Source organism: Panthera onca, chromosome C1, assembly GCF_046562875.1.
Source record: "Panthera onca isolate mPanOnc1 chromosome C1, mPanOnc1 haplotype 2, whole genome shotgun sequence".
Classification (NCBI taxonomy): domain Eukaryota; kingdom Metazoa; phylum Chordata; class Mammalia; order Carnivora; family Felidae; genus Panthera; species Panthera onca.
Genome location: NC_138346.1, coordinates 203559494 through 203700033, shown reverse-complemented (window position 1 = coordinate 203700033; position 140540 = coordinate 203559494). Strand labels below are relative to the sequence as shown.

Sequence of the window (140540 nt, the reverse complement as noted above, 5' to 3'; positions counted from 1 at the left end):
GGCATTGGGGCGAAAGTCATCTCAAGATGACAGAGTCCAGGTCGAAGTCACAAGGGCAGTAAGGGTCAACACCATCAATTTTCTGGCTTCAGTTGGTCCTGTACCTGAGTACTAAAGGGGTTTAAATCCTGCAAAGATAACTTAGGAATTTGTATCAGGTCAACCTTTACTTTCGAATCAGCACTGGGAGTTTTACCACTGACTTACTGTCCCTGATGTGATTAGGTCATCTCTTGGCCCGACAGTGGCTGTTCTTATATTCTTTTGTTCCCTTAAAATCACTAACTCTTGGGATCTATTCTTTTGCAATCTCAACATATCCCAGGAAATTCTGTGCTTTGGGAAAGTAGTGCCGGTCAGGCATAGACCTCAGTAAGATGTCCCAGGGCCTAAAATGACTTCTCTTATGTCAAGAGAGCTATGTCTCATCTTTCTTTTTCTGGGGACTCCTAACCCTTTCTACTTGTTTTAGGTATTGGTATTATTGTTTTATATATTTGTCAAAACTCATCAAACTGTACACTTAAGACCTGTGCATTTTTCTGCGTGCAAATTATACTTCAACAATAATTTTAAAAAAATCTTAAAAGACACAGTGAGCTCCCAAATTTTAAATGGCAAACTAGTTTGGGTTGCCATTGTAACCGAACCCAAGTTCATGAGCCCGATGTGCAGCAAAGTTGATCGCGGAGACGTTGAATGTGCCGCAAGGGAAAAGTTCATTCGAAAGGCTGCCAAATGAATGGGGTGGAGGGGGTGGGGGAGTGTTGAGGACACAAGCCTCAAATCTGCTTCTCCAAAGGGAAGAGTCACGGATTTTTTAAGGGCTAGAAGAAAAGGGTCTGGCTGAAGGGGAGAAGAGCTACTTAATTCAAAATCAGATAAAAGAAGTCACTAAGTAAAAGAGGGTTGATTTCTTTTTTTTCGTTCGTTTGTTTTTTGTTTTTTGAGCTCAAAGAGGAGGTCACTGGTCCTGACTGGTTCTGGTTCAGTCTGGCTGCTTCTCCTCCTCCTCCTCCTCCTCCTCCTTCTTCTTCTTCTTCCTTCTTCTTCTTTCTTCTTCTTCTTCTTCTTCTTCTTCTTCTTCTTCTTCTTCTTCTTCTTCTTTTTCTTCTTCTTCTTCTTCTTCTTCTTCTTCTTCTTCTTCTTCTTCTTCTTCCTCCTCCTCCTCCTCCTCCTCCTCTTCCTCTTCCTCTCCTCCTTCTCCTTCTTTCTCCTTTCCCTCCTCCTCAATACAATGTGGGACATTGTATTGCTTCTTTAAAAATCAAATGCTTTGGGGGCCCCTGGGTGGCTCAGTTGGTTAAGCATTAGACTCTTGATTTCAGCTCAGGTGATGATCTCATGGTTTGTGGGATCAAGCCCTGGGTTGGGCTCTGCTTTGACAGTGCAGATCCTCCTTGGGATTCTCTCTCTTCCTCTCTCTCTCTCTGAATGTGGGGAAACTTGTGTAGCTGACCAGCTGTCTGAAAGATGTTTGCAGTTGAACTGGCTTTTGTCATCAACTTGGTTAGGGGGCTTCAGATATTTATATCTTATTGTGGAGTCAGAGGACCATAATTAAAAATTTTTTTTCTTAATCTTTATTTTTGAGAGCGAGAGAGACAGAGCGTGAGCAGGGGCTGGGCAGAGAGAGAGGGAAACACAGAATCCGAAGCAGGCTCCAGGCTCTGAGCTGTCAATACAGAGCCCGATGCAGGGCTTGAACCCACGGACTGTGATATCATGACCTGAGCTGAAATCGGACGCTTAGCTGACAGAGCCACCCAGGCGCCCTGAGAAGTATAATTTTTGAAATGTTTGTCCAATACCGAGTGCCAAGCAGACCTCCACACTCTCCTCCATTATTCCAAAGAACAATTATCAAATTATAGTTGGATAAGCATTATGTCAGAACCATTTATGCCCCCCTCCCTGTTTGGATTTATGTATATATTTGGTTAACTGCCTTTTCTTTTCTCTTTTGTTCTTTCTTTCTTTCTTTCTTTCTTTCTTTCTTTCTTTCTTTCTGACTTTTTGATTGGGACCAGTTTTATTTGTCCATAGGAAGATTTAGGGCATTGGTATTTGCCATAAAAAAGAAAGGTGGCTCAGTCGGTTAAGCATCAGACTCTCCATCTCAGCTCAGGTCTGTGTCTCAGGGTCATGAGTTCAAGCCTCGCCTTTGGCTCCTTGCTGGGTGTGGAGCCTACTTAAAAAAAAAAAAAAAGGAAAGAAAAGAGGAAATAGACATAAAACTAACAGGATACTTTTTAGTACTTTGGGGATTTTTCTTCTTAGAGTCTGTCAGTGGCAACTGTCCAGTTTGTGCAGCTGCCTAGAATAACCTTTAGAGGTTTTACAGCAGCTTGAAATTGTTCTTTATCATTGGCTTTGATGTGTCTATCTTGATTTATGAAGCCACATCATATTTGATAGATTTGATAGATTTAAGCCTGTACTTCTCTTTGAGCAGTCAGCAGATGATTCGACTATTTGATTTCTTACCATGCTTCCTAGGAAGGATGCTGGCCTCCCTCCTTTCCTCTCTTTTTCTTTGTCTTTTTTTTAAGTTTATTTATTTTTGTGTGTGTGAGAGAGAGAGAGAGAGAGAGAGAGAGAGAGAGAGAGAGAGAGAATAAGAGTGGGGGAGGGGCAAAGAGAGAGGTTGATAGAGGATCTGAAGTGGGATCCTCCCTGACAGCAGAGACCCTGATATGGGACTCGAACTCCCAAACCCTGAGATCATGACCCAAGCTGAAGTCAGACGCCCAACTGACTAAGTCACTCAGGCACCGCTCTTTTTTCTGTTTTCTATAGAGGAATAGCATATGCCTTACAAAGTTCATAGCCTGTACTGACTCTAGGTGCTTAGTGGATTTTTACATATGGACACATCCTTGTCGCCATCACCCAAATGAAAATGGAGAATGTTCCAGCAACACAGTGAGCTTCCTGTGTTTTTTCCCTAGTCTACGCCACCCCACTCCTGGGGCTACCTACAATTCTGACTTCTATCCTCTGTTTTACCTGTTCTTGTGTATACAGTGTGGACTTTTGTGTGTGGCTCTTTTTGCTCAATATTCTGTTTTTGAGATTCATCCATGTTGTTGAGTGTACCCATGGCTGTTGGTTGCCGTTGAGTAGTATTCCCTTGTGTGACTATACCAGTTTCTTTTTATTTTTTTTAATGTTTATTTATTTTTGAGACAGAGAGAGACAGAGTATGAATGGGGGAGGGTCAGAGAGAGAGGGAGACACAGAATCTGAAACAGGCTCCGGGCTCTGAGCTGTCAGCACAGAGCCCGACGCGGGGCTCGAACTCACGGACCGCGAGATCATGACCTGAGCCGAAGTCGGCCGCTTAACCGACTGAGCCACCCAGGTGCCCCATATACCAGTTTCTTATCCATTCATCTGTTGATGCATTTGAATTGTTTCTGGTCATTGGCTATCAGCATTTAAGCTGTTCGGAACATTCTTTTACGTGTCTTTCTGTGCAGTTACTTCTCCTGGGTGTATACTTAGGATTGACATTGTGGAATGTGAAGGTAGGCATGTAGTTAGCTCTAGAAAAATCTGCAAACAGGTTCCCAAAGAGGTTGTAGCATTTTATATTCCCACCAGCAAGATATGAGCACACCGGTTGTCCTTGCTAACACTTGTCATTGTCACTCTTTTTGATTTAGCCGTTCTGATGGGTGTGTTATGATATAGCCTTGTGGTTTTAATTTGTTTCTCAAGAGGCTACTTGATTCTGTGGCTCATTCTACTCAGGCTTTTACTTTTTGTCTGAAAAGCCTTCACATTTTGTGTAGTGGAATATGCCAATTGTTTAAAGTGATTTTGAGATGACTAGACTAATTTACCAATTTGATTATTCCCAGTCTGGACATCAGTATTCTCACGGCCTGAAAATGCACGCATACACGTGTGTGTGTGTGTGTGTGTGTGTGTGTGTGTGTATTTACACCTGGCAAGTCTCTGTTTCTGAGAACAAGCTTTCTCTAGAACGTTCTTGGCGTGTGGAGTCCTGCTGGGTGTTCCTGGAGAGTACTGGACGGTTACCTTGAGGGCATTGTTGTCAGAGTAGTAGTAAATCTCATTACTCTAAATTACACTTCAAGCATCACCTTCTCAATGAGGCCCACCCTGATTGCCCTGTTTAAAAATGTAACCTCGTCCCCCCCCCCCCCACATTCCTGATCCTTTTTCCCTTCCTATATTTCCCCCCCCACAGCCCTCACCATTTTGTAACACAATTTACTTACTTATTATTATGCCAACCCACCTTCCCATATTCTTTCTGCTCTGGGATTCTGAATTAGGAAATTTCTGCTTTGCCAACTGTTACTCTCTGTGGAAGCTGGAGGGAGGCGGCAGGGGAGGAAGAAGGGATTTGCTGCTGTTGGTTTGTTTCCTGCTCCCATTGTTGGGAAAATAAGTGAAGTTTTGTTCCATAAGATGGCTGACGGGACTAAAACAAGCTCTAGTTCCCAGCTTAGAGACTCCTCTTCTGGGTTCTTCCTGCCCTGTTTGCTGCGAAAGGTGCCACGAATGCAGAAGATGATGCTATAAATTACTCTTCCCACCTACATTCGGGGCTCAGATATTTGGAGAAATGGTCTCCTCTGAGCCCACTGGTGTTAAATAAATCTCCGATCCACCAAGATCTCTGAGGGCCGCTTGGTTTTTCTGCCAGCGTTCCAGCCTGGCTCCGTAACACCATGAGCTTCTCCCCAGCAACAGATCATCACCCGAGCGCAGCAGGTCCTTCATGGGGCAGGCTTTGGGGTGTTTGTAACCCTTCCAGAAGCAGCTTCACTCACCCCCTCCCAGACCCCAGCACCAGCCAGGTAGCTCCCCATCCTTAGAGGTCTGAGTTTCTATTCTGTAGGGGCTCCTATAAACCTCTCCAGAGTGATGTCCCAACCTCCTCCCTGTGGCCCCCTGCCCTGGGGGTGGGAGCTGCTTCCCAAAGTTGCAACCTCCATGATATCTTGAAATCCTTTTAGCACTTTAACCCCTTACTGACCTTGACAGTGACTTTATACCTAGTTAGCAATTCCTTACATAAGTTCTCTCTTCCAATCTCTGGTGTAGTTTCAGTCTCTTGAAACAATTCAGCATATTGTTTATTGTCTGTCCCCTGCCACCACCACCCCCCCATTATCACCCCACCCCTGCTCCCCACTATAATGGAAGCTTCATAAAAGCAGGGAATATTGTCTTTTTGTTCACTGTTCCAAGCACCTAATAAAGTGCCTGACACTTTGTAAGTGCTCAATAAATATTAAAGGACTGCATGAACGGGTGGGTGGGTGGATAGGTGGATGATTGTTAGTTCATGATTTTATTTGAATTATTTGTTTGACAGAGTATTCTATTTAGATTTTTGTTAGGTCTGAGCCAAGATTAACTGCAAAATGAGATTTAAATAAGTTATAGTGCTATGTTCTTTTTGGAGGTAGAAACAGTCCCCAGAACTTGAATATTTCGACCTCAGTTTCATCTAGTGACGTTTGGGAGCCCCCTGGATTGGCAGGTACAGAAGGAGGATAAAACCACTAACGACAGGGACAACAGAATACTACTGTGGTCAGCAGTCAGCTCAGGACATCAACATATTTAACAAAATATGCTTGAGGCAAACATCGGAAACTAGTGTTTTACAGTCTGTGATGTGGAGACTCAGAGCCCAGCGAAACCAGGCTTTCATCAAGGTTCTTGCAAGAGCAGGTGTCTGACAGATACACTCAGGGCACTTACAGCAGACAATTTATTTCCTAGCATGCAAGTCCCTTCTCCGGTTCCTCATTGGCTGAGTGCTACAGAGGTTCCGGCTTTACCTGGACATCGACTATGCCCAGGTAAGGCAAAACGTAGCCTGTCAGTCCCTCCTCCCTTTGTTCTTTGGCGCGTGCTCATTAGCACAAGTAAGCCCTCTGAACCGGTGAGGGGAAGAAGAACCAAGAAGTGAAGTGTCTAAGGCTTTGGGACTCCATTGTGGGGGTGGGAGGTGGGGGGGTCCATCCATATCTCCGATAGGTTGTAAATCTACTGTTAACTAGACAGTACAGCTTTCACTTGGTATTTCTGAAAATGAATCATCTCCCTCACTGCTCACACAGTCAGGGCAAGATGGCTGTGACAGGCCTCCGGAATAGAGAACAGTCTCTTCGGCTAGAACCACCAAGACCTCAAGAAGTCATGGTGGCAATTAGTCCAGTCAACAGACTTAATGCATTGGTTTTCCATGGGATCAGAGAACATGTGGGTCGTTAGGATCCAAAGGTGTCTTGAAGGGACACTCAGAAAGTCACTGTTTATTGAAATGATTTTTTCACAAGTTTTTTTTAGCTCGCCAAATACTAATTAGATAGACTAAGTTTTGGCTTGGACCTGCAAAAATTATTTTTAAGATTTTATTGTCTACTTTTGCCATGTTGTATAAACACTGTCACAGGCCGCAGGGACAGTTTAGTCTGAAACTACACCACTCACCAGCAGCACAGATCACAGAGTTATTGCTTTAAGTTTTGGCCTCCCGGGGAAAAAATGTGATCACTGAGTGAATTTGGGTCAGTTTTTTTTTTTTGGGGAGGGGGGGATGGTAAAATTTAACCTATAGTGAGATTGCATAGATATATGTTCGGTGCACTGTCTTTTATTATTAGGGTTATTATGTCTATTCAATGCTTTAAAAAGAGTCTGGTCCACTGGGTCTTTGTATGGGATAGCTATCTTCTTATGGAGTGACTTGAATAGCCACGCTGTAAAGTCCTGGTGCTTCTGGCAGTTTCCGGGCTCAGGAGAATGAGGTAAGGTCTCTTCCAGGGTGAATCTAAAAAAAAGTTTTCCTTTAGCAGTCCTGCAAATGGATCTATCAACCAGGGTATAAATTGATGGCAGAGACAGGGAAGGATATATGGAATTGTTCTGTAGTGCTGTGAATAATATTTCACAAAACCCATAAAAACTCGGCAGGAACTTACAACTCTATGAGTGCTTTTGAAGGTCTTTTTTGTTTGTTTGTTTGTGTTTTTTGCTTTCTTTTTTAATGATAAGGGTAAGCCAGGGTTATTTTTTATGGGTCTTCTTCTGACAAGAGGGCATGAGCTCAGATTGATTTACCTGTTGGAGTTTCTGCAATATTTATTAGCCAACGGGAAGCAATTTAGGCCATTTGATATTCGTCATGGCAAGTATTTTGGCTAAACTTGTCTTTAAGGAAAAAAAAATTAAATTTCTTCTGAACTCTGAGAATCATAGGGACAATATAACCTATGTTGAATCAGAAAGAATTTTGAGATTTTTGGAAACAATCTTCTGGGACGCCTGGGTGGCTCAGTCGGTTAGACTTCGGCTCAGGTCATGATCTCACGGTTCATGGGTTCGGGCCCCACATCGGGCTCTGTGCTGACAGTTCAGACCCTGGAGCCTTCTTCGTGGATTCTGTCTCCCTCTCTCTCTGCCCCTCCCCTGTTTGTTCTCTCTCTCTCTCTCTCTCAAAAATAAATAAAACATTGAAAAAAATTTTAAAACAATCTTCCAAGTGCAATGAGTACCTCTATTACTTGAAATGGAGAGGGTTGGTCTCCTGTAGGCATTAATATTAAAAAAAAATCTTAATAACAAAGGCAGAGACAATATTTGTACATAGGAGGGCTTTAATTCTTCTGGGGGAAGAAAACCCCACCTCATTTAATTATGAAAGAGATTGATAGGAATCAGCCTTAGGAAATTGAATAAATGTCATTTGGAGGTGCAGGAAGGGACCAAGAGGCATTATCTCTATGGGCTAAGCCTCATCGTGGGTTTGGCAGATGGGTAATAAAAAGTCCAGTCCAGTCCGATATAAAAACCGCAGACTCTTGTCCAATTTACAGTTTCTCTTTCCCCAGGCTTGCAATCTTGCAGAGTGGGCAAGGATGTCTGGTAGGCATCTTCTCTCTTTCTTCTCCCACTTCCTTCCTGTTCGCTGGCTGCTGGTTTGGGTCTCTGTATGGTTGGAGCAGGGAGGGGGGAAGGTCTTTCATCCGGAGTTGGTGCCTTTGGGTGGAAGTCCAAGGAGAACTGTCTTGCGAGGTGATTTTGTGGACATTTTTTGAGGTTCTCCATCTACAGTTCCATGGAGAGGAGAACGCCCCCTCTGGCTGGCCACCCCAGCTTGGCTTCCATGTTTGATAGTCCAATATCCAGCCTCTTTCTGCCAGTGACACCTGGCTTCTGGCAGGAAACTCTGTCGGTCAGATTTCCTTTTGGGCACCTCACCCCTGGCAGTCCCCTCGGGGTCTGCCCATGGAAAGCATGCCCCTTTACCCTGCTGTACGTTAAATTTCTCTCCTTGGAGATCAATACTTTGTCAGCTTCTTTTCTGTCCTTCTAAGGACAGCCTGTGTTACCGTTCGTGATGTCAGTTAACGATTTATTGTGTCTTAGCACGAAACCCACCCTTTAACGCCCTGCTTTGTGTTACTGAAGCCGGAACTCTGCAACTATTTCTCCTTTGCTGGTGGCCATCATGTGAAGCCTTGTCTGTAGAGCATACTGGAGGGACACTGCCGGGGGAAGGGGACTTCTCGTCCTGTTTCCTGTGTTCTTCTTTTCTTGCTCCTGTGATGCATAATGGCCAGCAGTGTTTAGTGGCCACTGGCGTGTGGGACAACCAGGGCTGCTTATGCCTAGTGAGTTTTAGAGTCGCCCCTGTGGGCTTCCCAGTGAGTTTCAGGGGCATCTTAAGTGAGTTCTATCGGCTCCTAGCAGGCAGCTTCCCAATGGTTCTTCTCGACAAGTAGTTCCCCCCCCCCCCCCCCCCCGGGGTTTTGTTGATGCTCAAGAGGGCAGATTTCCACTTGCCAGCCCCGGCCTGTGTCACGTCAGCGAACTTCTCTGCCATCTAGTGGGCCAAGCCACATCTTCTCCAATGGGGTCTGAATCTCTTTCAAATTCGATTGTTACCTATAGGTAATGCCGGTTTCCTAGGTCAGCAGCTCTTGTTTCATTCTTTTGAGTTCTTTTTACCACTTAGTAACTAACCCCCTGCTATTACTTAATGAGCTTTCCCTGTTCAAATTACTGTGTGGCTTCTGTCTCCTGACCAGACCCTGACTAATACATTTGTCTATTTCCTCCTAATCTTTGGTAATTTTTTGTATATTCTGAATCTTAATGCTATGTTTATGTATTTGTCATGTATCTTTCCCCAGACTCTTATTTATATAAAAGTACACATATGCATAACTTAATTTTTTTAAATTTTATTTTTTATTTTTTAAAATTTACATCCAAATTAGTTAGCATGTAGTGCAACAGTGATTTCAGGAGTAGATTCCTTAGTGCCCCTTACCCATTTAGCCAATCCCCCCCTGACAACCCCTCCAGTAACCCTCAGTTTGTTCTCCATATTTATGAGTCTCTTCTCTTTTGTCCCCCTCCCTGTTTTTATATTCTTTTTGTTTCCCTTCCCTTATGTTCATCTGTTTTTTCTCTTAAAGTCCTCAGATGAGTGAAGTCGTATGATTTTTGTCTTTCCCCAACTAATTTTACTTAGCATAATACCCTCCAGTTCCATCCACGTAGTTGCAAATGGCAAGATGTCATTCTTTTTGACTGCCGAGTAATACTCCATTGTATATATATATCCTACATCTTCTTTATCCGTTCATCCGTCGATGGACATTTGGGCTCTTTCCATACTTTGGCTATTGTCGATAGTGCGGCTATAAACATGGGGGTGCTTGTGTCCCTTCGAAACAGCACACCTGTATCCCGTGGATCAATGCCCAGTAGTGCAATTGCTGGGTCGTAGGGTAGTTTGATTTTTAGTTTTTTGAGGAACCTCCAGACTGTCTTCCAGAGTGGCTGCACCAGCTTGCGTTCCCACCAACAAGGCAAAAGAGATCCTCTTTCTCCGCATCCTCGCCAACATCTGTTGTCGCCTGGGTTGTTAGCATTTATAATTTAATTCTTAACTGTAGAGACAACTCTTGTGTATCTTCCTACCCTAAGTCAAGAAGTACGACATTGTAAGCACCCCAACATTCCTCAGCATGCCCCCTCCTATTCACAATTCCGTCTTGCTCTCCCTCCGTCCCACTCCAGACAACTACTACCTGTATTTATTTATTTATTTAAAGGTTTATTTATGTATTTGTTTTGAGAGAGTATGCCCACGACTGTGTATGTGACCTGCGTGTGAGGGTGGGGGAGGGGCAGAGAGAGAGAGAGAGAGAGAGAGAGAGAGAGAATCCTAAGCAGGCTCCATGCTTGGAGGAGAACCTGACATAGGGCTCAGTCTCACGAACTGTGAGATCATGGCCTGAGCCAAAATCAAGAGTCAGACACCGAACTGACTGAGCCACCCAGGCGCCCCTGGCCTGACTTTTACAATGATAATATCCTTGCTTTTCTCTGTCGCTTCAGGACATGTTTGCATCCTCAAACGATGTAATCATGTCTATTTTTAATCCTCTATGAACACCGTCTTACTCGATGTGTTCTTCTATAACTTCTGTTTGTGAATTCATTGGCCTCATTGTGTATAGCTCTAACTAGTTTTTTTATGTTGCTGTAGAGTATTTCATCGTGTGAATAGATAACATAGAGTGTATCCGTTTTACTGGTGGTGGACCACAGCCTTGTCCACAGTTTTTGGCTGTTAGGAACTATGCAACTATGCAACTATGCAACTAGGAATATTTTTGAACAGGTCTCCAGGTATGGCTGGGAAAGCTTTTCTACAGTACATACTTAGAAGTGGAATTGCTGGGTCAAAGGAATAGAATATCTTCAACTTCATAAGATGATTCCTCTTTTCCAAACTGGTTGCACCAATTCACATTTCCACCAAAACTGTAGGTGACATTTCTCTTCCTCTACATCCACACCAATACTTGTTATTACCAGATTAAAAATTTGTTATTATTATTATATTTTTGGCTATTTTGGAAAGTATGTAAATAGTATCTCATGGTTTTAACTGGCATTTATCTGATTACTAATGAGACTGAGACCCTTTTAATCTGTTTATTGGCCATTTGTATTGCCTTCTTGTGTGTGTGTGACATTGTATGAAAAGCGCTTACCTATTTTTCTCCTGGGGTTGTCTGTCATTTTCGTATTGATTTATGGGATGTATTCATTTATTCTATGTCCTAGTCTTGGGTGGGTTTTTTTTGTATTTCAAACACCTTTTTCACTCTGTGGCTTGTCTTTTCACTCCCTGTATTATACCATTTGACAAACAGAAGCTTTACATTTTAGTGTTATCAGATTTATCCATTTTTTTCTTTATGGCTATTGCTCCTTGCGTGTTTTTTAAAGGAATTCTTCATGACCCTGAGGTCATGAAGATATCCTTTCTAAAATCTTTTTCTTTTTTTAAAGGTTTTATTTTTAAGTTGTCTTTACCGCCAACATAGGGCTCGAATTCACAACCCCGAGACTGAGAGTCATATGCTCTACCAACTGAGCTAGCCAGCTAGCCAGGAACTAAAATCCTTATACTTTTTATTTTTCATACTTAGACTTTTTATGAATGCCGTACGGACAGTCAATTGTCTAGCACCATTTATTGAAAGACTGTCTTCCCACTGATGAGGGTTGTCACTTTGTCATCTATTAAGGCTATTTAGAAGTTCAAGTATGTTTCCAGGCTCTATAATCTGTTCCATTGGTATGTTTGTCTATTCATGTAGCATCAATTTGTAAATTTTCATTTTCTTATCTTTTTCTTAAAGTATGGTTTATACCCAACGCAGGGCTCAAACTCACAACCCTGAGATCGAGAGCCACATGTTCTACCAACTGAGCCAGCCAGGCGCCCCCAAATGGATTTTTGTATATGTATTTTCTATCCAGAGACTTTGCTAAACTTTCTGATTGACTTGAGCAGTTTATTGGAGGTCATTTTGAATTTTCTATGTATATACAATGTAGACAAATAGACCAATGGAATGGTTTAGAGATCCCAGAAACAGACCTAAGCTTTTATGGACCCTTGATATATGTGACAGGATTGACAATTTCCAGTCCTTATAACTCCTATTTCCCTGTTCTGCCTAATTGCCTTACTGCGTTAGCTAAGACCTTCAGTACATAGCTGAAGGGAAATGGTCATCCTGGGCCTCTTGGCCTTCTTCCTGATCTCAAACTTTTCACCATTGCATATGATTTATGCTGTGGGTTTTGTTTTAAAATAGATATCCACAATCAGATTAAACAAATTGCCTTTTATCATAGTCTGCTAAGAATTTTTACCGTGAAAAGATGTTGACTTTTACCAAATGTATTTTCTGCACCTATTGAGATGATCGTATGACCCCCCCCCCCCCCCACACACACACAAACTTGCTACTTTTTGTACCTTCTAGTGCCTAGTAGAGGGTCTGGCACAGAGTGGATATTGAGAAAAATGATATTTGAGTGAAGTAATGAAATACTTGCTGAATAAATTAGGGGACTTGTGACAAGTAAGTAATGGAGCCTTAAGATCTAGGATTTTGGATTTTTAGTCCCAATATAGTTTTATCAACCCCTACCCCTGTCACCACGATTTTCCCGAGGCCTCTCATATCAACCTCGCAGCTGGGGAAAATTGTTAGAAAGGTGACTTTCTAACATGGTCTTAATACTGTGCTCAAAAACCAGTCTAGCCTCGGGAGTCATGATACTAAGCTTACCATGGATGATTGGCAAGGCTTTCCTGCTCATATGCTTGCTGTATTTCACTGCAATCTTCTTGGTGACTACAAGATCGATGACAGTTGGTGACACCAAGAAGGTTTATGTCTTCACAGAGAATCTGAAGTTATTTACATAGAGTGTGGGACCTCATGAGGCACGTGGAAAATTATTAATTAAGGAGCAATTGGTAAATGACTTTTTAGAAATGGCTAAATTACTTGTAGTGCATTGTGTTTTATGGAAAGATCATCTGGGTTACTTTTCCATTTGTGCCTCAACCCCTGCAGTTTATGATTAGGTTAGATTTTGGATGTAAAGTCGCCAGTTATATTTATCTTGGCATATTTCCTTTACCACAAGCCGCGCTGTCACTCAAGGCTCCTCTGTGCTCATGGTACTAGGGCCAGTCAGTTGGCCTAGAACTTGGCCATAGATACTGTGGATGCCCAACTCATGTTCTGGGCCCAACCTGGAGATGATCTGTAAACCATTACTGCAGGATAAATGGCTTCCTATTTCCCCCACGCCTGAAGATGCCCTCAGGCCTCAGGAACTTGCTTGGCTTGTGCACAGGAATACTAGAAATGGTGGAGAGTTAGTGCCCAAGATGAGGGATGCCCTGGTTAATAAGGGATGGAGTTGGGATGAATACCCCAGCCTTGCCCTTTGGGTGGACAACTCTGTGTGCTACGTAGTCTCTCAGAGGATCTCTCAGAGGGTCCCCGGGTCGGTCCCCACCTGGCCACAGCAGCAACCTGCTCCTTAACGCACCCTTTCTTGGCTTCCTCCCTTCCCTCTCTCACTTGCCCACTCCCCTACTGGTGCTTCCTGCCATCACCTCTCAACTAAACCACTTATACCCAAATTCTTGTTTCAGGGGCTGCCTTTGAGGGAACTCAAACTAAGACAAACGTTGTTTGGTCCTTTCCTTCTGCCACTCATGAAACTGCATTGGCTCCTTCCCATCCACCAGGTAGAGTCCAAACTCTGCTCCCTGGGGTTGGATGCCATTTGTGATTGGCCACCTAATGTCGCTTTCAACACTCCCGCACCCCATTCTCCAGTTCAACCACCGATCCCTACCCATGCTGTGCGTGTGCCCATCTCTGTGCCGGAGCTTTCTCTTGTTCCTCGAGGGATGCCTTTTAATCACCTGCCAGTGTTCTCTTCTCTGTCCCGCTGGACACAGCTCCCCAGAGACCAGCACATAGTAGGTATGAAAAGGATTTGTAGAACAAATCCGTTAACGATTGAGATGTCATTTTTAGCCCGTTAGACTACTAAACTATTACAGAGTTTGAGAATAACAAGGATTGGTTATTGGTGTTGGGATGTATGTATGTCCTGTGCCGCAGTAGGGGTATAAATTCGTAAGTCTTTCTTGAAGGACATGTGGCAGTATCTGTCAGAAATGTAAACATGCCTAACATTTCAACACAACCATTCCAGAAATACTTTATCCTGCAGAAATACTCTATTCCTTAGAAATATTGCACGTGAGTTCATGGTATAAAATACCTCAGTTAAAAAGGATGAGGAACGGTCGTTAAAAATCTTTGACACTCATGTTCAAAAAACAAGTAGAAGATGCATAGCATGATTCTATTTATATAAAAAGAAAAGTACACATGGGTATATTTATATATATGTATATATTATATATTTATATGAATGTACAAAAAGACTGGACAGATACACTCCAAACTGTTAACAGCGTTTACCTCTGGCAGGGGAAGTCTTGCGTGTGTGACCCTGGACAGGGGATGGAAGGGGAGACTTCTGCTTTGAATTTTAGGCATTTTTGTTCTTTTTGCATTTTTTACAGCGAGAACATAGTTTTTCCATTTACAGTTACAGCAGCGGGCCTATAACCTATCTCTTTTCGCCAAGACCCTTGGTGGGATGAAAAAAGGTCTCCACTCAGATCCCCTTTGCAACCATTCTAGTAACCAGAGCTTCTGCTAAGCAAACAAATGGTATTTACTAGTGGAAAGATAATAGTCTTTATCTGTAAAATGCATTTCGATCTGCCTAGATGGTTTATTGTGAATAAACCCGGGATTTATGGGTTTACGAGGGCATAGCCTGGTGGAAAATGTTACCCATGCTGTGTAATTAATGGGTCATAAAAAGAAGGTGCTGCATAACCAGTATGCTCCCTCATGTAAGTGATGGCACGTGCAATTGCTTAATTGCTTAAGCCTTACATGTGAAATCCAAATCACAATGTGTGCCATATGGGAGAGGAAGAATTTATGGGGAGCTATGGAGATGGTCTCAGACTTCTCCAAGGAAGGGATGTTTTGCCAATGTCTTTCAACTGCTGTAGACTTTGAAATAGTAGTGTTTGGTCCTGAGTATGCTCTGTGGTGCACGTGAATCTGATTTATAAATCAGCAGATGGAAGTTGGATAACATCAGCAAATAAATGCACTTGAAGGCCACGGAGCTTGGGAGAATAATCTGGGCTGAGGGCATGGATAGGAGAGAGAAGATCTTCGACCACCGGGATAGCCTCTAACCTGGTCTCCTGGCCTCAGGGCTCTTGACCTCTCCCCAACTCATTCTCCACTGCCTGACGTCACCCTTTGAAACTTGGCAGGAGTTTGCCAACACCTTCAGAATAAATACAAAATCCTCACCATGCAAACAGGCTCCTGGTGACTTCTTGGGCTCAACTCCTGGTGCTTACCCGCCTTGTGTGCCAGTGGCCCCGCTAGCCTGGCCTCCCTCGACTGCCAGAGAGCCTCTCTCTGGCGTTGCCTCTGCCCGCAGGATCCTTCCCCTGGGACATTCTCTGTGTGGCTGGCATCTCTCATGTTTCAAGTCTCAGTTCCAATGTCACCCTCTCGAGACTTGCCTTGATAGGCAACCTAAAATAGCTCCCTTCTCGGCCCCCGTCTCTCATCGCCACACCGCTTTCACAGGCTGCTCTCTGAAACGGTTGTGGCTTTTGGACAGATTTTTTTTTTTTTATCGTGGTAAACTCTACATAACATCAAATTTACCATTTTCATCACTTTTAAGTCACAGTTCATGGGCGTCATATGTAACATTCTCAGTGTTATGTAACCCAACACCACTATTTTCCAGAACTGTTTTCATCCCCCCCAGCGGAAACTCTGCACCCCGTAAACAATAACTTCCCATTCCCTCCTCCTCCCAGGTCTCTGGCCACCTCCAGCCCACTTTTTGATTTTACGATTGCCTATTCTAGGTTCCTCCTGTAAGTGGAGTCATCCAATACTTGTCCTGGCTTACAAGACTCATCTATGTTGTAACAGGTGTCAGAATTTCCTTCCTTTCAAAGCTTGAAGAATATTCCATTGTATGGATAGACCACATCCTGTTTATCCATTCACCTGTTGACGGCCACTCGGGTTCTCTCTACCTTTCAGTTGTCATAAATACTGTTGCTATGAGGCGTACAGGTGTCTGTTTGAGTCCTTGTTTTCTATTGTCTTGGGTATCTACTCAGGAGTGGAATTGGCGGTTTATTATTGTTTATTTGTTCACTTGTTCATTGTCTCCTTTCCACTAGAATACAGACCCCCCCCCCCCCCCCCCCCACGGCCCGGAACGGTGCCTGACCCACAGGAGGAGTTCAATACATATTTTCGAAAGGGACATATTTCTCAGGTAAACTGAACAGGGAATCATAATCATCACCTATTTCATAGGGCTGTTAAGAGGATGAAATGCAGCCACTCACATCCTAGCACGGGGCCCCAGCACCTTGTCACAGTTCGGGGTATGGTGGCTGTAAATGAACACTTCACAGCTCAACTTCCTGACCTTCATAACTGCTATTTTGGCTCCGATTTATCTTCCTGTGGCCAGCAAAATGTTGTTTTTTTTTTTTTTTTTTTTTTTTTGGCATTCTCCAGCTGCCCAATGCCATGTAGGCACTAAAATCACAAGGATCGAGATCTCGCCCCTGTCCTCAAGCAGCTTATAATCTAATTAAACTCAGTATAGCCTTAAAAGCGGGCACCAGAGGAAACGGTTCGTGGAGCGAAGCGGCTTGTGTTTCAAATCGAATCCAATTAGTTTCATAACTGACAACGTGACCTGGGAGTCCTATCCAAAATGGGTGAAAAGATACCGAGAACGAAAAGTCGCCCCCGTGTTTCTACGCTTCTGCCGTGTATGATGATCCCAGCAGGACCTGAAGTTCTGGGCTAGAAGCGGGCACCCGCCCTTCAGGTTTTCTCTTCACCTGTTGCGTGTCGGGGGGCAGGAAGCTGCTTAAACGTTCGCCAGCCTATACTCTCATTTCATGCTTCTTGGAATTGTAATATGTGAATCTTCGGGGGCAAGTGGAGAGAGGAAGGAAAAGGACGCGGGAGCTGTTAGTAATGGACTTGAAACAAATATCAAACCACCAGAGGGTTCTTACTGAGTGCCGACTATGTGCTTCTTACAGTGCAGTGAGAATAGGGGTGGGGGCAGAGGGGAGTTAATTTACTGTCACTTTGTCCTCACAGAGGTTATGGTCAGGAAGGGGCGGGTAGGACTCCTGGCTGAGAAACCCCCACCAGACAGAGTCGTAAGTGCTGAGAGATAAGGGGGTTACGGGTACAAACTTAGACTGTCAAGATGGAAAGGCTCATTGCAATAACGAGCTTGTCCCTCATTTTAGAGGGGAGAAACCGAGACTCAGAGAAGGTAAGTGATTTGCTTAAGGCCACATAGCTAGATGATGTCAAAGGGAAGACCTGAAACTCGGGTCCCCCAACTTCTCCACCACAGTGTTTTTTTCTGTTGCACCACCGATGACTCAGTTGAACAGTCAAGCTCGGCCGTGTCCAAGTTCTGTAACATGAGCCACATATAGAATTCTAAAATGTTAATGTGGCCACATTAAAAAAAATTACAAAGAGACAGGTAAAGTTAATTTTCGTAATAATTTTGTTTAACCCAATGTACTTGAAATAGTATCATTTCATGTACAAACAATATACAATTATTAAATGAGATATTTTATAATCTTCTCATTGTACTAAGTCTGAGAGATTGATGTACGCTTTACATTTTAGTGAATCTTTGGACGAGCCACATGACAAGTGTATTATAGCCACATGTGGTTAGTGGCTGTTGTGTTGGCCAGGGTTGGCTAGCTATTTGAATTTGCTGATTGATGTGTGACGTTTTCAGGGGAAACATTGAAGAATGTGGAAGGCGTCACGTAGACATCAGGGCGTATAGACGAAAGAGTCTTAAAGTTGGCAGCCTGGGGCTTGGATCTCGATTTAACCTCTGAGGAGCGGTGTAGACTCTTGGCAAATCACTGAACCTCCTTGATCTCCCTTTCCCTAATTGGTTTCTACGCGTCAAAGGGCAATTGTAACGATCTGTTGAGCAGCATATACGACATATACATGAAAATTATTCGCTAGTGTGGCATCTGGTACTCAGAGTATTATTTTTATTCCCCTAGAATACAAACGATTTTGGAATGCTGTCATGTGGTGAAACAATTTGATCAAACATCTTTAGCATCCTGTGAAATCAGTACAGAAACAAGCAGGAAGCAACTAAAGATGTCACAGGATGTTGAGCTGGGAAAGCCAGCTCGTCCGGTCAAAGTCAGAAGGTGGCAACCTCTCTGAGTCCCCGGTCTGTTTGCCTCCTGGGCCCAACCCCAGATGACAGCCTGTGGAGTCACCACGGTCAGGGAGATCTGAGCTCTTGGGCCGGCAAACCGAATGCTTTTGTGATCTGCTATGTTAACATAGTCACTTAAATTTAGGATGCGGAATTAGATGCAGAAAGTTCTGCTAGAAGCTGAACTGCCTGAGAGCGCAGTCCCAAGCCATTCTCCGATACCGGAGAGCACCCCGGTTATCCGGGTAGGTAAGCATGTTTTCATCACCACTTGGCCCATGAAAATACTGAGTTCTGGAAATTCAGAAAATATTGAGTTCCGCGGTGATTAGGCCAAAACAAATAAGCTGAGATTTGAACCCAGGTAGCCTGCCCCGGAGGCTGTGTTAGGGACCAGAGATGGGTATTAGAGAAATACTAGATAAACTGAATGCGATGAGTGGCTTTCCCTTCTTCAGAGAGCAATCTGGAGGCTCTGCTTTAGTTTTATTTTCTCTTTTTTGACTTTTAATTAATTAATGAATTCTTTTTTTACCCTAAATATAATTTATCGCCAAGTTAGCTAACATACAGTGTATACACAGTGCTTTTGGCTTCGGGAGTAGATTTCCAGGATTCAATGCTTCCATACAACACCCCGTGCTCATCCCAACAGGTGGCCTCCTCAATGCCCATCACCCATTTCCCCCTCTCCCCCGCACCCCCATCCACTCTCAGTTTGTTCTCTGTATTTAAGAGTCTCTTATGGTTTGCCTCCCTCTCTCTTTGAAACTATTTTTTTCCCCTTCCCTTCCCCCACGGTCTTCTGTTAAGTTTCTCGAATTCCACATATGAGTGAAAACATATGGTGTCTCTCTTTCTCTGACTGACTTATTTCACTTAGCATAAAACCCTCCGGTTCCATCCACGTTGATGCAAATGGCAGGATTTCGTTCTTTCTCATTGCCGAGTAGTATTCCGTCGTATATGTAAACCACATCTTCTTTATCCATTCATCAGTCGATGGACATTTGGGCTCTTTCCATAATCTGGCTATTGTCGATAACGCTGCGATACACATTGGGGGTACGTGTGGAGGCACCGCTATAAATGGGTCTGTTTTTAGTTCGTTAGTGGCTACCCGTATACCTCTAAAGATAGGTTTGTGTGGTTATTTCTCAATGTATTAATTTTAGACATTTCTATTGACTTCTCACTGTGGGTTATACAACCTCCTTTCCTTCCTTCTCGTTCTTGGGTTGATGCATTACACGCATGTAAGCTTCATAAACCTCTTTCCTTTTCCTCCAGCTTTCCGCGGTTACCCTTGGCTTCCAGGAAACAGAGTTTACATATCATCGTCGTGTAAGTAGAGCCCAGTAATGTTCTGACATGGCATTTCCTCCTCTATTAACTTAATGCCCCCGGAGTCAATTTCAAAAGGATTCCTCTTTCATACACGTCACCAATTGTTTAAAATCATGACCTGTTTTACTTTTGGATTATGTCTTTCCCATACCATTTCTTCCCCCTGGCATTTCTGAGCCTCTGTTTTCTTGTTGGGAGCAGCTAGTAAAGATTACTAATCTTTTTTGAGCAATGACATGCTACACACATCACTGAGTGCTCTACACGTAATAATTTAATCCTCGCAGGTACCCAAAGGGGAAGGTGCAAGAACGTCCCCATTTTACAGATGAGGAAATTGAACCACAAAGATGTTAAGAGATGGAGCTGGGATTTGATGCAGACGGCCTGGCTTTACATGCCTAACCGCTACCCTCTTCTCAAGGGACACGTGCCACTGTCACCACCTCCCTACTCCATTCTCGCCCCCTACTCCTTCTGTGTCTTGCTTCCTTGTCTTAATCTAGATCTGTTTCCTTGCCTTTAGACCATGTCTTTCTTGTCCAAGTAGTACAGCTTATTTCAAATAGACATCTTTGGGAGTCCATTGCTCAGTTTTCCACACCTGCGGAAGAGGTCCACGTAGGTCCTGGAAGTGAGTTTGGAGACTTTCGGTCAGGGAATTCTGGTTTCTGGATACTGGGTGCATAGTTTATAAAAGACGGATGTCACAGGCTCTGTGTGGCCATGTTCCCTTGGCTCGAAGGACTCCTCGACCCATAGAGAAGGGTGTAGCCAGCAGAGGGTCAGAATAGCCACTCAAAAAGCATGGGGCCCACAAAGGAGACCCTCTTGCCTGGGTCTAAGGCCAATACTTTTCTCCCCAAGAGGTTTTTAACGGCTTTGGACAATAAACCTATCCTCAAAGCTCAGTGATTCACTACCACTGAAGTGATTCAAGAGAATGTACCCTAAGTTCTGACTGTCCAGTTGTGGGTGGCCATTTAAGGTCAGACCTGTTAGACAATCTCTCCAGCGCCAAGGCAAAGGGTGCCCAACCCGATCCCAAATCTGTGCTGCAGACCAAAAGGCAGATGTCCGAAATCCCTGGGGCATTTCCCAGAAGGAAGGGCCGCCCTGAGAGGCATGTCCTCTTGGCCATGTGGGCTCATCACCTAGAAGGGGCTGCTGAAGATTGAAGAAAGGCCAGCAAGTCACAACGAGGAGCTGCACTTACGGTATGCCCAAGGAAGCTCTAACTAGACTGATGCTCCTGCAGACGGCAGCTATTAACTTCTGCTCTGTGTACCTCGTCCCCACCCCCCCAGCCCCCCATTTACCTGAAGCCCTGGAGAAGAAGCAAAAACAGGCAGATCCAGGAAAGAAGTTAACACTTGGAAGAAACGAGTGACACAGGATGAGTTTCTAATTATTTTATGGCTTTCAGCATACTGCAGTCAGCACGCTTCAAGGATGGCTAACATCCCAGTAGAAACCCTACAGTGTTTCTGGCCTGAAAACCCAGAGGACGGAGTTGAGGGCATCCACAGCCCCTGGAAAGTGGCTCAGGTGCCTGGGTGGCTGAAGTCAGTTGACTTCAGCTCAAGTCATAGTCTCGTGGTTTGTGGGTTTGAGCCCCACATCGAGCTCTGTGCTGACAGCTCGGAGCCTGGCGCCTGCTGAGGATTCAGTATGTCCTTCCCTCTCTGCCCCTCCCTTGCTGCACTCTGTCTCTCTCAAAAATAAATAGACATGGAAAAACAAAGCCCACAAAAACCCAGCTACCATCTCCTTGGATAGCCATCTGTTAAACGGCATTTCTCACGCGGGCAGGCTCCTTGTCTGGTTTGTTCATCACCGTATTGATAGCACCTAGCACATCGCCTGGAGTGAAATAGCTGCTCAATAAAAACATATGTTGGCTGATCAACTAACTTCTAACCTGTGCCCCTGAGGGGAAGGCCCAGAGTACCATCACTGTTTGCTGGCTTGCATTCCTGCCGTGTGGCTAGTCTGTTTTTGATCCAATAACTTATGCTCTTTGACCAAGCAATTCCTCTTCTAGAATCTGTCTTAAATCTTTTAGAGATGTAGGCAAAGATTTATACATAAGGATGTCCATCCGAATTTTATTTATAAGAGGGAAAATTGAAATAGTTTCCATGAAATGGAAATATGGAAATGACACATAACTAACTACATGATAGATAAACACAAATATGGGGTTTTAGAGTGCTTTTTGATACTGTGAAAAAATCCTCACAACGTAATGGCATATGAAAAGCCCAGGATGTAAAATCCTAAGATTTCCCAACTCTGTTAAGACTAGCAGGAAATATACCAAAAAAAATATTAACAAGTGGTATGTGAATTGGGAAGGCTTTCAGCTCTAAGGAACTCAAATCCTGATGTATGGTGCCTTAAACACAGAGGGGTTTATTTTTTTCTTATAAGTGGTCTAGAGGTTTGAGGAAGTGGAGTTAGCAGTGTGGTGATGTTAGGTATGGCATCCTGTGATTTTTTTTTTTTTTTTTTTCTTTATGGTCACAAGATGGCTGCCACAGCTCCAGGCATCATGTCTACATTTGAGGCAGGAAGGAAGAAGGGGAGTAGCCTGGTGCCTGCAGTCTCTGTCCCTTTTATCAGGTACATCTAGAGCCCATTGAGGTGCCCCAGCAGATTTTTGTTTAGGTCTCTTTGACCAGAATTGGGTCCTGTGGCTGTCCCCCATCTACAAGGAAGCCCGGGACGGGGAATATTTAGCTTCCAAGTCTCCAGAGTGGAGGCTGCAATGGGGAAGGAGTAGGGATATCTGTTATGTTAATAAACAGTGTCTTTTACGCTGCTTATTTCTGGTTGGTGGGCTTATGGACCTTTTTACTTCTTTTTGTGGTTCTTTTCGGTCTTGTCCAACTTTTCAGTGACCAGCCTTTATAATTTTTATCATTGACAAAAAATACAACAGATGCTACTTTAGAAATCCCTGTGAGTACAGAAAGCATCTGTATTGTCATCAGTCACAAACGTGCAGAAGCAACTGTTGAATTCTGTGGGAGCTGGACTGACCCATCTATTGTCCCCCCGGCAGACTGTGACCCGCCACCCCCCTTTCCCTCCTCCAAATTAGACACTGTGCTAGTTACTCGGCAAGCATCCCTTCACCTAATTCTCACAGCAGCCACCTTTTCCAGAGGAGATGCAGGAAGGTTAAACAAGTCACACACAGACTCAAGCAAAGCTTGGTCTCAGAAGATGGCACCAAGCTTTAATTTTGTATGTTCCTGCCACGCCGCAAGCTCGGTAAAGATTGTGTTGAATGAATGCAGGGCAGATGAATCATGGGCAGGTGCAATTTTTTAAAAAGATGTTTAATGTTTATTTTTGAGAGAGAGAGAGAGAGAGAGAGAGAGAGAGAGAGCAGGGGAGGGGCAGAGAGAGAGAGGGAGACATAGAATCCGGAGCAGGCTCCGGGCTCTGAGCTGTCGGCACAGAGCCTGATGAGGGGCTCAAACGCACAGACCGTGAGATCGTGACCTGAGCGGAAGTCGGAGGCTTAACCAGCTGAGCCACCCAGGCACCCCTGGATGTGCAATTTTTTTCAACTACAGCTATTACTTGATAATTATTTCTCGTAGTGCCTCTATGTTACCACTAGCTCTAGTCAGCATGATCGAAAAATAACGGGCTGTTATAAACTGCCTGCGAGAGAGGACCTCTGCTCATTACCCTGTGTTGAATACCCTTGCCTGAATAGCTGTATAAATAACTTGGTATGACTCCAGGTGAAAAGTCAGCTGAGGATTTATTTCTCGTGGAGCCTTTAAAGATTTTTATCATGAAACGTTTCAAACATAAACAAAAGTAGACAATGGGAACAGAACTGCATGTGCCTAGCACCCAACTTCAAGAATCATTTTGCTAACTTTTTCATTTATCTTCCTCCTTCCACGTACAACAAGACAAAAGAAAACTGGAGGATTTTATTTTATTTTTTAGTGTTCGTTTTAGTTTTTACTTTTTAAAAACTTACATCCAAATTAGTTAGCCTATAGTGCAACAATGATTTCAGGAGTAGATTCCTTAGTGCCCCTTCCCCATTTAGCCCATCCCCCCTCCCACAGCCCCTCCAGGAACCCTCAGTTTGTTCTCCATATTTATGAGTCTCTTCTGTTTTGTCCCCCTCCCTGTTTTTATATTCTTTGTTTCCCTTCCCTTATGTTCATCTGTTTTGTCTCTTAAAGTCCTCATATGAGTGAAGTCGTATGATTTTTGTCTTTCTCTAATTTCACTAAGCATAATACCCTCCAGTTCCATCCACGTAGTTGCAAATGGCAAGATTTCATTCTTTTTTGTTGCCGAGTAATACTCCATTGTATATATATCCCACATCTTCTTTATCCATCCATCCGTCGATGGACATTTGGGCTCTTTCCATACTTTGGCTATTGTTGATAGTGCGGCTATAAACACGGGGGTGCATGTGTCCCTTCGAAACAGCACACCTGTATCCCGTGGATAAATGCCTAGTAGTGCAATTGCTGGGTCGTAGGGTAGTTCTATTTTTAGTTTTTCGAGGAACCTCCAGACTGTTTTCCAGAGTGGCTGCACCAGCTTGCATTCCCCAAAACCGGAATATTTTAAAGCAAACCCAAAGGTTCATTTTATCATGAACATGTCTATAATTGGCATACAAAGGCTTCTGGGTGACCTCGTGTTTCTCTTTCTTTAGATCTGCTCACATAGGAAGCAGTGACATGAACCTCAGCCAGCCCAATGACATTGAAGGGGCCCAGGAGGGACACATTCCTTCCAGGCTGTGCAGTTTGCTTTCCCTCCAACCCAGGCCACTCCTTTGCTGAAACTCCTCTGGCCTCAAGATTTATACTTTTCTCAAATGCTGAAAATATCTGGCTTCCTCTAGCTAGAGACATCTGGGGAGTGTGGCTTCTGAAAGTATTTTTGGCATGAAAATGTCACCCAAGTTGCTGGAAATGATTTGGAAATTTTAAGGTATTGAAAGCATCTGGCGTGGTGGCTGAGGCCGAGTGGGGAGAGGTTAATTGTAATAATGGGCAGTCATTTCTCTTTAGGGCCCTTGCTGCCTATGCTCTCCCTGTTTACAGCTCTTAAAAGTTTTTTTAATGTTTATTTTTTTTTTTTTTTCAACTTTTTTTTTTTTTTTTTTTTTTATTTATTTTTGGGACAGAGAGAGACAGAGCATGAACGGGGGAGGGGCAGAGAGAGAGGGAGACACAGAATCGGAAGCAGGCTCCAGGCTCCGAGCCATCAGCCCAGAGCCTGACGCGGGGCTCGAACTCACGGACCGCGAGATCGTGACCTGGCTGAAGTCGGACGCTTAACCGACTGCGCCACCCAGGCGCCCCTAATGTTTATTTTTGAGAGAGAGAGAGAGAGAGAGAGGGAGGGAATGAGCAGGGGAGGGGCAGAGAGAAAGGGAGACAGAGTTCCAGGCTCCAGGCTCTGAGCTGTTAGCACAGAGCCTGACGTGGGGCTCAAACTCACAAACCACAAGATCATGACCTGAACCGAAGTCGGACGCTCAACCAAGCCACTCGGGTGCCCCTCCCTCTTTACAGCTCTTAATGTTTTAGGACAAGGATTGCACCCAAGGTGCAGAATAGGTGTAGGGGATGGTGGCTGGTGGGGGGATAAAGGGGGGCCCCACTGCTCCCTGGAAGTCTGGCATGTTGGGAGACCCACCGAGGGCTCCTGGGGGATGCTGGGATCACGTGTTTGCTGATGGGCTCCGTCAGATAAGACGGATGAAGTTCTGCCTCTCTGAGTCCCACATAGGGTACCAGGGATCGGGCTAGACCAACAGATGTTTCCCAGGAAGAGCCATTAAAAGAATAATAAGGAGCAAGAGGGAATCGTAACTAAGGAGGAGCCAGAGGGATCCAGGAAGCAGGTGCTGAGAGCAGCCTAGGCTGGGGGCAGGAGCAGAGGCCACTGGGAAGGGTAGAAGAAGGTGAAAGCCAGCGGTTTGGACACTGCTCAAGGGCAGTGTGGCAGAGCAGAACGTCCTCTGGACCAGGACCCAGGGACTCTTGTTCTTGTCCTGACTCTGCCATTTACCATTTGGGCTCTCATTCGCCCTGTGTGGGGAAATGGAGCCTAGGATGCTGTCCCATTTGATCTGATTAGCAATGAGGTATGAGAATGCTTCATAATCTTTAAAGTGGTTATTTTTAAAATTTTTAAATGTTTATTTTTTGAGAGAGAGAGAGAGAGAGCACGCAGGGGAGGGGTAGAGAGAGGGGGAGACATAGAATCTGAAGTAGGCTCCAGGCTCTGAGCTGTCCGCACAGAGCCCGACGTGGGGCTCGAACTCACGAACCGCGAGATCATGATTGGAGCCGAAGTCGGGCGCTTAACCGACTGAGCCACCCAGGCGCCCCTGAAGCATGGTGTGCGTGTGACCATCGTGATCTCCGCCTACCTCCTCCCTGTATTGGGATGATCTCGTGAAGGAGAAGTGCTTTGTGTCATGACCCAGTACATACATAAGCAAATGTGAGGCTGTCACAGCTCTAAGCAGAAAGCGCATGGACACCGTGCTTTCTGATTTCTTTGACGCAGGTGACATTTTGCAGTGACACGTGAAAGAACCCAAGTCCCCTCTCCAAGTACAAGAGCGGGAGCAGGGGCTATAGCATACAGCCTTCTTTTCCACCAGTCACGGGGAAAGCAAAGCCAAAGGGAGTTAAGTTCTGGGAGGTAATACGACTCTCAGTGTCAGCCGTAAGGCCTTCAAAAATGATCTTTCGGCTTTCTCGTGTTACAGATGGGACGCAGAGAGAGGCCCCGAGGAAGGGAAAGAATCGCCCAAGGGCACACGGCGAGCCCGTGGTTTCAAGCCTGGGCGTGTTTGCCTCCAAGATCTGCACAATCCCGATACTCGTTCCCAGCCAGGGACAGTCGCGTTCCCCCCACACCCCGTTCCCCCCGGCTCCCCTTGCCGAACACCCGTGCTGACCCGCACCACGGAGCCTGGAACGCGAGCCTCTGGGGGGGGGTACAAGTTAAGCCACCCTGCGTGCATGTGTAGGTAGTGGATGGAGGGGTGATTCGTTTCATCCTGAACTTCCGAAGCCATTTCAGAAATCGGAGGCGGGAGTTCTCTCCTGCTGTTGGGAGTGTTGATGATTTTTATTTTCTCCTCTATCATTTTCAGGGTTTTTCCAAAATATTACGACAAGCATCTATCATTTTATAAACCCCACTCCCTCCAAATCTCATTTTTAAAAAAGAAGGAGATTGGAGCGCGGCGACACCACCGGCTCTGTGCTGAGGTCCAGCCGACAAGGCCAACCAGTATGGGCCGCGCCAGGCAGAGGCCCCAAGCTGGAGGAGGTCCCGAGGTTCTCCACCTCTCCAGCCTGGAGGCCAAGGCCACCGAGGCAGCGTCACCCTGAAATGTCCTCCTCTCAATACCGTGGCCAAATTGGACTCACTTTCCAGCGTCCAACTCCAATTCCGCTAGTCCTGTGAAGGTGTTTTAAAGCCCACCTTCCCCCACTGGGACGAACACCTATCTCCCTCCTCTGACCTCTGGGGGCACTTTCTTTGGATCTGTTTTGTCATCCTTCTCTGCCTTGTCCTGGAGTCTTTTATATCCAGGTCTGTCTCTCCTGCTGGGCTAAAGCCTCGAGGGCAGGGCCTGCATCTCAACGATCTTTGTGTTTCCAGGGACCTTCTCAGCCTGGCACATAGGGACCTCAGAAGAGTGTCTGTTGAACTTCAGTGAATTGAAACTATAGACCCCTAAGGGGGGACGTGGCGACCTATGGGTTTATGGCAGGACTCATGAACCTCGGCACCACTGTCCTTTGGGGTCTGATAATTCTGTCGGGGGGGGGGGGGGCTGTGGTTTAGTAGCGTCCCTGGCCTCTACCTACCAGATGCCAACAGACGCCCCCGGTTGTGACAACCATAAAGCGTTTTCATAAACAATCCCTCGGAGTAGGAGTTCCCATTTAGCAGATGAGATAGGCAAGGTGCACGGCGACTTTGGACTTGGAGTGGGGTCTTGTGTGTAATTCTCCACTCCAAGTCCAGTGCCCATCTCGCTACCCCGAGACCCCTGGGGACCCCAGCAAGGTCTTGGCCTCTGCGCTTTAGCGTACCCACTGCACTCTCACCCCCCGTCCTGGGTTCCACCCTGTCCCCTTCCCCCCTGCCCGGCCCAGGGGCCTGTGACCCACTGGTTGACCCTCCCGGGCCATGCACACTAGGCCTCGGGCTGTGTCTGAACACGCTCTCTCATTTTCTCTAGCACCTTGGCCTCCTCCCCATGTTTAAACACGCTGATGGTGACCTGGCCCGTCTCGGAGCCATACTTGTTCTTGACGAAGACGCCGTAGCGCCCACTGTCCTCACTGTTGACTCTTTCGATGGTGATGGTGACCTCCGACCCCTTCACCTCCATGTGGTAGCGGTCAAGGAAGGTGACAGGCTGGTCGTTCTTCAGCCAAGAGATTTCAGGGGTGGGGTCTCCCGAGATGACACAGGTCAGGCACAGGGTCTGGTGGAAAGCACAGGAAGGGAACACTCAGTCTGGCCTCCCCATACTAACACTTGGCGTTCATCTTCACTACCCCCCCCCCCCCCCCCCCCCCGCCCGGAGAGCTCCCAGTACGTTTCTCTTGGTGATAAATGTATTACATGTGTTCTCTTGTGACCCACGAAAGGATAACAGTAAAATGGGAGAGGCAATGTATTTTAATTCCGCATCCTTCATCCCTCAAGTTTTCTACAGGCACATTTACTTGTTGGAATTTCAGACCATTGTTACCCTAGCAAATCTGCCCCAGATTGGCCTGAATTTTGCTTTATTGTTTTTTGTTGCATATCTGCCGTTAGGATTTTACCATGTAAAGAAGACTATACTGCTTTAATACAAAGATTTATGAATTGGCTTTGAAACTTCTTTTTGTTTTTAAATGTTGATTTATTTGTTTTGGGGGGGGAGAGGGAGAGGGAGAGAGGGAGAGAGGGAGAGAGGGAGAGAGAGAGAGAGAGAGAGAGAGAGAGAGAATGAATCAGCGTGGGGCTTGATGTCTCAACTTTGAGACCATGACCTGAGGCAGAATCGGGAATTGGACGCTCACTCAGCCAGGCGCCCCTGAAATTCCTTGAACAAGCTCTAACACAGAGCGCTACAGTTTAACAGTCAAACACTCAGTGGGGAGCTGGGCACATGCAGATTCTGAATCTCAGCTCTGCCCCTTCGGGCCGTGTAACCTTGGGAGAGTCCCTTAACCTCTCTGGGCTTCAGTTTCCTCAGCTACAAAGAGGGACTAGGAATAATCCCGTTTCATGTGGTTGCCTTGATGGTTAAACGGACTGAAGTACGTGCACGTAACGGAATAGTGCCTGGCACAAAGTAAGCACCATGCAAACGTTAACGATCATTTTCTAGAACACTAGACTTGGGTATTTTCGGGTCTAGAGGGGTTTTTAGGGATCACCAAGTAGAACTCCTACGGAAACGGAAGTTCACTGACAGAAGGCTGTGACGCCCAGGGCCACCCAGAGAGCTGGGGTGAGCACCCCCACGGGCCCGACACGAGGCTCAGTGTCTCTCCTTATACTACACGTGCCCAGTGACTGTGGTCACTTGGCCAGACTCGGGGGGATCCGGCTCCTTCGGCTCTTGAATCCACGGTGCTACCTTGTATCAAGATCTGTAACGGATATGAGAGGGGGCATAGCGTGGGACTGCGGGGGTTGGTCAGTACCTTATCTTCCATGATGGTGGCTACATCGGGCAGGCCCCTCACCACCTTGGCACGATCTGGAAGGGAAAAGAGAGACCCTCGGTGATGAATGCTTTCCTGCCAGCTGCTTCCCGGGATCAGGTTCCACAGAGTGGGGGTTTTATTTTTAAGCAATGTTTCTTTTCTCTATTTGCATCATTTCGGGTAGAAATCTTTAAGTCCGTATTACGTGTTTCTTTGCCTTCACAAACAGAAGATAGGGACACGCTGTGCTTTTGTTATTGACTTGAAGTCACCCTTATGACCGGTGGTGCCTGAAGGTGACAGAGAGGTGCCCCTCCCCCTCCAGAACTGGGGAGGAGGAACGGGCCGGGGTCACCTGATGAAGGTAACGTGTGTGGACTTGGTGGTGGCATCCTTGCTGCTCAGAGGCCAATTCACGTCCCTCTGGGGTTGGGGCTATGTCCTGGGCTGCAGGAGGCCCCAGTGCCCCAACAGGCAGAACCAGCTTCGGCTTTAAGGCCGTCCCCTCCACAGCCCTCACCCCTCACCCGGAAAGCCCGCCCAGCCTCCCTCCTGTCTATCCCTGCCTTTCAGGCCCCGGCTGCTGCACCTGCTCAGTCCATACCCACACATCAGGCGTCCGTGGACCCCTTATCCATCCATCTGTCGTCGTGTCCCTGCCGCCCACAGCCACACAGACCCCATGGGGAGCTGGGACCTCAGAGCCCTGCCAGGAGGCATGAACTCACGGGAAGCTGCCCCGAACTCAGACATGAAAATAACAGAAATACGACTGGACTTACTCTTCTCAATGATGGCCAAGGCTCTGAAAAACAGAAATGGGAAAAAGGCTTGAGTTCCATTTGATAAAGGACAGGCCTGCCCGGGGTGGGGGTGAGGGGGCGATGAGGGAAAGGCACAGCTGGCTGAGGCTCCCAGGAAGGGGTCCTGTACCCAGCTCATGCCAGACCCCAAGGGGCCGATGGTTCACACAAGAAATGCAGGGGGCACTTACTTCAGCCGCTGGTGCTCAGCCAAGGCGTCGTCAAAAGCTGCCAGAAGGAAAGAGAGGGAGGTGGGGGTGGGGGGGAGCGTCAGAGCCTCAGTCCCTGTGACCTGCAGGTTACAGGGCTTAGCGCTGACTGTTCCTCCACCGTCTTCCCATCCCTGTGTTCTCTTGGGGCAGTGCCAGGGTTGGGTGGCGAGATGGGAGTCCCCTGCCCCCAAAAGACCACAGGATTTTCTAAACAGGTTTCTCTGCAGACAGACGGATGGACAGCTCACCTTGTCCCGAGAGATCAGTTGAGAGCTGCCGGGTATCCTTCCCGGCGGCTATCTCCAGGGTGTATTTGCCCTTGTCTGAGTCCTTGGGGTCCAGGATGTGGAGCCAGATCTCATCCAGGGTGGTGCCAGCCCTCACCCGATCACCACTCTCCAGGCGTTTTTCTCTGGATATGAGGGCAAAGAAATGTTGAACACGGCTCAGCCCGTCAGTGCTGCCCTGCTCGTCAGTGTTGGCTGGCTAGGGGTCTACAGGCACCCCCCCCCCACCCCCTGCAAACTCCTCTCCTGGGGTTTTGTTTCCAGATCTGTGGGCTGACCATCCATCATTCATTCATTCATTCATTCATTCATTCAGCAAATTCATTCAGCAAATTCATGGCACATCAACCATGTTCCAGTGCTGAGTCTGTATTTGTGATGTGTCCTTCAGCCTGGGACCTTAAAGAAACGGGGCTCTGGGGTCAGTGATCCCCACGTCCTCCACCCCCGGGGATCACTTCCTCACCTCTTCATTTTCCTCAGCTTAAACCCTCCCAGTGTGTCTTCCCACCATCATCCTTCCCTAGTCCTTAAAAACCATATCGACTCCTTCCCTTCTTTACTTGTATTTCATTCCTGGAGATGCCCGGTCCATGTCCTCAGTGTTGTGTTGCAGAAGTGACACCTGTGGACCTGGTCACAGGGCTCAGAAACTCTGGCTAGGAAAGGAGCCCTTGGCTTTGACAAACTCGTTTGACAAACTTGACCAAGTCAGTCTAGCCTTCTCCATAGGACGAGTGCAGCAATGTCTGCTCCACAAGGCTGAGGCATGCAAATGGTAAGCAGCACCGGGAAAATAATGCTCTCAAACTGTCTGCAGTCCCTTAGCTCCCGGCTGAGTTTCTGTGGGTAACTTACCCATCCTGCCTTCCGGCCCTGGCACGCAGTCCATTGTCAGCCCCACACATCCCTCTGCCTGCACCTCTCCCCTCAGCCTGGCTGCCTGAGTTTGCTAAGGCTGCAAAGACCCACAAAGGCGCCGTGACCCGCCCGACCATCTGGTCCTCCCTCATTCTGCATCCTTCCAAGATGCTTCTCTAAGACAATGATGCTTCTGTGGCCATGGATGTGCTAGAAAAATGGGTTTACCACCAGGGTTCCTACCTTCCTTGGGGAACCTCCCTTCTGTACCTTTCATTGCTCTTCCCTATCCCTGATTCTCTGTGGACAGCGTGACTAGTGAGAGACCCTGTCTCTGCCACCCCTGTGGGATTGGGCTCTGGGACAGATGCCGTCTGTCCTCCCCCACCCTCTACTCCCCCACTCCCAGAGCTGGGCTAGGGCTCCAGGGAAAGGCCAACTTACTTGTGGAACCAGGTGGTTTTCATGTACTGGATATTATAGTACTTGACCTTGCTGAAGATCCGGATCCCCTCTTCGGTCCCCTGGATTTTCAGCGGGGTTGCAGAGAGGGCTGGGGAGGCAAAGGAGAAGGCCAAGGCCCTTTGGGCAGCATATCTGGGTGCCAGCCCGCTCCCCCCCTGCTCTACACGTGCGGCGGGGGAAATGCAGCATTGTGAGGAGGTACGAACTTCTATGTCGATCTTTGAGGTTGGAAACTAAACCCATGCCTGGCAGCCAAGGCTGGCTGGAGGTGCGTTGGAGGCTATTTGGCATCAGGACAGGGCTGAAAAAAGGGTGGGGGGGGCTTGCTTACCACCAATCCTGCCCAGCTCAGTGTAGATGGCATCCAGGGCTGGAGGGAGACAGAGAGATGGTCAGCTGACATAGGGTCCTTCGAGGGATGTGCCAGGGGTAGGCATGTCCCCGGGAAAGCCTGGTGGACCTCATGAACAGCTCAGGGTACAGGGAGCTCCACAGGATGTCCCCTCACTGGCTTGGGTCTGGGGCACTCACTGATTGATGGGACAGGGGGGCACCACGGATGGAGGACAAATAGGGCAGCCTGACAATTTTCTTGGAGGCTGAGTCAACCAGCCTGATGGTTGACTGAGCCTAGGGCTCGGTAGGGGGTGGAGGGGTGAACTCCGGCTTCGGGTCTCGAAGCCTAGGCTCACGGCGGTATGCTGCAGAGAACCCGGATTTCGGTATCGCAGACCAGGTCCCGGCCACCCACCCGCTGTGCAGCCTTGGGCAGGTCCCTTAGCTTCTCTATTGCCCCAAGTGATATGGTGATCTCATAAATTTTACCCTACAGGTCGTATCACATCTTGTGGTTCTGTGTGATCCCTGGGTCCTCCTGGCCCATCTCTCACATCGCCAGCTCCTACCTTCACCTGTGAGGTCCAGTATGGTGTCATCCTCCCCTCGATTGTCAGAAACCGTTGCTCTATAAATTCCCTTGTCCTCTTTGGACAGCTGGAAAGAAGGATGAGAGCATGAGGGTATTGGCATAGGTTCTGGAAGGAGTGCCAATCAGCCTGGGCTCCAGGCCTGCCCCTAACTCTCTGTGTGATCGCAGGCAAAAACTCTTCTTCTCTCTGGGCCTCAGTTTACCCATCTGGAATGGGTGATCTCTAAGGCTTCTTCTACCTCTGGAGCTCTTTGATTCCAAGTTCAGGGCTGGTCTGGGCCGGGGGGCAGGTAGCGGGAGGTGGGGGGGAACTGAGGGCAGAAGCAGACACCCCACCTTTAGATTCACAGGCAGCTGCACCGAGAAGGACATGAGGACCTCTCTTTGCAGGGTTACCTGAGCTGCCCTGCTCCCTGGAGGCCCCGGCTGGAGGGACCCCTCTGCACTTCTCCAGAAGGAAGCGTGCTATCTTTTGGCCAGGACAAGGGGCTCCTTTCTGGCGCGTGCTCGTCAACCCCAAATGAAGCCCGAACTGACACTCAGCAAAGCAAGAGCCTGGGTTGCGCTCCTGAAGCAAGGTCCAGCTGTCACAAGTGACCTCTCCTTGCACAGCATCTCCTTCGGGCCCTGGGAGAACTATCTGCTTCCCTGTCCCCCCTCAAAGGGTCTCTCCCACTCCGACCATCTCTCCATAGTGTGTTTTGAGGCAGAATCCAAGGCAGAGACAACCCTTAACCTGGGGATTGGAGAGCTGAACCCCAACAGACCTCTCCTGCTTGGCTCCCTCCTCCCCCAGTGGAGGCTCCAAAGTCCCAGCCAAACCGGGGGCGGGGGGGGGGGGTGGGGGTGATTGTGTCTTTGCACTTAACCCCTCGGAGCCTCCATTTACTCGCCTGTGAGATGGTGGCATAATCCTCGCCTTGGCCACGGGCTGTTGCTACAAAAGGCGGTAACTCTTTGGAAGCCAGAAAGCCAAAGATAATCCAAGCGATTATTACAACAAGCCTCACGAGCTACGAAGCGCCTACTTGCCCTGTGCCAGGAGCTTGCGCTGTGGCGACAAAGGCCGGTTGTGGCATCATCCCGGCCGGGATTTGGGGGAAGACCCTGAAGTCACTGTTCCCTTCCTGGTCAGCAAACTCACATTTGCTCCAGTCCTCCGTGGCACCCCGTGAGGCCGCAGAAACCAGCCGCAGGGCAGAGAAGCATCGAAGGTTTGAGCACAGGCCTTGTGTTTCCATCTCAACCAGGCCACCCACCCTCTGAAGGCCAAGTGGGCTGGAGAACTAAGCCTCAGGCCTGCTCTGCTCTGCCCAGACCCGCCTCACATAGCGATCGCTTTCCGGCCCTGAATCCTACACTCTTGGTCGGGGCAGGAACAAATCTTTGACTGAGCGTCCCTTCTGACCCATTCATGTTACAGACGAACGCTGAGCTCAGAGGACAATGACTAGCCCAAGGTCACACCGTTAGTGGCGGGGCCAGAAATGCAATCCAAACAAAAGGAAATATCTGTATTGCTGTTCCTGCCTTTACCTAAAATGTTTCTATTTTCCCCTCCATGGGCTTTTTTTTCCCTTGAGTTAATTTTGGTTCAAAAAATACTGCGTGAAATGTTATTTATCTTGATTACTGAGGTTTTAGTGCCCCCTTAAATTCTGTGCTCAAAGTGAGTGTCTCACTGGCCTCATCCTGGTCCCAGCCCCGCTCCTGACTCCGTGCCCAGTGCTCTTGACTCCGGTGCCCAGTGCTCCTGGTGCTGCCTGGAGGGTGTGAGACCTGGGGTTGCACTTACCTCCTCGATGCACAGGATTCCCACTCCAGTCTGTGGGTCGTACTGACCGTCCGGTGTCTCTTTCTTCTGGAAGAACCACTGGAAGCAGGTTTCCTTCTTGGTGTTGGTTGCCTGAGGGAGGTAGGGAATGAAGAGACTCTCTCAGGCTTTCTCTTTTTAAGAACTCAACTCATCAGATCTCTCTCTCTTTTTTTTCCTACAGACTTGCGTCTCCCTCACCCCCATACTCGCTCGTAGCTAATTCCTTCTTAGATCTCAACTATTCCTTCCTTCACACCGCATGTCCTCTGCTCGTTCCACATTCTGGATCTGATCTCTTCTCTACTCTACTTTTCCTTGTAAGCGTCTGTGCGCCTTACAGATCCTACCCTTCTCCAGGCATCTAAAGAGGCTGCAGGGTGCTGAGAAGGAGCACCACCCTTGGAGACAGACTGCGTTAAAACCACGCTCCAGACTTCACCTCCTACCCCGTGGTCTTGAGCTGTTTCTCTACTTGTTCTCCGACCCACGCCTGTCTCACAGATGATTGTGAGGCAGATGGGTGCTGAGCACAGGGTCTGGCAAGGCTACTAACAAACATTAGGGAATCCCCCTCCATATATAGACCCCTCACTTGCTCCTGGCCCCCCTGGCCCCACAGAACCCCTTCCTGGAACAGCTGGGAGATCTAGCTGAAGGCTGATGGGACCCCCACTAATTTGGCTCCTTGGGCTCTTCCAGGGAGTAGCTCTGTTTTCTAGTTAAACTGGTCCTCCTGGGGCTACTTCTCCTTGGGATCAGCCAAGCACAGGAATTTGGGAAAGCGGGCAAGGACAGCCACCGGGCTGGGGGGGAGGAGCCACATGCTCCCCGCACTGGGCGGGGGGGGGGGGGGGGCAGGGCTGGAGGCAGGGGCGGGGATTTGCCTTGCATGTCAGCAGCACTTGGCAATCCTCCGTGACCTTCCATTGCAAGGGCTCCTCGAAATAGGGACCTGCAAGCACAAAACAAACACGCCCACCGTCAGAGCTCCAGGCTCCGCCAGGGCGCCACCTGGTGGTGAGATGGGGGGGCAGCCCGCGGGGGAGGGGCAGCTAGAGACCACAGGTCCCTCAGATTCTGCCGCCACCAAGGCAAGGGACGGAGGTGAGGCAGGAGAGGTGCCTGGGGCGCCAAATTTAAGGAGGTGTCACTCTCAGGGTTGGGCTTGACCCTCAGGGGTGTTGCTCTGTGTCTTGTTCTTGCACCGGGACAGAGCTGCATTGAATTGCAGTGGCCCTCCCTCGGGGACCCAGTGGGGCTGAGGGACCTGTTAGCCCACCCGTCCCGCAGGTCCCTAGCAGGTCCCCAGCACTGTCCTCTGGCTTGGCGGCCACGGCCTCTGAACTTCACCCCAGCACTTCTTACCCTGTTTTCTCTTCCAGTCTCTCCTCTTAGCGTCCGCTTTCCGCAGAAGTTTGTCAAAATCTGTGAACACATCGGGACGAAGAGTTGTGAGCCGGGAGGAGCGTGGGGATGGACACAGGCCCCGGAGCTGAGAGCCCAGGTTGGGCGTGTGGGGCGGGCAGGGCGCGGCTGACCGTCATCCACCAGTGCCAGGGTGATCTGGTTTTTGGCTTTTCCATCCTGGAGCTGAGCAGTATAGGATCCTTTGTCATCCTCCGACAAGTTCTGGATGATCACTTCCACCAGGCCCTTCGCTCGGTCAAAATTGATTTTGCGGTTCTGGGGAGAATAAAGCCGGAGAATCTTTTTTGCCCTTTTCCTATCCCAGGGAATTTGTACTGTGGGACACAAATCAGGGCGTATCTGGACTTGAAGGGGTGGGGGGTGTGATATGTGCAGAGTTAGATGCCTTCAGAGACTGGGGAGGAGGCCCTGGGTAACTCTGCTTCTCCTATAGCCCTGGGCTGCGTCACACCGGCCCCCGGGAACACCCTGGGGCCCAGCGGGCACAGGAGAGTCTTGGGTACTTGAGTTAACTGCGATTAATAATAAGCCCAAACCCCCACTGTGCCACATTTTCTACAAATGCCCATACAAGTTTAAAGGATAATATAAAAAATGCTTGTGTGCTTGCTACCCAGAATTAACACTCATTTACATTTTGTCACGTTCTAACAGTTTTTAAAAGTTTTATTTTCCACATTTAGGACTGTCTTCTCTCTGGACTTATTTGTATGTATGATTTGAGGGAGCCATCTAGTTTTATTTTTTTTATAATTTTTTTTTAATGTCTATTTATGTTTTTGAGAGAGAAAGAGACAGAGGGTGAGTAGGGGAGAGGCAGAGAGAGAGGGAGACACAGAATCTGAAGCAGGCTCCAGGCTCTGAGCTGTCAGCACAGAGCCGGATGCGGGGCTCAAACTCACGGACCGTGAGATCATGGCCTGAGGGGAAGTCGGACGCTTAACCACTGAGCCGCCCAGGTGCTTCCCCCGCCCTTTCTTCTAAGTTTATTTTGAGAGACAGCAAGTGCAAGCAGGGGAGGGGCAGACAGAGAGAGAAGCAGAAGCAGGCCCTGCGCACTGTAAGTGTAGAGTCCCATGCGGGGCTCGATCTCACGAATAGTTTTATTTTTCTGTAGGGACAACCGATAGTCCCAATGCCATGCACTCAAGAGGGCAGACTTTTTCACACTTCCTCTACCATGTGCCAAGGTCGCTGTTAATCTTTGTGTAGAAGTTTCATGTCTATTTTCTCGTTTGCTTCTTCTGATCCCGGGACAACCAGCCCTGTTGTACCGATACAGAAACGGAGGCACAGAGAGGTGCACAGACCTGCCCAAGGGCACACAGCCCACAGGTAGGAGTCCTGACATCCAGCCCTGAGCAGATTCTCCTCTGTCAGAACCAGTGCTCCTCTCTGTAACACATATTGTCTGATGCCCACTTTGCCATCTGAAAATGCAATTTGCAAACAACATGGCAGTATGATCGAATCTCTCCTGAGACTGAAATTGCCATGTTTGTAAAAACAGTTGAACGTGGGCAACTCATGCTTCAATCTAATACAATCTATCGACAGGCATGATTTTTTTTATACCACAACTGTAACGTGAAGAAGAAATAAAAATCATATGCATTTCAATAGTAGATGCTCAGCGATAATCTGTCTTGTTGCACTGATTTATGATGAACTGGTTTTAATTTTTTTTTTTTTTTTAAATTTTTTTTTTTTCAACGTTTTTTTATTTATTTGTGGGACAGAGAGAGACAGAGCATGAACGGGGGAGGGACAGAGAGAGAGGGAGACACAGAATCGGAAACAGGCTCCAGGCTCTGAGCCATCAGCCCAGAGCCTGACGCGGGGCTCGAACTCACGGACCGTGAGATCGTGACCTGGCTGAAGTCGGACGCTTAACCGACTGCGCCACCCAGGCGCCCCTGAACTGGTTTGAATTTAAGAGAAGTTCGGTAAAACAAAAAGATCAAAAGCCATTTTGTACAAAAAAGAACAGGAAAATGAACGGAAGAGTGTAGGGTCAGGTGGCTAAGGGAGTAACTTGTCTATTCGGTGTATGTTAAAACTGCACAAATACTTTGTATCACAAGGTGAGGGTCTAGGTTCAGAGAACTGTAAGCGTGAATGTAGGTTTTTAATCTTAAGCATGTCTAGTAGGACAGTCAAAAGTTGTGTGTGGCGGCGGGGGGGGGGGGGGGGATGGAGAGTCTTTATCCGTGGGAGTGTTTCTCGCACTGGCGGGCCCTAGCCACCAGGTGTCCCCACCCCCATCTCATCGCTGTGACAAAGCATGTGGCCGTTCCTGAAATGTCCACTAGGGGGTGCTGTTGGCCCCGCCAGACGCCGCGTCCCGGATGGGACAGGACGGGACGGGACGGGGGGGGGGGGGGGGGGGTGGACCTCCCCTAAGAAGTCTGAGCCCCCGGTTACCGGTGAGCTGAAGATCTCCTTCTCGTTGAAGATTAGATGCAGCTCAGCGGCGGGAGATAACTTTTCCACTTCCAGCCACAGGCGCACCTCTCCTTGCTCGAGGATGTCAACGTTCCAGCCAGAGATCAGCTTGATCACTGGAAGGGGGAGGACAAGAAGCGGGTGGGTGGGGCACCCGTCTCCCCTCTCCACTCCCGACCAGCCCCACCGTGAGCACACCCTGGCCATTTAACAGGCAAAGCGCTTCAAGAGTCTGAGGGCCACGCCGCTGGGATGAGGGTCCGGGGACGGTTTCCACGTTCAGTCCCTCTAATGCAATTCATCTCAGAGAAGCGTCCCATCTCCCTAGGGATCTGAGGCCATGGTTCTCACCCTGGCCGGGCACTGGATCCCTGAGGATTTTTAAAAAGGTGAATGTCTGGGCTCCAGCCCCAGAGGTTCTGATTTGTCTAGGGCACGGCCTGGACACTGGGGCTTTAAAAGTTATCAGGGTGACTCCCAGGTGCACCCAGGTGTGTGACCCCTGCTCTGGGGACCACACGCTGCTGCTAAGCAATGGAAGGGGGCGGAGGCTGAGATGATCCAAAGTCCACAGGACGGAAGAGCCAATTATAACAATTACAAGAGGACGAAGCCATCTACTCTGCCCTCCTCTGTATTCCCTTCCCGCCCTGCTGGCCGCCCTTTTCTCCTTTGCGGACCGCAGACTCCCCAGGCCTCTGACCCTGCAGCCCCGTGATGCTCCCATCCTCTGTCCCCTCTGCTGGGCCCCAGTCAGCTCTGCTCCAGACACCCCCGAGGGCCCAGCCTACCTGGGTTTCTGATCTCATGGCTCAACTTCTTCAGCTTGTTCAACTCTGGGACCGGGAGGCGCAAGGAGAAACAAAACAAAACAAGGAGAGTGAAGTGCCCGGGGCCAGTGGGTTCATGGGAGCCATCCTAGCATCCTGTGCTGGGTGAAAGTCCCAAGAGACCCCCCCCAACCTCCCCCCCCCCCCCGGCCTGGAGTCACTCGCTACACAGGAGGTGAGGGTGAGGGACAGTGCTGTAGGCCGCCTGAGGCGTGCTACCTCCTCGGGGAAGTTTTACCCTGTGCCGGGCTCCGCGTGCCCTCACCCGTCCTCACACAGCGCTGTGGGGTGAGCACTACTGTCCCCTCTGACCGCTCCAGGCCCACTGGTGGCCGGGGTGGGGCCCACACTTCATTTTCCCTTGTAAGCCCCAGAGCCCTGAGTATGGTGAGTCTCGACTCATGGCAAAGTGAAAACAGAATAAAACGAAAACCAGAAACGTGGCTTGAGTTTGCAGACAGTCAATCACCTGACTGTATCTGCATAACATTGTTTCTGCTGGGACAGCCCCGGGGATTATCATCTCCCTTTGCAGATGAGCCAACCAAGGTCCAGAGAGGCGACGTGGCTTGCTCCACATCAAGCAGCCGGCAGATTATGGAAGTGGATTCGGAACCTGAGCCTGTGCGGCTTCTGCATCTTAACAAAATCAGAGGGCCTCACGAGCAAGCACTCAGCCGGGAAGACGGCGGCCCGTCGCCCCTCGTACTCTGGGGACAGCGGAGCCGGAGTCTTGTCCGTCAACAGCACTGGCTCCGGTTCTGTCTAAGCCATCAAACGTGGCTGACCCTTGAGACACAGCATCGCCTCTCTGGTTTGCCACAGTCCCCGCTGCTCCCTATTGCCCTGGTTCCTCAGACCAGCGGCCATTTGCAATTTGCCCTCACCCTGCGCTGTGGTATTTCTGGGGCGACAGAAGGAGGTGAAATGATTCTGGTTCCTTTGCTTTTTATCAAAAGTAGAAAAGGGAAAGAGAGACAAGAAGAACGTGAACTCCGCCGAGCAGGGGTTTTTGACTATTGAGTTCGCAGTGCCCAGGACAGTGTCTGGAGTATGGCAGGTGCTCCATAGATACTTGTCAATGGACTGGCTGACTGAATGGGTGGGTGACGGCCTACTTCTCCGGAAATCGCTGCTTTATCAGTTTTTGTTGCTCCTTGCCAGCCTCTGGGGACATTTGTGTTCGGGACTCTTGATGTGGGCCTGTCTCTCTGGGGGAGGTGGCAGTGGGGCAGGGGCATTACCTTCCTCAGTCAGCGTGTGGCTGGCCGAGATGTCTTCGTCAGCATCGGTGACCACTACTGAGTAGGTGCCCAAATCCTCAAGGCCAGGCTCTTTCAGGATGACCTTGGACCTGGCGGAGAGAGGAGAGCAGAGACTCGGTGAGGAGCCTTGTGCCCTGGAGGCCTGAGAACTGCAGGCCCCGGCACCCCAGCCCCACCCCTGGCCACGCCTCCTTACACCCCCCCAGCCCCCTGGGGTGCCCTGCCCAGGGTAGCTCTGGCCTGGCACCTTCAATGGCCCCGTCAGCCAGGCTCTCTGGCACAAGGTCTTCCTACTGGCCACACTGCCCTCTCTCTTGCCCCCCAGGGCTCAAGCCATCGTCTGGACAGGGCCAAAGCCAGAGCTGCTGGGGGTGGGCGAGTGAGACATGGGGACGTTTGACCTCTGGTCCCAACCCCTCTTTTTACATGTGAGGACACTGAGCCCAGAGAACTTTCGAGAGCAAGCCGTTGGCACCCAGGCTAGAAACCACGAGCTTTGCGTCTCCTTGGCAGCACAATTCCTTGCAGAAGAATCTTTAGTGAATGTTGCCATTTTTGCCCTTAAATGCATCGTCCCCTCATTTCTACCTAAGGTGGCAGCCGGTGTCCTTGGTGAGAGACCAAGCAGCCCCAGCCAGGCCCACTATTGTGAGTCCCCCCCCCCCCCCGTGGCCTTGCCCCTGAACTTCTCCCCACTCACCTGACAGCCTTTGGGACCTGTGGACTAGTTACACCGCCCCTCTGCCCTCACTTACTTGTTAGCTTTCTCCTCGACCTTGACCCTCTGGGGGTCTGGCGGGCCCTTGTAGTCCTTGGACCACTGAAACTCTGACGAGTCAGGGGCCTCGGGGGCTTCGAAAGCCAAGTAGATAAAGCCCTCTTCATCCACACCAACCTCGATCTCTCGGGCATCTGAGGGCAGGACCCAAGGCAGGGCACCAGACGTTGAGAAGCAATAAACCCAAGTCACTCGCCTTCCTGCTTAACCCTTTCCACGGCTGCCCATTTGCGCTCGAATAAAATGATAAACCCCAGTCTCCTTGCCCGGCTCTCCAAGGCCTTGTGTGATCAGCTCCTTCTCAGCTCTAATGTCACACCTCCTCAGAGAGGCCCTCCCTGACCACCCTGGCTAAAGTAAGCCCCGCCCCACCCCACCCCCCTGTTCATTTCCTTTACAGCACTTAGCACCCCTTTAAATCATCACCTTTGCATAATCGTTTCCTTGTTTACGGTCAGTCCGGCCCCTCCCCCATGCTAGGGCAGGGGCCCTGTGTCCCCAGTGCAGTGTGGGCATCACCAAATATTTGTGGAATGAACGGAGAATTGAAAGACTGGAAAAAGAACATGGCTTATAGGCCGCAGAGATAAGTGACTCCGTCATGTGCTAGCTGCGTGACCGGACCGGTTAACTTCTGAGCCACGGCAGTCAGTTGTGAGTGGGGGCAATGATCCCTCGCCCAGGGGCCTGTTGGGAGGGCCGGGCCGTATGAGGACCTAGTGTAGCATCTGGTGTGTGTGGCAGGAGGGGACCTCGGGAGCTGTGGCTGCAAGAGAGACAAAGCCTCGTGTGGTATCTGGGATGGAGGTGGGTGTTAAATATCCACGAGGAGTTGTGGGAGTTTATGCATATGGCACGTGAAAGAATGGAAAACCCCATCGAATAGGAAGCAAACATATGTTTGTATCTTGGGGTCCCACAGAAATGAGCAGGAGTGGGGAGTGGGCGAGAAACAGGCAGAGAGGAAAGGCGGAGCCGGATGATGTGCAGGGTGGCAGTGGGAGGGGGGCCCTTCCTGCCGCACATCTGCATGCTCCTCCCGACCCTCCGCTCACCTCTGCCTGTCCCTGATGGCACAGCCCGGCCTCGGGGTGCCCGCGCCTCCCCCTGCCCTTACCTGGCTTGTCTTCCAGGAGTATGGGGTCGGTGGGCATGGATGGCTGTCCCGGACCCGCTGAATTCACGGCCTGAACCTGGAACCTGTACCTCTTTCCCGCTTGCAAGTCAGAGACCTGGGGGAGGTGGAGGGGTGGGCCAGGGTGAGCACTGAGGACAGAAAAGACTCGCCCTGGGGTGGGGGGCAGGCCAGGAGCACCCCACTCTCCCGAGTCCCAGTCTGCAGTGGGTTCCTGCACTGGGATTACTTCCCATGCCTGTGGCACGTGGAATTCTGCCCACTTAACTCATCACCCGCCTCAACAAGAAAGCACCCCATCTCTTCTCCATCCATCACCCCAGAGAGAAGCCTGGGGATCATCTTTGACATCTTTCTCTTGGGCCCTACACTTCTCATCACTGAGTTCACACTTCCCCAACATTTCTTGAACGTGGCTACTCTTCTCCACGTCCCAGCCGTGGCCCTGATCGAGGCTTTATTTCTCCTCACCTGGATTAGTCCAACAGTTCCCCGAATGGTGTCCCTGACTCTAGATCCTTCTTCCCAGACTTCCCCTCTGCCAGTCCTTCCAAGATGCCGGTCTGATCATGCTTGGCATGCTTAGCGCAACATCTTCTTAATCTGGCCCTAGCCTTCTGTGTCTTCTGTGTTCTTGCCGTTCCGTGTGGCCCCTTCACTCCATGACTCCCTCCGGGTGCCCAGATTCACCTGATCGGTTTCCCGTTCCACGTCTTCCTGCCTTTGTCCTTGCTGAGCCCTGTGCCTGCAAAGCCCTCCCCTCGTTCTTGGTCTAGCCAATGCCAATTCATCCTTGACCACTCAGCTCAGCTCAGGCAGATTCGAGGACTCCAGGAAGGGTCTCTTACCTTCCTCCTTGGAACTCCCAGAATCCCTTTGGGCCTCCCCCTCAATCATACAATACACGGTAAGGTAACTGCTTGCTGCCCAAAGACCGCGGCTTATTTTGCTCTTTACGTCTAGGATCCGGTTCCAGACCGGGCACTAAGAAGGCACCAAGAGGTGTTCAGTAAACGGCCAACCACCCACAACGCAAAAATGGTGCCAAGTCACCAGGGCCTGCCCAGCCTGGCCTGGGCCAAGCTACGTGGGGAGGCAGAAGGACCGTCCCTCTCGTGTGGCTCTCTGGGACCAGCTGTTCAGCGCTGGCCGACTCTACTGCAGGGGGCCTGACCCTGTGGGGCAGAAACTGCAGAATCGCAGAGCATTCCACTGGCCAAGGCCTGTCCTCCCCGCTCGTTTCCGGTGGCCTTACGGTTATTGTTTCAAAATGAAAGGTTTTAACTGTTTTGATTCTAAAAGAAAGACACACTTGCTGGGAAAATATTAAAGCAATAGAGAAGAATGTAAAACGAAGGGTTAAGCTCTCCTGGCAGTCCCACCCCCACAGACGACCAGAAATAACAATTTTTTCCCCCCCAAACAAATCTGGCTTTACTTTCCAGCGGAAGCCGATCCTCGATCTAACGCTGCACAAGGTTTCTTGGACGATGACAAGAGAAGTCCCTTTACACTGCCTCGCTTTGCCAGAGAATCCCCGTGGAAGGCTTCGCGAATCTGCATGCTGTCCTCGTGCTGGGACCATTGCTCATCTTCTCTGATGGTCCCAATTTTAGTATAGGTGCTGCCGAAGCGAGCACCAGAAATAACAGTTCTGTAACACTCCGTTTGGGCTTTGAAATGCACATAAACCATGTAGAAACAGGACAGGCACCACGTTTGTTGGCTTCGCATTCTTTCCACATTGTTCGGGGCATCGTGAACGTGCCTTCTTCTCTCTTGGTGCTAACTGATGGGACGCTAATGTGTGGTCTTGAAAAGTGAGTTGGGGAAGACACATTCCTCCTTTCCCTAGAGCTCCAGAAAATAGAATCTAGTCTACGTCACAGGACTATCCTCACAAATGTTCCTCAAACACAGGCGGCCCCGGGGCGGGGGGGGGGGGGGGGACTTGGTGGCTGCAGAGATGGGCGCTGGGTGTGTGGAAACAGCCTCAGGGACCGGGACGTCTGGGATTCTGACGGATTGACTAAGGCAGTGATTTGCGCCCACTGAGAACGCTTCCTTGACACTTTGTTTTCTGGCCTGTCCAATATTGGCCAGTTGGTGGAAGTTCCAATGACCACCACAGGTGAATAAAACCAATGATTCTGCTAGATTTCTTATTTATCCAAAAAGTTTAGAGTTTGTTTCTCATTTAAATTAGGAAAATACTGGGGCGCCTGGGTGGCTCAGTCGGCTAGGCATCCCACTTTGGCTTGGGTCATGATCTTGCGGTCTGTGGGTTCGAGGCCTGCCTCTGGCTCTGTGCTGACAGCTCAGAAGCCTGGAGCCTGCTTTGGATGCTGTGTCTCCCTCTCTCCGCCCCTCCCCCACGGGCACTCTGTCTAAGAAAAATAAACATTAAAAAAAAAGAGAAATATATATCTATGTATATGTTTGTTAATGTGTAATATTATGTATATACATAGTATGTTATCGAACATATAAATATTCTACTTTGTATTCTGCTTTTCTTAGCCACAGATGATGGATCCATTTTCATGTCAGTACATACATGTAGGGACACCTCATTTTTTGTACTATTGTCACTCCTTAAACTATCATCGCCTTTCTACTACCTGGCGCAGGATTACGCTCTAAGGATACACTGATTGATTTAAGCAAACCCCCTACCGATGGACATTTAAGCTGTTTCCAACTTTTGCCTGTATAGGTCTTTGTGTGCTTGCTTAATTATTCCTCTGCAGTCCAATCCCAGGGCAGAATTCCTGGCTCGAGGGAAAAGGCCTATCCAATGCTGACATACCTGGATGACTGTGAGTGAGGGTTTAGGGAGGAGTCCGCCCAGCTTGGAGCAGTTTAAGGCAACCGGCCAGCGGGTCAGACGGCCCACTTGCTGTGTGACCCTGGGTATGCGACTCCCCGTCTCTGGTCCTGTGCTGACATTAAGTGAGGGCAGTGATCCCTGAGGGTCATCCCAGCTCCAGTGTTCTGTAGTCCTGCTATGTTCAGTGGCAGGGAAGGCTCGGGGTGGGGCAGGGGGTGAAGGGGCAGGGGACTCACCCTCAGGTGGGTGCCAGAGATGCGGTCTGGGGTGACTGGCTGCCACTGTTCAGAGCCTTCTTCCTGGACACTGACGAGGTAGCCTGTGACCGGCCCAGCCCCGGTATAAAGCGGGGGCTCCCACTTCAGCATCAGGGAGGTGGCCCGCACCTCGAACGCCTGCACGTCATACGGGGGGCCTGTGGGAGGTGGGGTAGAGGAGGAGTCGGCCAGCCAGCCAGCTAGGCAGCGAGCCGGGCGGTCTGCCATCAACCTTGTCAATCTGGAAGCACCTGCTCTGGGCAGAGTGGGGACCTGGTAGGACTTGGCTTCGCGACAAACTTGGTCTTGGTCTGGGCCTGAGAGAGCGTTAACTTTTCAAAATGTGCTCAGCATCACTTCTTCCGGAAGCATCCACGATCTTCTCCCTCCCTATCGCAGGCAGCAGTAACCCTTCTAATGTCTTTGCTATTTCAGTGATTAGTGTAGGGGCTACGGCATGACCCCCAGAGTCAGATCCCCAGGGTTCGGGCCCCAGCTTCAGGCTTTGGGGCCTCTGCTCAAGTTCCTCAACCCCTATGTTCCTGTCTCCTCATCTATAAAATACAGATAATGATAATTATTATAATCTAGTGTTGCTGTGAGCATGAATGGCATGACTTGTGGGATCTGTCCACACATGGTAAGGACCCAATAAATATCAGTTGTTCATAATTACTGTCTAAAGCATCACGCATACTAATTATCTACCATTTAGTTAAAAATAAAAACCAGCACTGAGCTGAACAGCATGATGGAAGGTTGCGATCCTTCCTTCCTGGGGAGGAGGTGGGGGCTCATCTGAGAGAAAGTTAACGAGGTTGTGGGGAACGGCGTGCAGGGTGTCAGTCACCCTAACAGCGTGCTCCTGGGGTCTGACATTGGCCTGCGGCCAAAATCAGAGCTCAGATGGTGTGCTGAGCTAGGGGAGAGTTTATGCAGAGGGTGCAGAGCCAGTTGATGGCCCAGGTCAGGAGTCCTCTAAGGTAAGGTTAAGACTGTCTGTGTCAGAGATTATAGGGTTTGTTGGTGGAAGGGACAAGGGGTCTGAGGTCTGGGACCAACAGAGCAAGCTTGGATGCACAGAAAGCTTGGTGACGCCCATCCCATCTACTGGTTGGATTTGGGGGACAGGGTGAGGGCAGGTGCTGGGCTTCGGCATCTTTAGACCCCTCACCTGGTTGGGGCATCGTCCACTCTTTGCACTCAAACAGGTTGCTGGGCGCCGACAGCTCACCAACACCTGCCCAGTTTGCCGCCCGGGCACGGAACTCGTAGAAGTGGCCTTCACGAAGGTTACTGATCTTGAAGAGCAGAGACAGACAGTGAAAGCCAAGGCTGAGGCAAAAGGGAAAGGGGTGTGGCAGGGGCAGCGCGGAGGTCAGAGCAGGAAGTCCCTGGGGCCTTAAACAAGGTTGGTCAAGTGAGTCTGCATTTGAAAATTAGCCAGATTATTGAGTCCAGGGAACCTGAGGCCTTCTTGGCTTCAGGACCTCTAACAGTGACCTCTGGTCTCCACCGGCACAGGCCAGGACACAAGGCGGTGGCCACATTCCAGGCTTACCTTGCAGACCCGGGTGGGGATGGGCTGCTGGTTGACCGGGTGCCAGTCCAGCTCCTCTGAGTCGTGCTGGTCCAGGAAGTAGCCCAGGATCTTGCCGCCTCCACGACGCTTGGGGGGCTTCCACCCAATGACCATGTCATTTTTCCCACAGCTCAGGAGAGCGAAATCATATGGGGCAGATGGCGTGGCTACGGGGAGGAGGGAGGTGAGGACAGCCGCTTCCTTAGGGGCGGCCACATTGGGCAGTGGGGCCCGAGGGAGCCAACATGCGTCCTCCAGTGGATGCCCACCTTGCTTTGGGGTACTAATTTAGCCAACAGCATTTGCCGGTAATCCTGACTCCACTCCCTAGAGGGCAGCTGGGCCTCAGAGCTGGTGAGACCTTTGCCCCATGGCCTCAGGCCATTGTCATTTCCTCCCCAAAGGAAAGGCAGGGAGGTGCTCGGGGTCAGCTTTAGTTCCCCTCAGAGGACTTATGCCCCCTTGGTCTCTGGGACTGGACCCTCCAAGATGTGGTCGATAAGCCCCCACTCTCTGCCCCGCTCAGGGCTGCCCCCAGGAGACATGCAGACTGGACCTGCCCTTTGGACTTACCCAGAGCCTGCTTGACCCTGATGGGTTCGGTGGTCACTGAGCTCTCACCTACCCCAGCCTCGCTGACTGAGCGGACACAAAACTCGTACTCTTTCCCTGTCCTCAGCCCAGGGACCGTAAACCTGGAAGAGAAATGTGTAAGCTTTCAGGGAGGGTCAAACAGCTTGCAGATGTCCCTGAACTTTCTAGAACAATCTTGTGGGCTAAGTGGCCACCAGAGGTAGGATTTGAGGTTTTGGGCCAGTTCTTTGTTTGTTTGTTTTTTTTAATTTTTTAAAGTTTATTTTATTTTCTTAAAAATTTTTTTTCAATGTTCATTTTTGAGAGAGAGAGACAGAGTGTGAATGGGGGAAAGGCAGAGAGAGAGGGAGACACAGAAGCTAAAACAGTCTCCAGGCTCTGAGCTGTCAGCACAGAGCCTAACGCGGGGCTTGAACTCACAAACTGTGAGATCATGACCTGAGCCAAAGTCGGACGCTTAACTGACTGAGTCATCCAGGTGCCCCTTAAGTATATTTTTTATTGATTTTGAGAGAGAGGCAGAGAGAGCGAGTGGGAGGGGGTAGAGAGAGAGGGAGAGAGACGATCCCAAATAGGCTCTGCACCGTTAGCACTGAGCCCAATGCAGGGCTCGAACCCATGGATCGTGAGATCACGACCTGAGCCGAAATCAAGAGTCGGACGCTTAACTTACTGAGCCACCCCGGCCCCCCTAGGGCCAGTTCATGCCTAAAGATTATTGCCTCTGCCTCCAGAGTGATGCCCGCACCCTGGATGGTGAGTTATTAAGATTTTTAAAGGTTGGAGGAAGGTGGTCAAAAGGTACAAACTTCCAGTTATAAAGTAAATCAGTACTCGGGATGGAATACACAATGTGGGGACCACAGTTATTACCACTGTGTGATATACAGGAAAGTTGTTAAGAGAGTAGGTCCTAAGAGTTCTCATCACAACGAGAAAAATGATTTTTCTTTTTACTGTGTCTATAGAAGATGATGGATGTTAACTAAGCCTATGGTGGTAATCATTTCGTAACATACGTAAATCAAACCACCATGCTATTTACCTTGAACTTACACAGACAGTCACGTATGTCTGTTATCTCTCGATAAAACTGGGGGAAAAACAGATGTTAAAGGGTGTGGCTTTTCCAGAGTCCACCATTAAAATGCAGATATGCTGGGAAAGCTACCCCCCCCCCCCCCGGGGGCCCAGGCAGCCAACCCCTGAACTGTGCTACCTGGTGTATGTCCAGGACTCTGGGCCTCGTCCTTGAAATACAGCAGTGGTTCATATTATCTGCATGGATTCTGTGATTCTAAAACACAGAATCCTTTCAAAGACCCAGAAAGAGACTTGTCATCCAGAGACATACATCCAGAGACACTCTGGTTTAGACAAAAATGCCCCTTCCTGATAAAACCCAAATGGCAGACCCCTTTTTTCTCTCTTTTCACTTATCGCCAGTTTCCTGTAGCAAATCTTGCTCTACAGGGAGCTTCTCTCAGCCAGCTGTCCCCGATGAGACCTGAGGACCTCAGTCAAGTGTTGACAGCTGACACAGCAGTAAGTTCCCTGCTCAGGGACATGCATGTCTCATGGGGAGCACACCTCAATGAGAGGGATGGAGCATGGAGGGGGGGATGTTGCTCAGGGAGCACCTGGCCAGGGGAGGCTAGGGGTGGCTCCCAGGACCAGCCCCTGCTGACAACAGATGGTGACCATGACAGCAATGACGGCAGCCACGCACACAGGTCTAGCCCTGGCTTTCCCTACAATCTACGTAACCGCAGGCTCTTGTCACAGCACCCTCAGAGGAAGGTACTGTTCTTACCCCTGTTTTGGAGGTACGGATGAAGTTGAATGTCGGAATGCGGAGGGGCCCTTACGGATCAAAGGGTCCAGTTTCTGCACTTTCCCGGTGGGGAGGGCCTCCCCCAGAAGGGAAGAGGAGAGCCAAGGGCACCCGGCCAATTAGAAACACCACCTGGACCACAGCCCAGGCCTCCTGAGTCCCAGAGCAGAGCCTGCCCATTCGTTAGTCATCCGTTAGGACATTCAGACATGGAGCATACAATGAGCCGGGTTCTGTGGGGCCCGGAGGTATGGCAGACTGGGCCCCCACAGTCCAGCGGGGCTCCCTTTATGCCATCACACAAGGCAGCACTCCTGGGCAGTGGTGGTTAGCCTCTTTCCAGCCATGACATATGTAACCGTCAGCACGCACACGTGTGATGAGTTCTCTGGACGTTCCAGAAGAGTGTGCCACCCCTCATGTGTGACGTGTGTCCCAGATGTGCCAATACCTTGAGTAACTCTCTCACCACCCTTGCCTCCCCTCAGGGAAGCACATCAAATGCAAGTTGAAGGAGAGATATTATTCTAGGGACAACCTGGTCACATTTGTCAAAATTTGTCAAAAATCTGATGATTCTCCAACTTGGGAAGTTTTAGCCATAACGAATTATGAGTGACCCCTCACAGCTGACCACGAGATACCAAAGACTTGTGGGGGTCCCAGGTCCTGTCCCTTTTTCTGGGTAAGATAATCAAGGGGCTGGTGGTCAAGAGGAGCCCAGCCAGGTGTGCTCAGGGCCCCCAGTCATCTGATGGAAAAGGAGGGGAGCCCCTGATCCCACAGAACCTCAAAACCGACAGAAGTCAGGAGCCCAGAAGCTTCGAGGTTCACTGCGCCTGCCAGGACCAGGGCCACCGAGTGAGGAGGGAGCCTCTGCGGAGAGGAGAGTCTGGTCCTACCTGCCCAGATGACAGAGGAGGAACCCAGCCTCAGAAGAGCGAGTACCCATGCCGGAGCACCAGGCGAGTGAGGGGTGCGTGCAGAGTCCAAACCCAGGCCTCCCGGGCTGCACCCTCTGCCTCTCTCTGTCTCTAAGCTCCCGGACAGACGAGACCCAGTCCGTCACCTCTGCAGGCAGCAAGCCCTCAGCCAGCGTTTGCTGAGTAAGAGCCCATCCGGTCAAGTTCCAGTTTTCCACTACTAGCTAAGGGACTTTGGCAAGTTACTTAAGAGCTCTATGCCTCAGTTTCTTCATCTGCATAGTGATGAGAAAAACAACAGTCCTAAACTCAGAGCATTGCAGTTAGAATGAACTGACCTAATACAGGAAAAGAGCTTGGAATAGTGCCCAGCGCCCAGTGCCACATTGTGAAACGGCAGGTGCCACGGTCCTTATGACCCCTCCTTGCAGGAAGGCTGGGGCAAACTCACTTGTTGCCCTGGATGGGTTTGTTGTTAACCGTTTGCCACTCAGATGATCCTGCCTCCCGGGAGTAGATGTAATAGCCCAGGAGCTCTGGGTGGCCTTTCACCGGGTCCCAGGTCAGGGACACAGAGGTCTGCGTGTCTCGGAACGCTTGAACTTGAGCTGGAGGAGGCAGAGTAGCTAAAAAACAGAAACGTGGGTGATGTGATGCTGCAGGGGAGGGGAGGGATGTGGGGAAAGGCTGGGAGGAGCCCCCACCACAATCAAGAGTGGCAGGGGGGTGGCAGTCATGCCCTGGGGCTTTGGGTATTCCCTCCTGGGCCCAGGGGCAGCCCCAGACTATTAGTCTCAAGTTCCCTCCCTCTTACCTCCGAACATCTCTGCTCCCTCATGAAAGCCTCCATTCATTAATCCTTAGTCTCCGTCCCCTCCCTCCCTCACCACTGTCTCTCTCTTTGGCGTGTGTGTGTGTGTGTGTGTGTGTCTTCTCATTTTGGTATAATAATTTAACTTTTACAATACAGACAAATGCTTTTTATTTCTTCCTCTCTTCCCTCCCCCTCTCCCCTCTTTTTCTCTCCTCGCCTTTTCTGAACTATACAGGAACTTTGCCCCTGACCCTGCCTTCTGGTCCAGAGACTGCCCACATCTGATCACAAACCGCTCACTGGCCAGACTCTGAATCATGTCTATATGTTAACTGGGCCACGATTAAAGAAAAACACCACTTGTCCACCAATCCATCCATACTTGCTATGAGTGTGTGTGTGTGTGTGTGTGTGTGTGTATACATATATATATATATATATATATACTTCCTAAATTAGTGAAACAGATCAAATCTAGGACTTTGCTATCTTCCCCAAAGGGGCCCTGCAGCACTTCAGGCTTTTCTTGGATAGGGCGAGCTGCAGCTGGGTTCCTTAAAGGGCTAGTCAGTCGCGACAGCTGCAGGGAACCTTCTGATCTTATCAAAACCAAAGAACCCCAGAATCCGGGGGCCTCAGAAGAGGGAGGGGCCCTGCGAGGTTGGGACCAGGATGGAGACGCAGCCGGGAGACTCCGAAAGGGGCCGGAGGCGGGAGCGGTACCCAGGCTTTCAGAACCCCAGGTTTGGCAGGTGAGGACGCCAAGGCTTGCGGCTAGGAAATGACTTGCCCAGGCCCGCGCTGTGTTGCTGATGGGAAGCGCCCTGCCTGGGGAGCCAGAGCTTGGAGTGGGACAGCGTTAGAACTGAGGGACCACTTGTTCGCACTCAGCTCCTGTGCTGGACCAGCTGGATTCTGCAACCTGTGAATCGCTGATCTGGAAAAAGTCTCCATACTCTCACGAGCTCCCCACCCAGAGAAACGTTGATTCCTGATGTTCTGAGATCAGGGCTGAGATCGTGCTGCTTGTCAGCTTCGTGATAGGCAGAAGGGGTCAGGGACAGGGAATGGAGCATGGCTTTGTCTCTGCAGCGGTGGAGTCCCCGCTCTGGATGCTGACGGCCTGGCCTGGCTTGGTCTGCCCCCCTCTCCCGCATCACATGGGTACCTGGCTTCCCCTTCAAGGCGATGGGCTCGCTGGGCTCCGATGGATCACTCATGCCATACTGGTTTATTGATCGCACTCTGAAGACATAGGACTTCCCTTTCTCCAGATCCAAAAGGGCGAATCTTGGGGATTTCACAGGAGTTTCTGAGCTGATGGCCTCCCAGGTGCCACTACCTATGACCGACTGTGACAAAGGAAAGAAACCCGCATTAGTTAAGCGGTTGCTTGGGACCGGGCTCTGTGCCCACACAGCTCTCATTAACTTCTAACCCCCGGCCCAGGCTGCCCCTGAACACTGAGTTCTGGATCCCCTATCCCCTCAACATCTCTGCCTGGATGCCTACTGAGCATCTCACCTTCAACATGTCTACAACTTGACTCTGGATCTTGCCCCCAAACCCGCCCATATTTGGTTGGTGGGACCCGTCCTTCTAACCGCTCAGGCCAAAATCCCTGAAGCCATCCTAGGCTCCTTCCCTCTGACCCTCACGTCCCAAATATGCTCTGTCAACAAATTCAGTTGGCTCCACCTTCAGAATCTATCCAGAAACCAACATGGTGTATCACCTTATTGACCCCTGCTACAGCCTTGATCCAAGCCATCAACATCATCATCATCATCATCATCATCATCACCACCATCATCTCTCACCTGAGCTATGTCACTCTTTTCTCTAAATGACAATCAGAAGGATCCTTTCAGAACACAAGTCAGATCACATCCCCATCTGTCCATCTGACACCTCCCTCAGGGTGGAAGCTTCTTCATGGCCTGACCCCTGCTACCCATGTGGCCACATCCACTTCTCCCTTCCCCCTGAGCCTCCCTGATCTTCCGGATGGCAACAGGCCCAACTCTTGCCTCTGGGCCTTTGCACTTGCTGGTGTCTTTGCCTGGGATGTTCTTCCCTCCAGAAATCTCTGCTAGTCTCCTCATTTCTTTTAGGCTTTTATTCAAAACTCACCTTCTCAGAGAGGACTCCCCAGCTCCCCATCCAAAAAGTCAGCCAACCCTCCCCCAAATACTTCAACCCCTCTCCCTGCTTTTTGTCTTTCTCCCTAGCACCTACCACTAGTTAATGTGCTAAGTATTTTCCTGACTTATCTTCTTTACCGCCCATCCTGCACCCCCTACTCGAATCTCAGCTCCACGAGCCAGGGGTTTGTCTGTTTTATCCACTGCCAACCCCCCAGGGCCCAGAACAGCACTGGTACATGGGAGGTGCTCAATCTAGGTTTGTGGGACCAACAAGTGAGGCAATGAATACATTCTCACAATAACCCTGCAAGGTACGTGTTAATTTCCCCACCAATGAGAAAACTTGGGTTCAGGGAGTTTCCGTCACTTGACTGAAAGTCACGCATCTAAAAACTGGTGTGTCTGGCATTTAAGCTCAGGTGTGGGTGCCTCCAACCTGCTTCCTCTTCACAGCATAAGGGACCCGAAAGGCAGCCATAGATGCTGCATCTCTGGGCACATAGAGGGTGAAGGGCTGAGGGGGGCAGCAGGTGAGTAAGACGCCCAGAGGCCACTACCGCTGGGTATGGCAGTTAAAACCCGGAAGCACTGGGGGAGCTCACTGACCCTGCCCTCTCTGTGCTTTCCCCTCCCAAGGCCCACCTGCCTGTCAGTAGTCCAGAACCCAGCTAGGGGGAAAAAAAAAAAATCACAATAAAAACCAGGCAATGTTGCTGAGCACCTACTATGGGCCAGGTTCTATTCTAGTCCTCATGTACTTTAATTAATTTGATCCTCATATTGGCTCTCTAAGGTGCGTACGGTTATTAGCTCTCTTTTACGGAAGAAGAAACTGAGGCACAGAGAGACTAACTAACTTGCCCAAGGTCACACAGCTAGTAAGTAACAGAGACCAGATTTGAACCCAGGCAATCTGACCCCAACATTTTAACCATCACGTGGCTAGAGCCTCACAAAGCAAGTCCTCAACGATGCATGGCTTTCCTATGTGGGAAGACATCACCCATGCGCATGCAAAGAGAGGCCCATTTGAACAACCCAAACTTTCGCTAACCCTGTGCTGTCCCCCTACTACGTGCCAAGCCATGTGCAGCAAGTAATGAGAAGGTAACTCTGGTCTCTTCCTTCGGGGGAGTCGGAGTCAAGAACGTGTCCCCGGGACGTGTCTACAGGCCCAGAGCTGCGGGCCCAGCTGTGTGCCGCGTCTTATTTCACCCTCTGTTCGATGCTGGAGGAAACTGAGGCTCAGGGAGCTCAGGAAACTGGCTCACACAGCAGAAGTCAGGATTTGAGTTGATCTTAACACCATGCTGTTTTCCACTCTGCCAGCTGCCTCCCCTCCACTGTGAAATCCACTCCCGATGAGCTGCCCGCATCCCCAGACACCTGCCCCCACTTTGTCTGGCTGAGAATTGCCTCCAGTGTTACCCGCCCCTGCCCCCCCTGCTGAGTGAGTGCAGCTGGCCGTGACCCTGGCTCCAGGGTACCCTCCCCGTGTGGCCCTGGCCAGGAAGAGGGGCTTGACTGGATGTGTGACTCCATGCCAGCCAGACTTGGGGGCGGAGAGCTACCCTGGAAATGGTGGATTGTACTTCTGTTATTGTGGTTTGTGTCCCTTAATTCTGTGTATTTCCATGAACGGCCTCGGGAGCTGCCGCCAGTAACTGGCCTGGGAAGGCTGAGGTCACCTCAAAAGGTCTGCCCCGGTGTAGGGCCAATCTCAGCCCTTCCAGGCAGGGATTCCCTTCTAGGGAACACTGCCTGTGGTCTCTCGGTGCTTCCCCCAGCTCCCCCACACCTCCCCGGGTGACAGCATGCCTACTCTTCAGCCTAGCCTGGGGCTGGGGTCCTTGGAGTCTCCATACCTTCTCCAGAGAGTATGTCAGTGGGGCTTTGCCCCGAGGCCTTGGCTCATCCCAGCCCAGAACCACGTAGGCATCACGGATCTCACTGGCGTGGACATTGGTCGGAGGTAAGGGGATGGTCACAAAGTCTGGAATCAGAGTCATCAAGGGGCGGAGACAGGTGGGCTGTCAGAGACCCCTCGTTTCATAGAGGAGGAAACGGGCCCAGAGAGGGGTAGGAACTTGCTCCAGGTCACCCAGCAAGGCCAGGCACAGCCAGGGCGAGAAGCCAGGTCTCCCAATATCCTCCCCAGGGCTTTCCCCGACGTGCTACCTCCTCTACAAGGGGCACAGCAAGATGGGCCACCGTCACCTGAGAACATTGGCCTCCTCCGACTGGACCTCACCGCCCTCCCCTCCCCACACCCCACAGGTGGACAGCTTCTGCCTCTCTGCCAGTTTGTGTCCCAGAGTTTCCAGAACCAAAAGGAAGCTGGAATCGTGAGGCAAAGGGTTAGGAGGTTCACACGTACCTTCAAAATCATCTGTGCTGACCGTGATCTTGTTTCCCAGGTCAAAGGGGATCTCTAGGGTGGAGAATGGAGCACGTTGGGGAATGGAGCATGTTGGGGGAGAAGTAGGGGGTGCAGAGGTTGTGTGTGGCGGGGGGCTAGGGCAGGAGGGGTCAGGGCAGGACCTGCCAACTCTGGGAGCTGATTCCTTGCCCTGTTCCCAGTCCTGGCTTCTGAGCTCCTCCCTGTTTGACCTCAAGCAGGTGCTGTCCGACCCCCAGACTCTCAGGGGTCTAAAGCAGAACACTGCTGTTCTAGACCCTGAGAGGTGCTCTGTCTTCTTGGGGCAAATGGGGACAGAAGGGAAGTAATGTGTCTGGGGTCGGATGCCTAGGGCACGGCGGAGCTGGAGGCAAACCCAAGTCAGACTGACCCCTCAAGGCTGGAAGGGCAGTGGGGGGGCCCCCACCACATGCCCCCAGGCTGACAGATCCTGAAGCAGGGCTGTTTTCCTCCTTCAGATTAAGGGCATCTGAAGAAGGTGTTGTGGTCCTTCCTTAGTTTAACATCTCCTGTGGGCAGATTCATGTTCCTTCCATCAGACTAGCTATACCTTCCCCTTTGGGCTAGGGCTTCCTGAGGACAGCACTGCGCTTCCTCCAACAGCCTAGGGGTTCCTGAGACTGTGTCTCCTCCATCAGACTAGTGGTTCCTGAGACTGTGTCTCCCCCATCAGACTAGGGGTTCCTGAGACTGTGTCTCCTCCATCAGACTAGCAGTTCCTGAGACTGTGTCTCCCCCATCAGACTAGGGGTTCCTGAGACTGTGTCTCCTCCATCAGACTAGCAGTTCCTGACACTGTGTCTCCTCCATCAGACTAGCGGTTCCTGAGACTGTGTCTCCTCCATCAGGCTAGCGGTTCCTGGGACTGTCTCTCCCCCATCAGACTAGGGGTTCCTGAGACTGTGTCTCCTCCATCAGACTAGCAGTTCCTGAGACTGTGTCTCCCCCATCAGACTAGCAGTTCCTGAGGGCTGTGTCATGTCTCCCCCTACCCACCTTGGAACAGGGCTTGGAATGGGGGCTGTGCCACCTGTGTCCTGCGTGAGGCAGTCCTCACTGTGCCCTGACTGATGCTCTAGAATGTCCCTTCAGGGCCTCTGTACCCACCTTTCTTTCTCCGGGCTTCGTCATGGTCGCCCATGACAACCAGTTCTGAAGCCTTGGAGGGGAGGCTGGGGCCCGCTCTGCTGACGGCTCTCACCCGGAACCGATAGCTCTGGCCTTCGATGAGGCCTTGGATAGGGCACCGGCAGGTCCCACTGGGGGCCTCGTGGCAGGGCACCCACTGCCCAGACTCGCCCTGGCACCTGTGGGAGAGAGGCCTCAGCTCCAGCCCCAGCCCATGACTCAACCTTCCCGGTGTGAGCCCCTCCGGAGGCCACTTCTCCACCCCAGACTGCCGGCCCAGCTCACTGCTGCCGGTTCCAGTCCCGCTGTCCGTTCAAAAACCTGGCTCGAACCTCGGGCCCCCAGGAGGACTCGCCACCGCCCTCGACACCATGTTGACCAAAACAGCCAGTGCCTCTGTGCAGATTTCCCGTGTGCCTGGAGGTGCACTGCACCCTCACAGCCCTCGGTGTCAGGTGGGATTCCCTTCGCTCTACGGACGGGGGATCCACTCTGGGCTCAGACAGTGGGACAAGCCGTGAGTCATGTGGCTCGGGAGTGGCAGTTAGGATTTCACCCAAGGGCTGTCCCCGTTGGCGTGTGTTCCAGATCGACTCTCAGGGTGCGGGCTCTCTGTGCCCTCTGGGTGCCCTGTCCTCCGGCGGTTCCCCAGCACACGCTGAGGCCGGACGGGGCGCTGGGCGCTTGGGGTCTAAATCCTGACTCTACCGCTGACGAGCAGATGCCTTGGGCAATCACCCTGTGTCACACAGTCTGTGCGGGACCGGGTGCTACCTCAAGCTGGGGCCTCACAGCTGGCAGCATTCGAAGAAGGTGGGATGTCGGGCCCCTCCCCTTCCTACTGTGCCCCCTCCCTCCGGGTCAGCGCTGTCCTGTCCCTGCCTGGCACTCAGGGAGGAAAGTAGCCACCATTTCCCCTCGTGCTCCATTTCAAGCACTTACCGTTTCCCCTCCCAGGGTCCAGAGGGCTGGCTCTGCTGGTGGAATCCCAGATTTGGAGGCATGGACACCCCTCCCTAGCCCCTAAATTATGCAACCTGGTCTACCTCCTGCCCTGCTCCGAGGCCAAGCATGGGGCTCCCTCTTTCCTGTGGCCCCCACTCCTGTTGTCACAACCAGGCAGAGGTCTCCCTGGGGGCTCTGCCACTCAGGAGGCTGACTCACCGCTCGATGGAGTAGCTGGTGATGGGGCTGCCCCGGGTGTCGCTGGGCGGGGTCCAGGTCAGGATGAGGCAGTCTCTGTTCACATTCAGGCAGCGGACGTTCAGAGGGGAGCCTGGGGCCCCCGGCTTCTCGGCTGCCGCATCTGAAACCCAGAGCGGAGGGTTGGGGGGGCGAGGGGAGGACGGGGAAGGTTCTTCTAGTCCGCGTCTACTTGGCAACTGACCCCCCCCGTCCAACAACCTCTTCCGCTTGAACCCTCCAGGGCTCGGTTTTGGTTTTGAGGACCAGGACCTGCATAATGATGGTCTCCTCCTTTTTAGCAACAGCATCTGGGGGGCTGTGGGAGTGCCAATTCCTAGGGGCCCATTCTACTCCAGGCCCCTGAAGGATCAGTGTAATTAATCCCTGAGCCCTGGGGCATCCCCCCATTTTGTGGACGGGGACACTGAGCCTCAGAGAGATAAAGTGATTTGCCCAAGGCTACCCAGCTAGTGAAGCGGCAAAGCCAGGATCTGAAACCAGATCGAAGACCAAGAGGCAGAACTCACCAGGTGCTAGAGTCATTCTAGCCCATGCTCAGCCCTCCCTCCACAGCTCCCACTGAGTCTGAGACTCAGCTGTGTCCTAGGGTCACAGGATGTAACAGGGATTCTTAGAGACTCTCACTCAACACTGCTACTTATAACAGGGAAACTGAGACCCCAAGAGGGTGGAAAACTCACCTAAGGTCCCACAGCCAATTTGGTCTCTGGGCTCCAGCTACGCTTCCTACCCGCCAAGCCCCTCTCACCTCTCACAAACACATAGGCGCTCTGATCCTGGGGCCCGAAGGGCGAAGGCACCTGGACAGTATAGAGCCCCTCATCCTCCTTGTAGGCACAGGACACCTTCAGGAATGCCTGGCGGTCTGCGTAGAGGATCTGTCGGCGACCCGAGGGTCTCAGTAGTCTCCCTGAGGAGGGGAGGGGTCCAGTGTGAGCTCTGGCCTCATCTGGGAACCGTTAGGTGGTCTGGGGGTTTAGGCAGAGGCATGGCTGATGTGGCTGGAGTGGCTGTAGCCTGTGGCTTGGCTGGGGACTTGGGGAGGCGGTGGTGGCCTCCAGGGCTCTGCCAAGCTAGCCCTGAACTCTCCTCTGTCTTGGGAGCAGGGCAGGGTCCAGGGAAGGGGACAGTGGGAATGGGAGTTTAGGGAAGCGGTCGGCAGCTCAGTGAGGCGTTGGAGGTGCTGTGAGGAAACAGGAACAGGAGAGACGGGGCCCTTTGTGAGGCCGGTGTCTCTGCGGGGCAGCTGGGGGCTCACTGTGTGTGTTGGGGGCTCAGTGGGTGGGAGCTGGAGACTCACTGAGGGAGCCGGGGTGTCCGTGAGGAGGGGAGAGGACTCGGTGAGGGGGGTAGGGTCAGTGAAGGGAGCGGGGACTCAGTTGTGTGACCGTAATGAGAGGGCTGGGGCTTCAGCGAAGGCACTCTGGGGCTCAGGGAGGGCGTCCGGCCCCGAGGCCACACTGTAGGGCCATCCTGTTCTCCATGCCTCCCTCCTGTCAGGACCTCTGTTCTAGAGGATGTACAGGTTTGGGAAGACATCTCAGCCTTATTGCAACTGTTTCTCAGGGCTTCCTGTGGCTTCCCCACCCTTCTGACCCCCTGCCACCAGCAGGTGCAGTCTCCCTAGGGGGGCTGGCTGGGGGCTGTTCTCCTTGACCTGTGGCTGCAGGCCTGGTCACAGGTGGGGAAGGAGGTCCTGCCATCCTTCTCCTCCCTGGCTGTCAACGGGAGTGGCTATGACTGTGTTTCAGCTTCTTCCCTCCTCCTACATGAAGAGTCCCTTGAATTCAGGCACATCTGCCCATTCTTGCCCTGGCACCCAGCACGGGGCCTGGCACCCACAGGGGCTTGCTGACCCTCTGTAGGGTGACCAGATCTGAATCCACCTGCCCTCTGCTCCTGCTTTCTTCTCCCTCTTCAGCACTCATTACTCAGCGTGTACTTGGGCAGGGGCGTAGCTCACTTCCTCTCTCCCCTGACCCAGGGACCAGTGTTGGGGTGGAGCCATGGCTCTAGCCCCTCTCTGGCTTCCACCGCTGCCTCTGAAGGCTGGAGACCAGGACGGCGTCCTCACCATCTCGGTACCACTGGATGTTCTGCTCAGCATCTAATACATCATCCGAAAATAAGCAGGACAGGGAGAAGGGTTCCTTCTCTCGGGCAAAGACCGGCTTCAGCACCGATGTGAATTCCACGCTGGGGCCAAACATCAGTCCTGGGGTGGGAACAGAAGTGAGGTCAGCAGCCTTCTGAGGCCACCCGCCTAGCCCGGGACATCCCACTCCTCTGGGGCAGGATTCATAGTCTCCGAGGTGGTCTTAAGGAGGAAAGAGAGGCCCGGTCCTGGAGGGTGGTGGGGGTGGGGCAGAGATTTCTCTAGGTGGGATCAGATGAAGCAAAATAGTAACTAGCCAGAGTCATGTCCATTTGTCTGTTTGGCTTTGCCTTTCTCACTCAGCTTTGGCCCCTGGACAGCTCGGCAGCTGGGGGCAGCACCTGGGGACAATGCCCCCCCCCCCCCCACCAAGTCAGTGTGCAAGTATGAACAGCTCATATGCAATGACATGCCTTTGTGGGCAATGGGTGGCGAATTGTCTAAAGGGGGCTTTGGAAGGTCTGACGAGGAGCCCAGACCCCCCCCCTCCCCAAAGGCCGTCCCACCCTGAGCCTCCTTACTTTTAAAGATCTCCGAATCGAAGCCAGCATCCTTCCCCACGTAGGCTGAAAGTCCAAGGCAAATGGAGTTTGAGAAGGTTCAGACCTCACATTCCTACTAGATTAGAGGTGTGGGTTTGGGTGTGGGTTTGAGTCCTCCTGGTGGGTCCATCTTTGGCTGCTGGAAGTTCCTTCACCCCTATGGGCCTCTATTCCTTTCTTGGTAAAAGGCAGACAGTGGTTCCTAGCTGGTGGTCGTGGGGTTCTGAATAAGTGAGTTCACATGAACCAAGCCCTCAGCCAGAGCCTGACACATAGCTGGTGCCCAATAAATGGTGGCTTTTTCATCCTCTGCCCAAACCCACTGCCAGGATCACACAGTATTCATCGAAGCCAAGTCTGGTCGGACCGGGATTTCTGGTGCAGTTGGAGACAGTCCGCAGGGGAAGGACAGTGCTCAGAGAGCCATGTGGGGGCTCAAGGGTGAAGTCCAAGGTGATGTGACACAGACCACCAGAGGAGAGTAACAGCTCTTGTTCACGTGGGGTGTCTCACGTGCCACATATCAACTCATTACATCCTCACGACACCCCGTCTGTTGATGCCGTTATCATCCCCTCATACAGATGAGGAAACTGAGGTGTAATCACCCCGCAAGTACCCCGGAAGCCTGACGCCATGAGGCGACTGGTCCCTGGTAACGCCCTTCCTGAGTGAGTCCCGGAGAGGGTCAGGAGGCTGCCCAAAGTCACACAAAGTCAGCGACAGACTCAGGATTAGAACCCAGAGCTCCTACCCCCCAACCCAGGGTCTTCTATCAGTTGCTATGGAGACAACAGCCAGGAAGGGGGTAGGAATGACCGTGAACAGGTGCTCCTAGTAGGTGTCTGGCTGGAGTCTGGGGGCCAAGAAGCTGAGTGGCTCCTAGGGTTGCTGGCCTTGAGGGAGGGAGGGTTGGGGGTCTGGAAGAAGTGATGGGAAGGATGGGTGGACAGAGGGAGGCAGGGCCCTGATGCCTGACCTTGGCTTGACTCTAGGCACAGCCTATAAGGACAGCTCAGATTCCGCAGCCAGCCAGACTGGCAGAGGGGACAATTGCCACCCAAGATCTATTTGGGGAACAGGGCAGAGGGGTGGAGAGGGCTGTGAAGGACAGTTTAACAAGGTCTGGTGAGAGGCAGGGAGGGGGACTGGACTCCAGCCTGTCTACTGACCAGGGAGTGTGTGTGTGTGTGCATATGTGTGTGTGTGTGTGTGTGTGTGTGTGCACGTACATGCTCACACATGCAGCCTCTCTCTCAAGGCCCTGAAGGCAAGGCAGCATTCTCCTGGGCCCAGAGCTGTGGCTTCCTGGGTACATGCTGCCCTGGTCATGGGGTGGGGGGACACAGAGTTATCCCTTCCCAAAGCCTCCTACATGTCAAGCTTTACCTATACCATGGCATTTAATCAGCCTAAGCACCTGAGCCAGGTAGAAGGCGTCCCCCTTACAGGCCCGGCGGCTCAGAGAAGTGGAGTGAGGTGGCCCAGGCTCACTCAGCCAGTCAGTGGCAGAGCCAGCATATGGATGCGGGTCTGGCTGACTCCTGAGTGTCTCCCCTGCTTTATGCTGTCATTTCAGACGCCCCCGGGGGAACCTCCAGGATTGGGAATCACACCGATTGGGAACTGCACAACTGGGAAATATGCACCAGCACCCAGACGGGGCAGTGAGGTCAAGAGGCGAGTTGGTAGGGCTCAGCCTTTCCCCCTGAGGACCCCTCAGGAGGGCTGGCAGGGCCAGGCCACTCTTCCAGGGGCCCTGAGTTAGATCCGGACCCGAGTCCCACCTAACAAGATGAGCACGCTCTTTGGAGACTGTGCAGTCTGAGGGAGGCGACTCTCACTTGCTCCGAAGGCCCCAGGGAAGCGAGTCTCTGTGGCTGCCCAGGTCACCTGATCCCAGGTGACCCCCGTGTCAAGGGCCCTTCCTCAATCTGACCACAGATACATGTCCTCGTCTGCTCATCCCGGGTTTGCTGTGCGCCAGCCTGGCCGGCTGGAATGGGAATACTTACTTCGGACGAGGACCTTGGCGAAGGAGGAGGCCTGGCCGTATGCATTCTTCACCTTCACTGTGTAGGTGGCTGCGTCCTCAATGGTGCATCTGAAAAGGAGAGAAGACATCCCCCCCCGCCCCAAGATTGCTGGGCTCCATCCGAAACTCAAGTCCCCATGTATGGGTAGGAAAGGCGGGGATTAACACGAAGCCCTCGCAGGGGAGACTTTAGGCTTTAGTTCAGGCCCCACCTCTGAAAAGCTATGTGCCTTTGGGCTAGCCACTGCCCTCTGGCATGTCTCAATGTCCTTCTCTGAAAAACTAGGGACATAACACCAGCCTAGTCCACCTCAGGTGAAAATATGATTGTTATTACTAACTGTGTAAGATCAGAGAGGTTAAGTGACTTGCTCAGAGTCACACAGCACCCAGAATTCAACCCAGCTTCAAGGTGACAAGCTCTCTTACAAGGCATAGTCTCCTGCCCTGTCAACACCTCCAAATCAGAATCCTGGAGCAGCAGCAGGGCACGGACTTGCCCAGGGCATACTGCCAGTCGGTGCCAGAACTGGGCCAGATGCCCAGGTGTTCTCAATCTCAGGCCTGGGTCTCATCACCAGTCAGGCCAACCCTGTCTGGTTCCCAGCGGAGCTTGGGCTGGCTCCATTCCAGAGCCACGTGGTGACAGAGCCATCGGTAGAACATGGCACATCTGGTCCCATAAGCAAGCCGAGGGCTCCTGGGTGTCCCCGCTCTTACCCTGGCTGCATGGGGCAGGAATCCCTCTTGCTTCTGGAACCAGTCCAACCTGCCCCTCCAGGCAACCCCAGCCCTGCATGCCTTCCCTGACTGTACAGCCCCCGGGGCACGTCTCTTTGTGGCACTGAGTGGTCAGACATTTACGTTCACGCATCCCCACTTTGCTTCTGCAGGGTAGGATCAATGTCCTGTCCACAGTCGTGTCTCTGAAGTCCAAGTTGGCTGAGATGGAGGGACTGGTGTACTGGAAAGAACCCAGGTGGAGAGAACGGCCTCCAACCCGGGCCCTGCCCTGCACGAACCGTGCAAGACCCCTGACCCTTGGAGCCTGGGTTTCCTGTCCCCTAACATGGACATAACAATGCCTCCCTGCAAGAACAGCGGTGGGCATTATCAATCGTATGCGCACAAACCTAGCGCAGGGCTCAGCACCGGAGGCCACCACGGGGCAGCTCGTGTGAGCACTGCAGTGCCTGCTCTGGGGAGGACTGTGCTCAAATCCCCCGACGGCCTCCCTCCATGCACGCTGCGTCTCCCTTTAAAACCATGCTTACGGCTCACCATCTCCTGATCCGCCCATCTAACTGCTTCCTCTTGCACTCGTGCGTGCGCGTGCACGTGTGTGCGTGCGGGGACGTGTGATTTCCCTCCTCCAGCGAGGAGCGCCCCCAGCATTCCTAGCTCATCACTCAGTCCTTCCGGCTGGCCCCTGACTCCACGTTACTTCTCGTGTATTCCAGGCATCGGAATCACGCGGGACTGTCTGCCAAATACCAATCCCCAGGCCCCACTCCTGGGAGGCAAGAGGAGGGTCCCTCCCGCGAATCAGTGTTTTCATAAGCACCCCAGGTTCTTCCAAAGGTGAGGCCGACTCAGAAATCCTGCTCTGGCTTCGGTGCTGGTGGGGTCTGGGGGTCATGGGTCTCTCTAGAGCTCACAGTCTCACCTCCTGATCTCCAGCGTCAGCAGCCCATAGTTGTTGGTGATTCGGTACTTTCCCGCGGGGAAGAGGCGGGGATCGATTCGCATGTCGTTTTTGTACCTGTGGAGACACGGTGGTCTGTGGCAGGCTGGGTGGCTCTGAGCGGGAAGGATCTGGAGCCTCTCAGACCTGGATTCTAACCTCAGCTTTGTGCTCTTTACTTGCTTATGTGACCCGAGGCAGCACTTTCACTGCACGGAACCTCAGTTGTCCTCATCTGTGAAATGGGAGTAATGAGAGCACTGACCCTCAAACGGGAGAAGATATGTAAAGCTTTTCTCCTGGGCCCTGGGTACTGTAGATGCTCCTGGGAAGCAGAGAAGAGGGAACCTGTAATTAGGGGTAGCTGCCCCTTCCCCTACCAGAGGTACCCCCGGGGACCTGGGCCCAGCTTTTTCCTCCTCTCTGAGGGTGTTGCCAAGGAAAGTGCCCCCATTTCTGCCTCCCCCATCAACCTCTTAGGATAGCAGTTCTGTACTTGGCGGTCATTATAATCACCGGAGAGAGCTTTGAAAATCTCCATGCCCAGTTTCTGAACACAAGGCTTTGGGAATTCGTATCAGGAGCTGCTCATTGGTCTCCAATAGCCGTTCCCCCTTATTCTAAAGGAACAGGATTCATCACTGGGCCACCCAGTGTGTGACATATTTCCTACCCTCTCCTTCTACTAGGTGTGGCCATGTGACTAAGTCCTGTCAACAGGAAGGAAGTACAAGTGTCACATGGCTGCTACCGATGACCCTTTGTCCCCTTTTCTGTCATTTTCCCCTCTGTCCTACGCCAAGAACGTGGCCCAGGTGGCCGGCATCTCGCACCGGGAAAGACTGGGGCTGCCGGAGTCCCTGAGGGATCTGTGAGCAAAGTCGCCATGGCCGCCCCACCCTGTCTACATCAGGCTCGCAGGTGAAAGAAAAATAAACTTCTTATCTTATTTCAGCCGTTAAAAAAAAATCTCCATGCCCAGGCTGCATCTCAGATCACTCAGATCAGAATTTCTGGGGTGGGGCCCAGGCCAGAAGTATTTTTTCAACTCCCCACGTGACTGCCAAGGGTGGCCCAGCGGATTGCCCCAGCCCACTGCACCCTGGACACGGCCCTCTGTTTTCTGTGGACTCTGGTGTCTTGTTCTCCCTGCTGTGGCCGCTGGACTGTGAGGTGGCCTCACCTCTGTCCACAGCCCGTTGTAGGGGTTTGGAGGCCTAAGGGGTCAGGGCTGGCATGTGAAAGTCTGTGAAGGCTGGGAGGCCTGGGTTCTTGACACAGCTGGCTGTGTGACCTTGGGCAAGTCAGTCTCCCTCTCTGGGTTCTCTGGGTCAAGAGGCTGCTGCATGGACAGTCAGCCCCCGTGGTGGTTGAGCTTGAAGAGCAGGCTGAAGCCGAGAGAGGGCGCCCCAGCCACAGTCCGATGCCTTCCTGGGACCTGGCTACCCCCCCCCCCCCCCCCCCCCCCCGCACCCTGTTTGTGCCCATGGCAACCAAACAGTGCCACACCCACACCCCATCACACAGCCCCTGGGCTGCACCCTCTTCTGAAAGGAGCCCAACTAAGTTTCCTTTGGGGAGAGCAGTGCCTAATCTCGGTACCCAATCTTTTTCCACCTCTCCTAAGCCTGGGGGCCAAAGTCAGGTTCGCCCACCCCCACCTATCAGGAACTTTCCAGACACCTCGGCCCGGCCAGCTTCCATCTTTCCCAGAAAAAAAAAAAAAAAGCAGCAGCTGCAGCTCTGGGCAAGGCCTGGACAGCCAGAGACCTCAGCGCTCATCTTGCCCTCTCTGGGCTCTGGGCTCCTGCCTGAACGACAGGCCCTCGAAGGCATGGGCTGTGCAGATCTCACTGTAAATGGCAGCCAGTCATAAAACAGCATTAAGTGAGACAACAGAGGCCAGGCGCCCAGCCCGGAGCCTGGCTCAGAGAGGCCCTCATAAAAGAGCGAGATTTTTATTCTTTCTCTAAATGTTCTTTCTTCGCATATTTTGGTATTGGATTTTACTTTTTAAGGCTGCTTGCTTGGCCTGGGAGACGGAGTCTGGTATCAGATAGAATCATGGCCAGGGCCCATGTCTGCAGAGTTAACATGGCTAGACTGGGCTTTGCCTAACTTGTCCTGCTGGTACCCTTGCATTCAGGAAGTGCTCAATGATTGCTGAATGAATGTACTTGCCTGACCAACCCAGTGTGCCAGGATCTTCCTCTTGAGCTGGGGGCTGGGTGTCTGCCGGGGCCTGGAAAGAGCCCCGGAGGCCAGTCCCAGGACAGTGAGTGGCCCTGCCCAAAGTGATCGATGATGAAAAACCAGACCCCCCAAACCAGGAGCACCAGGGGCCACACGAGTCCCTCCTGCTGGAGGTGGGCCTGGCCTTGCTTCCAGCACTTACCACACTCAGCGACCTGTTGTGGCAACATTGCTGGCAGGGGTGGAAATGAGTCCCTTTCCTGAGAAGCTCCCACGGAATGCCTTAGATATGGGCCTAAGTGCCAGGGCAGGGCAGGGCTTGGCTGCCAGGCAGGACAGCTGAGGTACTGACCCCCCTCCCCCCCCTTAGCCCAGGCCAGCTGGTGGGAGCCGTCCTCCTACCTGACCAGCCACTTACAGGCAGGGACTGCCTCGGTCCCCACGGAAAGCCAGCACTCAACGTGAATTCTAGCCCCTGGCACACTTTTTTGAATGAATGTCATCTGGCCACCACCAGCCCCGATGCCAACCCCCTTAACGCCTTTCTTGATTGGTCCTGGCCCAAGGGCTTTCCATTTCTCTGACTTCCGAGGAATGATTTGTGCTTCAAGGGAAAATAACAATTGCAAGGATGACTTTCCTACTCTCTAAGCCGACTGGGAGGAGGCTGGGAGGAGATCTGAGTTTGAATTCTGACTTAAACTGGCTGTGTGACCTGAGGAGTAGACAAGTCACATTACCTCTCTGAGCCATGGGTGGCCACAGGGCTCAAACGAGAAGAAAGTGCTGGGTCAGTAAAAATGGATTCAAGTATAAGATGTTGCTGTTTCCTTTGTGATCCCTGTCATTTGTGTGCTTATCCCCTCTCTCCTACTAGACCACGGTGTATTCACCCTCAAGATCTGGCTTATGTGTTGCCTCCTCTGAGAAGACTTCCCGGATCCTCAGGAGGAGGGGGGATGGGGGAGGCAGCCACTTCATCACCTTTATCTTTACTCTTATTTCAAATTACACCCATGAATGCACTTCTCTCTGAGTTGACATTTCTCTTCTGGGCTGAAAGTTCTTTGAGGGAAGACTGTGTGTGGTTCGGGCCTGGGGCAGATTATGCTCCTGGTAACTATTTGTTGAAATCCTTTCCTTCTCCCCCAGAATGTCTGACTCCCTGCCGAAAGACCCAGAGGGAGCTCAGTAAACAGTGGCTCAGCTGCACGAACGATCCCTGATCCCTCCGGTTAGGACTGAGGGCCCCCAAGCTGCCACGCCCACCTCCGCCTCCGCCACGCCCACCTCCACCTCCACCACGCCCAGTCCGAGGACACCTCCCACCTCCCCGCCCCTCCCTCTGCGAGCAAGGCCTAGATTGTAGCTCTGCTATGGTTACAGTCCCAGGAAGGGCATCTTCTGCTTTCCCAGCACCTTTCAAGTTCTGAGGGCTTCCACGTAGCTGTGGCATTAGATCCTCACCACATGCAGGCTGGGCAGGAGGCCTTCAACCCATTTTACAGAACAGGAAACTGAAGCAGGACCAGAGAGGTTGTGGTATGACCGAGACCACCCACTGAGTTAGTAGAGAGAGCTGGGTCTGGACACAGGGCTCTCACTCCAGGTCTGAGCTCCTGGGGTGGGGGGGGGGGGCTGCCCTCCCCGCCTCCCCTCCTGCTCCTCTGCCCCCTGCCCTGCCTCCTGCCGTCATCCTCCTACCCCCGAGACGCCCAGCTCAGAGCAGCTGCCTTCTCATGCCACCAGAATCATATTTTTACAAGTGCTGGCTCCCCAGTGGCCCAGTCTTCCTGCCCCAGGCTGGCTGGGAGGAGGCTAAGAATAACTTGGCCTGAGCCTCCCAGCAGCTGCTGCTCTCTGGGGGGTGGGCAGAGCTCAGGGTCTGTGGGGCTGGGTTCTTCTCAGGCAGCAAGAACTTCTGGGGGAGGAAGTTCACTCCTGGGAGAGAGGTGCTGGTCTGTAAAGAACTCACGCTTGCTCGTTTAGCCCTGGAGGCTCGGAGCACGGGGGCAGGGTGAGGACCCCTTCTCTCCTGCCCCGGTGGCTTACCAGGTGACCTGGGGTGGAGGCGAGGCCTGGACAGTGCAGGTCAGCAGAACTGTGGTGTGCTCCCAGACGGCATGGGAGCGCAGAGGGATCCAGAACCAGGGCCCCCGGCCGGAACACAGCTCTCTCAGCTCCTTGGCCTCCCGGACCTTCTCCTCCGTCTGGAGGCGGGAAGGGATCTGTGACTCCCATGAGCCAGGGGATCACATCTCCCCCATCTTTGCTGTCACCTTTCCCCCTGACACTCAGGCTCTGGAGTCACACCCACATGGACTGGAGCCCCCCAGGCACAGGCAGCTGAGAGGCAAGGTGGCAGAGAGGGCAGGGGCCTCGGAACAGCTGGCCTGGGGTCAAGGCCAGATTCTGCCACTTCCTACCTGTGAGACCATAGGCAAGTCCTCAGTTTACTCATCTGTAAAATGGGGATGATAACAATATCCCCCCACCTTTCTGTGGGGTTTAGTGAGGATGAAATGAGCTAATATGTGAAAAAACATGGGCACGGAGAAAGCCCATGTATGTATTAGCTGTGGCTCTCTTGCCCTGGGGAGCGGGCACGGAGAGTGGCTTCAGCTCCCTGATGTTTGTCAGGAATAGTGTGTCCTGAGGCTCTTCTGTGTTCTCGGCACTGGCAAGGTCACTGGACAAGCTTAGTCTTGTTCAAAGGCCACCCCCACCCCGAGAGTTGATACACCACATACATCTGTTTCACGGATGAGAAAACCGAGGCTCAGCGAGGGGAAGTTGCTTGCCCAGGGTCACACAGCTAGAGGGCTGGGACGCCGGGATTCAAACTGGGTCCAAGACCAGGGCCTGGACTCTTTCCTGAATGTTCAGCTGCCTCTGGAGAAGGGGGTGGATGAGGTGGGCGGCCCGTGATGGGGTGCAGGTCCCAGGACTCCTCACCCGTCGTCTCAGTGCCTTTCGGTCGCGTCTCTGGCGCAGGAGCCACTGGGTCTGAAGGAAGGCGATCTCCGTCCTCTCCCAGTCATTGCCGAAGCCCACCCGCTTCTGCCCTCGCTCCTCCAGCTCCACTGCAGAGGTCTGGCGCCTCAGCTGAGCCTCCCTGTGTGGCAGAGGCCATCAGGGGCCGAGGGCCCGGGGTTCGTGGGGGCACACCAGCCAGGGCCACCCGTCCTCCCCCACACCCGGCATCACCAGCTGCTCTTTAAGCGTCTTGAGGACAAGAGCGGCTTTTAATCCTCTCTTGCCCCCCAAATACCCGAAATGTGCCCTGCTTACAGTAGGTGCATAATAAGTACTACGGATACCGTTTACAAGGCTCTTTCACAAATTTTTGTTCCTTTTGTCTTCACGACGACCAAGTGGGCAGGAATAGTCCCCCTATTTTACAGAGCAGGGACCTGAGACTTGGTGACTTGGCCAGTACCAGGACCCAGGCCTTCTGGCCCAGGACAGCCTCCCGCTGCTCTCAGGTGAAGCCTCGTGGTGAAGTGGGGACCCCCACCCTCTCCACTGGGGATGGTCCCTCACTACTGCCTGTGGACCCATCCGGAGTGTGGTCTGAGCTCTTGCGCTAGACGTGGAACTTTGGGCAGATTCCTTAAGTCCAGTGTGGCAGTGTAGTGGAGGCAGGGGACTGGCCAGGATGGCCCATTCTCAGCCCAGTGTTCGCCGCAAAGGTCACCTGACTTACCAAGATGTCTCTGAGGAGGCTGTCAGAGCCAGGGCTGCTGCGAGGGCATAGTCTGCGGCGGTGAACTGAAACTCTTCCTCACTGTCGTGGGAAAAGGGAGTTAATGGCGCCTGCAGGATTGCCTGGGGATCTGGCTGGGGCATCCCTGAGATTAGAGCTGCATCTACCTACCCCTGTCTCAGTACACTAGCAGGCATGGCTGTGCCTCCCCACTGGCTGATCTCTACAAAGCAGGGCTGTACCTCCCCCCTCAGACTGGCATCTCCATAAAGTAGGGCTGTACCTCCCTCCTCAGACTGGCATCTCCATAAAGCAGGGCTGTGCCTCCCCCCTCAGACTGGGATCTCCAAAAGGCAGGGCTGTACCTCCCCCCTCAGACTGGCATCTCCATGAAGTAGGGCTGTACCTCCCCCCTCAGACTGGCATCTCCATAAAGTAGGGCTGTACCTCCCCCCTCAGACTGGCATCTCCATAAAGTAGGGCTGTGCCTCCCCCCTCAGACTGGCATCTCCATAAAGTAGGGCTGTGCCTCCCTCCTCAGACTGGCATCTCCATAAAGCAGGGTTGTGCCTCCCCCCTCAGACTGGCATCTCCATAAAGCAGGCTGTGCCTCCCCCCTCAGACTGGCATCTCCATAAAGCAGGCTGTGCCTCCCCCCTCAGACTGGCATCTCCAAAAGGCAGGGCTGTGCCTCCCTCCTCAGACTGGGACCTCCAAAAGGCAGGGCTGTACCTCCCCCCTCAGACTGGCATCTCCATAAAGCAGGGCTGTGCCTCTCCCCTCAGACTGGCATCTCCATAAAGCAGGGGCTGTACCTCCCCCCTCAGACTGGGATCTCCATAAAGCAGGGTTGTGCCTCCCCCCTCAGACTGGCATCTCCATAAAGCAGGCTATGCCTCCCTCCTTAGACTGGCATCTCCATAAAGCAGGGCTATGCCTCCCCCCTCAGACTGGGATCTCCAAAAGGCAGGGCTGTACCTCCCCCCTCAGACTGGCATCTCCATAAAACAGGGCTGTGCTCCCCCCCCCCCCCAGACTGGGGACCCCTAGCGGGTAGGGCAATGGCTGGGGTGGGGTCCCTGATGATCCCACCTGGTGCGGAAGGTTCTCCTCCGCACTGAGGAACCCATGTGCAGGCGGTGCTGCCGCTCCTCCTTGTGCGCCTCCTCCTGGCGGTGCTCCAGCCGGTGGACGACCTCCACGGCCTGGGGGGGCCGGGGCTCCCCCACATTTCCGGGGCTGTGGGGCAGAGTCATGGCTGCGAGAGCAACAACCTGCGGAGCCAAGGCGCGCGGTCACACCACCAGGCATCCGCCCGCCCCTTCCCCATGTGGTCGTCCCAGCATCCCTGGGGGGTGGGGGGTGGTTTGTGGGGTGGGCGTTCATGCTCCAGTGGGCAGAGCGGGGCACGGAGGCCGGGGCGGGGCAGGGACCTGGCTAACGGGACAGCGGCAGGCTTCGCACCCTGAGCCTGCCTAACGTCCCGCGTGCAGCTGAGCGAGTGCAGCCCCGCGTCGTGAGCAGCCCCTGGCTTCTAGCTGCAGCCCAGCCTTAGTCTCTCCCGTGACCTGCGCCGAGCCCTCCCTTCTCTGGGCCTCAGCTTCTCAGGTGATGAGCGATCGGACACCGTGATGTCCGAGGGCTGCGCTATGACTCAAGATGGGCAGATGTCCTCACTCTTCCTGCCTGTGCCCGCTCAGCCCCACTTTGCCTGCACTGGTGGCCCGGCCTCTCTTGGAGAAACCTCTTCTTCCTCCTGGCCTTCCTAGCCCCACTCAGGCTTCACAGCCTAAGCGGAGAATGCTTCCATTGGTACATTGGTCGCGTGCGGAAACTCTGGGACGCGGTCCTGCTTCTCATGCCAGTTTTCAAGTGTGTCCCCTTGGGTGAGACTGTGTGACGTGGTTTTCTCATCTGGAAAATGGGTCGACTGGCCTCCCGGGGTGGTTGTCAAGGTTGGATGAGTGCTTGGAGCGTAGTAATTCCCATGTAAATGTTAGACATCAGCATTAGTTTTCTAAGAATCCCTGCTGAAAAACTATAGGCCACTTAGAATTTTCCCTACTCTAATCCTTGTTATGCTTTTCTATCTCCACTCCAGTTTAGCTCTGATTCAAAGATGCCTCCTCCTCCTATTTAATGACTTCCTATTTATACATCTTGACTCTTCAACAAGATTATAAGTGAATTAAAAGGAATAACAGTGAGAGGCGCCTGGGTGGCTCAGTGGGTTAAGCCTCCAACTCTCGATCTCGGCTCAGGTCACGATCTCTTGGTTCGTGAGATTAAGCCCCGGGTCAAGTTCTGCACTGACAGTGCAGAGCCTGCTTGGGATTCTTTTTCTCCCTCTCTCTCTGCCCTTCCTCTGCTTGCCCGTGCGCTCTCTCTCTCTCTCTCTCTCGCGCTTTCAAAATAAATAAATAAACATTAAGCAAAAAAAAAGTGACACAGTGAGTGTTTACTGTGTGCCGTCCCATTGTCACCCCATTTTTTAAAATAATTTTTTTTAACGTTTATATTTATTTTTGAGACAGAGACAGAGCGTGAGCAAGGGTGGGGCAGAGAGAGAGAAGGGACACAGAATCCGAAGCAGGCTCCAGGCTCTGAGCTGTCAGCACGTGGGGCTCGAATTCGTCAACCGCGAGATCATGACCTGAGCCGAAGTCTGATGCTCAACCGACTGAGCCGCCCAGGCGCCCTGCGTTATTACCCCATTTTACAGATGAGGAGGGAAAGTGCTTGCTCAAGGTCACCCAGCTGATGGTGGGGCCATGACTGGCACCCAACTCTGAGCTCTCTTGACCTCTATGTCACGTGTCTACTCAAGGCCAGGCCTTGGCTGTGGCAGGGGACACAGCGGGCCGCACGGCCTTTCTTCTTGTAAGGGGATCACAACCGAGGGATCCCCCTTTTGCATTCTCGAGGCTCAGGTCTGGGCCACAGGTGGGGGCCGGTAGGGTTGGATCATATCGGTGTGGAGGAACCTCTGGGATCAGGGAGCGAATCCATGGCCATGGAGAGGCAGGCAGGGAGAGCAGGAAGCCCATGAGCGAGCTGGCTTTGGATTCTCGCCCCAAGTTCTCTCCCAGATCTTGGCCTCGGTGTCACCACCGAGGGGTCTCTGGGTCTCTGAGGGCCCCTCTGATGCTGAAGCTCTAGGATGCTTGGCGGAATCCCTGGTGCCTTCCATACCTCCTCCAGGTGGGAATTCTGGCGGGCAGGCCACTGACCTGGGAGGGTCCCTGCCAGGCTTAGGCCTGAAGTCACTCGTGGCTCCAGCCTCCCCGGGGGCCTCCCGGCAGTGGTGGAATGTGTGTGTATACCGGAATCTGACCTGGGTGGGAACATGGCGCCTGGGAGACCACTTCTCTAGGTCCATAACCTGGGAGATGGGCCGCCGGCCTCATCGGAGCTCCGTGGCCTGAGGGGCCGGTTATGGGGAGTCAGGGGGGGCTCAGGCTGCTGAGGGGCGATCTTAGTGGACCTTTACTCCTCTAGTTCTGAAAAGCTCGTTCCCTTTCAGTGTCTGGATTACTGCAGAATGTCAGTCAGGACCAAGGGCCGCACCGAAACTTCCTTGGCCTCCTGCAGGTGGCCTCAGCAGGACGTCACGGGACCGTCACCCCTTCAGCTTCCCATCTGGCCCCTCCTGAGGAAGAGGGTCTGCTGGCACCCAGAGGATGGCTGGCCCTGCTCGTTCTGCCCCTCCTTCCTCACAGCCCCAGAGGAGAGCTCTGGGTACCACCCGAGGCGGGACACCCTCCCCCCCGCCCCCCTCCCCGCCACCACCAGCTTTTCTGGGACACCGTGGCCCTGGCCCCAGCAGCTGAGGAACGTTCCCTGGCATCAGCTGCTGGCTCCCTTCCTCGGATGCTCTGTTCCTGATTAGCACCGTGCAGGGGTGTGTGTGTGTGTGTGTGTGTGTGTGACTGGCACTCATCCTTGACCTCCTGGGCCTCCCGCAACCAGACCCCCGGCTTTAGTGGATGAGGCATCAGTTCTTTTTAAAGCACTGACTGAGGCTTGGGATTAAGAAGCAGTGGGAGGGCAGCGCCACGAGTGCCTGGTGGGGAGGGGTCGGCGGGGTGTGGGCCCGCAGGGAACCCCCACCCCCACCCCGCCCTCCCCCGGGGGCGCAAGGCCTGGGCTCTTGGTCCCGCAGCATGGCCTCCCCTTTTCTCCCAAGCCCCCCCCCCGTCTGCTTTCCCTCCAGGGCGTCTGACAGGCAATGCGGCCTCTGCCCCTTTCTCAGGAGGGAAAGAGAAGGACACAGAGGCTGAGGGACTCACGGAACCTGATGGCAGAAAGCTGGGTCCTCTGAGTGGGCCCTGCTCTACCAGCTCCCGAGTCCAGAATTCTGACCCTGCCACTGAGTAGCTGGGGCCACCCCTTCCCGGTCTGGGCCTCAGGCTCCTGCCAGTGAGCCCAGGCTGGACGAGTGCCCTCCTGGCCCTGCAATTCGGGCCTTGAGGGCTTACTCCCTTTCCCTGCCCGCCCGGTGGGCCAAGCAGGCCTCTGCCAGCGCTGCTCCGGCTTCTCGGGACCTGCCAGCGCGCCTGGCCCCTTCCACTTGTCAGGCACCCGCGACGGTCTCTTTTACAGCTTTCACATCACAGAGGGCTCAGCCCAGAGGACCGAGGGCCACGCAGGACAGTGAGAGGGGGCAGGGGTCTCCAGAATCCCCTCCCATTTTTACTCGGAGTGCTGCCTAAGTACGTGTGTACCTCCAGGGTCCTTTCCCAACACACACACACACACACACACACACACACACCCGCTTGCTAATGGAAAGCTGAGGGTCTTACTTTCTGAAGGCGTCCCTCCCCACCTCTGATCCCTGGAGGTAACTCACAGAAGCAGCTGTGCCCACTTAGGCGTCTCTGGCGAGAAGATTCCAGAGGATGAGAGGGACCTCGGTTCCTTCTTGCCCTGGGCTCAGCGGGGACTGGAAGAAGAATGTGATCCTGGAGCCTGCATGGGCCTTAAATATAGCAGTGCTGAGACAGTTGATGACAATGGATGGGAACTATGGGGGGGGGCACAGAGAGGAGGGGCCGTCCCATCAGGCCAGCGCTGCTGAGGCGGCAGCAACAGGTGGAGCTGTCCCCACCCCCACCCCAGCCTCCGCACACAGCTCCTGCCCTCTGCGTGATCCCTTCTGCCCAGTTCTAGCCCCCACCCCCTAAGTGCCGGAGAAAGAAGGTAACAGCTCTGGCCTGGTCACGGGAAAAGCAGATAAGGGGTGGGGTTGCTGAGGGCTCCGACTGGTGCCTCCGACTGGGGGAAGACCCCCAGCTTCTCCGATCTGATCCCCCTGTGAAAAGTGGACACGTGAGACTGGACACCAGCCATGAAGACAGTGGAAGGAATGTGACCTGAAGCGGGTGTTTCGAGCTTGTACGTTATCACTGGCCGGAATGGAGGCATGTGGCCTCTCATGCCAGCAGCTACTGGCCCGGCCCTGCCCAGCCACGGTCAGCGGGGATGGGGCAAGGCCCGGGAGGGAGAGGAGGGGGAAGCTACCTCTTCCTGCACCGTCCGCGTCTCTCAGGCTTCCAGAGTGGCCACGACAGGACCCATCTTTCCAGCCTTTGGCACACCCCTCCTGTACCTCGGTTCTTTCCCCCACGTTCATTCACACCCACCCTTCGCCAGGCAGAAGGGAACAACACCCATGGTGTGAAGGAATGGGAGGGAAATTTAATCTAGGCGGGGAGACAGGCAGTTAGGGCAGGGGGTGAATCGGGAAGGTACACCCGAGCCAGGTCTCAGGGGTTAAGCAGGTTTGAGGAAGCGGGTGCCGGCTCCGGTCCAAAGAGCACAGTTTCCCACCCGGCCTCCTCCCGGGACCTCAGGGCGGGGTGGGGGGGAGGGCAGCAACACTACATCTGTCACTTTTCCTAGCGTCTCAGGGTCTACTCATGTGAAAGGGGAGAGAGAGAGAGAGAGAGAGAGAGAGAGAGAGAGAGAGAGAGAGAATGCAACTGAGCTCTTTAGCTACCGTGTTAATCTCCTGCCCTATTTGAAAACCCCTTTCTAGGGGCGCCTGGGTGGCTCAGTTGGTTAAGCGTCCGACTTTGGCTCAGGTCACCATCTTGCAGTCTATGAGTTCGAGCCCCGCGTCGGACTCTGTGCTGACAGCTCAGAGCCTGGAGCCTGCTTCAAAATTCTATGTCTCCCTCTCTCTCTGCTCCTCCCCTGCTCATGCTCTGTCTCTCTCTCCTTCAAAAATAAAAACATTGAAAACCCCTTTCTAAGTATGCCTGTGTCCCCCCCCCCTTCCTCCCTGGCTGCAGTGTTAAAAGCATCTTTTGCGGGGAGAACATTTGGTGGCTTTCTTCCATCTTGTACTCAGTCAACCTCAGACGGCCTTCCCAAGACCCACATGTATACACTCTCCGTGAGGTGTGAGAGTGAATCGGACGTAGAGCAGGGGCGGTGTGGGCTTCTAGGCCAGCAGGAGACAGGCATTTAAACTGCTCCTGGAACCCCCTTCCCCCCAAGGCAGCCTGTGGACCAGGTGGCTGTAGGACCTTAGGGAAGTCAGTTAACCATTCTGGTTCTGTTACCTATACAGTGGCGTCAACTATGCTGGCCTTGCAGTGTGACTGAGAAGGTTCCGGTAGGGAAGGTGGAGCCGGCAGCACGGTGACTGGCACCCACAGAGGCCTGTGAAACAGGAACTCCACTGGTAACTCCATAGCAGTCGGAATGTGGGAGCTCACCCTCCTTCCGTGTGTGGGATTCCCATTCACCCCAGTGATGCCCTCACCCCTCGCGGGGATGTCACCTCAGGGAGAGTCGGATGTGCCGTGAAGTGCACACAGCCAACCCCGCAGGTCACAAGGCTGAGCAGAGGTGAGGCTTGGAATTACATAAACCTGGGTTTGTTTGCTTGTTTATTATTTTAAAAAATGTTTATTTATTTTTGAGAGAGAGAGAGAGAAAGAGAGACAGAGCGCAAGTGGGGGAGGGGCAGAGAGAGACGGAGGCATAGAATCCGAAGCAGGCTCCAGGCTCCGAGCTGTCAGCACAGAGCCCGACGCGGGGCTCGAACTCACAAGCTGTGAGATCATGACCTGAGCCGAAATCAGACGCTTAACCGACTGAGCCCCCCAGGCACCCCTAAACCTTGGTTTAAATCCCGACCTCTGGCACCTGCACTCACTCATGGGGGAACCCTGGCCTCCTCTCTGGGCAATACTTATCCTGCAGAATGATTGTAAGAGTCAAACGAGGTTAAAATGCATACATTGCCCGATAAAGTACCTGGCTGGCGGCCAGTGCCCCTCCATATTTCCTTCTCTCCTTTCCTTCTCATCTTCCCCCTTTTTTTGCGTTCCCCGGATGTATGAACATTAAGGACAGTTGTTTAAACGCCCCCAGCAGCCACCCTGAACTTCCATATCACTTTTTCAGACCACAGCCAAACTGTGGTTTTTGGGGGGATGGCTTCATCTGGTGGCCAAGCAGAGTGCTGTCTGGCCCCATGCTTTCTCTCATCACCTCCTTTCTGTCTGCTTGTCTCCCATCCCTCCCTCTGTTGTTCTCCTCCCCACCCCCTCAGTTAATTCCAGGTACTGTTCTTGTCATACTTTCGGTCTAAGAGTATCTTCCTTATGCTGCTTCCTCCTTAGAGTGGGAAAGGAAAACGGGCTCAAGCAGCCCAGGGGCTGAGCAGGGGGCTAGGGTCTCAGGGCTGTGACCCACCAGCAACAGCAGGTGAGGCCATTCCTGTCTCTGTCCCACTTTCTGGAAGCTGGGGTGGGGACAGCGACAGGGGACAAGTCTTGGCCCTGACATGTGGTCATAACATCCTTGTTCAGGCTGACACTCAGACCTGGGAGGGGCACAGAGGGATCCAGCCTCGGGGACCCCAGAGGGGTCCAGTCCCAGGGGCCCTATTCTCTGGGTAGGAGACTCAGGCAACCCCTGTATGTTCCTGGGGCCGGGGGCCTTGAGAGGCCAGAGGTCTGTGGACTTCACAGGTGCATGTGCTACCCGAGTAGCCTGGACCCCCACCCCCACCCAGGGGATGGGTGACTCCAGGGAGGTGATTTGAGGCTGTGGACAGGGAAACTGGTGGTGTGAGGGCATTGTTCCCTCCACCTGCCCGAGAGGAATCGCCAAAGGTGTTTTTTAGAAATACAGATGCCCCAGGAGCAGTGGATTTAGCAGGGCTGGGGTGGGGCTGGGGAAGCTGTGTTTACTCCTGGGCCGGGCTCTGCTGTGAACACTGGGCTAGATGGGGCCAGGCTATGGGGAGTCCTGGTAATGGGGTCAGGGCCTAGGACACTCAGGGATGCCAGTGCCTCATCCCAGCTCCAGGGGGCCTCAGACACTCTGCCTTCTAGCTGCTTCCAGCCCTATCTGCAGGTCTGGGCTGCCTGCTTGGGAGACCAGAGACCTCAGTGGGGACAGGGCGTCCTGAGGAGGGTCACAGGGCTCAGAGCCATTCATCTCTCTCCTCAGGCACTCAGACGCCACCCTCCGAGAGTCAGGGAGTAGTTGGGACATCTGTCTGTCACCCTGAGTTGCTTAGAGACCTTCGCAGCCCGGTGAGTCAGAAGAGGTGTTTAGGGCCTAAAAAAATCATCTCTGTGACTCCTCAACCCTCTTACCTGGTGAGAACAGTCAAGCTGTTTCTCATTACTGAACAAGGTGAAGAGAGTCAACCTTTGGCCAAGTTCACCTTAAGGGACAGAAAGCAGACTTGTTTGCAGTGTGGGGGGAGGGGAACAATCATTGGGGCCACCTCAGCGGCTGCTGAGAGAGCGGGCTGGGGTCATCAGGAGGGTGGCCCACCCCTCTGTTATGGAGATATTGGGTCTAGACCAGTGACCCTGAAGATGTTAAATATTAATTACAAACAGATAAGAGCACCAGCACCTGGTGCTGTGTTGTGGGGGGGGGGGGTAAGGAAGAGGAGGGGAGACATATCTGGGTACAGAGCAGAGAGGACACTATATTCGAGAAGGTCATGCTCAGGCAACCCGACTTTGGTCCTGTTTCTCAGAAATATTCAGAATGGGCTTCGGGATAGGAGGGTGATGACAGGTCCTGGCCCCTTAAGGACCCCATTGGGACCCCCTTCTTTAATCCCCGTGAGTCTCATCTCTGAGAATCCAAACCAGCGTGGAAAGTTCCTTCTCGTGATGAGGATGAAAAGCACTAGGTTTGAGCTCCAGCTAAGTCATGGCTTCCGCGGGGGTGCCCCTCCCCGAGTCCCTTCTCTCTGGGCCTCGGTTATCTTATCGCAGGGCTCATCTGAGAGGGAAATGGGACAAAGGACGTGCCAGCCCCCTGCGGCATGAGCAAGGAGCCCTTTCCTTACGTAGGAGCAGGAGCGGCCGTGGGGGCAGAAGGGCAAGAGAGATGTTCACCGCCTCTGGTGAGCTGTCCTCTGGGAACGGCACCCCCACCCTTAAACAACTTCCTCCTGCAACCTCAGCCAGAAGGTTCCCTTTGTCTTCAGACCCTGTTTCCTTCCACCTCCCCCAGATAGCCCAGCCCCTCTGGCCTGGCCCAGAGCAATCCTGAGAAGATCAGGGTGATGTGAGCCCATGAGAAAATGCCCAGCGTGAAGCCACATCCTGGGGGCGGGGGGGGGGGTGTCACTCACTGTAAAACATCACAACAGGACATTTCCTGGGCACTGTGCATGTGCCAGGCACAATTAAGTACTTTATAGACATTTCGTTAATTTCACCCTTGCCACACCGCGGTGAAGTAGGTGTTATTATCTCCACCTTACAGATGAAGAAACTGAGGTTTCGAGTAGTGGTTCACTTGAAGTCAGACAGCCGGTAAGTGGTCAGACTGGAATTTGAACCCAGATGAGCTAAGTTTCCAAAGCTGTGAAGTAAGTGCACTTTGTTGTTGTGTCTGCTTCAGGGGCCACATGACCCCGTCCGTGTTCCTTACAAACCCTGCTCTCAAGACAGGGTCTGAACCCTCGTCGTCTGCCGGCAGGAAAGGCTTGTGTGTGTCCTCCCTCCCTGGGACCTGCATTCCAGGGGAGGGGGGAAGCCCCCGGCAGGGGGATGAAATTGAGATGGTGTGATTTCAGGCAGTAGCCGGGTTGGAATGAGCCCCGGGCCGCGCCCCTCCCTCGTGCCACCTCGGCCTTGGCAGAGTGCAGGTTGTTCTGGTTCTGCCCAGCCTGCTATGAGGCGTCCTTCCCAGACTCAGTTTCTCAGGATAGGGGAACCACAGAGGAAGTAGAGACCTCACTCTCTGTCCAACTCGTTTACGAATCTGGCCAGGAACGGGATGGGGAACTTGGTGTCCAGCATCTTAGGAGGGGGGGGGCGTTGGATCTCCGTGAAGCCTCCTGCGTTAACTCCCCACACTGCTTCTCCCCTCAGGGCTCTGCTTGCACACGCTCATTTGCATACGATGCATACCCAGAACTCCCAAGCTGCAGTCCTTATCATGCCGTTTTGCTCCAACCATAGCTCACCCATGGCAGGGGCCCCGTGTCCCTCTTTCCTTTGGTTCTTTCAAGGGCACTCACCTGCGGCCGGGCTGCATAGTGTGCAGCATGGTCGGGTGTGGGAGTGACAGCCAGTGATGGGAGGTAGGGCGGGGACAGGGAGGAAGCCCCAGGCCCGCCTTGTTCTCCGCTCAGGCCTCCCACTGCACGGTCAGGGCCAGGTCTCTGAAGAGAGAGTCCAGTTCTGTGGGCTGCTTCAGGTCTGATGCCTGAGGGGCCGGGCTCTGGGCCTCAGTCTCAGATACAGGCTCCTCGTCCTTGGGACACACGAGGGACTCCAGCAGGCCCCAGGGACTTGGTTCCTGGTCTGTGGGGGAACAGGGGAGGGAAGGAGTGTTCAAAGGGAGGGATACAGGGTGGCCCTCGATCTGGACAGAGGAGAGGAGGGGGAGCTGGCCCTTCAGGTACGACGGTGTCCCTAGTTCCCCTCTGTGTAGCACACAGGGGACAGGTACTCTGTCCGTGTGAACTCCCAGATGCTGGTGGAAGGAATTTGCTTCCTGGGGGTCCCCCATATCCAAGGAGGTCACCCCTTGCAGAGAAAGGCCATCGGGGATATACCTTCCAGCTGGTGCCTCTTTCTGGAGCTGACCTTTAGGCCCGAGGTGTTTGGGACTAGAGAGTGTCACAGGTGGGGAGTCTTTGCCAGAACCTTCTACACACATCCCATAGGAAGAAGGCCAGCCGTCTGGAGTCATCTGAGGAGTGTAGGAGGGAGGCTGGACCTCAGAGATGGCCTGTGCCGTGTATGATGGAGGTTTAGCTTCGGGGGTTACTTGAGGTGCATAGGGTGGGGGCCTAACTTCCGGGGAAGCCTGGGGCGCACAGGACAGTGGGGAGAGTGCCTGGTGAGGCGGCACTCCAGAGGGCCGGAGGACGGAAATGTCTGGCTGCCCGAGGTAGGTGATCTCAGACAGGCTGTGCAGTGCTGGGGCTCCCGGGGGCTCCCTGGGCCCGGAGACCTTGACTTGAGAGTACTGGACGGGCTGGGCCAGACTGCTGGGGCTGCTCAGGTCGAAGACAGGGATCAGCACGTGCTCCTGGATGAACCGCAGAGGCTGGAAGGTCAGGACTCGCTGGACGTTCTGTGCAGGGACGACAACAGTCTACCCGTTAGGGCACGTTCGCAGCTCCCTGAGGGTGCCGCGGATAGTTGGGGTCCTCCAAGGAGAGGCAGAGGGGATGGGGTAGACCACCTGGGGCACTTTTCAAAATGCACGTGCCGCACACCCCCTTGGCTTTCCAGAGATTTCTCTGAATGCTGGGCCTCTGTGAAGGGACAGGGCTCCCAGTTGAGGCTTTAGTTGAGGGCCACTTCTAAAGTCTAGGCAATCTGAAGGAAAGAGAGCGGGGCTGTGCTTTCTCGAGGAAGGAGGTAACTCACATTGGGGGTTACCTTGGGGGTATGCTCTCGAGGTGGTGGCCCATACTGTTCATCACTCACGAGTCCCCAAGGGCCTGATATAGGGGGCCGGGTGCAAAAGGATGGGGGAGAAAGGGAGGCAGGGGAGTTCTACAGGAAACGGCTCATCTGGGCTTTGACATTGCAAAATGCCCTCAACTCCTCTGTCCCTCGCATAAACGAGAGCCGGCTCCTAGAGCCCCAGACCCATCAGGTCGGGCCTCTGCAGCAGGCCCTGTGGCTTTAACAGACAGCCGGCGCTGGCCGCCATATTGGGGCGTGACTTGGGGGGCTTACATAGGCCCTAGAAGCCCTGGCTACACTGGCCCGGATTCCAGGGAGGCCCATTTTGACAGGACTTGAGCTCCAGGGCTCCCCAGAGTACCCACCCACTGTCAGCCCCTTGTAGCTGCCTGCTCTCCTAGGTTACCTGCCTGGACGTGGATGCTTTCAAGTCACGTGGGTTTTCTTTACCAAGCCCGCTGTCCCCCCCGTCGCCAACCTTTCTCCAATACACCCTGCTGGGCCACGTCTTTGTCGGCTTTAGGTTGGAGAAGAGAAAGGAAGTCTAATTTTCTGCACTATGTGCTTCTCCCTCCCCTTCAGGGAGAGCCAGGGGTCCCTGGGCCCATGCCCCTGCTGCTTTGGGGTCCCCCCTGGACCCCTCCTTCCGGCCCCAGGCGCAACTGCTCACCAGGGAGTTGGGAGGTGGAGGTGGCTTGGTGACATATCTGTAGCTCAGGTAGAAGAGCCCTGCGACGAGGAAGCCCATGGAGAACAGGAAGGCGCCCGAGAAGGAGTATGTCCACGTCCGATCTGGGGGGTCGGGGGCAAAGGGGCCAGAGCAGGAAGACTGAGGCTGGGATCTGGTCTGGGCCGGATCCCATGTGGACGCTGCAGGCTGGGTGCTTTCCCTGCCCTGCCCTCTTGGGCCAGGCTTGGGAAGGTCTCTCCTACTCCCAACGTGTGCAGGGCGGGGTCAAGAGCACAAGAAGGGGGCCACATACTAGATGCCTAAGTATCCAGAATTATAAACCATTCTGACACTAAGTAAAATATGTTGTATGCTCCCACCCCGACGAATATATTTTTCATAACAACCTGGCTCAGCGCAGAGCCTGCTTGGGATTCTCTCTCTCTCTCTCTCTCTCTCTCTCTCTCCCCCCCCCCCATCTCGAATAAAAAATAAATTAAAAAAATACATAACAACCTAGAAGGCTAGGTTTGAATTTTGGATTCTTAGATTCCTTGGGAGTCCCCGTGCTGAAATGTGGGGGTGCAGGGAGAGCCTGCCACAGGCCCCTGACCCACCCTGGCTCTATCCCTCTCTGGCAGGGGCCTTGTGTACACGGATGTGGACTCCCCAGCCCACACAGCCAAGCTCATCCATGTGCCCCCCCCCCCCAAACAAATAGCCACAAACAAACGGCTATCCTTTGGGCTAAGGGTCTGCACATCAACAGTGTCTCCTCTTGGGAGGAAGGACGCAAGGAACAGATCCGCTAGACTGGACACTCAGGGCATTTGTACAGGGAATTTTGGGGTCCCAGGTACTCAGAGTGTGGTCTAGGAGGTCACAGGCTCCGGGGGAGAATCTGTGCATTTGGACCTAAGGACTCTTCACCTTGTGGGGAGGGTCATGGCCAGAGTATGACCGGAGCAGAGCCTTCTAAAGTGACCTCTGTTGCCTGGGTCTGAGGACAGCCCTACCTCCCTAGCAGGGGGCCGGGGGCAGAGGCAGAGGAGGTTGTGTGGGGGGAGGTGGCAATGGGAGGGTCCTGTCCTCTGTGCCTCCCTACAAAGGTAATGGGCTGGGTGTTTGGGAAGCTCTTGCTCAGGAGGGAGCCTGCGAGGGCACCGCCCTTTCTAAAAGGGAAAGAGAAGGACGACTAAGGGCTTTAATGTAGAGCCTTCTCCCAGTGGTCCCGCATCTTTGAGACTGATGCTGCCAGTTCTTGGCCTGACACACTTCCTGTCACCAGCCCAGGTGGGACCGGTAGGGGGCGTGGTAAGAAAGCAATAGTTGGGGTTTTGCGAAAACTGGTGATTTGTGTTCTCCAGGGGTTTTGACCCTCCAGGCCACCCTCCTTCCATTCCCCCATGTGGTGGGATGCTGATTGCCAGCTGTCAGTGACCTTGACAATTGCTGTGAACCCTGGGAATCTCTGGAGCCTCCATTTCTAGCCCACTTCTCGCCCTTCCCCAGCTCTGACTGTTGACTTCTCTGGGTCAGCTTCCCACCTCAGTGATAACCCTGTCCCCTGTCACACGGTATTCCTCTTGGTGCTCTGGAATGTGGGGTGTTAGAGGTCTGGCTCAGCCACTGACATGCTGAGAATCCTTCTCTCTGCTGCATGACCCTCTCTGGTCTACTATTTATTTTTATTTTTATTAAAAAACTTTTTTTTCACACTTACTCATTTTTGAGAGACAGAGCATGAGTAGGGGAGGGGCAGAGAGAGAGGGAGACACAGAATCCAGAGCCGGCTCCAGGCTCTGAGCTGTCAGCACAGAGCCTGATGTGGGGCTCGAACTCACGGACTGTGAGATCATGACCTGAGCTGAAGTCGGACGCTCAACTGACTGAGCCACCCAGGAGCCCCTCTGGTCTATTTATTAAGAGTAAGAGCCAGCAATTACTGAACTCTTACCATATGCACGGTGTGGGTGCTCTGCCTATGACATCCTACCAAACATTGGGGGCCAGAGATGCTCCTTTCTTAGGAATAATGAAGCTGAGTCTCAGAAAGGCTAAGTGACTTGGCCAAGGTCACACAGCTGCTCGGTGGAGAACCAGGATTGTCATGTTCAACTACAAAGCTCTCCTCATAGGCACTACACAAGGATGCCTTAGTTTCCCCATCTGTAAAAATTGGATATGGGGTGAAATGACCCCTAGAGTCCTTTCCAACATCAAGATGCTCACATGTTGCTCTGTGACCCTCCCAGACATCCTGAGAAGTAAAGTGGAAATTCTGGACTCTGGGATAAGACAGACTGCATGATACGGGGTCAAGGGCAGGACATATCACTCTGAAATGGAAATAAGAGACATAAATGTGCAGTAGAGAGGCCTAGCCAAAAACAAAATTGCAAAGTGCTGGTTAGAGCCCAGGCTTCAAGATTAGATGAACTGACCAGCTGTGCAGTTGCTGGTAAGTTGCTTAGCCTCTCTGAGCCAGAGTTCCGCCTCTGTGAAATGGGGATGAGGCTACCCAACCCACAAGATTGTTATAAAGATTAAATGGGATAATGCATGTAAAGAATTTCACATAGTGCTTGGCAATGGAGTGGGTACTTAATAAATGGCGGGAATTGTTGTTAATATACTTAATTTTGAAGGATAAGGGGACTTCTAGATGTCAGGAAGAAATAGCCAATAAGAAGTGTGACTTATGTAAAAGTATCTACGGTCTTAGAAAAAAAATAAAAGGTATCACATCATGAGCTAGACCGTGTAAGGACAAGCCAATAGGATAAGGGTAGAGGGGGCTGCACATTGGCAGAAAGTGGGGTGGGGCAGGGGTGGGCCAGGAATGGGGGTCATTTGTCTAGTCCATCCAGGGGAAAGAGTCACAAATCATATACATGCTCCCAGCTTGGTGCCTGTACAGTCGGTTTCCTTTTCTAGCTCTGCTCTTGCCAAGTTCTATTCTGGTGTCCCCGTGGCCCTTCCCCAGGAAAGGCTTGCCCCGCGCAAGTGGCCAGTGCTGGCCTTTCGACCAGGCATCTTTTCCCCCGAAAATTAATGCACTGGGACTTGGGTGGAGACAATCAGTCTCTTGTGCATTCTTGGGGCGACTGGTGAGTTGAGTTTCTGAACAACACCGGGGAGGAGAGCTTCCCCGAGGATGATTCTACCGAGCTACAGGCATGCCCTACGGCCCAGCCTCTGGCAGCTGCCTCGCCTCCTCATTAGCACAGAAATCACCTACTGACATCATGAATCTGAACCTGATGACTAAGGAGGAGACTCTTTTTCCAAATCCATCCGACCCACTCCTATCACTTTCATCTTCTCAACTTGCACCATCTCCCTGAGCCAATGACTCAAAACGATTTCTATAGTAGCGTGGTGATGAGAACATGGTCTCCTGAATTCAGCCTTGTTCTATCCCTCACCGCCTGTGTGCCCTTGTGCAGGTTACTTAACCACTCTGAACTTTAGTGTCTTCAGTAAGACAGGGTGATAATCGTACCTGTCTCAGAGGTAGCTCATGAGGATTGTGGTTAGGGGTTCCTGGTCCCTGGCTAGCACTGCAGAATAGCTAGTTCTTGGGGCGCCTGGGTGGCTCAGTCGGCTGAACGTCCGACTTCAGCTCAGGTCATGATCTCACGGTTGGTGGGTTCGAGCCCTGCATCGGGCTCTGTGCTGACAGCTCAGAGCCTGGAGCTTGCTTCGGATTCTGTGTCTCCTTCTCTTTGCCCCTTCCTCACTTGTGCTCTGTCTCTCTCTGTCTTTCAAAAAAAAAAAAAATTAAAAAAGAAAAGAAATGCTAGATCTTATCACTGTTACTGTTCTTTGACTTTGGAAGATACTGAGGGAACTTTTAATCATCTCTGCTTTCCCTTCTGCAGATTATTTCCCAGTATATCTCACCTGGGTTAATATTAAGGTGGATTTGCCAGGGTGTATACAAAGCTGGTCAGAGAGAGGATATCCAGCAGGTTGGAGGGTAGGGATTAAACACGTTTAATAACAGCCCATCAGCTAACTCAATGATGGATAAACAAACACTGACTTTGGCAATACGCTAATAATCCTTCTGTAGTTTTTGGTGTGCCACCAGACCTCACCTTGGTTAGAGGGAAGAAAGCACAGAGTCAAGATTCGAATTCAGGAGTCCCACCTCCCTCTGGCTCCAGTTGAACTTACCTGGCAAGGTCTTCACTCGGCACGTGTAGGGCTCGCTCTTTCTGACCAAGGCTGGAACAAAAATCCTGACGGTTCCAAGGAACTCTGTGTCGGGGGTCAGGCCAATGAACTCGTATTCCCTCTGCTTGCCTCCAAGGTGCTGAATTTGATAGAGAACTCAGAGTGACTCCTTTTACACACTAGTCTCCGTATGGGGCCCAAGCAAGCCTGTGCACCCCTCTGCCTGGGTTACTGCACTCAGTATGGTCCACCAGCTACCCACACCAAAAGCTGGTGGTTGGTCTGCAATGCTCCATTCCTATTCCCCTACCCTCTGCTTTATCTGCAAACCCAATCGGTCACCGAGCAACACGTGCTTTCACTAGAACAGGATCTGGCCCATGAAGCACTCTCTTTAGGCTAGTTGCTGTTACCATCACCACCTCCACCAACATCACCATTATCTCCCCTTCTCCTAGTTTTTCTCCTCCTCCCCTTCCTCCTTCTTTGTCAAGTATCAAAAACCCTTGAATATCCGTCCCTCTCTTGCCTTCCTCATTGCTTCTGCCTTAATTGGGCCTCAAAAGCTAAGAATTTTCTTCTTCGTTCTTTGCCTTTCAGCTACACCTTCCCCTTTGCAGGCATGTGGAAGCCAGGGTTTAGGGTTATTTTTATTTTTATTTTTGGAGGGGCATGTAAGTATGTGAAGGAGTATACAAACGGATTTTACAACTCACTGTTCTGTGCAACTCATACGGTTGAAATTGCACACGTTAAATATCGTGTGATACAAGTCCAGCAAGTTGCCAAGGCCCAAGATTCCTCCTTCCCCAGATTTTTTTACTGCCTCCGGCCTGCTTCAGGCCCCACTGTTTCCAGCCCCTACCGTTGCAATAGCCCATAACTTTCTACCCTGACCTCTCATTCACTTTTTTTTTAATCTTTTTTTTTTTTTTTAACGTTTATTTATTTTTGAGACAGAGAGAGACAGAGCATGAACGGGGGAGGGTCAGAGAGAGAGGGAGACACAGAATCCGAAGCAGGCTCCAGGCTCTGAGCTGTCAGCACCGAGCCCGACGCGGGCTGTCCTCACAGACCGGGAGATCATGACCTGAGCCGAAGTCGGATGCTTAACCGACTGAGCCACCCAGGCGCCGCATCTCATTCACTTTCATATTCGATCTCTCTTCTTTTTGCCCCCAGTAATTTATAGCTTCTTTGGACTGACCCTCCCTAAAGCATCAACTGTAAACTCTGGCCAAAATAAAAACCACCTGTAGGCATTAGAGAGTAAGCAAAAGCAGGCAGATACTGGAGAAAGCAGAAAGGGAAAGGCATTAGGTGGATTTCTCATTTTTTAAAATGTCTTTTAGCTTGCGGTGTGGTTTAAACCTAAATAGGAACCTTGTAATCTTACTGGTTTGAATAATAATAAGAGAGAGTTCTGGGCAGTCAGTACAGCTAACAGTGAGGGGAGAGACCGCAGAGAGGACTGGTCCATAGAGAGGCAGGAGGCCCAAGTTCTGAGTGTAAACCTGGCCCAAATCCCCGGCTGGCCCCTAAAGTGAGTAGGATAAACGCCACGCAGTCCAGGTAAAGGTCAAAGAATGGAACTGACATTTTGGAGTTTGAAGCCCAGCCAAGTTACCTGCCTGCTAAAATAAAACAGAACAAGTCAATTACTCTTTGGAAGAAAAGAACAGAATCCAGAGCCCCCCCCCCCCCCCCCCCCAGTATACCATTCACAACATCCAGGATACATTCTAAAATTGTTAGACAGGCAGAGTAAGAGAAAACGTGATCCATACTCAGGAGAAAAGACAATCAGTGGTGACCTCCTCCAAGATGACTCAAATGTGGCATTAACAGGCAATGATTTTCAAGCAGCTAGTAGAAATACGCTCAAGGAAGTGAAAGAAAATGTGCTAAAACTGAGTGACTAGGAAGTCTCACCAGAATAGGAACTATGAAAATTGGAAACTTTAGAACTGAAAAATACAATATTTGAAATAAGAATCGCACTTGAGTGTTCTTAATAGCAGATGGGAGGTGACAAAAGAGAGAACTCAAAAACAGATCAACAGGATAAGGAGAATTAAGCGTGATGGTCACACAACTTTTTGCATGTATTAAAAGCCATTGAGTTGTACACTTTAAAAGGAATGATTTTATGGTATGTGAATTATATCTCAAGGAAAAGGGCCAGGATGGTCAGAATGCTGTCTTCAAGAGATGTACTTTAAATATGAGACAGTGAAATTGACAATAAATGGAGGTAAAAGGATATACGAGGGAGATTAAGTATAAGAAAGCTGGCGAGGCTCTATGAGTAACAGGTGAAGAAGACTTCAATACAAAGAATAATACTGGGGAGAAAAGGACATTTCATAATGATAAAAGGGTCAGTTTAGGCCCCGATGAGGCCGTAACGATCAGAACTGTGTATGTGTTTGATAACGGAGTTTCATGCACACAATGCCTGGCCAGATTGCACAGAGTTAAAGGGAAAATAGACAAATCCAGTCTTAGGTGGAGGTTTTATTTTTTTGTTTATTAAAAAAAATATTTTTGGAGCTCCTGGGTGGCTCAGTCGGTTAAGTGGCCAACTTCGGCTCAGGTCATGATCTCGCGGTCCGTGAGTTCGAGCCCCACGTCGGGCTCTGTGCTGACGGCTCGGAGCCTGGATCCTGTTTCAGATTCTGTGTCTCCCTCTCTCTGACCCTCCCCTGTTCATGCTCTGTCTCTCTCTGTCTCAAAAAGTAAATAAACGTTAAAAAAAAAAAATTTAAAAAAATATTTTTAAAATCTTTATTTATTTTTGAGAGAGAGAGACAGACAGAGCATGAGCAGGGGAGGAACAGAGAGGGAGGGAGACACAGAATCCGAAACAGGCCCTAGGCTCTGAACTGTCAGCACAGAGCCCGACGCGGGGCTCGAACTCACGAACCACGAAAGCCTGACCTGAGCCAAAGTTGGACGCTTAACTCACTGAGCCACCCAGGCACCCCTGGGTGGAGATTTGAATACTCTCAGCAATTAAAAGAACAGTAGACCTTCCCCAATCAGGAAAGACATACAGCATGTAACACTACCAGCCGCCTTTATCTGATATATTTATAGAGCGCTCTATCAAGCAATGGTAAGATAGACATTCTTTTCAAGCACACATGGATCACTCACCCAGATGGGCCATATGCTGAGCCAGAAAACAAGTTTCCATACGTTTAAAAGGACCGCAAACACACAGAGTATGTTCTCTGGCCACAAACTGAATTAAGTTGTAAGTAAGATATTCAGTAAAAACCCAAATATCTCCCCACAAGGAGTGTGAGAAGGACTCTTCCTGCTCAGTAATCTCTAACTGCTCCCCTGACTGTGGAAATAAATAGAACTTCTCTGTCCACCACCCAGTTTTACCTCCCGTGGCTCGTCTACCTCAGTGGTTGTCCCACTTTAGGGTGGGGAAGAAGCCCTTGGGTTGTTCACTGAAAATTCAGATCCCAGACAGGCAAGTACAGAATTTCAGTGAGTAGATTGGAAGGAGGGTGCATTTTAAATAAATACTGCAGGAGAGTCTGATGCCATCGATTGGGGGCCACGTTTTGAGAAACAGCCCCCGCGCTCCAGCCAAACCGGGCAATTTGGTGCTTGTCGGTAGGGCTTTAAGTTCTCTTGCTTCTGTCTCCGGTCATGGTGGGGCAGCCTAGGCCAGTGAAGGGAAAATGTGGGCTCTGAACGGAGCTGGATAGGAATCTTGACTATGCTATTATTTGCTGAACAATCTTGAGCGAGTGCCTGAACCTCTCTGAGCCTCTGTTTTCTCGTTCAGAAAATGGAGATAATAGCACCTACCTCCTAAGGTTATGGTAAAGACTAAGGGATATCAGAAGCATGTATTCCTTGGCACATCTCAGAAATTGGCATTGGCACCAGGAAGTTCTGGGAGTTTTTCCAGAACTCTTTGAGCTGCCATTTCCCCCCTCCCCTCCCCACCCCTGCTCTACCACACACGATACCCTTATTTTCCTCTTTCTAGAACTATCTGAATTCTTATTTTTGCTTCTTCTTCATCTACTAGGTTATAAACATCTTGGGTGCAACAATAGTCATTCAATGGAATCATGGACTCGTGGCACCTGCTGGGAGAAAATACCACGTGTTTCCTGGATATAAAAGAAATACCTTGTATATGATTTGACCCTTTATACCCTTGCTTTCTACCTTTCCTTGTCAGTGATCTTAAGATACTGCCTGTATCCAGTTACTGAAAATAGAGGAGAACCAGCAAAAAGAACTGCAGCAGTGGAAATAGATTCCAGCATTTTCTAAAGCGGACACGTGAAGATGTTAATAGAGGTTGCTCTCCAGGATGTTATAAGGCATTAGGCAAAAGATAAAGTTAAAAAAAAATCATGCAAAGTAAAAAGAGCTTCTCTGGTCAAGAAATTTGAGAGAAGTTGTATTCAATGAATTAAAACTGAAGACTTGGCTTTGCAGGACTTGTCAGAGACTTTAGTGCTATTGTGTATGTGGTCTACAAGAAGGAGGGCTGTGTTTCAGAGAATACTAAAAAATACGTATATATAGAAAACACATCTCCTTTCTACTTAAAGCGATGCAGATCTAATTGAGAGGGAAATGAGTTTCCAAGGCAGGGAAGGACCAGGGAGACATATACACTTACCATCTGGTAGGTGTGGTTGACCTGGAGCTCTAAGTGGTAGGACAGGTCAGGGAAGATGTCCTCCAGGGTTAGCCGGTGGCCATCCCCTGTGTGGATAGGCGTGGTGGTGGGATGGACAATCATCTGGATGGATCTCACCTTGGGGATACAGGTCACATTGGGTGGTTTGATGGTAGCTAGAAGGGGGAGAAGGAAACGCAACAAAGAAAGGGCTAGAACCAGCCAGTAGTGTCTGAGACTGCCCCGGACCCTGGGACGGGACTGACTGCTTCCCTTCTCCTCCCACCCCAACCCCAGCTATGCTCTGAAAGCATCAGCTACACAAACTCGTGAGAAGACAAAAGTTTTGCAAGCAACTGGTGTTTGGGGTTGAGGTTGGCAAAAGGGTGCCCAGGGGTGAGTGGGAAGAATGCAGGGAGAGGGGCAGTGGCCCCCTAGATTCACCATGACCTTACCCCTGCCTTCTCAATCCCCACCTCGAGTCTGACCAGAGCACCCTTCCCCAAGTCTATCGGCTATGACAGCTTTGGGGACTGATGGCTCAACTACATAACCTAAATAATGTTTGGGGGGCCTCAAATTATTGATTCGGCCTCAAAGGCCAGACCTAAGACTTCAATCTCGTTCAAGACAAAATTTTCCCAATAACCAAATAACCCTTAGGGGTTTACAGACCTCTTTAAGAATTTGATGAACGCTATGGAACTTCTCTTCCCCAAAATGTACCTACAGATACGAATATTTTACGCTCGATTTTAGGGATTCATGAACCCTACTCCTCCTGAAGCTAACTTATAAAAATCCCTCAAGGGTCCATTGACCCACCAAGATCAAAAACATCTGAACTAGAAGAATGTGAACTTCAGTTTTGTTTATAAAAAACTGAGTTAAAAATCCTCAAAAAGGGAAGGAGGGAAGTAAATGAAGACTACCTCCATCGAATAGATCATTTTGCAGCCATGAGATGTCCACGTCGTGGAAAAATGCTTAACAACACGGACAAACGTTCCTGATAGCATTCTATGAAAAACACCTGCCAACCAGGTTACGAAAGAGTAGAAAGGGTCCCTAGCAACTATGTTTATGTTTAAGTGTTCAGATTCTTTTGGGCTACTTTCATTTTTGTTTGTGGATTTCTATATTTTCCAGATTTTCTGCAGTAAATACGTATTAATTGGACAAGCCAAGAAAAAATAACTTGTTTAATTTTACTTTTTAATTTTCTTGGACAGCCACACGGCTGTTAAGTCAGTAAGTGAACATCACCACCTGCTTAACTCGTGTGGGGAGTTTGGCAACTCCTACTCCATTCATTCATTCATTCATTCATTCATCAGTTATGTATTAATTCCCACGTGCCAGGCCCTATGCGAAGAGAATACAGGGGATTCCACGCCTCCACATGGAGTCCGTGTTTCACTGGGGAAGGCAGGTGCTATACACGTAAGCAAATGGTGACATGAGCTGTCGAGACAATGAACAGTTGACTGTGGCAGAGAATGACAGGTGGCGATGTAGTGAAATGAGGTCACTGGGGCCGTGAGCGGGGACGCCCACTTAGGAGGTGATATTGAGGCAGAGACCAAGACCGAGGACCGGAAAAGAGTCCAGGCCAGAGTAGGGCGCTGAGTTAGGAGGCCTTGGGTGTAGTCAAGAGGCGAGGTGAAGGCGACTGACCTCGGGAGGTCGGGATGGAGCTGGAGGAAGATGAACAGTGCACATGGGATGCTCTGTAGTTGCGGCTACCTTCCCTAAAAGCCACGTCTCTAACGGCCCCCCAGAGCCCTCCTGGGCCGTCCCCCTCCCCTTCCCTGCAGTGAGGGGCGCCCACTCACTGTGATACAGGGAGCTGAACCGGTCGGTCATCTTGGTGGCCGACGGGCCTCCGGCGCTGATCGCAGTTACGCGGGCATAGTAGTGCTCCGTGGGGTTGCCCGTCTCCAAGGTCAGGTTGCAGGATTTCCGGGTGATCCGTTGGCAGCCCTCCTTTGCCAGCCACTCTCTCTCTCCGTACCTGGAGGCGAGGGAGGGACCGGAGCACACGTTCAATGAGCGGGCCTGGCACTGGGCCCGAGGTTTATTAATAATGATAACGATATCTAGTATTTACTTCGCGTATTCTGTGTCCCAGGCCCCTTATGCGGATGATCTGTGAGTCCTCACGGTGATCCCATGAGGTTCACGTATCATTCTCCCGCCTTTTCGAATAAGGAAGCTGAGGCTTAAAGAGGCAATATCTGGGCAGGTGTTTGGAGCTCATGCCTGGGGAGCCGGGATTTGAACTCAGCCAGCCTGAGTTCATATTCTGCGCTCGTCGTCACCAAAAGCCTTTGAGGAAGGCACTGTTATCCCCGTTTGACAGATGAGGGATCGGAGGGGCAGAGAGGGGAAGTGGCTTGCCACGGGATAAAGTGGCAGGACCAGCAACGGAACCCGGGTTTGCAGACCCCTGAGCCCACGTCAACCTCCTCCCCTGCATGGGAAGGGAGATGGGCAGGAATGAGGGCACGGCCTCGAGGGGGTGGGCATGACTTTCTGTTGAGCTAGTCTCACTGATGAGAATAAAACCACTATTGGTAGCTTATTATTTTCCAGGCACGAGTGTTCGTGGGTCTATCTTAATTAATCTACCTAACAATCCAATGATGAAGGTCCTCTCACTTTACGGATGGGGACACAGGCTTGGTGCCCATCGCCCAAGGTTATAAAGGCGAGAGCCGGCCAGTCTGACCCCGGAGCCTGGAATTTTAACCATCACCATATCCTCCCTTTGCAAAAGAAACCACAAAGCAGCAAAGCTCTATCTGGCAGGCGGTGGTGCAGGCTGTATAACACCGGGTGGGGGTGTGGGGACATACCGCACAGGGGGATTTTCTCGGAAGGGTCGGTTTCAGAGCAGAATCAAAAGAGGTCATGTGGAGAGGGAAGCCTACTTTTTATACTCAACACTGTAGACCGTGTCTGGGGCGCTCTCCGGCCTGCTGTCCCACGTCAGGATGTTTTCGAAGTTGCTGGACTGGAATTTTACGTGTTGAAGAAGATCCGAGGTGTCCTCAGCCACGTGAGCTGCAGGAAGCGGGGAAGCAGCGTGAGGAGATGGGCACGAGGACCCTGCCTCCAGCCTCCCAACAAGCCGTCCGATGAGGGGTCCTACTCACCAGAGACTCTGCAACGGACCATCACCGCTCTCCTTCACTTCTTTTTCTATTCTTTACTGAGCTACTTTTATTGTTGTTATTATTATTTATGATTATATTCAGTATTCATTATATATTATTATATTTACTATTTTCATTCTTCACATCCCATAAAATTCGCCGTTTTATTTTATTAAAATTTTTTTTTTAATGTTTATTTATTTTCGAGACAATGCGAGAGACAGAGTGCAAGCCCCGGAGGGGCAGACAGAGGGAGACACAGAATCCGAAGCGGGCTCCAGGCTCCGAGCCGTCAGCCCAGAGCCCGATGAGGAGGGGCTCGATCTCACGAACTGTGACATCATGACCTGAGCCGAAATCAAGAGTCAGTCGCTTAACTGCCTGAGCCACCCAGGCGCCCCTCAGACAGGTTTCTTTGCTCAGGGTCACAGTTAGTATATGACAGAGCCTGCAGGACTCACCAGAGTGCTAGACTGGTCATGGGGGGGATACAGGAGGGCAAGGAGGGGACAGCAAAGGGCCAGAGCCCCAAGAAGAGGACCAGGGAGGGACCACTGCCCCTGAAGCAATTTTTACTATAAATGAGAGCCTTCACTTCCAAAACTCTTCTCTCAGCCCTCCACGCTTGGTCTGTGGAAAGGAAGAGGGGCGCAGGAAAATGGCAGCCGGAACTGACAGCTGGCTCTGAGCGTGCTCAGAAGGGCCTGGTTGGCTGGGGTGGGAAATAAACAGGTGCGGACCCACTTGCGCCAAGGCCTTGGGGCCTTGTGTACATATGTGTCTTTGATGTGTGTGTGCCTCCACCCACCCTGGACGTGACCATGACCACAACAGGCCCAAGGAGTGGGTTGTTATTTAGTCCCCACTCTGAGTCTACATACGATATTTCTGCAAGAGGGGTTCATGGGCTTAGGAGGCGCCTGAGAGGGTGGGAAAGAGGGTTAGGACAAACCTGACCCTGCTGTGCATCCACTGGCAAGGTCTAAGGACGCATTCCTCTTTGGACCTGGGTTGGTCAGTCCCAGCAGCTATAGAGATCTTTGTGTTCCAGGTTTCTTGGAGCTCTCAGAACAAGGCCTAGGGGTCTGGGGGTGCAGGGGGGTGTCTTACTGCTTCTAGCCAATGTGGTGGCTATGCTATTGGGCCCCAAGGTGTGGCTGACATCTTGTTTGGATCTGAGTCTGGGCAGAATTGGGGTCTGTTCTGGAGGGAGTGAGCGATCCTGGATTCAGGGCTGGGTCTTAAGTTGAGGGAAGGAGTCCAATTTGAAGTCAGAACTGAATGGTGGCTTCCGGTGGGGTGGTAAAGGTAGGGCAAGGTGGTAAAGGAGAGGGCGAGGGTGGATATGAGAGAAGGTCAGGGTCTGTCTGGGGTGTCTAAGCCACCCCTCGTTAGGGGCTACAGTGGAAAGGTTGCTGGCTGGGGTCAGTATGCTGGTGGGCTAGCTGGGTTGCGGGGAGACTGGTGGCTGAGGCTGAGACTTGCTTGGGAGATGAGGGGCCCAGGCTGGGAGGAGGTTGGCACCGTTTTTCAGGAGGGAACTGAAGTTGGCTTCCAGAAATGAGGTGGATGGACCTTGGCTGCATTCTTCTTTTAGGGGGGATTGAGGGCTAACAGGATCTCTCCTCTCCTCCTACCTCACTCATTTCTGTTTCTCCTCAACTCCATCATGCGTTCCCCAACCTGTGTTGTGTCTGCACTTCCTGGGTGAAAGTCTACATTGTGAAATCCTGGACACCCATGTGTTGTCTAGAAACTGACAGACCGGTAGCCTCTGGAAAAGGAAGTTCCCACGTTTGCTTGGAAAAACAATTTTATGTCAACAAGTCAGAAGCTAAGGAAAAATGAACAAACAAAAACAATTCAAAATATTCTGGAATCAGCCTCAGAATGCTAGGGCAGAGGAGACCTGGGTCCCAGAGAACCTTCTTGGCTCTGAACAACTCCTAAGACTGTTTCCCTTCGGTCCCCATCTGAAAGGGTCAGGAGCTTGTAAGACTTCCAATCAGAATGGAGTCTTCGGGGGAGGCGACAAGTCTTCCTCACTCATCAAGGGCGCAGCGTGTTGGGAATACCCATCTTGATGCCGGAGTTGGACAGACTGGGGGGGCCCAGGCGGCAGCCGGAAGCACTGTGGATCCCACCGGCTTACGCAGGGGACAGGGACAGCAGCAGAGGGGGCTGGGAAGCCCCCGGCTCTTTATGGGCTTTATCCTGCACTTGAGCCAGAAAGGACCCTGCAGGGACCCTCCCTCCCGCTCTTCAGTCAGCACTATGCATTCACTTCCTGGGAAAGTTCCCTGAATTGTACTACCCCTCTCCTGGAGCAGAGACACAATCTGGGATCTCACACATCTGTTTGAAATTTCTCTCTAGCGGTAAATCAAGAAACCGATTTTATTGGGTTTGGAAACCATGCCTTCTAGTTCTGTTTTCAAAGGGTGTTTTAAGACCCGTTAACGCGGCAGGCCTGGCTGTTGTGGGGCAAAGCGCTCTCTGGGATCTAGAGTGAGGGGCCGGAAGAGCCCCCCAGCCCCAGAGGTGAGGAGGGAAACAATGGCCGCACTCGAGTTTTGTCCCTCTGTTGTTCTCCCACCTCCCCTTGTTGGGCCAGTGAAAGCCAGAAGCAGAGGAAGGGACCATACAGCTATCAGAATGATTCGAGTGGTCCAAGGAGGTCTGCCTCCCTCGGGCCAATTCTCTAACCACTGAGGTGAGGGGATCTGGCACCCCCAGTTCAGACAGCTGGCTACATCCCTGAGTTTAGAGGTTAGTTGAGTCTCCAGAAGAACCCAGGGTCTGAGGGGCCCTCGCATCCTCTCCCCAGTACCCTGAGGTTTCCCCCAGTTCTCCAGGGAAACATATCATCCAGTTCAGCCCTAGTGGAGAGGAAACAGAAACTGGCTGGGATGGGGGAAAAGACCCCAATCAACCCTCCCGGGTGTCGGGGGAGGTGGGGGGGGGGGGAATCTGACCACAGGGTGATGGGCACTCACCGGCCAGGGATCCCGCGGCCAGGATGGTCAGTAGCGTCCTCATGGGGCTGGGCTCAGGGCCCTCTTTTGGCCTCTGCTCTGGGCAGAGCACGGTTGGAAGACTGAGAGGCTTTGCCGCCTTGGCATCAGGCTCCACCCAGGTGCAGGGGTGGGGAAAGATGGGAGGGTGGGGCCAGAGCAGGGGGAACGAGGTGCAAAGGTGTCTGGTCTGTAAGCTTCAGAATTCCAGGTCCTGGGCGGGATCCGAGGGAGTTCCTTTCCTAGTTGCAGAGAACAGTAATAGCGACAGGCCAGCTTGTTTATCTGGTCTGGTGGCTGATTCAACCCAGGCTGTTCAGTGCTTTATCAGGAAGCTAAGAGACAAAAAAAAAAAAAAAAGGCAAAAATAATCCATGACAGGCAGCCCCATCGGACAGAAATTTGGCACTGTGTCTCAAAAACCTGCAAAATGCGGGTAACTTTTGCCCCAGAAATTTCCTTCTCAGGAATTTATCCTGAGGACAATCACTGGAGCAGACAAGGAAGGGAACAGGAAATATGTTCCAGAATGTTCCTGGTGGCAAAGGAAAAGCTGTGACTCCTTGGCTTTGTTCTGGCAGGAGGAGACAGAGGAAACCATTTTCTCCTTGTTGCTGGTCCTCAGGGAGGCTGGAGGGACCTGGACGCTGTTCAGGGTGGACCTGATCAGAGATCTGTGCTCCTGGGAAGAGTTTGGCTCTCCCCGGCCACACAGCAGCAGGCCGAGGCCCAGAGCAGGAGAGCTGGCTCCTAAGGCAGCCAATGGAAGCATCCAGAAGCCTATGGCTTTTGGATGTCGTAGGCTGTGATACCCAGCAATCTGTATTTAAGTTTTTCTTAAAAACAATTGTTAGAATTGTTTCCTTTCTATCAGCTTTGAGTCTTTGGTAAAGTTTATTTGCCAAAACAGCCAAATCTCAGCAATACAAGAATGTGGGACTATCTAGACTTCATTTCTCATAGGAAATAGTAAAAAAGAAAGAAAGAAAGAGGAAGAGCCTCCATATGCTCCACAGGAGAGGGTTTTCTAAATGAATAATGATATGTCTGAAAACGCAAGCTGAGCACAACCTCGCATGTGAATGGTGCTGGAGAAAATGTTTGGTGGCCGAAGATTCCCCATATTTTGTCAAATGAGAGCGAGCATGGCCTATACTATGTACGACACAAGCCTGGTTAAAACAAATACACACAGAGAGGGGGAGAAAGTCTTAAATGATATGATTGTAATATGGAAATATTCATGGAATTGTCTCTGGGTGGGAGTAGAATTACAGGTGATTCTTATTCTCTTTCCTTTGCTTATCTGCACTTCCTAAAGTGCTTATAGGCAAGATTTTTTTTTTTTTATATTAAGGAAAAGCAAGGCTACTGAGCAAAACAAAAATACATTAAAGAAATGCGTTGAGCTAGGCTGTACCCACCTCCTGCAATTCCCTTTCCTCTCTCTTAGCCAGACTCCCTCTTCTTCAAAGCCAGCTGGGATGGTTTCCTCTCCTGCAAGATGCTCTTGACAAGTTTAGCCCCCAGCAGGTTCACTTTAAAAAAAAAATTATTTATTTATTTGGAGAGAGAGAGAGAGAGAGAGAGAGAGAGGAGCAGATTGAGAGAGAGAGAGAGAGAGAGAGAGAGAGAGAGAGAGAATCCCAAGCAGACTGTCAGTGCAGAGCCCGACATGGGGCTCGAACCCATAAACTGTGATATTATGACCAGAACCGAAGTCATGAGTCAGATGCTTAACCGACTGAGCCACCCAGGCACCCCAACCACAGGCTCAATTTAAAGGTCCCTTTAGGGCTCTGATTCTGCACATTGGCATTGTCCAGTGTTATTCTTCAGGTGTGCTCCTGTTTAAGACTGGAAAGGACAAGGGGCACCTGGGTGGCTCAGTTGGTCAAACGTCAGACTTTGGTCACGATCTCATGGTTCATGGGCTTGAGTCCCACGTCGGGCTCTGTGCTGACAGCTCAGAGCCTGGAGCCTGCTTTGGATTCTGTGTCTCCCTCTCTCCCTGCCCCTCCCCTGCTCATGCTCTCTCTCTCAAAAAAGAATAAACATTAAAAAAAAAAAAAAAAGACTGGAAAGGACAACTCAGGTCAGGGCAAGGTGAGACATTAGCACCATCTTTGAAAAACCCTAACTGTAACCCTAACCCTAACCTGTTGCGTGAATAAGAGTCTCCTTTTATGTAACAGGAAAATGGGGGTGGGGAGGGGAAGTGGGAACACATATCAAGGAGACGAATTCTTTTGATTTAAGGAAATAGCTTTCAGTACGGTGGTGTGGCTGATTTTAGGATGGGCTGCTCTTGGTTGCTGGCGGTATTCAGTGAATGGCTGTGACCACTGGTAGATATTTCATAATAATTCCATTCTTTGGTCTTTAAAATTCAATGGCTCTTGTCTTCCCAGTGAGGGAGAAAACATTCTGAATGCAAAGAGATCTTCCACGTGGCTGAGTATAGAGCAACTATCCAACATTAAATTGGCCTTTAAAAAAAAATTAATGTTTGTTTATTTATTTTTGAGAGAGAGAGAGAGAGAGAGAGAGAGTGCCAGGGAGGGGCAGAGAAAGAGGGAGACACAGAATCTAAAGCAGACTCCAGGCAGAGTTGTCAGCACAGAGCCCGATGCGGGGCTTGAACCCACGAACCCTGAGACCCTGACCTGAGCCGACGTCGGACACTTAACCAACTGAGCCACCCAGGCGCCCCTAAATTGACCTTTATAGCAGCAGATTCACCCTGCTGGTTCTCTCTGGTTCAGCTTGCCAGAAACACGCATTCGTTTGCTTTCTAATAAATTTCTCCAATGCACCTTGCATCGTCTTGCCTCTGAGCCTTTATCCAAGCTGTGCTGCTGCCTGGAATACACTTCCCACCCCCCTTTTTTCCTAATTCTGGCTCATTCTTCAGACCTCTTCTCAAATTCTCTTCCTCCAGGAAGCCTTCCCTGTGTGAGCCCCGGTTCTGTTCCCCTGCCCTCCTGAATCTTACCCATCCTCATGTACATCACACTGTAGGATTAGTTTCCTGCTGTTGCCAACTGTGGGGACAAAAGGTGTACTTTTCTCTCCTTGATCTCTCAGTGGATCAGCCTCCGAGAGGAAATAGACGGTAATATTTTCTCAATGACTAAGTATGGGGGCGGGGGGGGGGGGGTGGGAGCCGGCCAGGGCTTCTTCTGTACTGACTATGGAACACCCTAAGCTGTAAAAAAAAAAAAAAAAAAAGCACATCTTAAAATGACAAATACTCAGGAATGTGATGTGCTTCGTGCTTCTGTGCTTCCGTCCCTTCTTTCAACACCCAGGGATGCCGGAACCAGTTCTGCAGAAGCAAGAGCACCAGAGGGCAGAGGGCTGGGGGAGGGGGGAGTGCTGTTCCCTTGGTTGATGACTCAGCAGTCAGAGAGCCTGAAGGGGGTCCCTGATCCTTCATGGAGGGAAGAACGAGGCAGGTGCAAAGCCCTGGTGACCTACCCCCAAGCCTCTTCTTAGAGAAAAGCCTGAGAATCAGACTCACTTTGCAGTCCGTGGCTCCAAGCCTCAGCTGTGTCGATCGGGGACATTGACTTAGTGTCCCAGGTCGGGAGCCTGGGTCTGGTCCCAACCTTGCACCTGACTCTAGGTGACCTGAGTGGGCCTTGTCCCCTCTCTGGGCCTCAGTTTCTCTGTCAGTGAGGAGACTTGGCCCAGAAGGTCTCTAAGAGCTCTTGGAATTTGAATGGTCCCAGTTTCTATGTCATTAAGGGGTTGGAAACCCCAGAATTCCGTTCATGGCTACTGCCAGTGACACACGCACACATTCAGCCCAGTGTTTATTGACTCTGCTTATAATTTCAGCTGTCTCTCGGGGTGAGGAATTCTTTTTTTTTTTTTTTTTTTTTCAACGTTTTTTATTTATTTTTGGGACAGAGAGAGACAGGGAGACACAGAATCGGAAACAGGCTCCAGGCTCCGAGCCATCAGCCCAGAGCCTGACGCGGGGCTCGAACTCACAGACCGCGAGATCGTGACCTGGCTGAAGTCGGACGCTTAACCGACTGCGCCACCCAGGCGCCCCGGGGTGAGGAATTCTTGAAGCTCATTACCTGCTTAGAAGACCATGCTTCTGCATAAAAACAAGATCTGTGTAAAAGACCTCTCTGACCTCAGCCGTAGCAATCTCTGACTCGACACATCCCCAAAGGCAAGGGAATTAAAAGCAAAAATGAACTACTGGGACCTTATGAAGATAAAAAGCTTCTGCACAGCAAAGGAAACAACCAACAAAACTAAAAGGCAACCAACGGAATGGGAAAAGATATTTGCAAATGACATATCGGACAAAGGGCTAGTATCCAAAATCTATAAAGAGCTCACCAAACTCCACACCCGAAAAACAAATAACCCAGTGAAGAAATGGGCAGAAAACATGAATAGACACTTCTCTAAAGAAGACATCCGGATGGCCAACAGGCACATGAAAAGATGTTCAACGTCGCTCCTTATCAGGGAAATACAAATCAAAACCACACTCAGATATCACCTCACGCCAGTCAGAGTGGCCAAAATGAAGAAATCAGGAGACTATAGATGCTGGAGAGGATGTGGAGAAACGGGAACCCTCTTGCACTGTTGGTGGGAATGCAAACTGGTGCAGCCGCTCTGGAAAACAGTGTGGAGGTTCCTCAGAAAATTAAAAATAGACCTACCCTATGACCCAGCAATAGCACTGCTAGGAATTTACCCAAGGGATACAGGAGTACTGATGCACAGGGGCACTTGTACCCCAATGTTTATAGCAGCACTCTCAACAATAGCCAAATTATGGAAAGAGCCTAAATGTCCATCAACTGATGAATGGATACAGAAATTGTGGTTTATATACACAATGGAGTACTACATGGCAATGAGAAAGAACGAAATATGGCCCTTTGTAGCAACGTGGATGGAACTGGAGAGTGTGATGCTAAGTGAAATAAGCCATACAGAGAAAGACAGATACCGTATGGTTTCACTCTTATGTGGATCCTGAGAAACTTAACAGGAACCCATGGGGGAGGGGAAGGAAAAAAAAAAAGAGGTTAGAGTGGGAGAGAGCCAGAGCATAAGAGACTGTTAAAAACTGAGAACAAACTGAGGGTTGATGGGGGGTGGGAGGGAGGGGAGAGTAGGTGATGGGCAGTGAAGAGGGCACCTTTTGGGATGAGCACTGGGTGTTGTATGGAAACCAATTTGACAATAAATTTCATACATTGAAAAAAAAACTCGTAGTATTGTACACTTTAACAAGTGAATTTTACTAATGTAGATTATAACGTAATAAAGCTGACTGAAAAAAATTCAAAAAAAAAAAAAAAAACAAACCAAGATCTGTGTCTCAAGCTAGAACTGGGGGACCAGTTTCACACACGCCGTGGGAGCCAGGAAGTGAACAGAATGTGGGCTTTGGGCAGACAGACCCCAGTTCGAATCGCAGCTCTGAACCCGAGGTGTGCAGGTAGGTCTGTAGACCATTTCTGAGGAGGGGCTCTCACGTGTCTCCTCTGTTGCAGAAAGAGGAACCAAAGACCAAGGGAAGTCCTTTAAAAACCTTTACAAAAACCTGGACCCCTGGGTGTGTGGGCATGGGGATGGCTGGAGTGATACACATTCCCTCGGGGTCTGAGTTGCCCATAGCTCCTGAAGCCAAAATTCAGGGACAGGGGAAGCAAGGGCATCGCATTCTACAAATTAGGCATCGCAGCTGGACTGCAGTTATTTGCGGGGCTGGGGGTGGGTGGCGTGGTATTCCGTGACAGAGCCTGGAGCTCAGAGATAGGCATGGGGGGTGCGGGGAGTCTGAGCCCCTCTTGGAATCTGGCTGCTGAGATGGCCACGTAGCGCCCTGAGCAGCCGGGGCTTACAGCGGGGAGTATGATTTGCGTGAATGGATGGGACTCACCCTGGAGGGAGGCACTGACGCCTGGAGAGAGGCCTCCCACCTCCTGCTGATGATTTTCCCAAAGCTCTCATTCTGTGTCATCACGTGCCAAGGGGTGGGGCTGCCTGGGCTGGAATGGGTCCTGGGGCCAACCAGTATCTCTTGAGTAATTGACTCATGGAACCGACTCGCTCATTTAGATATAATTTCTGGTCTTTTTTTTTTTTTTAACCCTCAACAAACTCTCATCACGTTAGCCCCGCTTTGCGCACAGTGAATACACTCAAGGAAGCTGGAAGCTAACAGCCATCGATCAAGTCCTCAATGACGGGAAATGAGAAGTTACAGTTAGGGGACAAAGGTACTCTTTGGTCTCCCACTTCTGTTCCTTTCCTCGCCATTCACTCACCGAGCAGCACCGATCGCCCCTCGGAGCAGATGCTGGGTTGAGGAAGGACGGTTATTCACGTGGGACAGGAATTTGGGATCTGGGATGGTGTCACCTAATGCACGATCTCTGGCTGTCTTATATGTAAGCCAGTCAAGGCCAGCCCTTTACCGACTCCAATTCGTAGATCAGTGCCCTCGTTCATTCCTTCATTAATTGATTCAAAACCAAACTTGCACCCCATGCCAGGTGCTGGTGCCAGGAGGAAAACTCCCTTCCCTAAAGGAGTTCTTGGGATGCGACACGCGGCACCCTAACCACTCCCTCTCCCAGCTCCAAGAACCCGTGCAATTCAGCAGTCCTGCGAACCCACCTCTGTCCACACAGCAAACAGGTCAAGAGACCCTCCAAAGGCCTGGTGTCAGAAGGCAGAGTGGGAGGTGATCAGGATCACTCAGAGAGAAAGTTCTGCCCTGTTGTCTGGAAAGGATCTACTGTACATCCATTCAAGGGGATAGCTGCTGCAACCGGACCACAAGCTGTAATATGCACAGTCTCTTTGTGAATTGGTGAGGACATCTGGTTACAAGAAACAGGCAGCCCGGGGAGATGGTTTAAAACTCCGATGCCAGAAAGCTAGGGACAGGGCTGCAGCTGGGCTCCGGGGATGGACGGGAGCCAGGGTTTATAACTTCTCATCTCGGCAGCTCACCTGGATGCCTCATTCTTGTTTCTTCTGAAGGTTTTTAAAGGTTTAAAAGGTTTTAAAATGTGAATACATTCCCAGGTCCTGCTCCTGCAGAACAAATCTGCAGAGTTCCTTACTGAACTCCCAAAGCCCTCCAGGGGGACTGAGTCCCAACTGCCCAGAACAGTGACCTATCTGGTTATGTACCTGAACAGGCTGCTTTCCCTCCCTGCCTGGCTTCCCACTCCCCTCTTGGTGCTTTCTGGAATCCCAGAACTGCCTCTTATTCCCAAATCCCAGTCTCTGGGGAAGCCGCTGGGGACCCCAACCCAAGATCCTTGTGGGATGAGTGGTGAGGACCCTTTGAGAAATAATAGCAGTACATCTCCATTCAATCCTGCCATTTTCTCTAAAAACAGTAGATACCAAAGACCATTAGGGGATTATTTAAATGTGATATAAACCTAGAACATTAGAAATAGATACAAACACCTAGGTACAATGCATAATCTCAGTGCGCTAAAGAATTACAATGTTGGGGCACCTGGGCGGCTCAGTTAAGCATGCAATCCTTGATTTTGGCTCAGGTCACGATCCCAGGGTCTTGGCATGGAGCCCTGTGTCAGACTCGGTGTTAAGCAGGGAGCCTGCTTAAGATTCTCCCTCTCCCTCCACCCCTCTCCCCTGCTTGCACTCTCTCTCTCTCTCTCTTCCAAATAAAATTTTAAACAATTATTTAACAAATTTTTATTCACTTAAAAAAATAAAGAATTACAATGTGGCTTTAGCATAAGGCGTCTCCCCCATAACCTTCAACCGAGGCCGTGGTCCCGGGGCTCACTCTATGCACTTCCCGGCCGCCCTGTACATGAGGGCTCTGTAAACAGTTGAGTGCTGAGCATGCCCAACAAATTATTATACTGAACATCATGCTCTCTCCTAACGCTTCCTATGGCTTTTTGTTGATGACTTAATGACTCTAAAAGAGCTGGCATTGAGAATTACTAAAAAAGCTCGGCCTATCTCAGAAATGAAACTTGGAAAACAACGCTTGAAAAAATAACAAGGCTTAAAAACACACACGCACGCACGCACACACACAACAGCAAGGCTTAAGGAAAGGGATCGAATGGTTCCTTCTCAGAAGACCAAGACAATACTGATAATGGCTTTTGGTTTTTTGAAGTTACATCCATGAAGCAGCTGGGTCTCAGAAAGAACGTCAGTTAGCAACCGTCTGGGCATTTTCCTGAAGACTTGGCCCTGAGCCACAGCCTTCCCTAGCTCTGTGGCTTTCAGTGTGTTTTCCCTCCTCTGTGCTCAGGGATGTGGACAAGCCCTAACTCCTGCAGAAATGCATACGTGTGGGTGCGTGCATGTGCACGTATGTGGGAGCCCCAGCAGTGGTGAAGGCCTCTTGCCAGTTTAGTGCCCCTCGGAAATCCTTGCTGAGACTGATGCGGCCAAGGGCACAGGGGTTGGCCCAGCTGGCCAGAGACCAAAGAGCTCATCTATAGTAAGAGCACATTTCTTTGTTTGAAACAAAAGACAGGTATTCAATCAAACAAGTAGTGTGCTTTTTCTTTAGCAGGGGAGCCCCCTCCCCACCGAGCACAGCCTCACACGGAGGGCCATGGGGTGGAGCGGGACACTGGGAGACTGCTCTGGCTGTCGTGGGGATCCAGTAGTCCCTGGCAGCCTCCGCCCATGAAACCCAAGACTGTTTGGGAGCGTGGAGAACCCCTAGACCAGATTCCCTTTTCCGGATCCTTCATTTAACGTCGTGCCTTCTCGTTACCTTCAGAACAACAAGCTTGTGTGGGTGAAATGGCTACAAAGATGCTTTTTTCACAAACGTCGAAACGTAAGTTCTGGCTACACGGCAGGGCCCAGGTCTCGGAGCCATGATTGTTCGGATGCTCAGCCACAAAATGACAAAAAGCTTGGTCCCTATAGGCGAATGCTCAGCTATGCTCGCCCGTACCCTGGTGGGTATAGGTTAACAAGGCAGTTGTTTGAGAACACCCGTCACTACCCCCCGGGTAAGGCTAGTCACCTTGTAGGAGGGCTGACAACACTGATTCCATGTTTGGCTCTCCATCTTGTTCATGTCTGCTCCACGACCTTCCTCAGGACTATGTGTCCCGGGCCCTCAGAGATTAATAGATATATCTTAGAAATGCCCACCAAGGCCGGGATGGCGGGCGGCTTGTTTTAGCCTCCCACGAATCCGTTAGAGAGAACATAGTCTTTCTCTTTCCTGATGCACAGGATCTAATTAAAGGCCAGCTGTCAACCAGGGGCACTCAAGCCCTTTGAGGTGCAGGCGAACCCTCTGATCTCACTAGAACGCCCTTCTGAGTGTCCCCTGGCCCCTTCAAACCTGCAAGCTGAGGTCTGGATTTTGCAGAGAATTACGATGCAGCTGCGTGGCTTATCCTCCCCCCAACTACGCCCCCTCCCCCCCGCCACACCCCATCAGTAAATTACCCTGAACAAAACTCTGTGTAAACTGCACGGAGTCGCCTGCTTCGTTTCCTGGCCTCAAAGCGCCATCTCAGTTTGGGGGATACTTTACCATCTCTCTGCCACCTTCTAACATACCTGCTTCCAGGAGACACCGTCTCATAATTAGAAGGGAAAATGGGACTTCTTTATAACCAGAGGTCTAAAGTGCGGTCTAAAACCGGGATCACAGACCCAGGAGTCCAGTTCTCTGACGGGTCGTTACCCCACCCCCAACAAATCAGACCCCTTGGTGGGTGGATCCCTTGGTTCTTTCTTTTCTGGGAAAGGGGAGAGCGATCCGGGTCCTTCTTGGCTGGGCTCTGCCTTCTGAGAGTGAGGTTTCCTGACCGGGAGGAGAGAGGAAGTGAAGGTGGAGGGCAGGAGGTAGACGAAGGGAAGACCAGAGAAAAGTGAATGCTGCTAGTCAAAGTCACGTGACTGGTAAATGGCACAGCTGGGATTTGAAGCCAGGTCTGTCTGATAATAAAACCGGAGGGGCGCCCGGTTGGCTTCGTTGGTTAAGCGTCCGACTCTTGATTTGAGCTCAGGTCATGATCTCACAGCTCGTGAGTGTGAGCCCCGGGTCAGACTCTGTGCTGACCGCGCAGAACCTGCTTGGGATTCTCTCTCTCCCTCTCTCTTTGCCCCTCCGCTGCTCATGCTCTCTCTCTCTCTCTCTCTCAAAAAAAAAAAAAAAAAAAAGCTGTGTTAATTCCGTAAGTCAGAGACTATCCCCTGCTTACTTGGTTTTTCTTCACTGAGGCCCACGCTAGAGGACTCATGAACCAGGAGGCTGAGACTCAGGGGAGGCGGGAGTTCAGCAGGTGCCAGAGAAAGGTATGACACTCATAAAGATGTGCTCCAAACCTCCCTCCCCCCAGATCCAGATGGTCCCTTGTGGCGTCAGCCCTTGGTTGTCTATTGTGACCTGACCTCTGACATTCTCTAGGGATGCTTTCTCTGACTGCCCCATCACCCCAAAGGCAGTGGGGTGATGTGACAGCCAGTCAGCCTCTGACCTCGGCCCATTCTTGTCCTCACCCTTCTTAGAGGTCGGCCCGAAGCCGGCGAGTCAAAGGATGGGGTGGCTTCTGCGGCTGGGGTTTCTAAAGTGCCGTAAGAGCCCTCTATGGCCTCAGGCAGGATGCGCCCAGGCTCTCAAGTCCAGGTGGCGTCTTGGGTCCTTGGAAAGCTTAGACTTGGAGGGATGCTGAAGAAAGCTTACCTGGCCATGTAATGCCCTAGTGTCCCGCCTCTGACTTCAGCCTTCTGGAGGCTCTCAGCCCTCCAGTTGTCAGTAACGTCACCCTCGATTTCTGATTCCCTCTCCCCTCCTCCTCCTTCTTCTTCCCCCTCCTCCTCCTCTTCCTCCTCAGGGCTGCTGTCCCAGCAAAAGGTCAGTGTGTGAAGAGAAACTGGGGGCTCCCCAGGGACCAGATTCAGCCCTGGTGATGAAAAGCAGCTGGTCCAGGAGGAAAGGTTGTCTTTCAGGGGATCTTCCAGGAAACTCAGGTCCTGGGAGAATTCGTGGAGGAGGAGAGACTCCTGACACCCATCCCCACCTGGCCCTTGGCCCGGTCCCTTCTTGGCTAAACAACAAGACTCGGGCTCATCCCGGGGAGAGGAGCCCCCAGTGCTGGCCCCGCTTCTGTCTGAAGCATCCGTAGCCGAGGAGCCTTCGGCCTGGCTGGGAGGAGTCCAGGTGCCCCCCACCTCCGAGTGCCCTGGGGTCCGGTGGTCCTGCCCCAGGAAGGGCGGTGGTTCAATGTAGGGCTGGAAGCTGACACCGTCATCTGTGTCCTCCTCATCGTCCTTCTCCTCCTCAGCACTGTCCTCCTCTGATCCTGCCTGGACGGTGGCTGGGGTCCTGACACTAGGGCTCGGCCTGACCCTTCTGGTCAGTTCCTTTTGGGGACAGAGGATCAAGGCATCTGGGGACTCAGGGCCACAGGGCTGAAAGGTTGCCACGGGGCGTCTGTGTCCAGTAAAGTCCTGATTTGGGGAGGGGAGAAAAGAAGGGAAAATTTAGGCTTTCCTGAAGCCTGGGTCCCCCCGGAAACAGACCCCGAGACAAAGATTCAAATGTAAATAGTTCTTTTGGGAAGTGATCCCAGGAAACACTAGCAAGGGAGTAGGAAATTTCAGTGGGGCTGGGGAGAGCCGCCCATAAGAGGGTATCATCAGGCAAGTTACCCCTGGGGTAACTGAGCTGGGGGCTCAGGGCACCATCGGGTGAGGGGCGGGGCGGGGCGCAGAAATGTCTAACACAGACGTTGTCATTCAGTTGGGATTTCCCTGAGGGTCCCAGAGCCAGGGACTTTGAAACCACTCCTGTGTGGCCACGATACTCAGAATCCATCCTCAAAGCCATCCTGACCCAAGTGCCCACCACACCTCACCTATGGCCCAGCCACCCTCAGCAGACCCTCGTTTGAACAAATTGGACCCATCTGACCTCTCCAGGCTTCCCCCCCGCCCCAACTGGCCCACAGCCTTAAGGAAGTGAGGCAGCAGGCAAGGGAGGGGATCCCAGGGTCAGCCGAGGCAAGACTCACCCTTGCTTAAACCGTGAACTAAGTGTTGGGACCCTTCTAAGATTCCCCCTTTTGGTACCACCCTCTCCCCTTCCCCCTTCTGGGCATCTCTCCTGAGTCCCAAGGCTGGTGGCCCTGCTCTCAGTACCTGACAAACCCGATGCAGTTATTTCACTATGGAGACTGAAGGCACTGCTCCCTCCCATTTGAATTTTGGCGAAGTTCAATTCAAATTGAATATTTGCCATTTGAATTTGGCGCCAAAGGAATGAATTGCTAATGGTGGAAATTTAAACACAAAGACAGGAGATGTCCGCGGTGTGGACTATCTTGATAGTCTGGTCTGTCCGTCTGACCTATGTCTAAGTCCAGCCCCATTTCCTTACTCTTAACAACCCTGCCCCTCTGTTGCACATGCCCGGATTTGCCATACCAGGGCCCATGGCATCTTTGCCTGCTGAAACCAGGGGTTGTCTGTGAACCTCCTCCAGATCACATGGCCAATGGCAATGACCAACAGCAGTGGAAGCAGAAGCAGCAGCAACCCCAGGAATACCCAGTTGGCTCCTAAGGAAGGAAGAACGAGAACCACAGAAACAATGACCATGGCTCTCATCTATCAAGTGCACCTGTGCAGCGGGCTTCGCGTACATTATCCCACGTGATCCTCAGAAGAATATACCGACCCTACAGATTATGGAAACTGAGATTCAGAGAGGTTATGTAAGCTACCCAAAGACACACAGCAGGTATGGTGAAGCTGGGATTTTAATTGAGGTGAGTCTATCTCTAGACCCATGCTCTTGACCACCTTATGATAAAGATAGTCTGTCCTGGGGTGGGGGGTGGGGTGGGAAACCTCACTTCTGTACCACTTTGCACTCACCTGGGGCCCCCAGGAAGAAGCAGGTAGGCTTAGAGAACCCACTGTACTTAGGATCACCAAAGGTGTAGATGGTTCTGGCACTGAGGCAGTAGGATCCGCTGGTGGCTGGCTGCAGGGGGATCTGGACTGGCTGGCCACGGGGAGTGGCTGGAAATCGTGTCTGTTTGGAGAGAGAACAGGGGTGGGCAGACCTGCTGTGGGGATGGGCTCTGCACAACCGGGACAGGGTGGGGCTGGCAAGATACTGCCGTGACCCCCACATCTTTCCCTGCGTTAAAGTTTAAGCATTAAGGGAGCACCTCCCAGCATCATCTGGCTTCTTTTCCACCGAGTCCTGAGGTACAGATGGACTGAGCTCAGAAGCAGCCCTGCCACTCAAGGTACCCCTTGTGTGCCGCCCCCCAGGGCCTGCGGATCCCTCTTTGAAGGGCAGATTCCGCAGGCTGCCTGCGCTCGGAGCCTCACGGTGTATTTGGGGGTAGGGAGCATCCTTCAGCCATCACAGACCTGGAAAACGCTAGGCCTTCCCTGCCCAGTCTGGTGTGGGTCACATGTGGTGACTAGCACTTGAAGTGTGACTGGTCCAAACTGAGATGCGCTCCAACTATAAAATACACATGGGCTTCCAAAGACTGGGTGTGGGGCGCCTGGGTGGCTCAGTCGGTTGAGCATCTGACTTCGGCTCAGGTCATGATCACGCGGCTCGTGAGTTCGAGCCCCACGTCGGGCTCTGTGCTGACAGCCCGGAGCCTGGAGTCTGCTTCAGATGCTGTGTCTCCTTCTGTCTCTGCCCCTCCTCTACTCACACTGTGTCTCTCTGTCTCTCTCTCAAAAATAAACCTTAAAAAAACCTCAAAGACTAGGTGCAAAAAGTATGTAAAACATGCCAACAGTTTTCATATTATTTACATGTTGAAATGATAACATTTTATGGGATGAAATAAATTATTAAAATGAAATTAACTTGGTTTTCTTCATTTAATGAGGAACATTTAAAATGACACATGTGGTTCACATTATATTTCTTTTTTTAATTGTTTAAAAATTTATTTATTTATTTATTTATTTATTTATTTATTGAGAGAGAAAGAAGGCAGAAGTGAGCAAGGGGCAGAGAGAGAGAGAGAGAGAGAAGTGGGACTTGTGCTCACCCGATGTGGGACTTGAACTCATGAACCGCGAGATCATGACCTGAGCGAAAGTCAGACACTTAACAACTGAGTCACCCGGGCGCCCACTCACATTCTACCTCTATTGGATGGGGGTGGTCTAGAATGTTTGAGTTGTTCTTGAAGAAAAAAAAAATTTTTAATCTTTATTTATTTTTGAGAGAGAGAGAGAGAGAGAGAGAGAGAGAGAGAGAGAGAGTGCGCAAGCTGGGGAGGGGCAGAGAGAGAGGGAAACACAGAATCCGAAGCAGGCTCCGGGCTCTGAGCTGTCAGCACAGAGCCCGACGCGGGGCTCGAACCCATGAACCATGAGATCACGACCTGAGCCAAAGTCAGATGCTTAAGTGACTGAGCCACCCAGCTGCCCCTAGAATATTTGAGATATCCTTAAAGGCAGGGACCATCTGAAGACGATCTATATCCCTGGGATCCAGAGTACATATGCAGAGTGTCAGGAGTGTGAATGCTGGTTCAGCAAGACAGAAAGAACAAAACCAGGGGCAGTAAACTACACGGGTCAAATGTGGCTTGCCACCACTTTTGTACATGGCGTTTTCCTAGAACACAGCTATGCCCATTTATAGACCTAGTGTCTATGGCTCCTTCTGTGCAGTAGACGTAGAGTTGACTAGCTGTGAAAGCCCACATGACTCTCAAATTCAAAAAAACATTTGCTATCTGGCTCTTTACGGGAAAAGTTGGCCGACCTCTGCCATCAATAAACATGTGCAGACAGGCACGTGTTCATGTGTGAGAAACGAGTCTGAAGCTGGGTATTTGTGGTAGTCTCTGGGTACTTTTAGTTTTCTTCCTAGAGCGTATCTGTACTTTCTGATTTTTTGGTAATGAATCCAGGGGCTTGGCAAGCAGGCTTCCTAGCGCCTCTCATGCTTCAATCAGATATCATTGGGAAAAAAGGATTTCATAATTAAAAATGAAATATATATATGTATATTGGGTAGAAAAACTGTGCTGTTACCACCTATAATGCGAAGGGGCAGGACGCCCTGTGCTTGGCCTCTTAGGGGGAAAAGGGCAGGGGTGGGCTGCAGGCCAATCGTGCTGCACAGAGTCAGGGAGTGACTGCCAGGGGTGGGGGTATGCGGGGAAGGCTTCCTGGAGTTGGTGTGCAGAAAGCAGGCAGGGAGGGTGAGAGGCACTGGGTTTTGGTGGGGCGGTAGGGGACGGGGGCGGGGGGGGGGGGGTCCAGCCAGAGGGCACTGGGTTTTGGTGGGGCGGTAGGGGACGGGGGCGGGGGGGGGGGTCCAGCCAGAGGGCACTGGGTTTTGGTGGGGCGGTAGGGGACGGGGGCGGGGGGGGGGGTCCAGCCAGAGGGCACTGGGTTTTGGTGGGGCGGTAGGGGACGGGGGCGGGGGGGGGGGGGAGTCCAGCCAGAGGGCAGGAAAGAGGCTTCCTACCTTATTCTTTGTTCCCTCCTTCCAGAAATCCGCCTCGTACTTCAGATCCGGTGGGGGCATGCAGTGTGGCAGCTGATATGTGGCATTGATGCTCAGGATCGCCTCCTTCCGGGTGACTACCAGGACGGGTGGGGCTGGCTCCACTGGCAGAAATAGAACCGGACCTGTCAGCATCTATCCCCCTGCCCCCAGGCAGGCCTGCTCCTCCGCTCCCCCCAAGCCCCGCCCCCAGCCCAGAGACCGCTCCTAGAAAGGGAAAAATGGCTCTAGTGTTTGCATCAAGAGCCTTCAAGCCATTTGGTTGAAGTCTTGCAGTGACCTTGGAAGGGAGCTACCACTATTCCCATCTTACAGAAGAGGCAAACTGAGGCTCGGAGAGGTCAAATGAACAGGCCAAGCTCACAGCTAACCTGCCTTTCCTCATGCTGTCCCTTGCACCTGGGCGCCCTTCCCGTATCGCCGGGCTGTCAGAATCTTGCCCACTTGGTGCCACATCACCACAGAGCAGCTGCAAACAACACACACACATTATCTCGGTTCTGTGGGTCAGAGTCCAGTGGACTCCGATTACATATTAAGCCCTGGGCAGGGAGCTGGAGGGAACGGGGATCTTGACCTCCAGGAGCTGGAGGAAATTCGGGGGAAATGAAGTATGCAAACTACCGAAACTCAAGCGAGAAAATGACCAGGGCCACAGCCGAGGGCAGGAAAAGGCAGGAAAGGTCATTCCGGCATGGAGTGTGCTATGGGAGACTCAGGAGAGCTTTAGGGAGGCGGAGGCAAAGCCAACATTAATACTACTTACAAAAGTAACCTCCTCGCCGCCTCTTTCCTTCTAATCTCTTATTCCTGTCCATCCTGTCCGTCCGTCCATCCGCCTGTTCATCCTTCGCTCTTCTAGCCTGTCTGCCCGCTCGCCTTCCCACCCTTCCTTCCTTCCTCTTCCTTTAGACTGTCTTCCTGCCTTTAGTCTAGCCAACCACCTGCTCTCCTACCATCCACCCTCCCCATCCATCCATTCTTCTTCACTTTCCATACATCTTTCCTTCTTGTCTGTCCCCCCTCCCTTGTTCTCCTTTCCTCCTGTCCTTCCGTCCCTTCCCAGGCAGCCAGTCAACCTTCTATTTGCTTCCATCTAGCCCGTGACCCGTCCATCTGCCTTTCGTTCCTGTTCTCCCTCTTTCCCATCCACACATCCTTCCTTCCTGGTGAGCATGTCTTTCCACGTAGCCTTCTTCCTTCCCCTCCTCCACCATGTCCTCTGTACCCCCTCCATGTGTCCTTTCTTCTTACCCATCCGTCCTTCTACCCTTTTCATCCATCCACCCAGCCAGCTTGTACCCCAGCCAGTTCTTCTTCCTTCCTACTCTCCCTCCCTGCCACCCTTCATTCAAGCCCTTCCTCCTCTCCATCGGAGCCTTAATTTGCTCGCAAGTATTTTGAGAAGGCTGGGCAGCAAGTTACAGATCTCAGCTCCGTGAGGATATTGTCTGAGTATTTATCTTCTCCTTCTTACCACCCCGCCTCACTCTTGGTCTGGTTCAAATACCGTGTTCAAGACTAGAAAGACCCAGATTCACGTTCCATCTCCACCCCTTATTAACTGTGTGTCCTGGCAATTTCCTTAACTTTTGTGGATCTTACTTATTATTTTTTTTTTAAATGGGGCAATGAAAATGAACCCCACAGGTCTGTCGTTAGGATTAGAAATAAAATATACTGGGAAGAGAAAAGTGCTCTCCTCATTCAGTGTTTGTTTGTTTTTATGACATTTATTTATTTATTTTTGAGAGACAGAGCATGAACGGGGGAGGGTCAGAGAGAGGGAGACACAGAATCTGAAACAGGCTCCAGGCTCTGAGCTGTCAGCACAGAGCCCACTGCGGGGCTCGAACCCATGAACCGCGAGATCATGGCCTGAGCAGAGGTCTGACACTTTACTGATTGAGCCACCCAGGCACCCCAACACTGGTGATTTCTGAATGTGGTACACATGGGGGATGATTTCCTCTCTATTTCTATTTTCTTTGCCCCCCCCACCCCCAATTTCTACACTGTACAGGAGTTACTTTTGCAACTGGCATTAAAAAAAAAAATTTTGTTTCTTAAAGAGAACTTGAACATAAAAAATAGCACCAAGCATATGCCGGCAGATCTCCCCTGACACCCTGCCACGATGCCAGGCTACGTGGGGCTGCCTCTGCTTTAGAGAAGTGGAGACAGTGGCCGGGACAGCAGGGCCTGGACAGGGAGCCTCCCACCTGGTCCCTTAGCCACAGACCTACCGTCAAAAAGGTAATCCAGGTACTTGGACTCCACCGGGGGGGACCTGGAGCCGGTAGAAACTGCCCACACACGCCCCTTGAACTTGTTGTACAGGTCTTGTTTCTCCAGGCACATCAGAGAACAGGCCAGCTCTTTGGTTCCTGCACACTGTTTCACTTTTCGCCACCGTCTGGGGGTCGGAGCGCTGAGGGAGGAGACAGGAGAGAGCGTGGGCTGCAGACTCAGCCTCTGGGGCCAGGGAGCTTGGAGAACACCGACTCCCTTGTCCCTTCATCCGCCTGATCGTCCACCCGTCTGACCTATCAGCCAGCCACGGGCTGGGACAGAATGAGAACAGTCCGGTTAGGAGCTCAGGCTCTGGAGAGAAGCACATGGTGGGATCCCGGCTGCGTCCCTCACTAGCTCCGGGGCCCCCGGCAGGCCAGCCTCCCTCCTCCTCCTCCTCCTCCTCCTCCTCCTCCTCCTCCTCCTCCTTCTCCTCCCCAGGGCTGCATGGTGCCTGCCATCACTGGTACCAGCAGCCACTTCCCACGTTCTTCTCCGCTCAGGCCTTGCGGGCCACCTGCTGTGTGCCAGGCATCGTGCTGGATGCTGCGTGGCTGTCAGCGGGGACCCGCAGGCCTGTGATGTGAGTGTTCTGAGAACACCGTTGTCCAAAGAAGGGACCAGCACCCCGGGCATTATTCCTGGGGAACTGGCAATGCCGGGCAGGTCCTGCCCTCGGGAACGTGACGGGGAAGGGGTGAGAGACAATCATCACATCACTGAGGTAAATCCGGGAGCAGGTAGGTGCAGTGACAAGGGGGAATGGCATGGCAGGTGGTGGGGGGGAGGGGTCGGGGGGGAACTCCTTTCCACAGGTGGCTCAGGAAAGGCCAGGAAGGTAATATTGAGGCCGCAATGGCAAAGCAGCCGGGTGAAGGCCTGGGGGAAGGAAGTGTCCAGAAAAAAGCAAGGAGGCCAGCGGGGCTCAAGGCCAGCGGGTGAGGCGGGGAGAGGTGTGGGCACAGGGGTGGGTGGGAAGAGCAGGCAGGGCCTTTCTGTCTTGCCAAGGAGCTTGGATTTTATCTCAAGTATGCTAGGAAGCCACTGGAAAGTTCTGAATGGGGGGGCTGAGGTGACCTAATTTCTGTTTTTGAGAGATCAACCTCTGATAAACCAGCTGGGAGGCCGCAGCAGCGGTCTAAGAGAAAACAGAGGTGAGGATGTAAGGAATGGGCTGGACTGGGCTTATATTTTGGAGGTAAGGCCAACAGGACTTGCTCGTGGACTGGATGTGGGACATGAGGCAGGGAGAAACCAGAGCGAGTCCTGGGTTTGGGAACTGAACGACCCGTGAGTGGAGGAGGCTAGATGGGGGCAGCAAAGAGGACGGATTTTTGGAAAGAACTCCTGTTTTGTTTCTTGCTGGAGTTACAGCATATAAACGTTAACAATAAAATGAAACCTGGTCTAGTTATATTCAATTTTTTTTATGTGTATTTATTTTTGAGAGAGAGAGAAAGAGAGACAGAGCATGAGTGGGGGAGGGGCAGCAAGAAAGGGAGACACAGAACCCAAAACAGGCCCCAGGCTCCGAGCTTCAGAGCCCGACGCGGGGCTCGAACCCATGAACCGTGAGATCATGACCTGAGCCGAAATCAAGAGTCAGACACCCCACCAACTGAATCACCCAGGCGCCCCTATATTAACATGAGACGAAATATAAACTTCAAAGTCCAAAGAAATACTAAAGGGGAAAAGAATCACCACATAATGAAAAATTATTCTGTTTACCGGGATGATATAAAAAAAACTCTCCCTGGGGCGCCTGGGTGGCTCGGTCGGTTGAACGTCTGACTCTTGATCTCGGCTCAGGTCATGATCTCATGGGTCGTGGGACTGAGCCCCGCGTCTGGCTCCACGCTGAGCGTGGAGGTTGCTTAAGGGTCTCTCCCTGCCCCTCCCCCACTCACACTTTGTCTCTCTCAAACTAAATAAATAAACATTAAAAAAAATTCTCCCTGAGTATTACGCTAAGTGAAATAAGTCAGTCAGAGAAAGACGGATACCATATGTTTTCACTCACATGTGGATCCTGAGAAACTTCACAGAAGACCAGGGGGGAGGGGAAGGGGGAAAAAAAAGTTACAAACAGAGAGGGAAGGAGGCAAACCATAAGAGACTCTTAAATATGGAGAACAAACTGAGGGTTGATGGGGGTGCGGGGGAGAGGGGAAGTGGGGGATGGGCATTGAGGAGGGCACCTGTGGGGATGGGCACTGGGTGTTGGATGGAAACCAATTTAACAATAAATTATATATTAAAAAAAATTCTCCCTTATATGTGCCTGCTAAATAGATACACACTCTAGACAGCAAAACCAGACAACACTATAGGAAGAAACAGAAAAACCACAATTATAATAAGAAATGTTTAATATGCCTCACTCAGTAATTGAAGATTGAACAAGTAAAAATAATTATTAAATACATAAAGCACAAAAAAAAGAACAACGTAATTATCAAAGTTGGCTTAATGAACATAAATAGGACTGAAAAAATTGGTTGAGCCACGCGTGAACCATCAGCAAATTATTATTTTTATTTTTATTTTTTAATTTTTTTTTTTAACGTTTATTTATTTTTGAGACAGAGAGAGACAGAGCATGAACGGGGAGGGACAGAGAGAGAGGGAGACACAGAATCGGAAGCAGGCTCCAGGCTCTGAGCCATCAGCCCAGAGCCCGACGCGGGGCTCGAACTCACAGACCGCGAGATCGTGACCTGAGCTGAAGTCGGACACTTAACCGACTGAGCCACCCAGGCTCCCAACAAATTATTATTTTTTAAAAATTTTTATTTATTTTTGAGACAGAGAGAGACAGAGCATGAGCAAGAAAGGGGCAGAGAGGGGGTGGGGAACACAGAATCTGAAGCAGGCTCCAGGCTCCCAGCTGTCAGCAGAGAGCCTGATGCGGGGCTCGAACTCACGAACCATGAGATCATGACCTGAGCTGAAGTCAGACGCTCAGCCGACTGAGCCACCCAGGCGCCTCAAACCATCAGCAAATTATTAACCGAAATAATACATAGTCCTATTGGCTTAGGGCCCCACCCTTATGACCGCATTTGATCTTAATTTCTTCTTGAAAGGCACTATCTCTACATATAATCACGTGGGGGGTTAGAGCTTCAGGCTATGAATATGAGGGTATACAATTCAGTCCGTAACAGAGCTATTATGAATTACAGTGCTATGAATGTTCGTGTACAAGTCTTTGTATGGACATGTTTTCATTTCTCTTAAATAAAGCTTTAGGAGTAGAACCTGGGAGATTTGGTAACTGAAGGGGAAACTTGACAAGAAACTGTCAAGCTGATTTGCAAAGTGACTACATTCCCACCAACAGTGCAGGAGAGTTCTAGTTCCTCCACAGGCTTGTCAACACTTAGTATTGTCAGTCCTTTGAATTTTAGCCATTCTAGTTGGTGTGTGGTTGCGTTTCATTGTAGCTTTAATTTGCCTTTCCCTAATGACTAAGGTTGTCGAACATCTTTTCATGTGCTTATTGGCCACTCCTTATTGGCCACTCGTGCACTTTTTTGTGAAGTGATTATTCCAGTTTTTTCAGGTGATTTGTCTTCTTATTGTGATGCAGGAGTTCTTTATCTATTTTGGATACTAGTCTTTTTCCAGTGTATATATTGTAAACATCTTTTTCTCAATGGCTGGACTTTTCTCTTTTTCTTTAAGCATTTTTTTTTAAAGACTAAAAGTTTTAAATTTGATGAAATCCAGTTTATTAGATATTATGGACTAAATTGCATTCCCCCCAAATTCACATGCCAAAGCCCTAACCCCCGATGACTGTATAGGCTTTTGGAGATGGGGCCTTTAAAAAGGTGATTAAGGGGCGCCTGGGTGGCTCAGTCAGTTGAGCGTCTGACTTCGGCTCAGGTCATGATCTTGCAGTTTCTGAGTTCAAGCCTTGCATCGGGCTCTGTGCTGACAGCTCAGAGCCTGGATCCTGCTTCAGATTCTGTGTCTCCCTCTGTCTCTACCCCTCTTCCACTCGCTCACTCTCTCTCAAAAATAAAAAGAAACATTAAAAAATTTTAAATAAAAAGATAATTAAGATTGAATGTGGTCATAAGGGTGGGACCCTAAACCAACCGGACTTAATAGTTAAAAAAAATTTTTTTTTAATGTTTATTTATTTTTGAGAGAAAGACAGAGCATGAGTGGGGAGGAGCAGAGAGAGAGGGAGACACAGAATCCGAAACAGGCTCCAGGCTCTGAGCTGTCAGCACACAGCCCGACGCGGGGCTCGAACTCACGACCTGCGAGATCATGACCTGAGCAGAAGTCAGACATTTAACTGACTGAGTCACCCAGGCACCCTGGACTTATAGTCTTTAAAGAAGAGAAAAGGCTACCAGGCATACTCTCACACAGAGAACAGGTCATGCGAGAACAGAGAGAAGGTGACCGTTTTCCACGGCCAAGGAGAGACGCTTCAGGAGAAAGCAAAACTGCTGACACCTCGATCTTGGACTTCCAGCCTCCAAAACTGAGAGAAAATAAATTTCTGTTGTTTAAACCACTCAGGCTATAGTATTTTGTCATGGTAGTCCTAGCAGACTAATACGGATTTTGGTACCAGAAATCAGGTGCTAATGTAAGAAATAGCTGAAAATGTGAAAGTGGCTTTGCCCCTGGGTTTGGGTAGAGGTGGGAGAGATTTTCAGGTGCGTGCTAGAAAATGCCTAGAGTGCCTTGAAGAGACCATCGGTAGGACTATGGAGCCAAAGGTGGTTCTGGGGAGAGCTCAGATGCAAAGGAGGAACGTCTTACTGGAAACTGGGGGAAAGGCGATCGTTTTACAAAGTGGCAGAGACTTGGCTGAATTGTGTTTTGGTGTTTTGTGGGAAATAGAAGTTGAAAGTGATGAACTTAGATATTTAGCTGAGGAGATTTCTTTCTTTCTTTCTTTTTTTTTAGAGAGAGAATGTGAGTGGGGAAAGGGCAGAGGGAGGGAGAGAGAAAGAAAGAGAGGGAGAGAAGGGGGGGGGGAGAGAGAGAGAGAGAGAGAGAGAGAGAGAGAGAGAGAGAGAGAATCTTAAGTAGGATCCACACTCAGTGCAGAGCCCAATGCAGATTCGATCTCACAACCCTGGGATCATGACCTGAGCAGAAATCAAGAGACAGACGCTCAACTGACTAAGACATCCAGGCACCCCAGCTGAGGAGATTCCTAAGCAAAGTGTTGAAGATGTGGCCGGATTTCTCCTTACTGCTTATGGTAAACGGAGAGAGGAAGACAGGCACATAGGAAGGACTGTTAAGCAAAAAGAAACCAGAAGTAGGAAATTCTCAGCCTATGCATATGGCAAAAAATTAGAAAGCATGTTCTAGAAGGAACACCATGGGTGTGGTTGAAAACTCATTTCATAAGGAGATCATGGATGGGGCTTGCTGATTTAATCACCCATCTCAGCAGAAGCCAGGAACAGAGGTGGAATTATAGTTATCTATCTACCCAGTTCACACTCACTGAAAAAATCTAAAGCAATAGCTAAGTAGTGATCAGCACAGCTAACATACACATTGTGTCCTTTAAAACCATTTTCTAGGGGCGCCTGGGTGGCTCAGTCAGTTAAGCATCCGGCTTCGGCTCAGGTCATGATCTCGCGGTCCATGAGTTCGAGCCCCGCGTCAGGCTCTGTGCTGACAGCTCAGAGCCTGGAGCCTGTTTCGGATTCTGTGTCTCCCTCTCTCTCTCACCCTCTCCTGTTCATGCTCTGTCTCTCTCTGTCTCAAAAATAAATAAACGTTAAAAAAAAATTAAAAAAAAAAAACCATTTTCTACTAAGTGGACAAATGGCTGATTCTGGTTTTAGGTCAGGAATTGTGCAAATGATCCTGCAACATCTTGTTTATAACAGCAATAATCAAAACTACTAGAGTCAAATTAAAAGGACTCTGGAGCCAACCTGAAAAGATTTTTTTGCTGGCCAGAGATGGGACAACTCAAGTTTTAACGAGTAGACAGGTTGCAATGGATTGAAACCATCAGATATGTTTAAGCACTCGAGTTCATAACGATTAAAAAAAAAAAATTGATCACCTTTGGGAGATTAGAAGGAATTCAATTCGTGATCTTGAAAACTTGAGAAAAAAAAAAAAAATGAAGGATATGGCCCATCTGGCCCATCTGAAGAGTACCACTGAATATCACATACTAGAGGAGAGGAAGCATGTCTTTGTAAAATAATTCCAACTAATCCATGAAAAAAAAAATGATACAATTAGAATATCATCATTTTAGAATCCTCATAGGTGTTTAAAAGTGTCAAGGGGAAGGCAAACATCATAAAGTCCAGAGGAGGGACTTTCAACCCTAATCAGTTTATTCTGGCTCCCCTATTCCCAGCTATGGGGCTTTGAGCAAAATATCCTCTTGCAGAAGACCTCGGCTGCTCTCTCCTCACAGGGCTGTGTGTCAATAAAGACACTTAACGTGCCGACACGGTACATGTTAGGTGTTTTCAGCCTCCTGATATAGTTCTGTACAGTTCTTTTTTTTTTTTTTTTTTAAGTTTACTTACTTATTTTGAGAGAGAGCGCAAACGAGCAGGGGAGAGGCAGAGAGAGAGGGAGAGAGGATCCCAAGCAGGCTCTGCACCGCCAGCTCAGGGCCCAATGCAGGGCTTGAACTCACAAACCTGAGCCGAACTCACGACCTGAGCCGAAACCAAGAGTCGAATGCTTAAGTGACTGAGTCCCCCACGCACCCCCCCCCCACAGTTCTTTTTTTTGAAAGCTTGCTGGCCCGTGTGCCCTTTTCCAAGGCAGGCCCCCATCGCTCGTGTCTGGATGCTACAGAAGGAGGGAACATGACAGAACAGGAAGCGCATGAGCTTTGGGGTCGGACGGACTTGGCTGTTTCTTCTGGCTCCATCCTTGGTTTCCTGGGGTAAGTCACAGCACCTCTCTGAGCTCAGGCTCCTCGCCTCTAAAATGGGGGAAATGCAGGCATGCCTGGGGATCCAGGGAGCAAAAAGTGAACTCTTCACGCGAGACCTTAGCGCTCAGCCAGGCACAGGCGGGTCCCACGTCCACAGCGCTCACCTCCCCCTTCCTGCTTCCTCCTCCTCGCCAATCCTAGAGGAGTCCTCCTGACTCTCTGCTTTTATCACCTTACGCTCCTCAAGTGACCTCAAGGTTCTTGAGGAAAGAACCTCAAGTGACTCCCATCTGGGTTCAAAAATGGCAAATTTGCTTCCACTTTCAGATTCCTCTGGGTTGGCAGTGGCTGCCTGGGCTGCCCGTTGGGCAGGACCTCAAGTCGCCGTAGGGGGAAGGTTGTGGAGCGACGCCTAACACAGGCTCTGCAGGAGATACGTGTGCCCTCCCTTGTCAGCTGGCACAACTCCAAGCACCTCCCCCAGGCCCTGGAGAATTCTACCACTGGGCCCTCGTAGCTCTCCTCAAGCCGTGTTCTGACTCTTCTCAGAGATCGTCCCCACCCCCTGTGGGCCCATCACCTGTGCCCTGTGCCCTAGTCGACATCGTTCTCGCCGCCAGACCTTTATCTCATTCTCTCCAGGTAGCTGCCCATGCTATCTCCCCTGGGACACAGGGAACCGGGAAGATGGCCACACCCCACCGCAGGCCCACACAAGCCCCTCCAGCCTCGGCCCACCTCCTCAGTCTCCCCGAACGCCAGACTGGAGGCTCCCCTCTACCTTTGGTAGGCCACAAAATAGGTCACATTCTGGGAGTAGCCAGGCCCTGGGAGCCATGTCAGGTAAACACTGAAGTTCCGGGAGAGCAGCGTCACGTTCTGAGGAGGAGCCAGATGGGGCCTCCCTGTGGGAGAGAAAGAGGTCCTGAAGCCTGGAGCTCCTGGCTGCTCTTGACGTGGGCCATTTGGAGCTGACCAGTGGCGGGCTGGGCAGTCGGGCGCTCACTGAGTTTGAGAACCAGGAGTCATCTGGGGTGGCTAGAGCACAGGGGACATGGTGTCGGCTGGGAGCCCAGGCTCAGGATGCCAATCACGGCCTTGCCACGGACCGGCTGTATTGCAGCCCCTTCCCCTCCGTGGGCCTCAGTGGCTGCTCTGTCCTATGGACAGGAAGCTCCTGCCCATTCTGGCACATGAGGGTTTCAGAAGCACACCGCAGGACAGGAACCACCTACTGGATTTCCAGGACTCCAGGAGGGAACAGGGTCTCAGGAGCAGAGGCTCAGCTCTGTTCGTAGCCATGTCCCCAGAGCCTGTCTGCAACGGTTCCGGGCTCAGAGTAGGTGCACAATAAATATTTGTTGACTAAATGACTATTGTGATAATTTGGATTAGTCCAAAGGCCGCCCAACTGGTCTCCCTGCTTCCAATCTTGCCCATTCTCCACAGAGCAAGCAGCAAGGGTTAAGATGAAAGTCAGATCATGTGGCGTTTCTGCTTTAAACCCTCAACTGGCTTTCACTTCATTCAAGGTTAAACCCAAAGTCTTTATAATCCTCCACAAGATTTACCTAATCCCAGCCACCGCTCTCCCCGTGCTCGTGCTCGCTGCTCTCCAGCCACACTGGCCTCTCTGCTGTTTCTAGAGCCTGCCAGGCACCCTCTTCCTCCAGGCCTTTCCACAAGCTGTTCCCTCCGCCTAGACTGTTCTCCCCCTGGATCTCTAGCAGGCTCGCTCCTTTGTTTCCTTCACATCTCTGCCCAGATGTCACTGTCCCAGTGACCCTTTCCCCGACCACCCTTAACTGGCTTCTGCTTCCCCTCTTTGGCACCTCTTCTTCACTGCTAACCCTCATCTTCTGAAATATACACCTGATGACACCTCTTCCCAGTTCTATGCCCTTCCCTCGCCCTTAGAAAAATGTCCACGCTCCTTAGTGAGGTACATGACCGGCCATCTTGTCAACCTCTCCCCAGTCGGCTCACTAGGCTCCAGCCAACCTTGTTTCTTGTCCTTCTCAAACTACTGCGTTCTCTTGGGTACCTCTGAACCCAGGGGTCTTCGACTGCCTGGTGTTTGTTCACCTTCTAATTTTTTTTCACCATCTAATCCTTTAAAGACTTGATTCCAAAGTCACTTCCCTCGGGGAGTCTTTCCTGATATCTCTAAGAAATGGTAGTGGTGACTGATGATGGGACACATCTGACTGATGATGATGACAGCAGCTAATGTGCTCTGCATCCTAACTACGTACCAGGAACTACACTAAGTACATGGGTTGCATTTCTTTGAATCCTCCCCACATCTCTAGGATGTAGGTACTAACTGTGACCATCACATGACACATGAGGAAACAGGCCTTCTCAAGTAATAAGCTGTAGAATCAGAATTCACATCCAGGCCTAGCCAACTCCACATTCTGAGCTCCTGATCATACTTCCTCTTCTACGTTCTCGTGGGGCCTGTTCAGCTTTATTCTTCCAACATCTGCGAACCGCTATTGGCCAATGACATCTGTGCCACGAGTTTCACAGGGGAACACAATTCCATTCCTGCCCTTTAGAAGCTCGTGGACCCAAGGGAGAATTCAGCGCCCTGAAGTGTCACACGGGCCATGGTGGAAATCCATACAGGTTACAGAATGGCATCAGGGTGGAGGGTGGTTGTACCGATGGCTCTCAGCATGGCTCCCCACTTCTGGTCTTTTAACCCAAATGTGGGCACCTGCTTCCACCCCATCCTGTGATCTTTGGCAGGAACTGGGTCACTGGGGTACAGGTGCTATCATTGTTCCCAGCTTTCCAGCTGGTGACCAGCAGAGGCCAAAGTCTATCTGCAATCAGCTTATAAGGTATCCTTTTTTTTTTTTTCAGCTTATAAGGTATCTTGTGGGCAGGACAGGCCCAAAGTCTGAACTTGGCCACAGTGGAGAAATAGCCACGACAGTAGTTACCTTATTTACTGAGCCTTCAAAGGGTGGGACGCCCTGGTCTGGCACTTTATCCACAAAGCCCCATTCAACCCTCAGGACGAACCAGCCTATAGGGTAGGTGCCATTCTCCTTCCGTGCAGGGGCACTAGATTCACAGACAGACAGTAGGCAATAGGCCTGACGCTACACAGCCAGTTTGCGTGGGGGCCAGGATCTGAACCTGGATCTGGCTGACCTTCACCCTAAACTATCACACAGTTTGTGTTGGGTACATTAAGTGTTCCTCCGGTAAAAGTAGCGTTAGGCCCAGATGGGAAAACTATTGAGTTTGACAGCGAAACAGGGGGACAGAGGACCCCCACCCCTCACACACAGGTACACTGTCCCTCACCAGCTGCAACAGCAGTCACTGCGCAGAGGTGCCAGGGGCTGGGGCATCCCTGAGCTGACCCAGGTGGACGGACGGTCCTGCTCTAGCCACCCACCCCACAGCCAAAGCTGGCCGAGCTTGCTTCAGCCTTAGCCTTCTCTTCAGGGGTCTCACCTGCGCTTTCCTTCCTGGGCAATTCCCCTCAGTGCCCTGGGCCTCAGCTTCCCCATCCGAAAAGGGAGAAAATAGAACCTACCTCATAGAAGGGTTGGGTTGTTTCGCTTTAAATAGGGTAATGTGCCCAGCACAAAGAAGTCTTAGTATTAATTATCAGTATTAGCTTGTGCCCCAGGGCCCTTCTGGGTCTTAAATTGTTAGCGAAGACTAGGAAGTCTAAGACTGGGGGCAATATTGGGACCTTCTCCTGATTGGTTGGGGTTTGGCGGGTAGGTCCTATCCTGGGGTGTTTTGTACCCTGCCACCTTATTTACCAGTGGGAGCTCAGAAAAAAAGGTGGCTTTCGTTAGAGTAACAGCAGCACGCAGACTAAGCCAGAGCTCCCTCCCCTCGGGTCTGGGTGGAACTTCTGAAACCGCCCAGGGGGAAAGGATGGCGACTCCGGGGGAGGACAGGGCACTCCCCTGACTTCCCCGGGTACCGTACGGAGGATCCAGCGTCCTGTGAATGCAGAGGACAGGGCTCCCGGGGAAACCTGAAACAGCACTCTGTAAATCAATGCAGCTGCGTTTTAAACTGCCACCGTCTTTTCCTGTTCACCTGGAGCTGGACTGGCAGTAAGAATCTGGGTCTCTTTCCTCCCGGAAAGCAATTGCAAAGACTCGGGTGTGTCGAGTTCCAAGCCCCAGTGTAGAAGAAAACGGGCGGTGGGTGGGCAGGGCGGATTCGCATCCCCTCCTCTGGCGGCGGCCGGGCTGAGGCCACTTCCCTTCTTCCGGGAGCTCCGCCGCCCAGGGCAGGCGCCCCGCGGCCCCCCCCCCCCCCGCCCGCCCCGCGGCCCCCCGCCCTTACCTTGAGTGGACTGCAGCAGGCACAGGAGCAGGGGGACCCACCGGCCGAGCCCCGCCACGCCGGCTCCCGCGCTGCCCGCCGGGCGCCGCCAGGTGCCCCCTCCAGCCCCGCCGCCCGCCGGCCGGCAGGTGGTTGCGGACGGCAGCCAATGGGAGGCCGAGCCGCGGGCCCCGCCCCCGCGGGCCGGGACTCGGCGGGGGCTTCCCCGGGGGCAGCCCCGCCGCGGCGAGCTGGGCGGCCGGCCGGCTCCCCGCGCCACCGCGGCTCAAAGACGGCTGGAACCTCCTCCGGGTCTGCGTGGCGGTTTGCTCCGCCGCATCCCGGGGGTGGCGGATCGGTAAAGCCATGCCTGGGGGAAGGGGAGGAGAAGGGTTGATGGCCGACGGCCACAGTTAGGGGTTCCAGTACGGGAGCTAAGTCAAACAGCACGAAGAGTTCAGGGCCAGTTCAACAGCACAGCCTCAGACACCATTGCCCATGTCCGAGCGTGTTTTATGTGCCGGGTACTAAGCCAAGCACTTCCCGCACGTTAGCTACTTTCATCCCCCCCGAGAATCTGGTGGGTCAATCCTGTGACTCTCTGCCTCCTTCACAAGGGGATGGCAGCCTCGAGAGCCGAGGGCCTACTTCCGGAGAAAGCTGGGGCCTCCGACACCAAAGCCTAAGGTGTGTTACCAGTCACCCCGACAGTAATAGCTTCCGAGTGATGGAAACAGCCTCACCGCAGAATTGTCTACCGTCATTAAAAAGGAGGCTGCCGAGGGATATGTCACGGCTCGGCGAAGTTGGCAACGTACTGGAGAGGCGGAAAAGCAAGGAGCAAAATATGGTCCCATTAAAAAAAAAAATATGTGTGCGCATAGGCATGGATAGCAGATGGAGGATATACACCGATATGCGGGTGGTTGTTAACTTCTGGGTGGTGAGGATTTAAATATATATAATACATCACACATATGTAATATACATATGTGTATATTATACAGATTATATGTATACATATTATACACATGTGTGTATACGTATATGTATATTATATATGTGTGGTGTGTATTATATATGTATTATGTATATTATAATATACATGTATATGTACATGTATATATATGCAATATATATGTATTATATAATCTATGATATATAACATACATATTATATATTATGTAATATATATATAGTCTATATTATACACATGTATTTTAAGTTTCTTCTTTCTGCTCATGTTTCGTTTCTAAGCTTTTCAATAATTTGTATGTATCGCTTTTCCGACAAATTCTAAAGGTGATCATTGCTCTCCTTTTATTAAATGCTATCTTCTTCTCTTTCTCTTTTCATTTTTTCTGTTTCCCAGTACTTCCAAGGAGGGATTGCCTCCTCTTTACAGAAGAGGAAACTGCCATTTTGAGGACCCAGAGAGCTTATGCAGGTGCTGAGTTCTGGATTCGGCACCCGGCCTGACTGCATGGCCACCCTGCCTTCGGGTAATTGCTTTGTCCACTCTGTGGGTATCCGTGACAGGCCGAGTGACCACTGGTGGGCTATGATAAAGCCGGTGAACGCGGAGGAGATACAGAGCACAGAGAATCCTGCTGCAGGTGCCGGCTCTCAAGCTGTATCCCGGCAGTTCTCGATTGAGAGAATGCATTTTCACAGAACTAGGTGGATCCAAAAGTGGCCCTGAGTTTGGCCCTGGGTGAAAACATTCAGGAATCTCAGGACAGTTCTGAGATTCGCATCTATGATTTCAGCTCAGTCGGCACTATTTCTTTTAAGTTTATTTATTTGTGAGAGAGAGACAGAGAGACGGAGAGAGACAGAGAGTAGGGGATGGGTAGTGAGAGAGGGAAAGAGAGAAGCAGGCTCTGTGCTCTCAGCGCTGGGTCCGACATGGGGCTCAATCCCATGACCTGAGCCAAAATGGAGAGTTGGACGCTCAACTGACTGAGCCACCCAGGTGCCCCTCAGTCAGCACTACTTGACAGGGGCTTACAGGCACCATGTTTGGACCTCAAAGACAAGGAAGATGGAAGAACCCCCGCCCCCCCCCCCCACCCCCCCAACCAACTTCATCCAACCCACTGCAGCTCTTTCAGGCCAAGAATCCCAGTGAACTGGGAGCAGGGTGGCAGTGGGGACAGGGCACTGGGGAAATGTCTTCATCTGCCACCTGCTCCACCCACTTGGCTTGTCTGAATCTGGCACCTGTTTTTTGTTTTGCTTTTCAGTAGGCTTCAAGCCCAGCACAGAGCCCAGTGCGGGGCTTGAACTCACTCCCCTGAGATCAAGACCTGAGCCGAGACCAAGAGTCAGACGCTTAGCTGACTGAGCCACCCTGGCGCCCCGATGGTACCTGTTCTTTTTGACAAAATCTGCCGCGTGCTTGTTCTCCCCCGCCCCCTTCCCCCATACCCTATAATCTCAAGCTAGGAAACCGTACGTCTGGATGACATTCTGAATCAACATGAAAGAACATTTCGTGACCATAAAGGTCAGGTTAGTTACTTCTCTCAAAACCTTAAAGGAAGTCATCTTGGATGCGGGTCAGAAAAATCTCAGCCAGTTACCACAACCTAGCGTCTACGCAGGTCCTCAGTGTGCCACTCCAGGACCTTTCCACTATCCCCAGTATTGCTCGTAAATCCATTCTGGTATAAAATGAGTATACTTCTACTGAGATCTCTTTATCTAAAACAGCATTCAATACCCTTAATATTTATTTGAATCCTTGCTGTGCAACAGCCTCTGCAGTTTACATATATTGTGGTGTTTAATCCTCACGACAACCCCACGAGGTGGGTATTTGTATCCCTTTTAACAGACGGAACTCTGAGAGGTTACGTCGCTTACCCAGGATCACACAGCTGATTAGTGATGGGGCTAGGATTTGAACCTTGGTCTGGCCGTCCTCAAAGCCCGTGGGTTTCAACTTCTGCTATTTATCCTCCAGATGGTTAAGGGCAGACAAAAATGAAATTCCCTGATCTTGATCACTTCCTGATTTGCAAAGATTCCAGCACTAAACCGGGAGGTCAGCTGGAAAATGTTTAACAAGTGGGTCTGGGGGGGCGGGGAACAGGAGGAAGCCCCGTGTCAGTTTCTGGGGTGACTCTCTCCATGGCAAGTTCAACGTGAGGTCACCGAACACGGAGTTGTGAAGAAATGCACCCAATTGGTTCTTCTGAGCCTACGTAGGCCTGCATTTCTACACTGGGAAAGAACCATCACTGAGCTTCTCCAAGGTTAGAACAAAGCACATCCCAAGCCCTAAGTGGGGAATAAGGCTTACGTTCCACAGCACGAGGCTCAAGATGTCTTACACACGATCAAGTTTACAATGTGGCCTCCACCTTCCCTTTGACCCTCTCTTCCAATTCTCTAGGCTCCAGGTACAGAGTGCTCTGCTGGTTTCTCTCCCCCATTCCCTCCCTCCCTCCCTCCCTCCCTCCCTCCCTCCCTCCCTTCCTCTCCCTTCTGTCTGTCTGTCTGTCTGTCTCACCTCCTGGGGTTTTCCCTTCCCAGGTTGCTCTTCCCCCTTGTCCCCTAGTCAGTGCCTGTTGCTGCTTCCTGTCTCAGCCCCTAAGTCACTTTCTCAGGGCGCTTTCTTCACTTCCTGACTTTGGTTTCGTCCCAGTCCCCACATATGTCTCCTTTGTACTACTTAATCACCATTTCACGGAAATCATATTTGTGCCTGGAATCTCTCTCTTCCTGAGTACATCCTCAGGACCTGGCACAGGATAGGTAAGACCCACGCACCTTCAACATCTGGGGCTCAAACACAATTCTGCATGCTCCAAACAACCCAGCTTCCCTCCTGGTTCTTGGCAGGAAGCCACTCACTTAAATGTTTACTAAGCTGAACTTGACATTGACTCATACTTACAAGACCTCAGTATCTCTTTTGAAAGTATGACTTCACAGTCATGTTTCTGTCCACAGGTGGGATTTTATAATCGTGCCTCTTCCACAGACTCTGAGAATAACGTGTATAAAACCACACTGCTGTACGAGGATTCCCAGCCTCTCCCTCTCCTGCCTGGGCCAGCAAGGGGCCTAGCGAGACTGGGTCAATAAACACTGGAAAAGGCAGGAGAGGGGGGAAAAGTTAAGAGCCAACTGGGGCTTAGGCATTTGGAGAAGAAAGGAGCAAGTTTAGGGAACAGAGGCTGCGAAGATGAGACATATGAAGGGAGAGGTGGAGAAAATGGATTTTGGAACTTTTTGTTCTGTGTTAGGACTGGAATCCCTTGCGGCATTTTTTTCCCCCAGTTGCATGACTTAATGACTATATTAAACACTGTATGCTTCTTTTTTAAAATAATTTTTAAATGTTTATTTGAGAGAGAGAGAGAGAGAGAGAGAGAGAGAATGAGCAGGGGAGGGCAGAGAGAGAGGGAGACACAGAATCCCAAGGGGTTCCAGGCTCTGAGCTGTCAGCACAGAGCTCGAACTCACCAACCCTGAGATCGTGACCTGAGCCAAAGTCAGATGCTTAACTGAGCCACCCAGGCGCCCCAAACATCGTACACTTCTAAAGAGTGAATTTTGTAGTAGGCGAATTCTATCTCCATTGAAGAGAGGGGGGTTGCTTAGGGCACAGACAGGTGGAGCCAGGATTTGAACCTAGGCAGCCTGGAAACATATGGCAGCCTGGAAAGAGCCTAGGATTACCCAGCCTGACACAGCGCTTCGCCTGGGGCCCCTTCCCTTCCAGCCTCAGCCGCTCCTGCCGCTCCCTCTGGGCCTGGACCGGAGGGGGACTGCGGGGAGGCGCGGCCACCCGGCGGGGCGGGGCGGGGATGGGGACGCAGAGGCTTGGGAGAGGAGGGGCAGGGCGGCGCTGGCCGGGAACCCCTTCTCCCTTTCCCGTAAGAGCAGCCTGGCTCTTCCAAACCTGCCTCAGTCTGCTCCTTCCAGGCCTGGGAAGGCCCCCAGGCGCTTGAGAGCGGCTCCCAGGTGTGCTGACCGCCGGGCGTGCAGAGACGGCCGGGCACCTGCCGGGACCCGGCCCCAGGCCCGCCTGCTTCTTCTGGGAAAGCGGGGGCGGCCGCGGGGAACCTGTCGCCCCGCAGCCACGCACCCCTGCCCTGGAGCCTCTGCTCACCTCCCCCATCCTTCATCTCAGTGTGGTCTCCGTTCTTGTGCTGGTCCTCCTGGGCCTGCCACGTGCTACATCCTCCTGGGGGGGGGGGGGGCTCCTGACTCCCTCCCTTTCTTCCTTTTGGTCTTTCTCGAATCTCTTTTTAATGGTGAATTTTTGATTACACAAGCGATAGGTGGATACACTTTCCTCTTCACACGTTCTCCTATCTCCCCCCAATCACACCCAACCCACTGCTATTGCCAGTTTTTTTTTTTTGGGGGGGGCGGATTTTTCCAAGTCTTTTCTCACGGACCCCGGGAACACAGATGATCCTGTGCCTCGGTCTGTGTGGTTTTATATACATTGTTTCATACCCTCATTCTGCCACTTGTTTCTGGCCCTTTTCAGCCGACAACACTCCATGGAGAATTTTCCCCACTGTACCCCCCCCCCCCCCGCCCCCTTCTTAAAGTATTCTGTGGGTCAGATGTGTCACATTTAATCCTTCTCCAGTTGGTGGATATTTAGGAAGTTCTTAGTTTTTTAAGATGACAAAACGCCTCAATGATCACCTCTGTGACCACCCTGTCTACACTCCGGCTGGTGTTTCTCTGGGGTAGATAATACTGAGATATGGATCTGCTGGGTCACAGGATGCATTTGAAAATTTAGCAGGTACTGCAAATTGCTCTCTGCAGTGGCTAAACCAATCTAACTCCTACCAGTAGGACACATGAACATATCCCTTTCCCAACATCCTGGCCAACCTTTGACCTCTTCAAACTTAAAAATGTATTGCCAAAAGTGTTTTCTCACTGTTGTGCTAATTTGCATTTCCGTGGGTGCTTCCTGTAAGTTCCAGGTTGCTCAGGAATTGGGAGTAGATGATCTGAACACCAGACACACCCTGTCACCTGCTGTGTGATCTTGGGCACACCTAGTCACTTCTCTGGTCCTGGGCACACTCATATACACCATCTCTCTGAGGCCCCTCTTCCTCTCTGCCTGAGAACCTTGGTCATCAACTTTCTCTTGGCTTCCCTGCATCCCTCTCTCTGACAGCTAAGGTTTCTTGGTCCCCAGGGAGTTCCTCTGCCCTTTCCAACCCCCTGCTCCCACCCTGCCAGGGCTCTGAAATGCTTGAGTAAGGCACCGTGTTCAGAAGTTCCCCACTGGAATACACATGTGTCCCCACCAGTGGACACATCTTCAACTTGCCCAATGTTCATGGAATAGCGTTCTGGAGGGGACATTCTGACCAGCTCACAGCAGGCAACAGGGGCAGGACGCCAGATGGAAAGGGCTTTATTTATTTATTTTTTCCTTTATAAAACTTTATTTTTTTAATTTATTTTTGAGAGAGAGAGAGAGAGAGAGAGAGAGAGAGAACATGAGCAGAGGAGGGGCAGAGAGAGACGGAAACACAAACTCTGAAGCAGGCTCCGAGCAGGCACAGAGGCCGATGCGGGGCCCGAGCTCGTGAACCGCGAGATCATGACCTGAGCCCAAGTCGGGCGCTCAACTGACTGAGCCACCCAGGCGCCCCACCTTTATAAAACTTTAGAAACATGAAACGTGTTGTACAGAAAAAATTTAAAAACTATTAAAAAATAAAAATAAAACATAATTCTACTCTTCAGAAAGACTCATTGCTGCCATTTGTGTGTCTATCTTCGGTAGATGTATGCATAGATGCTATTTTTACACGCGTTTTTGTCCTAATTTTCCATTTAACATTATATAATAAGCCTGTCATTTAAAACCTTTTTTTAAATCTTGATTTTTTTTTTTTTTTTTTTTAAATAACTGCTTTCAGAATAGCTGTACCAGTTTGGGTTCCCATGAGGTGTGGATGGGTAAGCTTTGGAAGGAGCGGCATGGCCCTTCCACACCTGGACACAGGCTCTGGCCTTTAAGGGACAAAGACCTCTGCTGGGAGGGAGCCTGGTCAGGGTGTGGTCCCAGAGCGCCCAGGCTCCTCCTTTACCTTCAGAGCCTGGGGGTTCTCCCAAAAAGCTTCCTTAGATAATCAACCAACTGCATTTGCTAAGAGTGAACACCAGGGGACACCACACACCAAAGGAAAGTGATCCAGACTGAGCCGTTGCATTGGACCGAGCCATTTCCCCAGCCACTCCAAGGCGGAGAGACCGTCTCTCCTGACCTCCTTGACATCCCCCTACCTGACCTCCTGCATCCTCTGGGTTAGGTGGCGTGTGTGTGTGTGTGTGTGTGTGTGTGTGTGTGTGTGTGTGTGTAACTCTCAGACGTGCTCAGAGGAAGCTCTGTGAGTTGCAGGGATCAGGTATTATACAACATCATGGTAAGAGCCCTGGACTGCGCTTCCCTGGTGTGCCTCTTTGGGCCAGTTACATCATGGTGTGCCTCGATTTTTCTCATCTGCCAAATGGGAGTGACAATTCCCTGCCCTTCTTTACTGTGTGTGTGTATCTTGTGTAAAAGTACTGTACTTTGAAAACCAGGGGCGCCTGTGTGGCTCAGTTGAGCATCTGACTCTTGATTTTGGCCCAGGTCATGATCCCAGGGTCATGGGATTGAGCCCCACATTGAGCCTTGCGTTGGGCTCCATGCTGAGCATGGAGTCTGCTTAAGATTCTCTCTCTCTCTCTGTTTACCCCTCTCCCTTGCTTGCTCTCTCTGCAATTAAAACAGTAATAATAATAATAATAATAATAAAGGTACTTTGAAAACCAAGAAGACCTAAGGGCTGTGCAGGCAGTGTGGACACCGAGTGCAGGGGGTAAAGGTGCATGTACCAAGACTGCCTATGTGGCTGCCATGTGAGTCCAGGGGTAGCTGGGAAGGTGATGAGTAGCTGGATTCTGGACGTGTTTTGAGGGTGGAAGTGGAACCGATGAGATTTGTTGGAAGATTGGATGTAGGGTGTGGGAGGTAAGAGGGTTAAGGATGATACCAAGGCTTCTGGTTGAGGAACAGGGACCAGTAATGCCTTGTGCCTAGAATGGGGAAAATGGCGGGAAGATGGCTCAGGAGGTCCCAAGCAAGGGCTCATATTCGGACAGGACAAGCGTGAGATGCCCTTTCAGTCCCTGAGTGAACAAGTAAACACAGAGGTCAGAGGGTTAAGCCTTGGCCCCCTTCTCGGGAAACCCCTTTCTGGGGAAATGGCTTGGTCCAATGCAACGGCTCAGTCTGGATCACTTTCCTTTGGTGTGTGGTGTCCCCGAGTAGGTTCGACGAGATCGGAAACGCTGCCCCATCCCTGCCTGTGCCCCCGACAGACATCAGTAATTCATCGCGGCACTCAGAATCCTTCTCAACAGAGTTCTAGATAGCAACTCTAGAACCAACCGAGTGGAGATGATGGAAAGACCGCCATCATCCTCAGACTTGACGGGAGGCCCAAGAATGCAGTTAAAACTATAGGCTTTTGAGTGAGACACCTGGGCTGGAAAGCTAATCTTGCTACAAACTAATGTGAGACCTTGGGAAGAATGATTTATGTTCCCTGCTTCAGTTTTGCCATCTGAAAAACGGGGTTAATAATAGTTCCTATCTTATAGGGTCATTGGGAAGATTAAATGAGATAATCCAGGAGATTTACTTAGCACAGTGCCTGGGGCACGGTAAGCTCTTAACCAGTAACAGCAGCGGCAGCAGCAGTAATAGCTGTTGAATGTGTTATTCCAGCTCGAACGTTCTAGAACAGATCTCCCTTACCTGCTGTTTGTGACCTCTAGGACAAAGATACTGTAATGCCGAGGCTGTGCAGCAGGAGGCACTGTTGACATTTACATCTCTGTTGCCCACAGAGATTGAGGAAGTGGGGAAATTTTTCCCTGGAGTAGTGACCCCCAGTGATGGTCCTGGCAGCTGCCTAGACCCTTTTTTCCTGGTACAAGAAACCAAACTCCTGGCTCATCCCAAAATACGGTGTCTCAGTTTCCTTCACGGGCCTGGTCCTCTCTCCTCCGATACTGTTCCTGGCCTCCTCCTGCTTATAAACTCCAGCGAAGCCACTGAGCCTGGCATTCCAGACCCCCAGCCTCCCACTGTCCAGCCTCCCAGCCGCTGCCGACTTCCCCAAAGTGACCGGGCGTGTGCCCGCAGCCTTCCCTTGGCATGTTGTGCCCACCTGGAACTTGGGTCCCTCATCCTCCCTTCCCCTTTTCCTCGTCTTCAGAACAGGAAGGAGATGGAGGGGGGGGTTCTGCTAACCCCACCGTACGGACGGAACGAAAGGAAGGCACATGTTCCGCAACACACCCCAGCTCGGGTCACGGGCAAGCTAAAGGGGAAACCAGAACCCGGGTGTCCCCAGCCTCAGGCATGGCTGAGTCACTCACCACCCAGACCGCATTCATCGTCAGACTCAGGCATTCATCTGGCATGTGTTGAGCACCTGTGATCTGCCCGGCACCGGGCCAGTGCTGGGCCAGACCAAAATTGAGTAAGGCCCCGTGCCGGGCCTCCAGAGGGCCAGACGGTGCTCAGATGGGCGGTAACAGGGCCGAGCGAGGGTGCCATCATGGAAGCGTGGGTGACCAGGGTGCTGGTCGGGGGGCTAATTTCTGGATGCCTGTGTTAACCCTCAAACCCACAGCCTCACTGAAACTTGCGCCTTTTTGATTTCATTATTTAATTTTTAATTTTTTTTTATGTTTATTTTTTAGAGAGAGAGACAGAGAGAGCATGAGAGGCAGAGGGGCAGAGAGAGAGGGAGACGCAGAATCCGAAGCAGGCTCCCGGCTCTGAGCTGTCAGCGCAGAGCCCGACGCGGGGCTCGAACTCACAGAGTGCGAGATCATGACCTGAGCCGAAGTCAGAGGCTTAACTGACTGAGCCACCCAGGCGCCTCAACCTGTGCCTTTTTTAAAGGGTCCATCTTTCCCCACACCCCACGTCCAACATGGACCTCTCCTCAGCCTCCACATCCCTTTCTTGGCCACATATCACCTCTTCCCTGCCTCCCCTGCACCCCCAACACACACACACACACACACACACATGAACACACACACATATATGCACACACATGCGCACACTGCTGTTCAGCATGAGATGGCATCATGGGAAGGCCCTGGAGGAGGGCCAATCAGCTGGGAAGCAGCGTCCGAACCACCTCCTTTCCTTCCCCATCCCTGCTGCACCACTGCCCTCCACCCCCTTCCACCGACCCCCCGCCCCCCGCTTCATGCCCACTCTCGCCCTGGCATCTGAGGCCTAGAGGACATCTGTCCCCAGCCTTCGTCACTTTCCACCCCCCAGAGCCCAGTTTGGTACACAGGAGATGCGAGAACTTAACACTGGATAAACCCCGGCGTGCCTGCCCCACCCCCCCGCCGTCCTGCAGATGAAATCTGAGCTCTTTGGCATGTCTATGTTCCCAAAAAGCTACCAGTAGGTCATCAGCTGTCACCGTGAACAAACAAGAAAAAGAAAATGAAAATTGGGCTGCTTTTCGAGGCTCTGGTACCCCCAAACTACAATGACAGACCTGGAGTTTTCGGTGGAAGGCAGCATGGGGTCAGCCCCGCGTCCTGGCCGGGAATGTTACATGAGTCAGTGGACATGGGGAGGGCAGTAGTTACACTACACGTTGATAAAAATGATGTCTCTCCCTCTCTTTTTTTTTCCAAAAAAAGAAATCCCCCCACAATACATATTAGCTGTACAAAAACTAGGAACTAGAAGTTTTAGACGGAACAGAAAAAGCAAACGTGTGCTTGTCACCCCGCCACCTAGAAACAGTCAATCACTGGGAATGCCCTGGAGGGTGCTTCAGACCTCACACCTTTGTTTTTTCTTTTACGGAGTGAGTTCATACTGTATATACGTATATATTTAGAGCCCACCTTTCTTATTGAATAGTATCTTCGGAGTAAAAACAGCTAACGTTTATAGGGACTCTACGTCAGGCACAGTGCTATGCCCTTGACATGCGGGGTCTCATTTCGTTACCCCCCTGAGGTTGATTGTTTACTGTCCCCATTTTACAGCCAGGAAGGTCAAAGGGTCAAGGGCTCTTTCTACCCTAAGGGACAGTAAGAGACGGAGTGGAGCCCAGGCTCCAGTTCATTCTGTCCCTGGTTCAGGGCATCAGTTTTCTCATCTAAGGAATCAGGGTTGGGCCAGACGAACTTCTCCCTGGGGAGGGGGCTCCAGACCTCCCCCCCCCCGCCCCCCAGAGTGACCTCCTCCGGGGCCTCGCTTCATCCTCCTTCTCAGGCCGACAGTAATCGCTAATGCTCGCTGGGCTGCATGCCTGGCTGTCCCAAGCAGTTCGTTAACAAGGTAAGAGTTATTTCCACCCCTCTTTCCAGGCGAGGAGACTGAGGCACAGAGAGCTGAAGTCACTTGCCCGATGTCGCTCCATTCGTTAGGGGCAGAGTCAACATGCAAAACCCAGACTCCTTCAGTCCCAGAGCCTGTGTCCTTAACTATCACCTGTAGCTTTTCCGATGCGTCCTCACCCCCAGTAAGAAGCACATTTCACATCCTGACTCAGTAAACACGCGTATGTCAATATTGAACTGGAATAAAAGTTTCATGAGCTGAAAACCTGAACTTCGTGACATAGTCTTCAATATTATTTCTTCGAGTCTCTTCTTGAAAATTTCTCTCTGCGGCCACTACATTGCTTTCAAGGCTCATAATAGATTATGACCTGTAGTTTGAAAATCATTGCTTCTGCCGTTTCCTCTCTGCCCCCAGGGAAGCCCTATTCAATGGGTGCGGAGTCTGTCCACTTGATCCTAGGAAGTCGCCAGCACAGGCCCTGCGATCCCGTTTCAGAAGGGAGAAAGCTGAGGACCAGAGAGGGCAAGGGCAGGTCCTGCTGAGGACAGGTCACTGGGAGAGCACTGGGATTTACAATCTAGGGACAGGCTGAGGGCTGACCCAGACACAACTGGCCTTCCAAGGAAGAAGCTCAAGTCAAGACAGTGTTTCTATTGAGCCCTGTTCTTTGCGGGGCATCTCATACCTCACGGCGTGAAAGTTTAGGTCAGTCTTCACAGACAGCAGGGGAGTTAGGAGCCCCTTGTTATAGATAAGGCAGCGAAGACTCAGAGAGGTTGAGTGACTTGGCCAGGGCCACCCAGCCTGTAAGAAGCTGGGTCTGGTTTGGGTCCCCACTGTGCTCCCGGAACCAGGCTCAAGGCTTGGAACACAACAGGTGCTCGGTAAACATGTCTGTCTGGCTGGCCCCAAAGCCCCCTTCCTCTGCCATTGCTCTGTGATTTCCTCATCAGCCCCCTTCCTGGGAAGCATGGTCCTGGGGCTGGGCATGCTTGGGTTCCGCCTGGGCAAGGGTCCCTGGGGTGGGTGGGTACTCTGCTGAGTTTCGGTCCCAGGTCCGTGCACGCTAGTCCGGCCCAGCCCTGTCAGTTGAGAGGGAGGGAGGGATCTAGACCGCTCCCCTGGGCTGGGGTGGAGGAGCCTGGCCGGCGCCTCTGCTTACAGGGCCTCTCCCACCCCTTGCCACTCCTGGCTCAGGCCTCTAGTGGGGCCCAAGAACTCTGGGGCTACCTCCAGCCTGAGTCAGGTCTCAATCCTGGGGCTCTCTCCCTGGGCAGCAGGCACCTGATTTCTGAATCTTTCTGCTGGAGAAGTGGTTGTAGGTGAGAGGGCTGAGTTCCGGCTGAGGTCACGCTTCCCCTGGTGGAAAAGACACAGAGCCTCACAGTCTCTGTTCTTTTTGGAATGTGTGTTGTCCTTGCCTCAGAGAAAGGAGGTGGGGTCCCTGGAGTCTTAACGCTAACCCTCCCTTCCTTGAACAGGCAAGGATCTGACCCCTAGCAGGAAGCCCAGAGCTGACTCAGGAGATGGTTCTGGACCTTGGAGGGGAGGAGGGGAAGGATGAAGGGCTAGAAGCCAGGGCAGAGAGCCAACAGCTGGCTTTGACAAGGCACCGCATGTTTTGGAAAGTGCCACGTGTTGCAGGGGTGTGGCATTTTCGCCTCCACCCTCCTCCCTGCCCATCTGGGCCCCACCCCTCCAAAAGAGCTGCCTCAACACTCCCTTCCTCCAGGAAGCCTTCCTGGATTGATTCTATCCTGCATTGCCTGGCATCACTTCCCCTATGAGGGAAGAGGTGAGACTGAGACCCAGCTTGGTGTAAACTCACAGTCCAGTCGT

At 51.6% G+C, this 140540-nt stretch overlaps 3 protein-coding genes and 1 non-coding gene across 6 annotated transcripts; all 4 read right to left on the bottom strand.

Moving 5' to 3' along the window:
• Positions 1-26737: 26737 nt before the first annotated feature.
• On the bottom strand, positions 26738-75981 carry MYOM3 (myomesin 3). Of its 2 annotated transcripts, none has more exons than XM_078452209.2 (37): positions 75518-75981; positions 71758-71939; positions 70666-70746; positions 69915-70074; positions 69012-69169; positions 64749-64844; positions 63063-63151; positions 61027-61071; positions 60425-60565; positions 59099-59260; positions 58309-58450; positions 57124-57323; positions 55975-56028; positions 55463-55590; positions 52619-52802; positions 51088-51262; positions 47859-47980; positions 47265-47452; positions 46878-47004; positions 45683-45861; positions 42599-42713; positions 41459-41615; positions 40683-40792; positions 39400-39444; positions 38588-38724; positions 36274-36418; positions 36101-36160; positions 35620-35687; positions 34715-34825; positions 32897-32984; positions 32323-32361; positions 31971-32079; positions 30627-30790; positions 30358-30394; positions 30146-30168; positions 29361-29416; positions 26738-28144 (listed from the first exon to the last, which is right to left on the bottom strand). In XM_078452209.2, exons 2-37 carry the CDS (start codon positions 71919-71921, stop codon positions 27851-27853), a joined length of 4353 nt encoding a protein of 1450 aa, XP_078308335.2. In that variant the 5' UTR covers positions 71922-71939; positions 75518-75981; the 3' UTR covers positions 26738-27850. The 2 variants fall into 2 exon arrangements, with proteins under 2 accessions (XP_078308335.2, XP_078308336.2); XM_078452210.2 differs by lacking the exon at positions 75518-75981 and adding an exon at positions 74233-74251.
• LOC132674059 (U6 spliceosomal RNA) lies at positions 44150-44256 on the bottom strand. The gene has a single exon (XR_009608373.1). It is a non-coding gene; the product is annotated as a U6 spliceosomal RNA (small nuclear RNA).
• A 4296-nt stretch (positions 75982-80277) lies between the features above and the next one.
• On the bottom strand, positions 80278-98578 carry IL22RA1 (interleukin 22 receptor subunit alpha 1). 2 transcript variants are annotated; one of them, XR_009607361.3, is made up of 8 exons: positions 98256-98578; positions 95035-95167; positions 93937-94115; positions 92102-92277; positions 87439-87577; positions 83257-83378; positions 81182-82245; positions 80279-80484 (listed from the first exon to the last, which is right to left on the bottom strand). XR_009607361.3 is itself a non-coding variant. In XM_060623794.3 (7 exons), the coding sequence occupies exons 1-7, from the start codon at positions 98296-98298 to the stop codon at positions 81292-81294; spliced, it is 1746 nt and encodes a 581-aa protein (XP_060479777.3). In that variant the 5' UTR covers positions 98299-98578; the 3' UTR covers positions 80278-81291. The 2 variants fall into 2 exon arrangements, 1 of the variants encoding a protein (XP_060479777.3); XM_060623794.3 differs by having other exon boundaries at positions 80278-82245.
• A 7414-nt stretch (positions 98579-105992) lies between these two features.
• IFNLR1 (interferon lambda receptor 1) lies at positions 105993-127670 on the bottom strand. The gene is given in 7 exon segments (XM_078452208.2): positions 105993-109754; positions 110730-110863; positions 111183-111342; positions 113770-113912; positions 116055-116239; positions 123786-123909; positions 127337-127670. Coding segments are annotated over 7 exon segments (1836 nt in total). The 5' UTR covers positions 127656-127670; the 3' UTR covers positions 105993-108983.
• Between the last annotated feature and the right edge of the window lie 12870 nt (positions 127671-140540).

Coding starts and splice junctions, on each gene's coding strand:
- MYOM3 (XM_078452209.2), bottom strand. CDS start 71,921: ATGACTCTGCCCCACAGCCCCGGAAATGTGGGGGAGCCCCGGCCCCCC. Junction 70,075..70,665: donor GCCTCCTCAGAGACATCTTG/GTAAGTCAGGTG, acceptor TCTGCCACACAG/GGAGGCTCAGCTGAGGCGCC. Junction 58,451..59,098: donor CGCCTATGTGTTTGTGAGAG/GTGAGAGGGGCT, acceptor TCTGGGTTTCAG/ATGCGGCAGCCGAGAAGCCG.
- IL22RA1 (XM_060623794.3), bottom strand. CDS start 98,298: ATGAGGACGCTACTGACCATCCTGGCCGCGGGATCCCTGGCCG. Junction 95,168..98,255: donor GGCCGCGGGATCCCTGGCCG/GTGAGTGCCCAT, acceptor CGCTTCCTGCAG/CTCACGTGGCTGAGGACACC. Junction 82,246..83,256: donor CTCCACCTCCCAACTCCCTG/GTGAGCAGTTGC, acceptor GTCCCTGCACAG/AACGTCCAGCGAGTCCTGAC.